Source organism: Euphorbia lathyris, chromosome 7 (assembly GCF_963576675.1).
Source record: "Euphorbia lathyris chromosome 7, ddEupLath1.1, whole genome shotgun sequence".
Taxonomy (NCBI): Eukaryota; Viridiplantae; Streptophyta; class Magnoliopsida; order Malpighiales; family Euphorbiaceae; genus Euphorbia; species Euphorbia lathyris.
Genome location: NC_088916.1, coordinates 2,856,197 through 2,981,169, shown reverse-complemented (window position 1 = coordinate 2,981,169; position 124,973 = coordinate 2,856,197). Strand labels below are relative to the sequence as shown.

At 36.2% G+C, this 124,973-nt stretch overlaps 4 protein-coding genes across 7 annotated transcripts; 3 read left to right on the top strand and 1 right to left on the bottom strand.

The window, feature by feature from the left end:
- The first annotated feature begins 50,933 nt into the window (after positions 1-50,933).
- On the top strand, positions 50,934-60,959 carry LOC136235128 (probable metal-nicotianamine transporter YSL8). Its single transcript, XM_066024648.1, has 6 exons — positions 50,934-51,648; positions 56,219-56,376; positions 57,265-57,362; positions 57,447-57,581; positions 58,498-58,687; positions 59,507-60,959. The coding sequence occupies exons 1-6, from the start codon at positions 51,219-51,221 to the stop codon at positions 60,611-60,613; spliced, it is 2,118 nt and encodes a 705-aa protein (XP_065880720.1). The 5' UTR covers positions 50,934-51,218; the 3' UTR covers positions 60,614-60,959.
- Positions 60,960-62,680: 1,721 nt separating this feature from the next.
- On the top strand, positions 62,681-66,456 carry LOC136200673 (pentatricopeptide repeat-containing protein At2g13600). 2 transcript variants are annotated; one of them, XM_065991098.1, is made up of 4 exons: positions 62,681-62,816; positions 62,883-65,190; positions 65,523-65,626; positions 66,318-66,352. In XM_065991098.1, the coding sequence occupies exons 2-3, from the start codon at positions 63,098-63,100 to the stop codon at positions 65,527-65,529; spliced, it is 2,100 nt and encodes a 699-aa protein (XP_065847170.1). In that variant the 5' UTR covers positions 62,681-62,816; positions 62,883-63,097; the 3' UTR covers positions 65,530-65,626; positions 66,318-66,352. The 2 variants fall into 2 exon arrangements, with proteins under 2 accessions (XP_065847170.1, XP_065847169.1); XM_065991097.1 differs by lacking the exon at positions 65,523-65,626 and having other exon boundaries at positions 66,318-66,456.
- On the top strand, positions 66,382-68,143 carry LOC136200674 (ABC transporter I family member 1). Its single transcript, XM_065991099.1, has 2 exons — positions 66,382-67,078; positions 67,845-68,143. The coding sequence occupies exon 1, from the start codon at positions 66,382-66,384 to the stop codon at positions 67,069-67,071; it is 690 nt and encodes a 229-aa protein (XP_065847171.1). The 3' UTR covers positions 67,072-67,078; positions 67,845-68,143.
- Positions 68,144-90,020: 21,877 nt separating this feature from the next.
- LOC136235472 (uncharacterized) lies at positions 90,021-106,078 on the bottom strand. 3 transcript variants are annotated; one of them, XM_066025167.1, is made up of 12 exons: positions 105,800-106,078; positions 105,135-105,194; positions 104,457-104,803; positions 104,231-104,364; positions 103,960-104,095; positions 101,331-101,427; positions 101,178-101,244; positions 96,006-96,104; positions 94,599-94,688; positions 93,079-93,233; positions 91,482-91,583; positions 90,021-90,564 (listed from the first exon to the last, which is right to left on the bottom strand). In XM_066025167.1, the coding sequence occupies exons 3-12, from the start codon at positions 104,707-104,709 to the stop codon at positions 90,450-90,452; spliced, it is 1,248 nt and encodes a 415-aa protein (XP_065881239.1). In that variant the 5' UTR covers positions 104,710-104,803; positions 105,135-105,194; positions 105,800-106,078; the 3' UTR covers positions 90,021-90,449. The 3 variants fall into 3 exon arrangements, with proteins under 3 accessions (XP_065881239.1, XP_065881237.1, XP_065881240.1); XM_066025165.1 differs by having other exon boundaries at positions 104,457-104,722; XM_066025168.1 differs by having other exon boundaries at positions 104,457-104,712.
- Between the last annotated feature and the right edge of the window lie 18,895 nt (positions 106,079-124,973).

Below are 124,973 nucleotides of genomic sequence, written 5' to 3'. Positions count from 1 at the left end.
GTATTGATATCTCAACACATTATGGTGCATGGTTCCCCATTTATAATGAAGATGAGGGACGACGATATCTACATTTTCGTTACGTCATGTTTTGTGGCATGATGTATATGGGCGAGTTTCTAAACGATGAACTCAGAATTGGCGATGACATGAATCGCTACATTGCAAACTTAGGATGGACCAAGTTTTCGTCCATGCGATTCCCAATAATAGGTAATTGGGTGGTCGAGTTCTTTTGCATAGTACGTTTCGTCAACAAACGACGTGTTCGTATCAGTTTCCGAAATGGGGGAAAAGCATACACATTCGAATATCCCGAATTGCATGAATGGTTTGGATTCCCGCCAAGGGATACAACTCATTACCATCCTGGATGAGATATGGCTTCTCCAGATATATGGAGAATGTTGACAGGATTCTGGAGATTCAATCCGCATCTTGCTTTCAACAAGTCAATTAATTCGAACTTCATGCTGTATCTTCACAAGTTTCTCTATCACAGTTTGTTTGGACGTGTTTATAGTAGTATTGTTCGTGACACAGATCTGTACGTGTTAGGAGACATATTTCAAGGCAATACCGTTAATTCCTCAAAGATTTTGATGGAGGGATTGATAGCCGCCTCTTGTTCGAAGAACAAGACGGTTGGGTTTGGGAGTATAATATGTGGAATCATTTTAGGTGCCAAGGGCACAATTTCAGTACCTTGGAACGAGAACGAATTATATCTCGTCCTTGACTTTGAGTTTTTAGAAAACGAAGGGCTAGTTAAACGTGTATTTCGTCTTGGTCCACGATTTCTTTCTCCAGAAGAAAGACAAGTCTTTATTTAAGCAAAAATTAATAGGGCCAATGTAAGACGAATTCCTGTTCATCAGGATAATGTTTAATTTCATTTATGTTTGATTGTTTTTATGTAATGTATATATGTTTTGATGTTATTTTGTGATTAATGTATATATGTATCTTTGAATCATTAATGTATGTATGTATTAATTATGTGATTAATGAAGTTTTAATTCTTTCTTTCTTTATTTCTTTTTAATTAAGGTAACACCTTTTGGTTAACCTTCAATATTAATATTTCAGTTTTTGTTTTTAAGTTTCAGGAATTAAACTTATCATTAATGACACATAATTGCAAGAAGAATTGAATTTTTCAAAGTTGAAATTGTAAAAAAATATCAGATTTTAGGGCTACATGTCAAAAATCTCCGTAGAGATTTTCAAAATCTCTAGACGAACAGCGAGACAGGTATTTCAAGATGATTTTCTCCCCCTCAAAACTCCATGTCACGATCGAGATTCTAGGAATCTCAATCGCGACACGCGTGTTGTAGTGCGGAAATTGAACCTAAAAATCTACCTTTTCCCATTCCAACTCTAAAAATACAACTATTCTTCTTACCTATTTATTATCCATCAATCACACCTATATACATCACCTCCTACTTTCACCAATCCCTACCTTTTACTCTTCCCAAAACTCAAGATTCATTATCTTCCCCATAAATCTTTCCCTATTCATCATCTTCCCAACACAAAACCCTAACATTACTCAACCAATTTCTTATTTTCTTTCATCTCTCTAAACTCTCTCAACCAAAATCAAGTATAAAAAATGCCTAGACAAAAGAGGGTTGCCCACAAAACAAAAGCAACACAAACCAATCGTTTACGGGTCCAATATGGAGCGACTTTCGACATTGAAACGGATGTGGAGGGACGTCGCTATCAACACTTTTCCGGGACAAAAATGGAGTTCACCGATATGCAGTTTTTAGACTTCGATACGGTAAATGCTTTCTCCTTCTCCGAACCTATTGATGAATATTTAAGCGTTCTTGGTTGGAAAAAGTTTGCTAGTATGCGTTTTCCGCATATTGAGTCGGACATTGTGGAGTTTTTAGTTTCATTGACTTATGATAAGAAGCATGGTCATATTTCCTTTAGAAATAAAAATATAAGATTTGAGGTCGGATATGAGGAAATGGGGGAGTGGTTTGGATTTCCTACCCAAGATTTTTATCACAAGCCAAAGACATTTAGTGCACACACGGTTTGGAACTTTTTGACCGACTTAGATGTTTTTCGTCCGAAGAACACATCGAGTAAATTGATTAAGGATAATTGTATGTTTTATTTTCACAAATATTTAACCTATTCACTATTTGGTAGAGTTGAGGGGTCAAAAGTGCAAAGTCGTGACTTGTTTGTGCTAGATAGCATTTTTAAGAATTTGACAATTGATAGTATCAGCATGATATTTGATAATTTGTACTGAGCTGCCGTTTCCCGCAATAGGCAAGTGCCTATGGGTAATTTAATTACCGGCATTGTTTTGGGAGCACGGGGTGAATTATCAGATTTTCAAAACCTACCTCATCATTGTGGATTGCCTCTCTTGGACATTTCGGCTCTTCAAAGAGCCAATTTAGTACTTAAACTAGGTCCACCCGCTTTTACATCATATGAAGAGCGTACTAGGTATCTATTTGCTAGTTCGGGTGGCGGAGCTTCGAGTTCCCATGGTTTAGGTACACAAGAGGATGATGATGAAGATGAAGAGGAAGAGGAGGAAGAGTATGTTGATGAGCAAGCACATGAGCAAGCCCAAGAGGAGGAAGAGCCTAATGTTGAAGAACAAGTTGGTTGGCAACGTGTTTTGAACCAAGTCAATGCCAATAACCGTCAAATGAATTTGCGGTTAGATGAAGTTGTTGCCGACAATAGAGAAATGAGTTCGAGGATCACCGCGGTGGATGCAAGCATTCATAGTTTGAGGAGGGAGCACACATCAACCTGACGCCGGTTATTATCATTCTTCCGACGTCAAAGAGTCGTGACTACACCATCTCCACCGGGTTCACCTTCGCAAGAATAAGTTTTATCTTTTCTTTCTCAACTCATTTTCCTATTCTCGTGTTTATTTTTATTATGTTCCGTACAATATTTTATTATGTTTGGTACATTTATTTAATTTTTTGTTGAATGTTTTCATACAATATTTTATGTTATAATTCGTATGTTTCTTTCGTATTTTTTCTAATTTTTTCTGATTTATCAATTTTTGCACCTATGAGGACATGGTCCAATTTAAGTGTGGAAGGAGATATTTCATATTCGTTATTATTTTCGGGTACGATTGAATGCGAATGAATGTTGTTTAATTATGCTTACCAAAAATGAAATTTATATTAAGATATGCACATAAATTAAAAAATTTCATTAAATAGACTTTTCATTAACATAAAAAATTTATAAGTTTTTAACTTAAATTTTTCATATGTTTAATAATTTTTCAAAATTTTTAACATATTAACTTTGATTATTTTTAGGTTATCATTATCGTTAGAAATAATATTTCTATACGGGCAATTTTTAAAGTTTGAATATTTTTACAAATCTCCGAAATGATTTTATTAAAAACGTCTCGAGTGAATGAATATAAGTAAAATTTCTCTATTTTCAATCTTTATTTTATATCATGCAATACATGATAAATATAAATCTTATTTTCTATTTTTTAATTAGGTTTATAGGCATTAATCAAACTAACATTTTTAGCTTTTTGCTTGGTTTGATTTCGTCTTACTTTAAAACCAATTGAAGTTTTTAAGGAAACTATAGCCGTAATACATGTTGAATTTTAAGTCAATATAGGATGAATGTGCTATTTTTCTTTCCCATTTTAAATTTACGTTTTATAACTCGTGTTAATTAAATTAAGTAGTCATATTCTTAACTTTTGGTCACGATTGCGACCACCCTTATCACAATCGAGGTATGAAAGGGAAGAAAAAGTAAGTAAACGGTACTTTTGGCCACGATTGCGACCACCCATATCACAGTCGAGGTATGAAAGGAACGTTAAAATAAAAGCAAATAAAACATGTTTAAAGTTTAAAGTAACGATTGCGTCCACCTATGGCATGGTCGGAACCTCTTAAACAAACACAAATAAATTAATAAATGTATATAAAGTCACGGACGAGACCACCCTTATCACGGGCGTGACTAACAAATAAATTAAACCTAAGTCATTATTAAATCCATATTTATATAATAGTTTAGGTTTGGAAAAGGAAATTTTGTGCTTTGAAATGCCTTGAGACGGAAAAACTCAAAAACATGCGTGCTTACACCGTCCCGAATGCTTCAATATAAAAATTGAAATAAAAGACGGATGATATATCGCCTATACACTAGCTAGTTTGATGTTTTGCGTATAAATTTACCTTGTAAGATTCATCTTTCGGTTTAACTAATTTAAAAAGGATATGTGGAAATATATTCTATTTTTATAAAAAGATTGATTGAAGAATAAATTCAGTGAAATTTTGCTCGGAACTAGCAAAAGCTTAAGTGTAGGAGATTTGATACGCCCAAAATATACCTAAAATAACATTAATAATTACGTTAGTTTTGTATTGAAATCATGTTAATTATATTAATTTAGAATACTTTTACGTCTACATTTGTTTCTATTGTGCAAAGGTACGTAATTATTTGGAAAAAATCCAAATAGGAGCTAAAACGGAGCAAAAACGAGAGAGAAATCACAATTAACGAGCTAAAAGGCACGTACGATTCAGAGACCGAAACGAAGAGTTGGGAAATAGTCTTGGAACGGAGACAAAAGTCTCTGTCGCGACCGAGATTCCCAATATCTCCCTCAACCCAAAGCCGCGGCCGAGATTCCAAGAATCTCGACAAAAACTGTTGAAACACCTTTCCACATGATTTTGATTTGACAAAATTATTTATGTAATTGATAAAAAATATTCTAACACATTAAATTTAAATGCTTTGATTTATTCATACTAATGTGTTTGTTCAATGTTGAGTTTATTGATTTATAAGACATTAAGATATAAAGTCTAAAAGCCCATAAGTGGAAGTCAAGCCCAAGTCAACACATCAAGACCTCACGGCCCAAGATTTCAAAACGGGGTCGTTTTGTACAAAGCACAAGCTCAGCTTGAAGAAGGATCGAGAAGCCTTCTCTCAGTTGCTTCAAGATGAAGCTGCTGAGTGGAACGACAAGAAGTACAAGACAGCGGCAGACAAGAACAAACTTGTAGACAAAGTATTTCTACTTTGGGTAAAGTTCAGAAGGCGCAGGAAGCTGTCTGGAAGACTTTGCCAAAAATGTCGAAACATTCTGTTTACCGGACGAAAAGCTGCCGAGCACTGCCGTGGACAGAAGATGCAAGAATCTCATTGGCCAACGACACTGAGCGCGTACTGAGTGACAATGACAGGAAGCCGTTTCCCTCCAACGGTTATTTCGAAATTCGAAATTACCGGTGCCTCAAGTGTCACTATAAATAGGCCTCTCATTTGCTTCATTCGATGCAGATCTTCAATTAGCCGAAACGCTGTCCAAATTCATACTTGAAGTTCTGTGAGAAAAGCAAAGCAAAAATCTTACACCAATTTCCAATCATTGTGTAAAAGTCTAGAGTGATTTTCAATCATCTAAAGTGTCTTAGCAATTGTTGTTTAGGACAAACACTTTATCATTTCTAGAAGAATAGAAAGGAGAGGCTGAGTACTCGGTTATAGTACTCAGCGGTAGATATAGGAGTGAGTAGAGGTATAGAGGAAGGTACTCTTGTATACCCAGCTTCTATTGTAAAAGGTTTCGTGCTCTACCTTTAAAAAGCTCAGTAGAGAATTCAAAAAGCTCGGACGAGTTCCGGGGACTGGACGTAGGCGGAGAGGCCGAACCAGGATATGTCTGCTGAGTAACATATTTCTAACCCTTAAACTCCTTTATATATTGCTTGCTATAAAACTGACTAAGTAACAAACTCACGCTGAGTTGAGTGCACTAAGAAGCTGAGTTCAGGAATAGACTCTAAGTGTTATCTCATGACTCAAGGAAAGAAACAGACTTAGTCACAAGTTGACTAAGCTTGTGTCTTAAAATTACTTAGCGCCGCTGTGTAAACCTTTTCTTAAGAAAAGAAGTCAGCCTAAACGGACAAAATTTTAAATAGTTCCTATCCCCCCATTGGAACTAAACTTGTTACGTTATAAGGGAACAACAAGTGGTATCAGAGCTTAACAGCTCACTGAGCAAGATATAACTATCTTGAGCTGATCCCCACAATGGCTGAGAACAGCACTCGTTTCCTCCCAGGAAATCAGACAACTCAGATTTTACCTAAGGGACTGTCCATTACTCGGCCTCCTCTGTTCTTCGGGTCTAACTATACCTTTTGGAAGAACAGAATAAAAAATTTCATTCAGGCAACAAATATGAGTGCATGGCTTTCTATAGTCCAAGGCCCATTTGTTCCTGTTGAAACTATTGACGACCAAACGGTTGTTAAAGCTGAGACTAAATGGACAGAGGATGATCTCAAGAAGCTACAAAACCATGCTTCGGCTATAAACATGCTTCACTGTGCATTAGATGCTGTAGAGTACAACAAAATTTCAGGTTGTGAGTCAGCGCAGGAGATCTGGAAGAAACTGGAGGTCACCTACGAAGGGACCAACAAAGTTAAGGAGTCCAAGGTGAACCAGCACATGAGGTTGTACAAGCTGTTTGAAATGAATGATGATGAAGGAATCTCTGAGATGAACGCAAGGTTCACAAACATTATCAACCAGCTCAAGAGACTTGGCAAGATCTTTACTGAGGAAGAGCAAGTCAAGAAGATACTGAGGAGTCTTTCTAAAAGCTGGCAAGCTAAGAAAACTGCTGTTGAGGAAACTCAAGACTTAACCACCTACAAGTATGATGAACTCATTGGCTCGCTGCAGACCCATGAGATCTCGATGAAGAACTTTGAGGTAAAGGAGAAGTCTGAAGACAAGAAGCAAAAGTCTCTTGTCATGAAAGCTGGCTCCACTGACGGGAGCTCAACAGACGATGAAGAGATGGCAATGTTCACTAGAAAGATGAAGAGGCTGTTCAGAAAGAATGATAAATATTCCAAGAAGCCTTACAAGAAGTTTGATAAGTACAAAGCTGAGTCCAGCGACAGCAAGTACAAGAAGGATAGCTCAAAGCCAATCACATGCTTTGAATGTCATCAAACTGGCCATATCAAATCAAGCTGTCCTACCTTAAGGAAGGAAAAGAAGAACAGCAAGAAGGCAATGGTGGCAACCTGGAGTGATAGTGATGAGTCATCATCATCAGAAGAGGATGCCACTGAGTCAGCAAAGATCTGCTTCATGGCAGATGAGCTTGCTGAGCCGTGTGTTTCTGAGCATGCTGACCCCTCCGTTGCATCTGACGATGAGGCACACTCAACTGAGCTAATATCACTACCCTTGCTCAGAAATGAAATGATAAATGCCCTGAGTGACCTCTACACACTTGTCAAAAAGTGTAACAAGAAGGTTAGAGCACTCAGCAGGCGATGTGACGAGATTGAAGAGGTCAAACTGAGTGACCTTCGATATCTTCTCCAAGACAACTCAACCTTGCATAGTAACGTAGAAATTATGCAAAAGTTTGTCTCCGAGGTCCAATCAGATTCTAAGAAACTGAAAAATGATTTTACATCTATTCAGAACCAACTCAAGGTTCCGAATAAAAGAAATATTCCTCTGAACACTCAGTACCGAAGTACTAGTCAGCAGAGATGGAATCCTCAGCGGAATGTCCAGTGTGACTTCTGTGGGAAGAAAGGACACACCACAAAGGTGTGCTGGCACGCTCAGCATTGGGGTGCTGACCAGTCAGTGAGATATCCTAAACGGAAGGTCAGCTGTGACTTCTGTGGGAAAAATGGACACACTGTCCAAGTGTGTCGGCATAAGATGAAATATGATGCTTTACCTGCTGAGCCTAACAAACAAGGACCCAAAAAGACTTGGGTACCTAAAGATAACTAGCTACATTGCAGGTAAGCCTGAGGTGTGCTGAGAAGTCAAAGATGTGGTACATTGACAGCGCATGCTCGAGGCATATGACTGGTGATGAAACTCAGTTCATCACATTTGTGGGTAAACGAGGTGGAAGTGTAAGTTTTGGAGACAACAAAAAGGGTAAGATAGTAGGGTCAGGAACCGTTGGTGGTAATCCTACTATTGAGTCAGTCTCCCTAGTCAGCGGACTCAAATATAACTTACTCAGCGTAGCTCAGCTATGTGACAATGGGAGAAAAGTTATATTTGATGACACTGGATGTAAAATATTCGAGGGTAAAACAAATGAGTTGATTTTAACTGCCCCTCGCATTGATAATGTCTTTATGCTGAATTTAGAAAAGAAATTTTCAAAAACTGTATGCTTAGTGTCAAAGGAAGAAAATTCCTAGCTATGGCACAGGAGACTTGGTCATGTAAGCATGGACCTCCTGGCCAAATTGGCAAGAAAGCAATTAGTTGAGGGACTGCCAGAACTTAAGTTTGAAAAAGATCAATTATGCCACGCTTGTCAAGCTGGAAAACAAACCAAACAATCTTTTCATAGTAAAAACATTGTCTCAACTAAGCGTCCATTAGAGTTGCTACACTTGAATCTCTTCGGTCCAGTCCAGCCGCTGAGCTTGGGTGGTAGAAGATTTTCCTTGGTCATTGTAGATGACTTTTCTCGGTACACTTGGATCATCTTGCTGAGTAGCAAGGATGAAACCTTTAAGACGTTTTCAACTTTAGTAAGAAAACTTGAAAATGATAAAGACCTTAAGTTAGCTCACATCCGAAGTGATAATGGTGGAGAATTCAAGAACCAACAATTTGTTGAATTCTGTGAAGCCAACGGCATTTACCATAATTTTTCTGCTCCTAGAACGCCTCAACAAAATGGGGTTATTGAAAGGAAAAACAGAACCTTGGTTGAAATAGCCAGGACACTGCTGAGTGAGCATAGGCTTCCAAAGTACTTTTGGGGAGAAGCTGTCAACACAGCGTGCTACATTCTTAATAGGGCTCTAGTTAGACCCATATTAAAGAAGACCCCCTACGAACTTTGGAAAGGACGAAAGCCCAACATCGGATACTTTCGTGCCTTTGGTTGTAAATGCTTTATTCTAAATACCAAAGACAGCCTAGCTAAGTTTGACTCAAAAGCTGATGAAGCTATCTTTTTAGGCTACTCAACAAACAGCAAAGCATACAGAGTTTTCAATAAACGAACTCAGGTCCTAGAAGAGTCAATACACGTTGAGTTCGATGAAACTAACCCTGCAGGAAAAGACAAGCAGCTGACTGAGGATGATCCATACTCAGCACCCGCTGACCAAGAAACAGCCGCTCAGTCACTACCTCAAGGGCTGACCAAAGGTAAAAGCGAAACTCAAATTGTTTTCACTGACCAATCTACACCTGCAGAGATTGTTGAAACACAACCAGCTCAAGACATCACTCTTCCAAAAGAGATCAGAATACCAAGAGGACACTCAGAAAGTGCCATTCTTGATGCTGCTGAAAACACCCTGATGACAAGAAATCAACTCAGGAGATACCTCAGCAACGTAGCATTCGTCTCAATTCAGGAACCAAAGAACTTCGCTGAAGCTGAGTATGATGAGTTTTGGATGAATGCAATGCAAGAAGAACTTGATCAGTTCAAAAGAAATGAAGTATGGGACTTAGTGCCAAAACCAAAAAGCCAGAAGACCATAGGAACAAGATGGATCTTTTGCAACAAGATGGATGAACAAGGGAACGTGGTCAGGAACAAAGCAAGACTTGTAGCTCAGGGCTACAGTCAGCAAGAAGGTATTGACTACGGTGAGACCTGTTGAAACACCTTTCCACATAATTTTGATTTGACAAAATTGTTTAAGTGTAATTAAAAAATATTCTAAACACACTAAGTTTAAATGCTTTGATTTATTCTACTAATGTGTTTGTTCAATGTTGAGTTAAATTGTTTATAAGACACAAAGATTAAAAGGCCCAAAGCCCAATACGGAAGTCAAAAGCCCAAGTCAAACAGTTTAAGGCAACTCGGCCCGCGTATGTCAAAACGCTGTCGTTATGTACAAAATGCAGCTCAGCGGAAGAAGGATCTAGAAGACCTTCATGGAACAACTTCGGGACGAAGCTGCTGAGTTGATTCGACAAAGAGTACAAGACAGCAGCTGAGCAAGAACAACTTCCAGACAAAGTGTTTCCACTTTGGGTAAAGTTCAGAAGACACAGAATGCTGTCTAGTTGACCTTACCATAAATGGAGAGACATTCTGCCGAGCTGACCAAAAGCTGACCGAGGACAGAAGATACTTAAATCTGATTGGCCGAAAGGTCTGAGCAAGACAGGATGACAACGACAGGAAGCCGTTTCCCTCCAACGGTTATTTCGAAATTCGAAATGACCGACACCTCAGACGTCTCTATAAATAGAGCCCTTCAGTTGCTTCATTCGACACAGAACTTGATCAAGCCATTACGCTGACCAAATTTCTATTCAAAGTTCTGCAAGAAAAAGCAAAGCAATCTTACACTAAATTTCATATCTTTTGTGTAAAAGTCTAGAGTGATTATTCAATCATCTAAGGTGTCTTAGCAATCGTTGTTTAGGACAAACACTTATCATTTCTAGAGATTAGAAAGGAGAGGCTGAGTACTCGGTTATAGTACTCAGTGAGAGATTAGGATTGAGTAGAGGTATAGAGGAAGGTACTCTTGTTATACTCAGTTCCTAAGATTGTAAAAGGTTTGATGCTCTACCGTTAAAGAGCTCAGTAGAGAATTCGAAATCTCGGAACGTGTTCCGGGGACAGGACGTAGGCTTGGAGGCTGAACCTGGATAAATCTGCTGAGTAACATATTTCTAACCTTAAACTCCTTTATATATTTATTGCTTGCTTAAACAAAAACTGACTAAGTAAAGAGGTCAAGCTGAGTTGTGCGCATTGAATATCTGAGCTCAGGAATAGACTCTAAGTGCTATCTCCTGACTCAAGTAAAGAAACTGACCTAGTCACAAGTTGACTAAGCCAGTATCTTGTTATTCACTCAGCGCCGCTGTTAAAACCTTTTTCTCACGAAAAAGAAGTCTGCCCTAACTTAAAATTTTTAAATAGTTCCTAACCCCCCCTTGGAACTATACTTGTAACGTTATAAGGGACCAACAAGTGGTATCAGAGCCTAAAAGCTCACTGTAAAAGGTTTAACCACCTTGAGCTGATCCCCACTATGGGCGAAAACAGCACTCGGTTTCTTCCAGGAAACCAAACAACTCAGATCTTACCTGAGGGGCTGTCCATTACTCGGCCTCCCCTATTCTTCGGGTCTAACTATACCTTCTGGAAGAATAGGATGAAAAATTTCATTCAGGCTACAAATATGAGTGCCTGGCTATCCATAGTCCAAGGTCCATTTGTACCTATCGAAGTTGTGGCTGGCCAAACAGTTGTTAAAGCTGAGGCCAAATGGACAGAGGATGATCTCAAGAAGCTACAAAATCATGCTTCGGCTATAAACATGCTTCACTGTGCGCTCGATGCTGCAGAATATAATAAAATCTCAAGTTGTGAGTCGGCGCAAGAGATCTGGAAGAAGCTGGAGGTCACCTACGAAGGAACCAATAAAGTAAAGGAGTCCAAGGTGAACCAGCAAATGAGATTGTACGAGCTGTTCGAAATGAATAATGATGAGGGAATATCTGACATGAATGTAAGGTTTACCAACATCATCAATGAGCTCAAGAGACTTGGGAAGATCTTCACTGAGGAAGAACAAGTCAAGAAGATACTCAGGAGCCTTCCCAAAGACTGGCAAGCAAAGAAGACCACTGTTGAGGAAGCTCAGGACTTAACCACCTACAAATATGATGAGCTCATCGGCTCGCTGCTGACCCATGAGATCTCGATGAAGAATTTCGAGGTGAAGGAAAAGTTTGAAGACAAGAAGCAAAAATCTCTTGTCATGAAAGCTGACTCCACTGATGGGAGCTCAACAGATGATGAGGAGATGGCTATGTTCACAAGGAAGATGAAAAGGCTGTTCAGAAAGAATGACAAATATTCTAAGAAGCCTTACAGAAAGTTTGATAAGTATAAAGTTGAGTCCAGCGACAGCAAATACAAGAAGGACAACTCAAAGCCCATTACATGCTTTGAATGTCATCAAACTGGCCACATCAAGTCAAGCTGCCCCACGCTAAGGAAAGAAAAGAAGAACGACAAAAAGGCAATGGTGGCAACATGGAGCGACAGTGATGAGTCTTCATCAACAGAAGCTGAGGCCACCGAGTCAGCAAAGATATGCTTCATGGCTGACGAACTTGTTGAGCCGTGCGTCTCTGAGCATGCTGATCCCTCCACGGCATCTGACGATGAGGAGCAATCAAATGAGGTAATATCACTTCCCCAGCTCAGAAACGAAATGGGTAATGCCCTGAGTGACCTCTATACACTTGTCAAAAAGTGTAATAAGAAAATTAGAGCACTCAGCAGGCGCTGTGACGAGGTTGAAGAGGTCAAGCTAAGTGACCTCAGATTCCTTCTTCAGGACAACTCAACTTTGCATGATAACATGGAGATCATACATAAGTCTGTCTCTGAAGTCCAATTAGATTCAAAGAAACTGAGAAAGGACGTCACAAATATCCAGAACCAACTAAAGGTTCAAAACAAAAGAAATATTCCTCTGAATGCTCAGTACCGAAGTACTGGCCAGCAGAGATGGAATCCCCAGCGGAATGTCCAGTGTGACTTCTGTGGGAAGAAAGGACACACCACAAAGGTGTGCTGGCACGCTCAGCACTGGGGTGCTGACCAGTCAGTGAGAAATCCTAAACGGAAGGTCAGTTGTGACTTCTGTGGAAAGAATGGCCATACTGTCCAAGTATGTCGCCATAAAATAAAATATGATGCTTTACCTGTTGAACCTAACAAGCAAGGACCCAAAAAGAATTGGATATCTAAAAGTAACTAGTTACAATGCAGGTAAGCCTGAGATGTGCTGAGAAGTCAAAGATGTGGTATATTGACAGCGCATGCTCGAGGCATATGACTGGTGATGAAACGCAGTTCATCACATTTGAGCGTAAACGAGGAGGGAGCGTAAGTTTTGGAGACAACAAAAAGGGTAAGATAGTAGGGTCAGGAACCATCGGAGGTAATCCTACTATTGAGTCAGTCTCCCTAGTCAGCGGACTCAAATATAACTTACTCAGCGTAGCTCAGCTATGTGACAATGGGAGAAAAGTTATATTTGATGCTACTGGATGTAAAATATACGAGGGAAAAACAAATGAGTTAATTTTAACTGCCCCTCGGATTGATAATGTCTTTATGCTAGACTTAGAGAAAAAGTTTTCAAAAACTGTATGCTTAGTTTCAAAGGAAGAAAATTCCTGGCTATGGCACAGGAGACTTGGTCATGTAAGCATGGACCTCCTGGCCAAATTAGCAAGAAAGCAATTGGTTGAGGGACTGCCTGAAGTTAGATTTGAAAAAGATCAACTATGCCACACTTGCCAAGCTGGAAAACAAACCAAACAATCTTTTCATAGCAAAAACATTATCTCAACTAAGCGTCCGTTAGAATTACTACACTTGGATCTCTTCGGTCGAGTCCAACCGCTGAGTCTGGGTGGAAGAAGATTTTCCTTGGTCATTGTAGATGACTTCTCTCGGTACACTTGGATCATCTTGTTGAGTAGCAAGGATGAGACCTTTGAGACATTTTCAAATTTGGTTAGAAAACTTGAAAATGATAAAGACCTAAAACTGGCTCACATCCGAAGTGATAATGGTGGAGAATTCAAAAACCAACAGTTTGTTGAATTCTGTGAAGCCAGCGGCATTGACCATAACTTTTCTGCTCCTAGAACGCCTCAACAAAATGGGGTTGTTGAAAGGAAAAACAGAACACTGGTTGAAATAGCCAGGACAATGCTGAGTGAGCATAGGCTTCCAAAGTACTTTTGGGGAGAAGCTGTTAACACAGCGTGCTATATTCTTAATAGGGCTCTTGTTAGACCTATACTAAAGAAAACCCCCTACGAACTTTGGAAAGGATGAAAGCCCAACATTGGATACTTTCGTGCCTTTGGCTGTAAATGTTTTATTTTAAACACTAAAGATAGCCTAGCTAAGTTTGACTCAAAAGCTGATGAAGCTATCTTTTTAGGCTACTCAACAAACAGCAAAGCATACAGAGTTTTCAATAAACGAACTCAAGTTTTAGAAGAGTCAGTACATGTTGAGTTCGACGAAACTAACCCTGTAGGTAGATACCAGCCGCTGACCGAGGATGATCCACACTCAGCATCCGCTGATCAAGATACAGCCGCTGAGTCATTCCCTCAAGGGCTGACCAAAGGTAAAAGTGAACCTAAGATTGTTTTCACTGACCAGTCTACTCATGCAGAGATTGTTGAAACACAGATAGCACAAGACATAAATCTACCAAAGGAGATAAGGATTCCAAAAGGGCACTCAGAGAGTGCAATCCTTGATGCCGTTGAGAATACCCTGATGATAAGAAACCAACTCAGGAGGTACCTAAGCAATGCAGCCTTCGTCTCAGTTCAGGAACCTAAGAACTTCGCTGATGCTGAGGAAGATGAATTCTGGATGAGCGTAATGCAAGAGGAACTTGACCAATTCAGAAGAAACGATGTATGGGAGCTAGTGCCAGATCCAATGAGTCAGAAGACCATTGGAACAAGATGGGTCTTCCGCAACAAGCTGGATGAGCAAGGAAACGTAGTCAGGAACAAAGCAAGGCTTGTAGCTCAGGGCTACAGTCAGCAAGAAGGTATTGACTACGGTGAGACCTTTGCCCCAGTGGCAAGGCTAGAGGCTATTAGAATTTTATGTGCATATGCATCTTACATGAACTTTAAACTGTTTCAAATGGATGTTAAAAGTGCATTCCTTAATGGAGTTATAAACGAGGAAGTTTATGTTAATCAACCTCCAGGGTTTGAGGATCCTAAATTCCCTAACCACGTTTATAAACTCAAAAAGGCTCTGTACGGCCTCAAGCAAGCACCACGTGCTTGGTATGAGAGGCTGACCAGTTTCCTGCTGACTAGAAACTATGTCAGGGGCAAAGCTGATACAACCTTATTCATTAAGAGAAAGGGTAAAGATACCCTGCTGGCTCAAATATACGTTGATGATATTATTTTCGGTGCTACTAATGAGTCAATGTGCAAGGAATTTAGCAAGCAAATGCAGACTGAGTTTGAAATGTCGATGATGGGAGAGCTCAACTTCTTCCTTGGACTTCAAATCAAACAAGGGAAAAATGGCATCTTCATCAGTCAAGCTAAATATGCCAAGGAGATATTGAAGAAATATGATCTTGAAAATTGCAAGCCAATATCTACTCTTATGGGCACTGACACTGTCCTCTGCGCTGATGAGAATGGTAAGTCGGTAGATACCAAATTGTATCGAGGTATGATAGGCTCTCTACTTTACTTAACAGCAAGTAGACCGGACATTCAGTTCTCAGTATGCTATTGTGCTAGATATCAATCTAACCCTAAGGAATCACATTACATAGCTGTAAAAAGAATCATTAGATATTTGCAAAGCTCAGTGAACGCAGGTTTATGGTATCCCAACACTCATGGCTTTACACTCGTTGGATACACTGACGCTGACTATGGTCGAGACAAGCTAGAACGAAAAAGCACCTCTAGAGGATGTCACTTCTTAGGAAGCTGTCGTGTATCCTGGTTCAGCAAGAAGCAGGCGTCAGTAGCCTTGTCTACCACTGAAGCTGAGTACATTGCTGCTGGTCACTGTGTTGCTCAAGTCCTATGGATTAAGCAACAGCTTGAAGACTATGGTGTTCAAACAAAGACAATTGAGGTCAAATGCGACAACAAAGTGCAATTGATCTATCAAAGAACCCAATTCAACACAGCAGAATGAAGCATGTCAGCATAAGACATCACTTCATTAGAGACCATGTACTCAAGGGTGAGATAAAGCTGACCTACGTCCCAACGGATGAGCAGCTTGCGGATATCTTCACAAAGCCACTGGCTCGTGAACAGTTCAGCATACTGAGAGAAGCCATTGGTATGTTTAATCCTCTTCAGTAAATTCCTGTTCTAAATGTAAATTTATGCTGAGTGAATTACTACGCTGAATAATTTATGCAAATGCATGCTGAGTGATTGTTATGCTGAGTAGTTAACGCAAAATATATATCAATACTGAGTAAAATGTGCACACCGAGTAGTAATCTCAAAACTGAGAAATCATCCTTTTATATACTACCGACCACTCAGAATATAAAACGCTTAGTATTCTAAACGCTGAGTGTTAGATCTGTTGCATTAAATGCAAAAGCACGCGAATAGCCACCTAGGATGACGTATGCGCCGAATGTGTCATAAAAGCCAGGATCTTTGTCGGTTGACAATCCCAAGGCAAAACTGACACATGGATTCGATAAGATCCACTCTTCACCGCTATAAATAACGGGTAAATCCCCATTTTTTATTTTCTTTACACTTACCGAATTCTCTGGCAAAGCACTCTCTCTCTAAAAACTCTCAAAGCTTCCAAACTTTTTCTGAAACTATGACTAAGGTTTCCATCAACATCTCCGGTGCCGGTCACCCTAAGACCAGTTCCGATGAACCCTCAAGGCAAGCTACTTCGCCTGAAACTACAAAGGTCACTACGCCGAGTAAAGGCAAAGCTGGCCAAGCCACCTCATCTAAGGGAAAGCCGACCAAGGTCAGAACCTACACCAAAGTCTTCGCAGACGTTAGAGAATGTAAGATAGACTTCTCTAGATGGGTCTCAGAATCCTTCGTAAAAACTGAGCAACCCTTCTGCGAATGGATATCGAAGAACGGCTGGACCGAGCTGTTCTCCATTAGAGATCACACCTACCCTGACCTAGTAAGGGAGTTCTACCACAACCTCCGAGTTGCCAATGATAACCAGGACCATCTGGCAACTGTGGTAAAGGAAAAGACCATCTTTATAAACCCTACCTATCTTGCTAACCTGCTGAAGTTAAAGAATGAGGGAACAAAACTGAGGAGATCTGGGGATCACGAAGGAACTGGGTACGATACCACCTTCTGCAAGCCCGCTGGCCACTCTGGGAAAATCTCCAGCACCTCAATGGGTCAGCACCAAAAGATGGCCCACTATCTGCTGACCTACTTCATTTATCCCAAGATCAACTGTACCACCTCAGCAACGAATTTTGAGCAATGCTTCATATGGCATATGATGACATACAAGCCGATTAATATGCCAGTATTCTTGATCGCTGGTTTCTTAAGGAGCACTGGAACTCTCAGGCTGGGTTCGCTCATCACCAGAATTCTCTTAGATCATCAAATTGATCTATTTGGAGAAACTAAGGCTAGAGGATCTGAGATAACTGCTGCTTCGTTGAGGGCTTTAAAGTACAATCAGCCAATTAAGAAAGGGAAAATTGCTGATGAGGCTGAAGAAGAGTCAACTATCCCAAAGAAGGGCACAAGGACAAAGGCTCCAACTGCCCGAAAGAGGAAAGTTGTTGGGACTCCTTCAAAGAAGGCTGAGCCTCAGGCCAAGAAGCCTAAGTCAGCTGCTGAAAAAGGTCAGGAGAGACCTAAGTCAGCTGAAAAGAGAAACAGGCAAGATGAGCCTGAAATAGAGGAAAGAACAGATGCTGATGAGCAACCTCAAAAGAAGCAGAAGTCTTCTACGCTGACCCCTATTGATGCTGTCCCCACTGACATCATCGTTCCTGGTGATTCTCACTACACTCAGTGTCTATGAACTGAAGCTGAGCATCAAGAAGATGATGTGCATCTGGATGATCAGTTCATTGCGCAAGTTGAGGAAGAGTTAGATGGCGATGATGAAAAAGATGATCAGGAAGCAAAAGAAGAAGCAAGCGGTCAGGATGACGCTGAGGACGTTGAGGAGACAACTAGTGAAGAAGAAGCTACTGACCCAACTAATACTGAGCTGGGTACAGATAAAGAACAAGAACAAGCTGACCAGCTTAATGCTGATCAAGAAGAAACTTCTCCCTCTCACTCAGGAGAGTCTATCCAAGCTGACACTCCTCCTCGCAAAAGAAGATTAGTTAAGGCAAGTCAGAAGTCTGTCATTGACCTTCCTGTTCAAAAACCAACTATCCCTGACTTTGCTATCCAGAAGCCGACCAAGGATCCTTCTACACTCAAGCTGAAATTTTTCAGAAAATAACCATCTTCTACTCCATCGGCTTCTCTTGAAAAGCAAGCCTCTGTTTCTTCACCAAAGGAACACGCCAACTTGAATGCTTCCGCTAACTCTACAAGCCAAATGGAGCAAATTCCCATCAATGCTGTTACTACAAGCATTGTGCTGACTCAGGACATTCCTGCTCCAGTCAGCACAGACAGCATTCGAATTACTTCTTCTCCAATCAACATTTCTGCCGATCAATCAGCTCTACCCGAGACTCAAGTGCAGATTGAAAACACACTTCCAGTCACTGACCATGTTATTCCTCTGACTCCTCTTCCAACCGGTCATACTGAGGAAACAAGGCAGGTTAATGAAGGCTCTCTCAGCTACTTGCATGCCACCGAGTCTGGTAAAAGAATCATCGACTCCGTGCAAACATTAATTAAAGACCTTCATCAAACCACTCCACCTGCTGCTGGGTCTTCTACTGTTGAGACAACTCAGCTCTCCCATGTAACTCAGCTTCTCAATGAAGTTAAGGGATTCAAGGATTTGCTAAGTGTCATAGTCTCCATTCAAGCACAGCAACCTAAGCAGGATTCCATCACAAAGCTGGCTGAGCTCCAGCTGACAATAGTTCAACACCTCAACACTTTTCAAGGTCAAGTTCAGACCTTGTCAGCTGCGAATACGCGATATGCAACTTCTGATGAAGTCAAAATGCTTTTTGCTCAGCTTCACACCGAGCAAATCAAGACCAACGAGCAAATGGTCTCCTATTCTCAATGCTCAATGGAGCAAATTGGAGAGGCTGTTCGATTGTTGAACTTAAACAAACAAGAGATGGACACTGACGCCATGAAGCAAAATGAGATATTGTCTGTCACCAAACAAACCTTCAACCATGTACGTCACAATAATATTCAGCGTCAATACTACGACTCAGCCTTACTGAAGACATTTCATCAAGTCGTTGCTGGTCTGTCCGATGCACTTACCTGGATAGGTAAATCTCAAGCTTTCATAGTAAGCATGATCAGCGCTGCTGAACTCAATATACCCGCAGAGGTCTCAGATGATGGAGTTGCTATCTTTGACGACGTCAATGAAAGCACCAATAGACTTAAGGGGCTGTCCACAGAACTGACCAGAGCCATCTTAACCGACGCCTTTAGGATTCCTCCTCCCGATGCTGAAAAAACAAGGGAGAAAGCACAAGCTAGAACACAGCATGAGCCTAAGAAAAAGAAATAGAAATTAGGCTAGCTCAGTTATGCTAAGTTTGTAGTCACTATGTTTATGCTTATCTTTTGTTGTATACACTGACTACTTCTATTAATATCAATACTTGCGTCTTGTTATCCAAAACCTGAGTTATTTTATACGATGCTGAGTATTAAGTTATTATGTATCTTCAATTACATCAATGCTGATAACATGTTTGACATTGACTTGTATGTTTATAAAACATTGTCTTATAAGACTCATTGAACAACAAATTACTCAGTGCACTCTGAATGATATAACTTCCGCTTAAACACTGAGTAAAATAGAATATGTTCCATGAGCTGACCTATATCTGAAAACTGACATTAGACTTACTCGATTAAACCTTCAAATGTTTAGAGTAAAACTAAGTCAGTAGCTCAACCCTGACGGGGGAGTTTGCTAAGTTATATTAGGTCAACTATCATGGGCGAGCTCAATACTGAGTTCTTCGCTGAATAGTTTTGCCAATATCAAAATGGGGGAGTTTGTTGAAACACCTTTCCACATAATTTTGATTTGACAAAATTGTTTAAGTGTAATTAAAAAATATTCTAAACACACTAAGTTTAAATGCTTTGATTTATTCTACTAATGTGTTTGTTCAATGTTGAGTTAAATTGTTTATAAGACACAAAGATTAAAAGGCCCAAAGCCCAATACGGAAGTCAAAAGCCCAAGTCAAACAGTTTAAGGCAACTCGGCCCGCGTATGTCAAAACGCTGTCGTTATGTACAAAACGCAGCTCAGCGGAAGAAGGATCTAGAAGACCTTCGTGGAACAACTTCGGGACGAAGCTGCTGAGTTGATTCGACAAAGAGTACAAGACAGCAGCTGAGCAAGAACAACTTCCAGACAAAGTGTTTCCACTTTGGGTAAAGTTCAGAAGACACAGAATGCTGTCTAGTTGACCTTACCATAAATGGAGAGACATTCTGCCGAGCTGACCAAAAGCTGACCGAGGACAGAAGATACTTAAATCTGATTGGCCGAGAGGTCTGAGCAAGACAGGATGACAACGACAGGAAGCCGTTTCCCTCCAACGGTTATTTCGAAATTCGAAATGACCGACACCTCAGACGTCTCTATAAATAGAGCCCTTCAGTTGCTTCATTCGACACAGAACTTGATCAAGCCATTACGCTGACCAAATTTCTACGCAAATTTCTGCAAGAAAAAGCAAAGCAATCTTACACTAAATTTCATATCTTTTGTGTAAAAGTCTAGAGTGATTATTCAATCATCTAAGGTGTCTTAGAAATCGTTGTTTAGGACAAACACTTATCATTTCTAGAGATTAGAAAGGAGAGGCTGAGTACTCGGTTATAGTACTCAGCGAGAGATTAGGATTGAGTAGAGGTATAGAGGAAGGTACTCTTGTTATACTCAGTTCCTAAGATTGTAAAAGGTTTGATGCTCTACCGTTAAAGAGCTCAGTAGAGAATTCGAAATCTCGGAACGTGTTCCGGGGATAGGATGTAGGCTTGGAGGCTGAACCTGGATAAATCTGCTGAGTAACATATTTCTAACCTTAAACTCCTTTATATATTTATTGATTGCTTAAACAAAAACTGACTAAGTAAAGAGGTCAAGCTAAGTTGTGCGAATTGAATATCTGAGCTCAGGAATAGACTCTAAGTGCTATCTCCCGAATCAAGTAAAGAAACTGACCTAGTCACAAGTTGACTAAGCCAGTATCTTGCTATTCACTCAGCGCCGCTGTTAAAACCTTTTTCTCACGAAAAAGAAGTCTGCCCTAACTTAAAAATTTTAAATAGTTCCTAACCCCCCCTTGGAACTATACTTGTAACGTTATAAGGGACCAACAAGACCTTCGCCCCAGTGGTAAGGCTAGAGGCTATAAGAATTTTAAGTGCTTATGCAAGTTATATGAACTTTAAATTGTTTCAAATGGATGTTAAGAGTGCATTTCTTAATGGAGTTATAAACGAGGAAGTCTATGTTAATCAGCCTCCAGGGTTTGAGGATCCCAAGTTCCCAAACCACGTTTATAAACTTAAAAAGGCTCTGTATGGTCTCAAGCAAGCACCACGTGCTTGGTATGAGAGGCTGACCAGTTTCCTGCTGACTAGAAATTATGTCAGAGGTAAATCTGATACAACCTTATTCATTAAGAGAAAGGGTAAAGATACCCTATTGGCTCAGATATATGTTGATGACATTATTTTTGGTTCCACTAACGAGTCAATGTGCAAGGAATTTAGTAAGCAAATGCAGACTGAGTTTGAAATGTCAATGATGGGAGAACTCACCTTTTTCCTTGGACTTCAAATCAAACAAGGGAAAAATGGCATATTCATCAGTCAAACTAAGTATGCTAAGGAGATATTGAAGAAGTATGAACTCGAGAATTGCAAGTCAATATCTACCCCTATGGGCACTGACACTGTCCTCTGCGCTGACGAAAATGGTAAGTCAGTAGACAGCAGATTGTACCGAGGTATGATTGGTTCTCTACTTTACTTAACTGCTAGTAGGCCAAACATTCAGTTCTCAGTATGTTATTGTGCTAGATATCAATCTAACCCTAAGGAATCTCATTACATAGCTGTAAAAAGAATCCTTAGATATTTGCAAGGCTCAGTGAATGTAGGTTTGTGGTATCCCAATACTCATGATTTCACACTCATTGGATACACTGACGCTGACTACGGACGAGACAAGCTTGAACGAAAAAGCACCTCGGGAGGGTGCCACTTCCTTGGAAGCTGCCTTGTGTCCTGGTTCAGCAAGAAGCAGGCGTCAGTAGCCCTGTCAACCACTGAAGCTGAGTACATTGCTGCTGGAAGCTGTGTTGCTCAAGTCCTATAGATTAAGCAACAGCTTGAAGATTATGGTGTTCAGACTAAAACAATTGAAGTCAAATGTGACAACAAGAGTGCCATTGACCTATCAAAGAACCCAATCCAGCACAGCAGGATGAAGCACGTCAGTATAAGACATCACTTCATCAGAGACCATGTACTCAAGGGAGAGATCAAGTTGACCTATGTCCCAACGGATGAGCAGCTTGCTGATATCTTCACAAAGCCACTGGCTCGTGAGCAATTCAACATACTTAGAGAAGCCATTGGTATGTTTAATCCTCTTCAGTAAATTCCAAGTATAATATGTGATATATATACATGCTGAGTTGATTACCATGCTGAGTGAATAATGCCAAATTAGTAACTATCACATGCTGGGTAAATATACATGTTGAGTGTTTATCTTAAACTGAGTGATTGAACACACGAATTATACCTTGCGTAACACTGACTGCTCAGAACTTTAAACGTTTGAAATTCTTAACACTGAGTAAAAATCCGTTGTAAAACTTAATGCAAAACACGCGAATTAAATAGCCACCTAGGATGACGTAAGCACAATAATTAGAAAATACACGCGCCGAATCTGTCATAAATGCCAGAATCCTTGTCGATTGAGTATCTCGAGGTCAAACAGCCACCTCAACACTTAGGATCAATTCGAAACCTCTATAAATAGTGGACGATTTCCCAGTCTTACCTCTTTACGCTTAAAAATTTCTGGTATTCAAATACTCCTCTCTAAAAACTCCCAAACTTCTCAAAACTTCTCTAAGAATCATGGCAAAAGATTCTCAGACTGTCTCCGGTGCCGGTTACACCGACAATCGCTCCGATGAAAACCCTCAATCCACTGCTCAGCAGGAACACGGTGAGACTCCCACCGAGTCTCAAGAAACACAGCGTGACCACTCAAAAGTCACTACACCGAGGAAGAAAACCAAGGCTGACCAAGCCACCTCCTCGAAAGGGAAGCAAAAGCAAGATAAGGCGAAAAAGCCCGTGGAACATGAAGGAAATTAAGGCTAAGGTATAGCAGCGGAAATATAAAAATTTTAGCCTACTTCCTTTTAACCATAGGATCCGTTAATCGTTATTTCATATAAAGAGGGATAAGAAGGAATACCTTTTGAAGAACAATCTATCGTTGTTAAAGAAGCGCCCACAATTCTTCTCCGAGTTCCCAAGCACGAAGTATAACACGGTGAGGTTAAGTTAGAATCAACCCTTATGAGATGCAACCAAAATAGATTGCCTCTAATTAACCAACACAAGATCAAAGAGAAAAGGAGATGAATGAAAATTAATCAATCGACGGAAGCCGTATGAATTCTTGTCCACGAACTAGGGGATGCGAATTCACTTTCTCTCTCTATTGTATGTTTCGAAAATCACAATAAGGGGAGGGGTTAGGCTTAGTCGAAATTCACTTATTAGGGGGGTATATATAATAACTTGTATCTAAACCCTAGTTAGATAGGAATAGATTACTTAATAGGAATTCAATTCGGAATAGGATTCCCAATTATTATCTTATAATATATCTAATATATTTAGGATAATAATAAATAACCTAATTGAATAATAATAGGAGTATATTAATCTAATTAAAACTCCTAACTTAATTATCTCTTAATTAATTTAATTCACAAACCTAATCAAATTAGGATTAATGGAATTAAAATATTTCCTAACTTATTATATATAAATTTCGGTCTCCCCTAATTAAATGGGCCTTACTGGGCTCATTTGGACTTCCATCTATTAATGACATCCATCTCTCTTTTGGTTCCAAGTCTTATGTGTGATCCATTAGGTTCTTACTACTTCTGGCCGTATGCAACTATTAAATTAATTTCTTCAAGAATTATATTTAATCCTTGCATAACGGAATGATGTACTGAGTATGTTATTGGCAAGTCTATAATCATTCCCCCAGAGTCCGTTAAGAAGACAGGTTGATTCTGTCGTTAACCCTTCCGTATTAGTTACGGTATAATTCGATCCTTTATCAACTACATCCTTGAACTGAATCTTATGACTATGGGTGATGTCAAGTCACATATAGCGAGACGTTCATTTTACTTGTATAGGCCGAGTCAACTCAAATAGATAGGTTAAGTGAAATCTGTATTTCTTACTCTTAAGCTATCACCTTGCAAGGATTTAGAGTCGAGTCTTCCACAAGCGATCCTTGGATGTATCTCCCATTAATCGGGAGTGATAAATGCTCAATCCAATGTATAACTACCCTGACATTACCTCCTGTGACACCCAACATTTGCAGTTCACACCCCAGAGTCATCTCTGTTAAGGATCGTGGGACCGCAGGATCAAAGTCTCACATTCAGTAATTCAGGATGACCAATTAACATTCCTTTGAGTCTGAGGATTAGTTATACCTATTAATACCAATGAGATGAACAGGTGACAAGGATGAATCTACCCATCCTGTTATCTCAAATCGGATCCCCAATCCTAATGAACGACGTTTCATCGGATCTATGTAACTGTCCAGATATCTATATATATGAAGCTTGTGAGATCAGCTTTCTGTCGGACAGAAGACATTGTTACATACAAGTCTCAACAGTGATATATCAATCCTAAACATATCACTTGACTTGGGGTGGTTTTAATTTTATTAGTTTATTATAAAGTTTTGTCTCACTTCATGCTTGTATGAACACTTTATAATCACTTTAAACAAACTTACGGATTTCCTTTTATTTAGACTTTATTTAGTGCTTAAAAGGGATTGCCTTTATATAGTTATAAAACATATATCTTATTAAAACAAATGATATAAAGAACAATTCATTTACATTAAGTTTGTATCCTGCAACAATTGTCTATAGGACACTAAACCCCAACATACTCCCACTTGGACTAAAGCCAATTGTTTCTAAAACTTATCCTAGTAGAAGTTAAATGACGATCATGTACTTTCTGGGTTAAAGGCTTTATCAACGGATCTGCAACGTTGTCCTCTGTAGGTACTCTTTTTATTCTCACATCTCCTCTAGCCACAATCTCTCTTATGATGTGGTATCGCTTTAGGTAGTGCTTGGATGCATTATGAGACCGTGGTTCCTTTGCTTGCGCAATGGCTCCATTGTTATCACAGTACAGAGTAATGGGATTGACAATGGCAGGCACCACGCCTAGTTCTGTAATGAACTTTCTAATCCAAACTGCTTCCTTTGCTGCTTCCGCAGCAGCGATGTACTCTGACTCGGTCGTAGAGAAAGCTACGCTTCCCTGCTTGGAACTTTTCCAACTGACCGCGCCCCCATTCAAGATAAACAGGTATCCTGATTGGGATTTAAAATCATTCTCATCTCTGAGATGACTAGCGTCTGAAAATCCTTCAATTTTCAGATCTCCTTCTCCGTACACTAGGAACATGTCTTTAGTCCTTCTCAAGTACTTAAGAATGTTCTTGACGGTAATCAATGCTCGTCTCCCGGATTCCCTTGGTAACGACTCGTTACAGATAACGCGAACGCTACGTCAGGTCTAGTGCATAGCATAGCATACATAATCGAACCGATCGCGCTAGCGTACGGGACTACAGCCATGCGTCGTTTGTCATCATCAGTTTTAGGACATTGATGATTGTTTAACTTTACTCCATGTAGCATGGATAAGTTACCTCATTTCGATTCAAGCATGCTAAAATGATTTAGCACCTTTTCAATGTATGTAGCCTGTGAAAGACCAAGCAGTCTTCTCGATCTATCTCTATAGATCTTTATACCAAGTATATAAGCTGCTTCACCAAGGTCTTTCATTGAGAAGTTACCGGATAACCATACTTTTACCGACTGTAATAGAGCAATGTCATTTCCCATTAACAGTATATCGTCCACATATAGTATGAGAAATGCTATAGAGCTCTCACTTGCTTTCTTGTAAATGCAAGCTTCTTCGCAATTTTGTTCGAAACCAAATTGTTTTATGGTTTCGTCAAAACGCTTATTCCAGCTTCTAGATGCTTGCTTGAGTCCATAAATGGATCTCTGAAGTTTGCAAACTTTATTTGCATCCTTTGATATAAAACCTTCAGGCTGCATCATGTATACATCCTCAAGCAGGTTTCCATTTAGGAAAGCTGTTTTCACATCCATTTGCCAAATCTCATAATCGTAGTGAGCGGCAATAGCAAGCATGATTCTGATTGATTTGGACATAGCAACAGGAGAGAAGGTTTCGTCATAATCAACACCTTGTTTCTGACGATATCCTTTCGCTACCAGCCTAGCCTTGTAGGTGCTAACCTTTCCATCCATGTCAGTCTTCTTTTTGAAGATCCACCTGCACCTAATGGGAATTATCCCTTCGGGTGGATCAACCAAAGTCCACACTTGGTTAGTATACATGGAATCCATTTCAGAATCCATGGCCTCAAGCCATGCTTTAGAATCTGGACTAGTAAGAGCCTCTTCGTAGTTTTCGGGTTCGTCGTCTAACACGGGAACCTCGTTATCATCTCCCACTAGAAAACCATATCTAACTGGGAGTTCATGAACTCTTCGTGATCTACGAATAGGTGCCACTGGAGTCTCATCTAATGGGACTTCTTCGGGTACCTCAACCGCTTCTGTTGTTTCAGTCGGTGTTTCTTCCTCTTGAACTTCGTCGAGTTCAATCATGCTTCCCTTTTGTGTTTCTTCGAGAAACTCTTTCTCTAAGAAGGTTGCGTGCTTGGATACGATTACTTTCTGATCATCTGGATGATAGAAGTAATATCCCATAGTTTCCTTAGGGTATCCAATGAAGAAATATTTATCAGATTTCGAATCTAGTTTGTCGGACGCAATGCGTTTGACAAACGCTGAACAACCCCATATTCTCATGAATGAGAACACGGGTTTCCTACCAACGAACAATTCATATGGTGTGGAACTAGCGGATTTAGTTGGTACTCGATTTAGGGTGAAGAGGGCAGTTTCTAAGGCATAGTCCCAGAACGACTTTGGAAGTAAGGCCATGCTCATCATGGATCGTACCATATCTAGTAGGGTACGGTTTCTCCTCTCGGATACACCATTGTGTTGTGGTGTATAGGGAGGTGTCAATTGTGAGCATATCCCACATTCAGTTAGATAATTCAGGAAATCATCTGAAAGATATTCGCCACCTCGATCAGATCGAAGCGTCTTTATTTTCCTTTCTAATTGATTTTCCACTTCATTCTTGAAGCATTTGAATTTCTCAAAAGCTTCTGATTTGTGCTTCATCAAATAGACGTAACCATATCGGGTATGGTCATCTATGAAGCTTATGAAGTATCTGAATCCTCCTCTTGCTTGGACTGGCATAGGACCGCATACATCTGAATGAATAAGTCCTAGAGTGTCTGATACACGCTCACCTTTATTGCTAAAGGGTGTCTTTGTCATTTTACCTTTTAAACATGATTTGCATGTTTCCAATGATTCATGATCGATTGGATCTATAAGCCCATCTGAATGTAGCTTTAGCATGCGTCTCTTGTTTATATGGCCTAAACGACAATGCCACAAGTAAGTTGAATTATCTATCTTATGTCTTTTGGTATCAATTGTAAAAACAGGAGTTTTATCATCTAACACATAAATCCCATTTTGTGATATTCCTGAAAAATAAAAGATCGAATCTTTATAAAAATTGCAACTATTGTTCTTTATTGAAATATGAAAACCGTCGTCAACAAGCCGGCTAATAGAAATAATATTACGAGACATCTCAGGAACGTATAAACAATTCCTTAATTCTATTACAAGCCCCGAGGGCAAAGGTAAAACATAATCTCCAATTGCGAGGGCGGCAACTCTTGCTCCATTTCCAACTCGCAAGTTTATGCTTCCTTTCTTTAGTTCCTTAGTCTGATTTAGCTCCTGCATATTTGTACAAATATGAGATCCACATCCGGTATCAAGTACCCAAGATTCAGACAGCAAAACTGTATTTATTTCAATATAAAACATACCGGATGCTGAAGCACCGTTATTTTCCTTCTCGTGGAAGGTTAGGTACTCCATGCAATCCCTCTTCCAATGCCCTAAGTCACCACAATAGTAGCACTTTCCTTTGGGCTTCTTTGGTTCCTTTCCCTTCGTTTCGGTGAGCACAGCCCCCTTGCATTTATCAAGATGGTTTGGATTGGGAGCGACCCCTTTCCTTTTTCTCGATCCTTCAATAGCAAGGGCCAGTATCTCCTCGTTTTCTTTTATAATGGGCTCGACTGACTCGAGCATATGCGCAAGCTCTACAAGAGAGGTTTGCAAGCCACTCATTTGGTAGTTCATTATGAACTGTGAGTAACTCTCGGGGAGGGACTGAAGAAGTAAGTTTTCACTTAGTTCACGGTCCATCGCATCTCCAATACTAGAAAACTTGGTGATAAGGCTGATCATCTTTGCACAATGTGCCATTACAGATGTGCCCACCTGCATCTTGCTTTTATATAACTCCTTGGTTATTTCGAAGCGTTCGCACCGAGTTTCATTCACAAATAACTCTTTGAGGTGCTTGACAATGGAATAGGCATCCATATCTGAATGTAGTTGCCTTTTGACTTCCGGTGTCATTGATGCAAGTATGATGCATCCGGCATGATCGTCATCAGCCTTGTGCTTCTGATAAGCATCAATTTCCTCGATGGGAGCATCATCTTCAGGGACAGGGGGTATCGATGTATCAAGTACATACCCAATTTTCTCGAACTTCAAAACAATTTTGAGGTTGCGAAACCAGTCGGTGAAGTTTGAACCATTCAATTTGTTATCGGTAAGAATGTTTTGCAGATTGGTTTTAGTCATGATTTTAAGAGTGTGTGTTTAAACAAAACCTGAGAGTGAGAAAGAGTAAACGTACGTCATTCATTTGCTTTAAAGTATAACAATCTAAAATTATAGGCCTTTTAATTTATTTCAGATTGCTCCCACTATTTTGCCAAATTAATAGCCCTCCATATTAATTCGAAGAATTTCACAAATCCTTTAGTGAGCTAGGATCCTAACTCCTGAGATTTCGCCTTGAGTTTACTCAACAAGCTAGTCTCATTCATTAGGTAGATTCATATGATCAATCACATCTCTAATGTGATTCCTAGGTTATTGGGTTACTAACCACATTAGTAACTAATATGCTATTCATATTAATCCCAACCATCTTGCCCATTAGTTTATGATAACATGAGTTTACTCATCCAATTATCATAATCTAATTTAAGTATTACCCCATATTCATGAAAGAACGATTTTCGATAATTCAGGTGTTACCATAAGACCCCAAGCTTGAGTTTACTCAACAACCCAAAGGCCCCCAGTACTGCCGGCTGAATTATAATATTAGGGAGGGGCAACCGATTTTAATAACTTGCTTATTTACTTAACTTTTTAATGAGGGATTTTATTTTAGGTCTCATAATCTAACTTAGTCTTGATTTGCTTTAGCATACATCAGACACATACATTCACATACATTGGCGTTATGGACATATCATTTAAATTATTCCGTCGAGCCAGAGACGGAATAAAAGGGCAAACCTAAGGAAATACTAACTATTACATATTTCTCTTTAGGTCCTCCATCTTCTCCATGGCGCCTTGAAATTACATATTAATTTCTATACTACTAAAGAAAGCTTCAACTGAATTGAAGGGAATTAGATGAGAGGAGAAATTACAATAGATAGTAGATAGGCAGGACTCGCAGGCCCTATTTCAAAAATACCAAAAGACTAAAAGAGGGTCCAAATATGTCCATAACTCCAAACATACATATACTCAATTAAATAAATTTAATTGGTTGATTACATAACTATCTTATGTAATATTTATGTTAATCACATTAACTTAACAAATTAACTTTCATCCAATTTTACTTCTAATAGTTTCGTATCCTTTTATATTAAATTTTTAGGTTAATATAACTATACAAAACTTTAATTATGCATGTTCCAATTATTTAGATTTTAATTCATTTAACATTTTGATTTACAAATTGATAAAACAAACTTTTAAACAAATTTTCATTCGATAATCAAGAACAGAAAACTATCAATTTCTGAAATATATATATATTCAAATATAAAACGATTTTAAACCATTTAAAATCAAGTGGGTATCGGGCCGGGCCCGAGAGTGGGCCGCTGCCGATTGGCAGCGGCCCTTAGGGCGCGCGGGACGCCGCTGCCTTGCGGCAGTGGCGCCCCAGCGCCGCACGCAGCTGCTGCCGCGAGGCAGCAGCCGCGCGCGACAGCGGCCAGTCGCGCCGCGAGGCGCGACTTGGGCTGCTGTCGCATTATTTTTTTTTATAAATAAATAAATATATATATATATCAGGTTTTTAAAACTGTTTTAAAAACGATTTTCAGAAATAGAAAAAACTACAATAGGTTTCCGTTTTATCTTTAGTATTAATAAAACTGATTTTATTAACCTAACTATAAAACTAATAGATTTTGTTATAATGATTATCAACCGAAATAATTAGGAACATACGCATAATCAATTTTAATTAACAATTAATTAAAACTTATTTATCCTTAGGATTAATTAATCAAAACTATTTGTTAATTAATCCTAACCATAAATATTTATCCAATCCTATTGAAAAACTTCTAAATTTTCATATATGAAATAACGGATTTAACGATGGCTCTGATACCACTGAAGGAAATTAAGGCTAAGGTATAGCAGCGGAAATATAAAATTTTTAGCCTACTTCCTTTTAACTATAGGATCCGTTAATCGTTATTTCATATAAAGAGGGATAAGAAGGAATACCTTTTGAAGAACAATCTACCGTTGTTAAAGAAGCGCCCACAATTCTTCTCCGAGTTCCCAAGCACGAAGTATAACATGGTGAGGTTAAGTTAGAATCAACCCTTATGAGATGCAACCAAAATAGATTGCCTCTAATTAACCAACACAAGATCAAAGAGAAAAGGAGATGAATGAAAATTAATCAATCGACGGAAGCCGTATGAATTCTTGTCCACGAACTAGGGGATGCGAATTCACTTTCTCTCTCTATTGTATGTTTCGAAAATCACAATAAGGGGAGGGGTTAGGCTTAGTCGAAATTCACTTATTAGGGGGGTATATATAATAACTTGTATCTAAACTCTAGTTAGATAGGAATAGGTTACTTAATAGGAATTCAATTCGGAATAGGATTCACAATTATTATCTTATAATATATCTAATATATTTAGGATAATAATAAATAACCTAATTGGATAATAATAATAGGAGTATATTAATCTAATTAAAACTCCTAACTTAATTATCTCTTAATTAATTTAATTCACAAACCTAATCAAATTAGGATTAATGGAATTAAAATATTTCCTAACTTATTATATATAAATTTCGGCCTCCCCTAATTAAATGGGCCTTACTGGGCTCATTTGGACTTCCATCTATTAATGACATCCATCTCTCTTTTGGTTCCAAGTCTTATGTGTGATCCATTAGGCTCTTACTACTTCTGGCCGTATGCAACTATTAAATTAATTTCTTCAAGAATTATATTTAATCCTTGCATAACGGAATGATGTACTGAGTATGTTATTGGCAAGTCTGTAATCATTCCCCTAGAGTCCGTTAAGAAGACAGGTTGATTCTGTCGTTAACCCTTCCGTATTAGTTACGGTATAATTCGATCCTTTATCAACTACATCCTTGAACTGAATCTTATGACTATGGGTGATGTCAAGTCACATATAGCGAGACGTTCGTTTTACTTGTATAGGCCGAGTCAACTCAAATAGATAGGTTAAGTGAAATCTGTATTTCTTACTCTTAAGCTATCACCTTGCAAGGATTTAGAGTCGAGTCTTCCACAAGCGATCCTTGGATGTATCTCCCATTAATCGGGAGTGATAAATGCTCAATCCAATGTATAACTACCCTGACATTACCTCCTGTGACACCCAACCTTTGCAGTTCACACCCCAGAGTCATCTCTGTTAAGGATTGTGGGACCGCAGGATCAAAGTCTCACATTCAGTAATTCAGGATGACAATTAACATTCCTTTGAGTCTGAGGATTAGTTATACCTATTAATACCAATGAGATGAACAGGTGACAAGGATGAATCTACCCATCCTGTTATCTCAAATCGGATCCCCAATCCTAATGAACGAGGTTTCATCGGATCTATATAACTGTCCAGATATCTATATATATGAAGCTTGTGAGATCAGCTTTCTGTCGGACAGAAGACATTGTTACATAAAACGATTTTAAACCATTTAAAATCAAGTGGGTATCGGGCCGGGCCCGAGAGTGGGCCGCTGCCGATTGGCAGCGGCCCTTAGGGCGCGCGGGACGCCGCTGCCTTGCGGCAGTGGCGCCCCAGCGCCGCACGCAGCTGCTGCCGCGAGGCAGCAGCCGCGCGCGACAGCGGCCAGTCGCGCCGCGAGGCGCGACTTGGGCTGCTGTCGCATTATTTTTTTTTATAAATAAATAAATATATATATATATATATCAGGTTTTTAAAACTGTTTTAAAAACGATTTTCAGAAATAGAAAAAACTACAATAGGTTTCCGTTTTATCTTTAGTATTAATAAAACTGATTTTATTAACCTAACTATAAAACTAATAGATTTTGTTATAATGATTACCAACCGAAATAATTAGGAACATACGCATAATCAATTTTAATTAACAATTAATTAAAACTTATTTATCCTTAGGATTAATTAATCAAAACTATTTGTTAATTAATCCTAACCATAAATATTTATTCAATCCTATTGAAAAACTTCTAAATTTTCATATATGAAATAACGGATTTAACGATGGCTCTGATACCACTGAAGGAAATTAAGGCTAAGGTATAGCAGCGGAAATATAAAATTTTTAGCCTACTTCCTTTTAACTATAGGATCCGTTAATCGTTATTTCATATAAAGAGGGATAAGAAGGAATACCTTTTGAAGAACAATCTACCGTTGTTAAAGAAGCGCCCACAATTCTTCTCCGAGTTCCCAAGCACGAAGTATAACACGGTGAGGTTAAGTTAGAATCAACCCTTATGAGATGCAACCAAAATAGATTGCCTCTAATTAACCAACACAAGATCAAAGAGAAAAGGAGATGAATGAAAATTAATCAATCGACGGAAGCCGTATGAATTCTTGTCCACGAACTAGGGGATGCGAATTCACTTTCTCTCTCTATTGTATGTTTCGAAAATCACAATAAGGGGATGGGTTAGGCTTAGTCGAAATTCACTTATTAGGGGGGTATATATAATAACTTGTATCTAAACTCTAGTTAGATAGGAATAGGTTACTTAATAGGAATTCAATTCGGAATAGGATTCACAATTATTATCTTATAATATATCTAATATATTTAGGATAATAATAAATAACCTAATTGGATAATAATAATAGGAGTATATTAATCTAATTAAAACTCCTAACTTAATTATCTCTTAATTAATTTAATTCACAAACCTAATCAAATTAGGATTAATGGAATTAAAATATTTCCTAACTTATTATATATAAATTTCGGCCTCCCCTAATTAAATGGGCCTTACTGGGCTCATTTGGACTTCCATCTATTAATGACATCCATCTCTCTTTTGGTTCCAAGTCTTATGTGTGATCCATTAGGCTCTTACTACTTCTGGCCGTATGCAACTATTAAATTAATTTCTTCAAGAATTATATTTAATCCTTGCATAACGGAATGATGTACTGAGTATGTTATTGGCAAGTCTGTAATCATTCCCCTAGAGTCCGTTAAGAAGACAGGTTGATTCTGTCGTTAACCCTTCCGTATTAGTTACGGTATAATTCGATCCTTTATCAACTACATCCTTGAACTGAATCTTATGACTATGGGTGATGTCAAGTCACATATAGCGAGACGTTCGTTTTACTTGTATAGGCCGAGTCAACTCAAATAGATAGGTTAAGTGAAATCTGTATTTCTTACTCTTAAGCTATCACCTTGCAAGGATTTAGAGTCGAGTCTTCCACAAGCGATCCTTGGATGTATCTCCCATTAATCGGGAGTGATAAATGCTCAATCCAATGTATAACTACCCTGACATTACCTCCTGTGACACCCAACCTTTGCAGTTCACACCCCAGAGTCATCTCTGTTAAGGATTGTGGGACCGCAGGATCAAAGTCTCACATTCAGTAATTCAGGATGACAATTAACATTCCTTTGAGTCTGAGGATTAGTTATACCTATTAATACCAATGAGATGAACAGGTGACAAGGATGAATCTACCCATCCTGTTATCTCAAATCGGATCCCCAATCCTAATGAACGAGGTTTCATCGGATCTATATAACTGTCCAGATATCTATATATATGAAGCTTGTGAGATCAGCTTTCTGTCGGACAGAAGACATTGTTACATAAAACGATTTTAAACCATTTAAAATCAAGTGGGTATCGGGCCGGGCCCGAGAGTGGGCCGCTGCCGATTGGCAGCGGCCCTTAGGGCGCGCGGGACGCCGCTGCCTTGCGGCAGTGGCGCCCCAGCGCCGCACGCAGCTGCTGCCGCGAGGCAGCAGCCGCGCGCGACAGCGGCCAGTCGCGCCGCGAGGCGCGACTTGGGCTGCTGTCGCATTATTTTTTTTTATAAATAAATAAATATATATATATATATATCAGGTTTTTAAAACTGTTTTAAAAACGATTTTCAGAAATAGAAAAAACTACAATAGGTTTCCGTTTTATCTTTAGTATTAATAAAACTGATTTTATTAACCTAACTATAAAACTAATAGATTTTGTTATAATGATTATCAACCGAAATAATTAGGAACATACGCATAATCAATTTTAATTAACAATTAATTAAAACTTATTTATCCTTAGGATTAATTAATCAAAACTATTTGTTAATTAATCCTAACCATAAATATTTATTCAATCCTATTGAAAAACTTCTAAATTTTCATATATGAAATAACGGATTTAACGATGGCTCTGATACCACTGAAGGAAATTAAGGCTAAGGTATAGCAGCGGAAATATAAAATTTTTAGCCTACTTCCTTTTAACTATAGGATCCGTTAATCGTTATTTCATATAAAGAGGGATAAGAAGGAATACCTTTTGAAGAACAATCTACTGTTGTTAAAGAAGCGCCCACAATTCTTCTCCGAGTTCCCAAGCACGAAGTATAACACGGTGAGGTTAAGTTAGAATCAACCCTTATGAGATGCAACCAAAATAGATTGCCTCTAATTAACCAACACAAGATCAAAGAGAAAAGGAGATGAATGAAAATTAATCAATCGACGGAAGCCGTATGAATTCTTGTCCACGAACTAGGGGATGCGAATTCACTTTCTCTCTCTATTGTATGTTTCGAAAATCACAATAAGGGGAGGGGTTAGGCTTAGTCGAAATTCACTTATTAGGGAGGTATATATAATAACTTGTATCTAAACTCTAGTTAGATAGGAATAGGTTACTTAATAGGAATTCAATTCGGAATAGGATTCACAATTATTATCTTATAATATATCTAATATATTTAGGATAATAATAAATAACCTAATTGGATAATAATAGGAGTATATTAATCTAATTAAAACTCCTAACTTAATTATCTCTTAATTAATTTAATTCACAAACCTAATCAAATTAGGATTAATGGAATTAAAATATTTCCTAACTTATTATATATAAATTTCGGCCTCCCCTAATTAAATGGGCCTTACTGGGCTCATTTGGACTTCCATCTATTAATGACATCCATCTCTCTTTTGGTTCCAAGTCTTATGTGTGATCCATTAGGCTCTTACTACTTCTGGCCGTATGCAACTATTAAATTAATTTCTTCAAGAATTATATTTAATCCTTGCATAACGGAATGATGTACTGAGTATGTTATTGGCAAGTCTGTAATCATTCCCCTAGAGTCCGTTAAGAAGACAGGTTGATTCTGTCGTTAACCCTTCCGTATTAGTTACGGTATAATTCGATCCTTTATCAACTACATCCTTGAACTGAATCTTATGACTATGGGTGATGTCAAGTCACATATAGCGAGACGTTCGTTTTACTTGTATAGGCCGAGTTAACTCAAATAGATAGGTTAAGTGAAATCTGTATTTCTTACTCTTAAGCTATCACCTTGCAAGGATTTAGAGTCGAGTCTTCCACAAGCGATCCTTGGATGTATCTCCCATTAATCGGGAGTGATAAATGCTCAATCCAATGTATAACTACCCTGACATTACCTCCTGTGACACCCAACCTTTGCAGTTCACACCCCAGAGTCATCTCTGTTAAGGATCGTGGGACCGCAGGATCAAAGTCTCACATTCAGTAATTCAGGATGACTAATTAACATTCCTTTGAGTCTGAGGATTAGTTATACCTATTAATACCAATGAGATGAACAGGTGACAAGGATGAATCTACCCATCCTGTTATCTCAAATCGGATCCCCAATCCTAATGAACGAGGTTTCATCGGATCTATATAACTGTCCAGATATCTATATATATAAAGCTTGTGAGATCAGCTTTCTGTCGGACAGAAGACATTGTTACATACAAGTCTCAACAGTGATATATCAATCCTAAACATATCACTTGACTTGGGGTGGTTTTAAGTTTATTAGTTTATTATAAAGTTTTGTCTCACTTCATGCTTGTATGAACACTTTATAATCACTTTAAACAAACTTACAGATTTTCTTTTATTTAGACTTTATTTAGTGCTTAAAAGGGATTGCCTTTATATAGTTATAAAACATATATCTTATTAAAACAAATGATATAAAGAACAATTCATTTACATTAAGTTTGTATCCTGCAACAATTGTCTATAGGACACTAAACCCCAACAGAACGCACCTACTCTCTTGTTTACGAGAGTGTGAGGGGATATAAGGTTGACCACTCTAGATGGTTTTCAAAGGGCTTTGTGGAAATTGAGCAACCCTTCTGTGAGTGGATCAAGAAGAACGGCTGGACCGAGCTATTCTCAGTTCGCGATGCTACCTATCCCGAGTTAGTAAAGGAATTCTATGCTAACCTAAGAGTCGCCGATGATAACCGGGACTATATGGTCACCAGGGTTCGAGGAAAGAATATCTTCATCAACCCTGCCTACCTTGCCTCACTACTCAAGCTGAAAAACGAAGGAGCAATACTTCATAAATCAGGTGACCAAGATAAAACCAACTACTCCGTTGAGTTCTGTAAACCTCCTGGTCATATAGGGGAAATTTCAAGTACCTCCATGGGTCAGCATCAGAAGATGGCCCATTACATACTGACCAATTTCATCTTCCCCAAGATCAACTGCACCAACTCAGCGACGAACTTTGAGTAGTGCTTCATCTGGCACATGCTGACCTATACGCCGATAAACATGCCTGTCTTCATAATCGCTGGGTTTCAAAGAAGTACTGGAACCCTTAGGCTAGGCTCCATCATTACCAGGATCCTCAAAGATCACAAGGTGAGTTTGGTTGAGGAAATCCACACTTGGGGCACAGAGATCACTGCATCTGCACTGTTTGGTCTATTCTACGATCAACCAATTGTGCCTAAGAAAGGGAAAGCTGTCGCTGTCCAGGAAACCGATGGGATGCAGACCCGTAAAGGAAAGAAGGAAAGAAAGAGGGAAGCTGTTCAAAGCCCCTCTAAAGAAGTTGTTTCTCCACCAAAGAAGCTTAAATTTGTGTCCAGAGGAACAAAGCCTCAAATTCAACAAGGCTAGGATGGACCTAGGTCAGCGGAAAACCTCAAGAGGCAAGCTGAGCCTGAGGTAGATGAGAGAGAGGACGCTGATGAGCAACCACTGAGGAAGAAGAAGAAACTCACTTTTGAGTTAAGACCCATCAATGCACCTCCCACTGACTTTGTCATTCCCACTGACTCACACTTTGTACGAAGTCTTGGCGATGACATTGAGTAACCACAGAGTGAACAAGATGAAGAAGAACTGGGTGGTCAGTTCGATAATGAGGACACAGTGGATGATGAGCATGATGAGCCATCAGATGTTGACCAACATGGCACAATTTACACTGAGGAGATTGAAGAGGAAGAAGCTGAGCCAACAGAAAAGGAACACACTGTTCAAAGGGAAACTTCACCTGTTGACTCTATTGAGTCTATTCCTGCTGACTCTCCTCCAAAGACCAAGAAATTAAGGAGACTTAAGAAGAAGGCACATCAATCCCCTGTCATTGACCTAATGAGTGACTCGCCTCTGAGGGATGAAATCACTGACCTATCTGATGTGCATATTAGGTTCTTCTCTAACCCTATTGAGTCTTCACCAGAGCAACAAGAAAATCAAGCCTCTATTTCTCAGCCTAAGGAACATGCCGACTTAATTGCTTCCCCAAGCCAAGATGATACCGAGCAAGTGCTCGAAGATCCTGCTCCTCAACATGTTGAGCAAGCTAAGGAAATACCTGCTCAGGTCAATACTGAACTTCCTCAGCTTCCCAAATCCAGTCAGCTTCAGCCTGACTCTGAGCAAGTAACACATTCTGCCGATTATCCTCCTCCACAAATCCAAGTGTAGAATCTAATCCAGTCAGCCTCAACTGGAAATGTGAACTCAAGACCAGCCGCTGATCATGCTGGCACTTCCAATATTGAGCAGAACCAAACACCGCCTCCATTCGGTTCTCCTCCTCTTCCGGCATCTGGGCCAAATGATGATGGATCCTTCTCGTACTTGAATGCCTATGAGTCTGGTCGAAGAATTATTGACTCAGCTCAAGCTCTCCTCCAGGACCTCCATCAAACAAGTACCGATGCCGCTGGGTCAGTTCCTGTTGAGCCAACTCAGCTTTCGTCTGTCACTCAGCTTCTTACAGAGATCAAAGGCCTGAAGGATCTTCTGAGTATCATGACTTCATTACAGTCTCAACAGCCCAGGCAGGAATCCATAACCAAGATGGTAGAACTCCAGCTGACAATGGTCAATCACATGAACTCCCTATAGGGACAAATTCATCAACTGTCAGCTGCAAACACAATGTATGCAACTTCTGCCGAAGTTCATCAACTCTTCAACCAGCTTCACACTGAGCAAGAGAAAACCAATCACCAACTCTCTTCCTCCTCCCAATGCTCCATTGAGCAAATTAGTGAGGCTGTACGTCTGCTAAACTTAAGCAAGGAAGAGATGGAAACTGACTAGCTTAAGACAAACGAAATCCTGAAGTACTCTCGAGTTACTTTCAACCACGTGCGCCACTCAAATGCTCAACGTCAGTATTTTGACACGTCCTTGCTGAAGATGTTTCATCAAGCATTTGCCATGCTCACTGACAGTATAAACTGGGTTGGAAAGTCTCAAGCATATATCCTGAGTATGCTCAGTGCCTCAGCTATCAGGATTCCACGTGCTATTTTGGATGATGGTGTTCCAATTTTTGACGGCATAAATGAAAGCACACGAAAGCTCAAGGCATTCTCTAAACGCCTAACTCAAGCTGCCATTGAAGACACCTTCATCCCTCCTCCTGCCGATGGTGGCAAAACGGGGGAGAAAGAACAAGCTCAAAGAACTCAACATTCTGAGGAAGCTTCAGGTAGTCAGCAAAAATTCAAGGGAAAAGGAAAAAGCTAAAGAGCATGAAGCCCAACTCAACTACAAGAAAAAATAGCTTGACTAGGATTGACTAGATTCAATTTTGTTAAACTTGTAGTCTTTCCCTTATGCATTTTTTTTGTGCTGACCTGAATACAAAACTATACATGCATCTATCTTTTCAACACTGACCAATCTTATGTGATGCTTACTTATGTTTTGTGCTGAATAGTTAACGCATCTTCATTAAATCAACTGTGCTACTTGTCTACATTGCTTTATGATTGTATGTTGTGTCGATCTATAAGTTGACCTCTTTTACATGTCTTCTTAAAACACATTGAACAAAGAAATACTCAGCGCTCTTTGATATCTAAATCTTCCGCATAAACTGAGTTAAAAAGAATATGATTTACAAGCTGACCTATTTCTGAAAACTGACCTTAGACTTACTTGATTAAACCTTGAAATGTTTAAAGTAAAACTAAGTCAGTGGCTCAACCCTTACGGGGGAGTATCCTGAGTAATATAAGGTCAACTATCATGGAGGAGCTCAACACTGAGTTCTTCAACTGAATATTTTTGCCAACATCAAAATGGGGGAGTTTGTTGAAACACCTTTCCACATGATTTTGATTTGACAAAATTATTTATGTAATTGATAAAAAATATTCTAACACATTAAATTTAAATGCTTTGATTTATTCATACTAATGTGTTTGTTCAATGTTGAGTTTATTGATTTATAAGAATTAAGATATAAAGTCTAAAAGCCCATAAGTGGAAGTCAAGCCCAAGTCAAAACATCAAGACCTCACGACCCAAGATTTCAAAACGCGGTCGTTTTGTACAAAGCACAAGCTCAGCTTGAAGAAGGATCGAGAAGCCTTCTCTCAATTGCTTCAAGATGAAGCTGCTGAGTGGAACAACAAGAAGTACAAGACAGCGGCAGACAAGAACCAACTTGTAGACAAAGTATTTCTACTTTGGGTAAAGTTCAGAAGGCGCAGGAAGCTGTCTGGAAGACTTTGCCAAAAATGTCGAAACATTCTGTTTACCGGACGAAAAGCTGCCGAGCACTGCCGTGGACAGAAGATGCAAGAATCTCATTGGCCAACGACACTGAGCGCGTACTGAGTGACAACGACAGGAAGCCGTTTCCCTCCAACGGTTATTTTGAAATTCGAAATTACCGGTGCCTCAAGTGTCACTATAAATAGGCCTCTCATTTGCTTCATTCGGTGCAGATCTTCAATTAGCCGAAACGCTGTCCAAATTCATACTAGAAGTTCTGTGAGAAAAGTAAAGCAAAAATCTTACACCAATTTCCAATCATTGTGTAAAAGTCTAGAGTGATTTTCAATCATCTAAAGTGTCTTAGCAATTGTTGTTTAGGACAAACACTTTATCATTTCTAGAAGAATAGAAAGGAGAGGCTGAGTACTCGGTTATAGTACTCAGCGGTAGATATAGGAGTGAGTAGAGGTATAGAGGAAGGTACTCTTATATACTCAGCTTCTATTGTAAAAGGTTTCGTGCTCTACCTTTAAAGAGCTCAGTAGAGAATTCAAAAGCTCGGACGAGTTCCGGGGACTGGACGTAGGCGGAGAGGCCGAACCAGGATATGTCTGCTGAGTAACATATTTCTAACCCTTAAACTCCTTTATATATTGCTTGTTATAAAACTGACTAAGTAACGAACTCACGCTGAGTTGAGTGCACTAAGAAGCTGAGTTCAGGAATAGACTCTAAGTGCTATCTCCTGACTCAAGGAAAGAAACAGACTTAGTCACAAGTTGACTAAGCTTGTGTCTTAAAATTACTTAGCGCCGCTGTGTAAACCTTTTCTTAAGAAAAGAAGTCAGCCTAAACGGACAAAATTTTAAATAGTTCCTATCCCCCCCCTTGGAACTAAACTTATCACATTATAAGGGACCAACAAAAACAACTTTCCTGCACAAATTTCACATGTTTTAATTCAAAACAACGCGTCTGTTCGTCCGGATAGAAACGACTCTTCACTAGCGGACACGACACTTCAAACAAGACCCTTCAGCAATTATAAATAGAGCATACATTTTCAGAAATAAGAGTTGGATAGTTAGATAGTTAGATTTAGTTTTTCAATTCTGTAAAAGCAAACTTGCTATACACAAATTGTTCATTAGTTTCGATACAAACACAGTTTCATTGGTTTAAGTTCGAGAATTGTTCGAAGACGAGTTTACATTCTGTAGTGGATTCAACGATCTCTATTTCGAGGATTCAGCGATAAGAACTAGCGGCTGAAGCGCCCCAGGGTCTGACAAGCCTACGAAGTTTGAGGAAATGATTGACAATCCGGAACTCAAATTAGTTAAAATTCTATCCAAACTTCTTCTTCTCTGTTAACTTGTGACGATTCACAGTTCATTAATAAATTATCTTTTCAATTCAATATATTTTCTACTGTTGTTATTTTCAAGTTTAATCTAGCGATATTCTTTAAAGTAATAAACCGGTGTTTTCGATTAAAAACCTTTTTACACAAAATATATTTCAAAGAAAACTTTGTTGAACACTTAAAAGAATTAGGATTTATGGATGATATGATCGATAGCTCGGCTTATCAAACATAGAACACCAATTTGATTAAGGTAGCAATCTGTTCCGACCGTAGAAAGATTGTTTGCAGTTCGAAGCCCGTTAACTGCATTAAATGATAAGATATTACATATTCATAATCTAATCAAAGTTATAAGTTGCTTTCTTGCTTTATGCAAACGAGTTTTGAATTCTTCTTATTCTTAAAGTTAAGTTCCTGTAATTGTTATCCAAATTGTTGACAGAATTGGATTCTAAGTCACAGCAATATATTCCATTCAAACTAAACAAAACCGATTTTCTAATTAAACCTAAAGAAACTGAATTTAATCTGAATAAAATAAGTTTTTACAAAATAAGTGTTCCCTGCGGAAATCGCTCAACAGGAACCACATTTTTTATTTTTCAAAATCATCATTTTTGAAGTTTTTTCTCTCTAAATATTAATTTTCTCTCTCATAAAAACAACACATAAATGACCTCAAACCTAAAAGATTGAAGAATTAAAGTTACTTAAAATATCATTTTAATTCTTAAATTTTTTTTTTATTTTGAGGTTGTTATCGGCCATATTTGTCAAAGTCAACAAAAAAATGAAAATTTTGTAAACTAGAGGGTTCGGTTTGTAACAAAAAAAACCACAGATACTGATCTGCAAAAACATGAAACCATATAACATTTATTTGAAATAACCCTATTTTTTATTTTATGTATTCATTACTACTAGGTAAAGGTACCTGCAAGTATTTGCGGACGCATATAAAAGATTCATGAAATACTCGTTAGGATAATGGAATGAGTATAAATAATGAAAAAATAAACGAACAAATGTTTGTGATTGACATTACCTACAGGTACCGTACCCGTTATCATCTCTAACTCCATCCAATCACACCCTTAAACTTTAATTTTTTTTCAAAAATTGGCCCATAATTCACAATTTAGATGCACACATGTAGACATTTAGGGAGTATAGTTTGACCACTCGTATTTTAACATTGCATGTATAATAATATATTATTGACAAAATTATTTTTGAATTATTGAATTCCGAGAAAAATTAAAGTATGTGGTCAGTATCAAAATTAAAATATATGGACCAAAATAATAAGTTGCTATGAGTACAAATAACAAACTTTAGGTTTTCCTAATTTCAATTATTTAGGTTTTCCTAATTTCAATTCTCTAAAGTTTAAGTTAAACTCAAGTTAATATAATATTGAAAAAATCTTGTGCTTAAATAATACTACCTCCGTTTCATATTACATGTCTTTTTGGAGACTATTTTTTGTTTCATATTACATGTCATTTTATATGATCAGTACTTATTAAGTAATATTTTTTCCTACTATAAAACGTGGATTAATGAAAATGAATGAGCATAATGTATTTATTATAGAATAAATAAATAGTGGAATCAATAAATAAGGGACAACAACGTCTTTTCTCTAATATCCTTAATTTCTATGCAACTCTCTAAAACGACATGTAATATGAAACGGAGGAAGTAGCTTTTATATACAACAAAAGTCAGTCAATTAATAAATAATTGAATAAAGAGTTAAATTGGTCTTAAAGTGGACATGAAGGGTCAATTTACTCCAAATCAATCTTTTAATAGGGGTGTACATCGGTGCGGTTTAAATCGTATACCGAATCGAACCGATTGTTGGTTTTTCGGTTTGATTTTTTAACACTTCGGTTCGACGTCGGTTTTTTTTTTGTGCATTTCGATATTCGGTTCGATTCAACAAAAAAAGTTTTATATTATACACATATATTTGAATTTACAAGTTTAATTTTGTTTATTGTTGTTAAGATAAAAGGCTAGTATGAATATATTTTTGAAAGTATTTCAAATTTTTTTATTATTGAGGTAAATTTAATAATGAAATATAGTTTGACATTGGAGGAATGTTGGGGTATTTGGAGAAGGAGCGGTTGTCATTCCTAATTTGCTGGATTTCTTCTTCAGAAAAGTTAATTCAATAATTGAGAGTTTCAAGGTTGATAGTTTAGCAGGTTCTATCCAAAAGACGACTGTTCATCTAATAGGCTGGGATAGACCAGGTGAAGGGGATGGTAAAGTTGAACACCGATGGGTCACGTAAAGAGGACGGAAGAATTGCTGTCGGCGGTGTATTGAGAGATGCAGGAGGTGCTTGATTGTCAGGTTTTGCTCAGAATCTGGGTTTGGGCTCCTCTTTTATTGCTGAGCTCTGGGCTATCTTTTCTGGGCTTAGGGTGACAGAGAATCTGGGGATTAGGAGGCTGCTAGTGGAGTTAGACAATCTCGAAGCAGTCAAGATGATTTCTGATAAAAGGGCTCTGTGTTTAGGGAGCCAGAATTTAGTTAAAGCAATTAGAAGGATTTGCTCCTCTTTCGATTCTATCAACTTTTGCCATGTTTCAGAGAGCATAATCGGGTGGCAGATCGACTTGCTGCTGAGGGCCATGAGAGGGCTTTGAGTGTCTCTATTTTCTCTTCTCCTCCTGATTTCCTGTTATCTTTGCTTTCTGAAGATATTGTGGGGGCTAGCTTTCCTAGGCTAATCCCGGGTTATTTGTTGTGGTGTATGTTTTGTCTTTACTTTCTTTTCCCTACCAAAAAAATAATAATGAAATATAGTGATTTTTATTTAATGCTTTTATTTTTTAATTCAATTCAGTTTGTTCGGTTTAAAACCGAAGCAAACCGAATATTTTGGTTCGGTTATATTTTGGTGTTATATGTTACTCGGTTTGGTGTGGGTGTGTATTGTTTTGGTGATTTCGGTACTCCGTTTTTTTTGGTTTGGTTCGATTCTAAACCGATGCATACCCCTATCTTTGGGTATTAATTCAGTCCTTAAAGTTGACGTGAAAGGTCAAATTAACTCATGATCAAACCAGCCCTAAAAGTATAATACATTTTTGATACCCAAACTATATCATTTTTACATTTTAATACATGAAATAGATTTTTATACTTAAAACTATTATATTTTGCGTAACCGCATATTGTTTTGTCGTCAGCACATTGCTTTATACGTTAGTGCAGAATATCAATGCACTAATACTATGTTGAGGGTCCAGTCAGTTTTTTTTGCCCCTGTTTCTAGGAGTTTCTAACAAAATTAATTGTCCATGATCCATACTGTTTTGAGAAATTTTTAGAGATTTTCTTTGTTATTGGAGTTTTGGCTTCTATTTATTTTTCTCACATTTTATCACTTAATTTAGTTATTTCACAAGCAAAAAACCTGACTGAATCCCTCAACATAGTATTAGTGTACTGATATTCTACACTAGCATATAAAGTAATGTGCTAACGATAAGGTTGTGCAAAATATAATAGTTTTAAGTATAAAAATCGATTTCATGTATCAAAATATAAAAATGATATAGTTTGGGTATCAAAAATGTATTATACTTTCAGAGTTTATTTGATCATGAGTTAATCTGACCATTCATGCTAACTTTAAGGACTGAGTTGATACTCAAAAATTGATTTGGACTAAATTGATCCTTCATACCAACTTGAATAGCCAATTTGACCCTTTATTCATAAATAATTATAGGGTTAATTACAAATAACTACCCTGTGGTTTGGCCGATTTGCGATGTGGTACCTGTGGTATTTTTTTTTTGCAAACACCTCACTATGGTTGTCGCCGTTATACAAATCAAGGAGACGGCAGAAAATCTGTTAAAAAGCTGACGTGGCACAGGGGCAATTTAGGAAATTCGTTTTTTTAATTTTTTTAATTTTTTTTCTCTCTCCTCCTCTCTCCTTCATCGTTGATTATGTTCTTCTTCACCTATACCCTTTTCTTCTTCTTCCTCCTCCTCCTCCTCTCTTTCCTTCTTCTTCTTCCTCCTCTCTTCTTCTTCCTATTTTTTTCTAATTTTTTTTAATTCTGGAATTTCCAGATTTCTGGAAATTCCAGACGTGAAGAACGTTCTTCACGTCTGGAATTTCCAGAAATCTGGAAATTCCAAAAATCTGGAAATTTCATACGTGAAGAACGTTCTTCATGTCTGGAAGTTCTAGAAATCTAGAAATTCCAGACGTGAAGAACGTTCTTCACGTCTGGAATTTCCAGATTTCTGGAATTTCCAGAAATCTGGAATTTCCAGAATTAAAAAAAAAGAAAAAAAGAAAAAAAATAGGAAGATGAAGAGAAGAAATAAGGAAGAAAAAGAAAAAGAAAGGAAGAAGAGGAGAAAATGGAAGAAGAAGAACATAAAATGGAAGAAGAAGAAGAGGAAATGGAGGAAGAAGAACGAAGAAGAGAAGAAGAAGATGAAGTCAACAAAAAAGTCAAAAAAATTTGTTTCCGAAAATACCCCTATGATTTAACAGTCAAACAGCCGTTTCCTTGATTTTGCTAACGGTGACAACCACGAGGTCCTATTTGCAAAAAAAAAAAAAATACCACAGATACCACATCGCAAATCGGCCAAACCACAGGGTAGTTATTTGTAATTAACCCATAATTATATAATTACTATTTTTTTTAAGAAAGGAGAATCTATTAAGTAATACATCTTCAGTCATAAGAGTGTAACTAAATGTTGGATGTTATGACCAATAAAACGAGCTACCCTAGCAATACTATGAGCTACTCGATTAGCTTGTCTACTAACAAAAACAATCTTACATCCACTAATAAGTGCAACAAGATTACAACAATCTTTTATAATGCAACTCTGAGAAGTTTGCAGCATTAGATAAAATATCGTTGGCGACAGTTTGTGAATCAATTTCTAAAAGAACATTATGGAGATTCGTGTTTTCAACCAGGAAAGAGCTTCACACACTTCAAGGGCTTCCGCTAATGTAACATCTAAATAACATGGAGAAGTCTTCCCAAAGCACCCCGAATTCGATAACCCAACTTTACTCTATAGGTACCGTATTTGTCAAGATTCCAACACAATCGAGCTGCTCTCAGAGATTCTAGGAAGATGAAGAACAACTTGGTAATCATTGTGGTTCAGTAGGTGATGGAGCAAAGGATGGTTCCAAGTTCTATCATTGAAGTCCTAAAGATCGCGGACAGGAAAAACATCAGTGCGCACATGGGCTTCAGAAATGACGAAATTGTTAACTTTAGGAAGCCAATATATATTGATAGAGGATCCATCACCCACTCTCCATCGATAACTGCTAGATAGAAACGAAGTAGCACTCTAAATCCTTATCCAAATTTGGCTCGGGTTAGAACCCAAAGGAGTTGTAAAGATATTCCCATAAGGAAAGTATTTGGCTTTGAGCAGCTTACTAACAAGGGTACTGGGAATTTCACTAGATTCTAGACGTGTTTACCCAACATAGCGATGTTGAATGAGTGTAAATGACGAAAACCTATTCCACCATATTCCTTCCGTAAATAAAGATTGTCCCAAGATGCCCAATGGATTCAGCATTGACCATTTGATTTAGAGCCCTACCAAAAAGAATTCATAACTCATTGAATTTCATCACACAAGGTTCTAAGAAGTAGAAAAGGACTCATACAAAAGGACGGGATGGTCTGCGAAACTAATTTAATAAGAACCTTTATTCCTACTTGAGACAAGGATAGGGACTGAATCGTATATACCGGTTAAGAGCAAGTGAACTTTATCACATCAAGTAGTAATTGTTCTTTCGAACAGTATCGATCCCATAAAGACTAGCTTTTAATTCCCTACCCGTACTAGAATTCTATATTATTTAAGGATTGAATTATTTGATTTGGATTTGTCACTTTAATTACTAATTCAAACTAGAAAGCGAAGAAATAATATTCAATTGTCTATGTATGAATGAGAAAGGTTAAGACTTTGGATCCCCGTGTTGACTTATATGGATTAATTCGTGTATGTTGTGTGTAATGAAGATAACTCGAGACAGTAACTTTCCTTATAAAGATAACAATCTCAACCTATAACTATTAACTATATTCCTAACAGCATTAGATCGATGCTTGGTTAGGCAAAATCCCTAAGTATGCTAGGAAGCATTAATTACGTTGAAAGATAAAGCTAAGCCGTAACCTAGACTACAAAGCCGCACTATCCTGATAAAGTATAGGAATAGTTAAATTACTCTGTGGAACCATTTACTTGATTAGGTTTCACAATTCAACCTCTCGTACCATTACTTTATTAGGTTTCTTAGTTCGAGGTGAGTAAGTATGTTTTAACTAATTCTCTCATTATACTTCTTACAACACAACGTAAACACTCATTAAAGGCCCATATTCGTCAAACACGGTTCACCGCCATCCTAGCGTATGGTGGTTTAGCTCATGTTCAAGCTAAAACACAGAGGCATATTAAGATGGAGTGAGATCAAACCCATGTTTATCGAATTGGGTCATTAATTTAAGGTGATTAAATGAGATAGAGGCGAGATGGAAAGAAAACTTGAATATAACAACGTAAATAAGACAAATAAGAATGAAAGACAACCCGATGTTTACTTCTTGATGTAATGGAATGAAAATACCTTAAATAAACTGAACCAAAACAAAAGTATAACTGAATGGAAAGAAGAACGAAACTATAATTTTAACTATAACTAAGTTAGAACTAAATTCGACACTATTACAATAGACAAAGTCCCTTTTTATAGTGCTCTTGGTCGTCCTCTAATCTGAATAGGTCTTCTAGCCTCTTTAGGATCAGAATAGAGTGGTTAGAGTCGGATCAGGCTGGAGCTCTCAGAGTAGAGTCTCGATAGGAATCAACGTTCTTTTTAGCCGTAGCTCGCTGAGCTACTTTGTGATTTTGTGGATTCTTCGAAGGTTGACTCATAATCTTTGGTTGACTTTGAAATGCTGCTCCTCGTCGAGCTAGTGGTGCAGCTCACCGAGTTACTCATGTAGCTCGCCGAGTTACTTGCCATGTTTTGTGGCTTTTGCTTCATTTAAAGTCCGATTGTACCTAAAATGACTCAAAACAATTAGTAGACTATGATGAGGCGGAAGACACTATAAATCAGAGTATTTGGACGAGAAAAGCATATAAATAAAGCTAAAACTATACTCTAAGACTCTATATAATACGGCGATAACAGACATCCTAACCTTGATCATGTTACCAAACTTTATCCCGAATAAAACTCAAAATAACTCGTTTATTGCGCCCAATAAAGGAGGGTAAGCCAAGATAATGACCGATGTTTAAGGGGTGCAAAACTCCCAAATGGTGCTTAAGCTGATCTTGAGACTCAAAAGCCACATTAAACCCGACTTAACACTCTGACCAGAATCAATTTCATAGCATCTCAGAATCTTCTTAACTTCATCACATCACATGTGAAGGGAAATGTAAGCTATTCTTTTTTATTGATGATAAATATAGAAAAGATAAAGACATAATTGAAATTTGTGTTTCTGTAACACAAACATGTGAGTCAATCTTTGCATCAAACAATACTTATGGTTTAGTTAATTCGTAAAGTATCTTATATTTTGATTAATTTGTAAAGTCAGTCTTTTCTCACTGTTCCTTATATAACTCTAGTATATGTAACCCACTATCTATCTGAGTAACTGCACCCATGTTCAATACCGTATCTTCCTGATAACCCACTAGTAACTTCCTCCTCAATACCTATAAATAATCTCTCAGTTGATGAGGAAGGGGTTGGATTTTGAGCAATAGAATCAATACTATATTTATTATTTCTGACTTAGGCATCAGAGCGTTTGTGAGAAGATTGCTTCCCACTAGACCTCGGCATGGGCCGATGCGCCCGCCCGTTCGGCCCGAGCCCAGGCCCATTTAGCCGGGCCTGGACACATAAAATTAGTGTCAGGCCCGGTCCGGCCCAAGTCCAAATAAACCCGTCTAGAAAATGGGCGGACTTGCACTATATAAATACCCATTGGGCCTAGCCCGGCCCGACCCGTTCTCTATATATATATTTATAAATTATATATAATATTTATTTACCCTCATATATATACTCTCCAATCCATCTCCTCCTAACCCTAAATGCTGTAATTTTATTCGAATTTAATTACTAGCTTATTATAATTTTTTAAGACTTATTAACTATTATGTTTATTATTTTTTATTAAAAAAAATTAGTATTTCATTTTAATTGAATTTTTTTTAATATAGATATGAGCTTGGGCGGGCGGGCTTGAGATTTCCTTTTTAGGCCCGAGCCGGAGCCCGACTCTAATTAGTGCGGGTTTGGGCTGGATTTGGGCTTGTCAGGTTTTATTAAAATCCCGACAGGTCCAATCCGAGCCCGGCCCATACCGAGGTCTACTTTCCACACTATAATAGGTACGGTGCTTTGGAATATCTACCATCATGACTGTCATCGCCGGAATATCTATCGTCATTGCCTGATTGGAATGACCACCTTCCCTCATAAGATCAACGACCTTTTGACGATCATTTTCCCTTTTAACAAATTTACTATTCAGCTTAGGCTATAACAGTTCCAAATTGTACACTATAATAATTTTTTTACAGAATGACTGAATTTATAGACCTATAGAAACATCGAACCTGTCTCTACAGATCCGTCGAATCACACTGTTTATTTTTGTATTTTTTCCTTAGAAAAAAAAAAATTCAGAGACTAGATGCATCTGTCTAATCAATTATTAGTTCAGTGAGAAACAATTAGGAAGATCCCAAACACAGAGAGAGAGAGAGGCAAGTGGAATGAATGCGGACGTCAATAAGTCAATTCACATTTCGCAGAGCAGTAAAAGTCAGCAAATGTCACAGCCAGAGCCAGCCACCAACTTTCAGTTTCAGTCAACACACAAAAACTTCTTCCGGTGTTTTGTTTTCTTCACCATTCATTCATCAATTCATCAAATCACTCTCCATCTCCAATGATTCCGATTCCAATTCCGATTTGATTTGGTTTGATTTTCAATTTCAAATCAAACCCCCTGCTTCCTTCACTTGATTCCGAGATGGAGCATAGCCGCGAGGGTTTTGAATTGCAAAACAGAAACAACAACAACAACAAGATCGAGGAAAATCCAGATGGAGGCGGCGGCGGCGGAGGAGGAGGAGTGAGGAAAGAGGCGCAGCAGTTTTCAGTGGAGAGAGTATTCGAAGAACAAGAGGAAGTTCCGTCATGGAAAGAGCAACTTACTTTAAGGGCTTTTTGTGTGAGTTTTATTCTAAGTATATTGTTCTGCTTCATTGTGATGAAGCTTAATCTTACTACTGGGATTATACCTTCTCTCAATGTTTCTGCCGGACTTTTGGGGTTCTTTTTCCTCAAGATTTGGACTACTTTTCTTCAGAAATCTTCACTTTTGAAACTTCCTTTTACTAGACAAGAGAATACTGTTATTCAGACCTGTGTTGTTGCCTCCTCTGGCATAGCCTTCAGCGGTACGTCTGCCTTTTTCTCTCCTCCTTTATGATTTTTTGCTTTTTTTTGTGAAGAATATTATTGTTAATTCATGATATTAGATTTTTTTTAGTGGCTTAAACCAGTGTTTAATAACAGAAATGGATTGTTTCTTTGTTTTGGAATTAATTAGTTTGATTAGCATTGAGAAGTTCCACCATTACACGCCATTAATCAAAACACAAGACGACTGATGTTAGGAAATAAATGCCTGTTAGTGATATTAATTGATTGATTAGTGTATTACTCTGGAAATATTGTAGAATTTAGTGATATTAATTGATTGATTAGTGTATTATTGCAGAAATATTGTAGATTTTCTTGATTTATAACATTTTAATTAGATCAAAAGAGGGATTTATAGCACGGGATGACTGATGTTAGGGAATAAATGCGTATTAGAGATACTAATTGATTGATTAGTGTATTATTCTGAAAATGATATTAATTGATTGATTAGTTAGTGTATTTTTCCGGAAATATAGTAGATTTTCTCAACTATAATATAACATATTAGATCGAAACTTTAGCAGATGATTTTGGTTAGGGAAAAAAAAAATGAAAAGGAAGTGTCAGAAATCAGAATGCTTTGTTTTTGTCTTTATCCTTTTGGTGGGTTGTTGCCTACCAAAATGGATTGGAAGGTTGGAAGAGCAAAGAATCTTTCATAATAAGAAGCTCTTTTTTCCCTTTTTTGTTTTCTTGTGCTTTCTGAAATGCTTATCTTCTTTTTCTAAGATGGAGTCTTTTTCATTTTAATTAATTATAAAATATTTGAGATTTTGTTTCCACTGTCCATCCACATACTCCAGAAATTATTTCTATATTGTATGAAATTTGTATATGTCATATTTGACTTGGGGGAATGAGTTCTAAAAGAATAAGAAATTTGATAAATGACCTAATAAAAGTTGCTTCTTTTAAGGAGAAAAGGCCTGTGTCAATTTTTCCTAAAATAAATATAATTTAGTTCTTCAACCTGGTGTTTTAAAATATTACGTTTTCCAATTACAATTTGACATGCGTTCAGAAAGAACAAATTCCATATTAACATATATTATTTTAGACTAATTTGTAAAAAAAAATATACAAGTTCAAGAATCAAATCCTGCAAAAATGTTATTTGGAGCAAACTGACCATTCATCCCTTGGCGCAACGGTAAACGTTGTTGTCGTGTGAACAAGAGGTCACGGGTTCGAGTCTTAGGAGCGGCCTCTTGCCAAATAAATTGGTAGGGGAAGACTTGCCCCAGTACACCCTTGTGGTGGGACCCCTCCCCGGACCCTCGATCAGCGGGGACGCGTAGTGCGACCGGGCCGCCCTTTTTTTTTTTATTTGGTTACAACATTTTTTTTTTTTTTTTTTACTTCAATGCAACTTTTTTAATTGTTTGAAACCACTTAAGAAATTAATATTTCTTAGACTACTAATTTTAATACTTGTTAAATTTTGAATGTTCAATTTATAGCTAAGCAAAAGACAAAACTATGTAAAGTCTAAGATATATTTAGAATATTTCTAGTGAGTCAGCCATCACACAAGTGGATGTAACCTATGTTGCACGGAAATGCAAACTGAAACGGAAACCAGGAAATTTAGCTAGGAAACAGAAATGGAAACAAAAAAAAAAAGGAAATGGAAACAGATACGGACACAAAACACAGAAACTCTAATGAAGAAGAGTTTCTGTGCAACATAGGATTTAACTGGTGAATGCTGAGGGTGATGACTGGTGAGAAACAGTGGGGTGTTAATTGATTTATATTTGCATAAATGAGTGCCTTCTTTGAAAAGAGAAAGGCATGTTCCTACTTTAATTTAATGAGGCAAAGGACATGATAATTTCCAGTAACCTGAACCATATCCTGATTTCTGAGCATCAAATCAATTGTGCAACATATCAATGGTTTAGTATAACATTGATTGAAGAAATAGACCATACTCTAGAAACCTCATGGGAATAAGATAAACTGAATTTATAAGCTTCATGGCATTCGGATAAGCAATCTAGTTTATAAGACTTGTAAAAGATGAGAACTATGGATAGGAATTATAGTTCAAACTTTAAAGTTTTGAGAGCTTAGCTACATAATAGTGTTCCACAGTTACTCCAGCTTTCAGTTAATTTGCAGTTTGATTACAAAAATGTAGGGCCATAAGAAAACTAAGATGCATCATATTGCAGGTGATGATTACATTTTCTTCTTGCATATACTGGTTCCTCATGTATGGCATTAGAAGATAAATGATCCCAATAACTCATAAGTTGATGACAATTTGCTTCAATGTACTTCTGTAGATCTGTCTCATCCAATGAACAACAACAACAAAGCCTTAGTCCCGAAATGATTCGGGGTCGGCTAACATGAACCATCATATAAAACCGTGAAGTCGTGCCAGCGACACAAATTCGCTCCCTCCACTCCGTCCTATCCACTACCATATTTTCCTCAATTCCCAGTAAACTCATATCACTCTCGATCACCCTCCTCCAAGTTTGCTTAGGTCTTCCCCTACCCCTCACCACTACATCCCTTTGCCACTCTTCGGTTCTCCTAACCGGCGGATCAAGCGCTCTACGTCTCACATGGCCAAACCACCTTAGTCGGTTTTCTCTCATTTTATTCTCAATAGATGTGACCCCTACTTTTGTCCTAATTATTTCATTACTCACCCGATTCTTTCTCGTATGGCCACACATCCATCTCAACATACGCATCTCCGCCACCGACATCTTATGGATGTGGCAGTGTTTCACTGCCCAACACTCCGTACCATATAACAATGCTGGTCTAATTGCCGTCCGGTAGAATTTTCCCTTCAATCTATTAGGCATGACGGGGTCACAAAGGAAACCCATAGCACTCTTCCACTTCGACCAACCAGCTTTAATCCTATGAGCAACATCTGCATCCACTTCTCCATCCGTTTGGATAATAGATCCTAAATACCGGAAGCAATCCGAGGCCTGAACAACTCTCCCATCTAGGGTGATTGTCCCTGCCTCCCTACTCCTATGGCCGCTAAACTTACACTCCAAATATTCTGTCTTACTTCGGCTCAACTTAAAGCCTCTAGATTCTAGAGTTTGTCTCCATAGTTCCAACTTCCTCTCCACTCCTTCTTTCGTCTCATCAACCAACACAATATCATCTGCAAAAAGCATGCACCATGGTATACCATCTTGAAGTGAACTTGTTAGTTCATCCATAACGATGGCAAAAAGAAATGGACTTAGTGCGGAACCTTGATGCACTCCAATCGTAATAGGGAACTCTTCAGTCTTCCCAACACTAGTACGTACACTCGTGCATGCTCCCTCATACATGTCTTTTATGATGTCAATATATTTCCGCGAAATGTCTTTCCTTATCAAGGCCCACCAAAGTACTTCCCTTGGTACCTTATCATATGCTTTCTCCAAGTCAATGAAAACCATATGCAAGTCTTTCTTCTTATTTCGATAGTGCTCCATTAATTGTCTCATTAGATGGATGGCTTTCATAGTTGATCTTCCCGGCATAAAGCCAAACTGGTTTTCCGAGATCTTCACCGTCCTCCTGAGCCTTTGTTCGATCACTCGCTCCCAAAGTTTCATAGTGTGACTCATTAATTTGATTCCCCGATAGTTGGCACAATCTTGGACATCGCCTTTGTTCTTATACAAAGGGATTAAGATACTTTTCCTCCATTCTGATGGCATCTTATTGTTTCTCCAAATTTTGTTGAAGAACGTCGTCAACCATTCGATTCCTCTTTCTCCCAAACATCTCCAAATCTCAATAGGGATGCCAGCAAGTCCTACTGCTTTCTTCAACTTCATCTTACTTAATGCCATTTTGACTTCACCCTTTTGAATTCTCCGCAGGCATTCATGATTTATCATATCGTGATGGATACTTATATCGCCAACATCTTGTCTGCGATCTCCATCTAATGAGATTGATGAAATTGATCTTAACTAAAAAAACAGAACCACAACTGGAAAAAGGAAGGAAATGGAATGTCGAAACAAGGTTTGAGGAGTATATTTTGATCTGTTATAATTGATACAGACTAGTGGCTTCAATAACCTCTCCCAATAAAGCCTGGGGGGGGGGGAGTAGGGGTCACGGAGGGTCTGTTAACCATATGACTCAGAGAGAAATAATGATAAAATTACAGATGGAAATTTCCCTTGGTATTTTCAGTCTATTCAGAATCTGTAGAGGATTTGGCATCAGTGATGACATCTCTGCTGAAATCAGTTGCTGATGTTTAAACCCGAAAAAACCTGTAATTTTTAACACATCTTCGTCCATCAATCCCTTCTAGTATTTCGTTCTAGTTCCGCCACTAAACAAAGCCATTCAAGCTCTAGACTCTTTATGTTTATCTCAACTTTCTTTACAATTTGGATTAAATGTCTAATGTCAAGCAAGGCTTCAAAGTTCTGAAACTTATTTCATTTTTAATGATACTTGAATGTACATGATCGAATCAATTCTATTCTATAATTGATGTTAGTTTGCTCAATATTTGATTTTCTTTTAATAATTGATGCTGTACAGGAGGCTTTGGCAGTTATCTGTTTGCTATGAGTCAAACTATTGCCAATCAATCAGTAGAGGACAGGAGTGACTATAAAGAGCCATCATTGCTTTGGATGATTGCCTTCTTGTTTGTAGTAAGCTTTTTGGGTCTCTTCTCAGTGGTTCCTCTCAGAAAGGTATGGACTTATATACTCTCAGATATTAATATGAATTTGACCTTTAACTAGTAGCTTAAGCTTTTAGTTCAATTGGTTCCTTGACATGGTGTCAGAGCCTCTTTGACCAAGTGATCAAGGGTTCGATTCCTAGCAAGTCCAGTGGCAAGGGTGCGGACCTTTAACTATCAGCTTAAGCTTTTAGTTCAATTGGTTCCTTGACCTATACTAATTGAATGGAAAGTGTACTAAACACTTGACAAGCATTATATTTGCAATCTTAAATTAGCGTACGGGGCGTGGACCTTTAACTATCAGCTTAAGCTTTTAGTTCAATTGGTTCCTTGACAAAAGTGTACTAAACACTTGACAAGCATTATATTTGCAATCTTAAATTAGACATTGGTTTCTAGGATAAATTACACACATGGCCTCTCAACTTTGGTCTTACTTTCTTTATGGCCCCTGAACTTCAAAAAAACGACATGGAAGTCCCTAAACTTTGCTTTTACTAACATAAAAGTCTCTTATCCTTTGACCACTCCAATAGCATGTAACCCCCCATTGTAGAGTTGATGGAAATTATATTCTATGCAACTTTAGTGTTTGAACCTTGGTCATCTAGATGCTGTTTGGTTTAGAGACAGAAAGCTCCGAAAATTGTTATTTTAGAAAATAAAAAACGTGGTTTCATAGAAAATGTGATTTTAAACAACTTTAGTTCTTGGACTTTCCTTTTTGAAGTCATCAACGTTCCCTTTGAGGCCCTTTTTTTCATAAGGGACTAAAGAGCAAAGTTGAAGGACTTTTAGGTCCGGTTTTGAAGTCCATGGGTGTAATTTACCCTTGATTTATATGTAGTATTCATTTACCTCTGCTTGATTTTCCATTTATCTTGGTTGGATTCAGATCATGATCATAGACTTTAAATTGACATATCCAAGTGGTACTGCAACTGCTCTTCTCATCAACAGCTTCCACACTCCTGCAGGAGCCATACTAGCAAAGTAAAGCATCCTCATAAACTGATTGTATTTCTCCAATTATAAATGGGAAAAAATTCAATTGAATTCTCCTTTCTCCCATTGTAGGAAACAGGTAAAAATGCTGGGGAAGTTTTTCTCATTTAGCTTTCTCTGGGGTTTCTTTCAATGGTTCTTTACTGCTGGAGATGCTTGCGGATTTAATAGTTTTCCTACATTTGGCCTCAAAGCATATGAAAACAAGTACATATTTCTTACCCATCAAAAAGTCTATTTGGAAAAGCATCATACCTCAGTAGGGCTGTAAATGAGCCGAGCCGGCGTGCAGCTCGATAAAAGCTCGACCGTGTTTGGCTTGATATATAAACGAGCCGAGCTTGAGCACGATTTGAGGCTTGATTTGTAAATGAGCGGATGGAGCTTGAGCACGACGAAACTCGGCTTGAAAGCTGTCGAGCAGGCTTGGTTATAGGTTCGTGAACAAGTTCGATTATAATGTTCATGAATAGACTCGTGAGCAAGCTCGGTTCAATTATTTTTTAATAATAGGATTTCTATAAAGAGGAAATGTATAACTACGTAGTTTTGTATGAAAAAATTTCAAATGAGATTGAAACCCTATCTTCGACTTCAATTTTCATTTCATCAATTTGCTCGTGAGCTTGCTTATGAACATAATTAATGAGCTGTTCGCGAGCAAAGTTCATGAACATAATTAACGAGCTGCTTGTGAACAAAGTTGGTGAACAAATAAACGATTTGCTCGCGAGCAGCTCACAATCAAACAAGATGTCGAGCTCGAATGGAGCTCGAGCTTTTCAATTTTCTGTCGAGTATGAGCAGGCCAAAGTTTGGCTCAACTCAACTTGATTACAGCCCTACATACCTGACACATGACACATCTATGCATTCATTTTCTTATAAAAAAAAAAAGGACGGCCCGGTCGCATTACGCGTCCCCGCTGAGCGAGGGTCCGGGGAGGGGTCCCACCACAAGGGTGTATTGGGGGCAAGCCTTCCCTTGCCAATTTAATTGGCAAGAGGCCGCTCCTAAGACTCGAACCCGTGACCTCAGGTCACACGGCAACAACGTTTTACCATTGCGCCAAGGCTCGCCCTCTTATGCATTCATTTTCTTATATTTTTAAAAAATTCACAGGTTTTACTTTGATTTCTCGGCAACATATGTTGGTGTCGGGATGATATGTCCATATATTGTAAATATATCACTGCTGCTTGGAGGAGTTCTTTCTTGGGGTCTAATGTGGCCTCTTATAGACACCAGAAAGGGTGATTGGTTTTCTGCAGATCTTAAATCAAGTGATATACATGGCCTTCAGGGTTACAGGGTAAGTTTCTTTATGTATTTAAGGCTAAACGCATAATTAAGTCGAACTTTTAGGGTTTTAAAGATTGAGCCCGATCATTTATTTTTCAGATTAAGCCTCTGAATTTAATTTTTCACACACATTGAGCCCCTTACTAACGGCTCTGTTAGCTAAGCTGATAGCGAAGGTCTCAATACGTGTGAAAATTAAGGGCTTCAATATGATTTTTCCTATAATAATAAGAAAAAAAAAAGAGCATGAATTGAAGACATTTATAAAATGCTTGTATCGTGGCATCAATTAGTATAACCAGTTTTATATTTATTCTTTTTACTCATTAATTTGGAAATATTCAACTAATTCAAATGGTATTGTTCAAAGTTAATAATACAAAGTTAAAAAGTCATCTTCCTAGATCTTTTATTTTTCATTTTAATTTCTTTAATCCTAAATATTATCTTTTGAAAATAATAAGAGGATTAAGTAAACAAATGTAAAAAACACATGATTAAGTCCTTGAACTTTTACGGTTTCCGAGGATTAAGCCCTTGATATTTTGATTTTCACACACATTAAGACCTAAATTAATGGCTTATTTGACAGAGCCGTTAGTGAGAGACTCAATGTGTGTGAAAATTAGAGATCAGAGACTTAATCCTTAAGACCGGTAAAGTTCACAGGGAAAAATAAATGATTAAGAGCTCAGTCCTTAAAGCACAGATAAGTTTAAGAGCTTAATTACGCGTTTAGCTTTTATGTAATTAGCCAAAGGGTGTCTTTATGGTTAGAAGAGACTTGGAATTTTCCACTGACTAGTTTATGCAATTGCAATGAACTCAGGTATTTATTGCCATTGCTTTGATCTTGGGTGATGGTATATACAACTTCTTTAAGGTGCTAAGCAAAACACTTGCGGCCATGTTTTTCCAAGTACGAGGTCGTCATGCCAGCAGTAATCTCCCAATTGCTGATCACGATTCTCCGAAAACCGCAAGAATGTGTTACGATGATGAACGCCGCACTCGACTCTTTCTCCAAGATCAAATTCCAACATGGTTTGCTATCTCGGGCTATGTCCTAATCGCTGCCATATCTACCGCCTCTCTTCCGTACATCTTTGAGCATCTCAAATGGTACTACATACTGGTGATTTACATCTTTGCTCCGGTATTGGCATTCTGTAATGCGTACGGGTGCGGTCTCACTGACTGGTCCCTCGCATCCACCTACGGGAAGTTAGCTATTTTTACTATCGGAGCATGGGCTGGTGCATCGAATGGTGGAGTTCTTGCGGGTCTTGCAGCTTGTGGAGTCATGATGAACATTGTCTCTACAGCCTCGGACCTCACTCAGGATTTTAAGACGGGTTACTTAACGCTATCCTCACCACGATCGATGTTTGTGAGCCAAGTAATTGGCACGGCAATGGGTTGCATAATCTCTCCTTGTGTCTTTTGGCTCTTCTACAAAGCATTCGATGATCTCGGACTTCCAGGAAGTGAATACCCTTCCCCGAATGCTGTTATTTACCGAAACATGGCTATACTTGGAGTACAAGGATTCTCAGCTCTTCCTAAAGAGTGCCTCTTGCTTTGTTACGTGTTTTTCGGTGCAGCCATTTTAATCAACTTGTCCAAAGACACATTAGCTAAGAATTGGGCTAGATTCATTCCGCTACCCATGGCAATGGCGATTCCGTTTTATCTAGGACCCTACTTTGCCATTGACATGTGTGTCGGAAGCTTTATTCTGTTTGTGTGGGAAAAGATTGACAAAGTGAAAGCAGATGCGTTTGGTCCGGCTGTAGCATCCGGCTTGATTTGCGGAGATGGAATATGGACTTTGCCGAGTTCAATACTTGCTCTAGCCGGTGTTAACCCTCCAATTTGCATGAAGTTTCTGTCAAGGGGAACGAATAGCAGGGTCGACGGGTTCTTAAAGCCATGAAACCCAAGCGTATCTCGAACTATGAATGATTCTGGATTTCAAAGAGTATGTGCACATAGTGTATTTAGTGTTGTATATCATTGTCAGATTGGATACAAATCGGGAGCGAAATTTTCGATGTTTCTCTCCTATTGAGAAATTGTACTATACGACTGGCGCATCATGTCATCCGTGTGTGGGCCGAGTTAGTAATTTGTATCTTTTCTTTTTCTTTTTCCTTTTTGTCAGTCAGTTGAAATATTATTACAAAGGAAGATCCTTGTATACATAATCTGTATATCTCATATAAACCAAACTTGTGCAGGAAATACAGTGAATGACTATATTACTATCTTCATTTTCTTCAGTAGCAGCAAGTATTAAATTCCATATATGGTAGAAAATATGTAGCAGAAGAATTGGCTTGCTAGTATTGAGACACGAAGTAGGGTTGCCAACGCGGCAGGGAATCCCGGAGTGGCTGTTTTGCCCCGCAAATGGGGCGGGACGGGGACGGGAATGGGTGAAAAGAAATTCCAGCCCAGCCCATATAATTGAGGCTAAATGAATTACTGAACTTTTATAGTTGTTTAATAATGGTCACTCAACTTTAATTTGTCCGGATAAAAACATTCAACTTTAAATTTTATCTCAATTAAGTCACTATAGTGACTTCAAGAGTAAAAAGACATCAAAGAAACATAGTTGTCACATCAACAATAGTCCATTGTTATCGCTAACTAAAACGATTCTATCACCTAGATGACACGTGGCTATCATCTAATTGATCAAAACGATACGTGGCTATCATCCGGGTGGAAGCCACATCTTGTTTCAATCAGCTAGTTGATAGCCATGTGTCATCTAACGTGTCGTTTCGGTCTAGGGAATGACAACATGTAAGGTATTCACGGATAATGTCAATCCAAAACTTTTACCCGTTTATTTTTTCATTACTTGTACCCATCTCATTACTCTAACGGGTATATTTCATGAATTTCATACCCATCTCATTACTCTAACGGGTATATTTCATGAATTTCATACCCATCTCATTTAAATCGCAGGTACATGCGGGTACCCGTACCGTTAAAAATTAATACATAAAATAAAAAATATTACAAATTTAATAAACCATTAAAAAATAATCCATCTACAAATTTAACAAATATTAGTTAAAATCAATTGATGAAAGTTAAATATATAGTGAGTACCGGGTATTCGGGCTGTCCAATACCGTCATATATATATATTTTTAGCCAATATCTATCCATTATTCGTTTATATAAAGTGCGGGTACTTCCATTAACATCGAATAGTGTCAGGTACCTCCGAATAGAGTATCTGTGACCGTGAAAGTTGACTGTTAGTCATATGACAGCCACTTTATTTGTTCGGTGTGTTGTGAAAAAATTCAAAGTTGAAATTTGAGCGAGAAAGGTTGAGTTACCAAACCATGCATTTAATTTAGGGTAATTAATTTATTAGTCCATATATTTTGACAAAACACACTGTTTAGTCCCTGTATTTTTAAAAACACATGGTAAGGTCCCTAACTTTTTTTCAGTGAACTGTTTAGTCCTTCCGTCTGTTTGTTAGATTTTTTTTTACTGTTTATGACTTCAGAGATGACTAAATTACCCTTTACTATTTACCTTCAAACTTCAGAAGAGGAAATCCAATTTAGAAGAAGAAGCTATTTGTATAGAGAACAAGAAAAAGAACAGACCCAATGCTTACGAATTTGAACGATTAAGAAGAAAATCAAGAAGAAGAACACTCAAAGTTGATTTCAGATGCATTAGAGTTTAAAGGAAAGGAAAATAAAGGAAAACAAGAACGCAAATCCAAATTGACTAACAGAATCTTCATGAGAGTCTAACGGCAGGGACTGAACAGTTCACCGAGAAAAACGTTAGGGACTAAACAGTTCACCGAGAAAAACGTTAGGGACTTTTCCGTGTGTTTTAAAAAATACAGGGACTAAACAATATATTTTATCAAAATATAGGGACTAATAAATTAATTACCCTTTAATTTAACCCACATAATTTACCTTTCCAAGTCAGCCTACGCCTCATTGCGGAAGTAGAACCTCCATCTCCGGCTCTGCTATAATCCTCCGTCTCGCTTGCGCCATTTTCGCCAATCCCAATTTGCTTCCGTCTCTACCAATCGCAATCTGATAGTCAAGTCCTGCTACAACTAGTGTGTTCAATTTCAGGTAATGTTTATAGCTTATTCACTTGTGCCAGAGTAATTGCCATAACAGATTGTGATTATGATTCAGATATATGGTGAACTATTGATGAATTAGAAAACTAATGTCGCATGAGTCTAGAAAAACTGAACAACACAACAATTCATCATATTCATTTTCAGGTTCGCAAATTAGTTTATCATTCCTATTAGTTCTGGTATTTTTCTCTCTTCTATGGCATTCTTGATAAACCTAATGGCAATAGTTGAGTCTCATGGTGGTAGGGTTTATATGCACTAATTGAAATGACTACAAATGGTATCGTTAAACAAATCATTGGTGACTTTTCTTTACTCAACTCGTCTCCATTTGCAAAACTCTTGGATTCTTGCATCAAATCCCGGTCTGTCCGTGATGCTCGTCGCGTACACGCACGCATCACCAAAACACAGTTCGCCTATGAAGTTTTTATACAGAACAGACTCATTGATGCCTATGGGAAATGCGGCTTCTTGAATGATGCACGCAAGGTGTTTGATAAAATGCCTGAAAGGAACACTTTTTCCTGGAACTCCATAATCAGCACGTTGATGAAATCAGGATTTCCTGATGAGGGTGCTAGACTGTTTGCGGCCATGCCTCAGCCTGACCAATGCTCGTGGAATTCAATCATCGCAGGGTTTGCGCAGCGTGAGAGGTTCGAAGAAGCTTTGGAATGCTTTGTTATGATGCACAGGAAGGGTTTTGTGATGAATGAGTATACATTTGGTAGTTGTCTTAGTGCTTGTTCGGGATTGAAGGACCTGAAAATGGGTACTCAAGTCCATGGTCTAATTTTGAAATCTCAGTTCTCATTGGATGTTTATATGGGCACAGCTCTTATTGACATGTATTCAAAATGTGGGTTTGTCAATTCTGCTCAAAGGGTGTTTGATGAAATGAGGGAGAAGAATGTTGTTTCTTGGAATAGCTTGATTGCATGTTATGAACAAAATGGTCCTGCGAAGGAGGCTTTATATGTCTTTGTGAGGATGATGGAGAGTGGGTATGAACCGGACGAAGTTACATTGGCCAGTGTGGTCAGTGCTTGTGCAAGCTTGGCTGCAGCTAAACAAGGGTTAGAAATTCATGCTTGTGTGGTGAAATGTGATAAACTTAGGAATGATGTCATATTAAGCAATGCATTGGTTGATATGTATGCAAAATGTGGTAGAATTTATGAAGCTAGATGTGTTTTTGATAGGATGCCACTGAGGAATGTGGTTTCTGAAACCTCAATGGTGAGTGGTTATGCAAAGGCAGCAAGTACTGCAGCTGCAAGATCAATGTTCATAACGATGACAGAGAGAAATGTGGTGTCTTGGAATGCCCTTATTGCAGGATATACACAGAACGGGGAGAACGAAGAGGCACTTGTACTCTTTCGTATGCTAAAGAGGGAAGGTATCTGCCCAACCCACTACACTTTCGGGAACCTATTGAATGCCTGTTCAAATCTTGCTGATCTGCAGCTTGGTAGGCAGGCACACACTCATGTTTTGAAGCATGGATATCGATTTCAATATGGTGAAGAACCTGATGTTTTTGTGGGGAATGCTCTCTTAGATATGTACATGAAATGTGGATCAGTCGTGGAAGCATGTCAAGTTTTTGAAAAGATGGTAGAAAAGGATAATGTCTCATGGAATGCAATGATAGTAGGATATGCTCAAAATGGTTATGGGATAGAGGCCCTTGGATTGTTTAAGGAAATGTTGGCAGTTGGAGAGAAACCAGACAATGTTACGATGATTGGTGCTCTTTGTGCTTGTAGCCATGCAGGGCTAGTCGAAGAGGGTCGACATTACTTTTTCTCAATGACCAAGGAGTATGGTTTGGAACCATCAAAGGACCATTTTACATGCATGGTTGATTTACTTGGCAGAGCTGGTTGCCTTGACGAGGCCAAAAATTTGATAGAGACAATGCCTATGCAGCCTGATGCTGTTATCTGGGGTTCATTGCTTGGTGCCTGTAAGGTTCATCATAACATCACAATTGGGGAGTATGCGGCAGCGAAGCTCATGGAAATCGACTGTACTAATTCGGGACCTTACGTTCTTCTCTCGAATATATATGCTGAGCTTGGAAGATGGAAGGATGTTGTAAGAGTAAGAAAAGTAATGAAACATCAAGGAGTTGTTAAGCAACCTGGTTGCAGCTGGATTGAGATACTAGGTCGTGTTCATGTATTCATGGTTAAAGATAAAAGACATTCTCAAAGACATGAAATCTATTCATTATTAAAAATGCTTTCAAAGCAGATGAAGCTAGCTGGAGATGTCCCAGATCCTGGTGGTAGTGAAGTTCTTGACCCCCAGGCTGATGCAGAAGTAAGCTCAGCGGAGGTTGCTGTCAGGTAATTTGTTTAGAGTTATTTTATTCAAATGTTTTAACAATACCATTTGTAGTCTTTCATTATCTGGTTCAATTAGTGCGTATAAACCCTACCACCACGTTTCAGCTAGAGAGACTCAACTATTGCCATTGGTTCAATTAGTACCTTGCCATTCCTCTCTGTCTTGAGCTGTATTGCCTGGTTCTTCTTGGTTTTTGAGTTTCTAAATTTTGGATAGATACGTATACGTTTTCAAGTCAGAAACAAACTAGACATTAGTTACCTTACAATGTTCTTTGGAGTGTATTATGTATATATGCACTGATATTGATTCTCGGTTAATCTGTTTATAGGACTTAAAAGCTGCTAATAGAAATCTTTAAACAAAGTTGGGAGGTTAATGGAGGTGAGAGTTAGAGGAGGCAATGGAAGGGAAGGGGAAGTGATGGAAATGAAGGTTAGTTTATGGAATGTAAATGAGAGTTAAAAGGTTAATTAATTCTTGTTAGAAAGTTTTCATTACCCCATTAACTCCCAATTTGGAGGTTACAGTTTACCGTTAATGGAAATAAAATGTCAACTCTCATTGCCCTTCGTTTACTCTAAAAAAAAATCTCTCAAACAAGGTTAATCAAATATTTTATATTCCATTGCTTCCCTTAACCTCCTCCCAAACAAGGTCTTAACGTTTTCTTGTTTTTTCAGTGTCATGTCAACCTTTTTAACCTAGATCAGTTCTGCTTGAAAAGGGATTTTATCGGAAAATCTATTGATAATTACTTACAAATTCTGGTTTGTCCGTAATTTTCATTGAGTTAGGACAAAAACGATGAGGGTGATATTAGCAAGAAAGAAAATGTTGGGTTGGGGGGTTAATTTGACTCTCACAAAATATTAAGCTTTCAATTTATGACATGACAACATGATTTACAAAGACAACCCACCTGATACGACCTGTTTGACACGATTATAATCTTCGTTGCATTTTTATTATATATAATCATGTGTAATATATAGATCGGATAATACGATTATGACAAGACAAACCTATTTTGACATCCTCTTAATGTTGGGGGTAGTTATTTGTACCTTAACCCTCTTTTAGTCCACCTTGAAAATAATGGGAGACTTGGTTAATTTGTTTGTAGCTCAAGGAGAAAATCTGAGCAAATTTTCAAACACCAGGAGTTCCAATTTTGCTGTTAAAGCTTGATGTCTCTTTGCAAAGCACCACTTCCTCAAATGTTACTTGACAACGTTTCGTGCATGAGAAATGCACAACAAATCTTACGGCATGTAAATATCTCGATTCATGATGGAGGAGCACTTGTTCTAACAGGAAGCAACGGTTCAGGCAAGAGCACCTTCTTACGAATGCTAGCAGGGTTCTCTAAGCCTTCTGCTGGTCAAATCCTTTGGAACGGTCATAATATTATGGAATCCGGAGTCTTCCACCAGTATAAGCTTCAACTCAACTGGCTCTCCCTGAAAGATGCTATCAAGGACAAGTTTACTGTTCTTGACAATGTTCAGTGGTTTGAGGTTCTTGAAGGCAAGCAAGGGAACTCAATGCCTGCTCTTGAATTGATGGGGCTTTCGAGATTGGCAAAGGACAAGGCGAGGATGTTGTCAATGGGGCAGCGAAAGAGGCTGCAACTTGCGAGGTTATTGGCTATTGACAGGCCGATTTGGCTGCTCGATGAGCCTTCTGTTGCTTTAGATGATGATGGTGTGAAGTTACTTGAGTACATAATTGCAGAGCATCGAAAAAAGGGAGGAATCGTGTTTGTTGCGACTCATTTGCCCATCGAGATCGAGGATGCTATGTATATAAGGTTGCCGCCAAGGTTTCCGAGAAGGATGACTTTGGTAGACATGCTTGACCGCGCCGATATCTCCTAAACACGAGGTAAATCTTGCTTTCAAAATGTAGACTTTGTCATGCTATATTAACTTGTTTGCATTGCATGATGATGGTGTAAAGTTGCTTGAGTACATTATTGCAGATAGGGGTGGGCACGGTTCGGTTAACCCGTCCATGAGGTAATAAAATTAACCGAACTGAAATTGTCGGGTTTTTAACCATTCAAACCGAAACTGGTCCATATATATTGGTTAACCGTACCAACGGTTAACCATTAATTTCGATTAGGTTTTCCGGTTGACAGTTTTTAACCAATTATCGCTGGTTAACCAAAAATCAAAAGTTAACTATAATTTTTACCCAAACCTAAATTTTTAAATAATATTAAAATACACATAATTTCAAATATCCAAACGAAATGAATTCAAAGTAAAATATACATATTAAAATACACATAATTAGTATTTACAAAGTATATAATTTGTATTTTATGTATGTATTTTGTATGTATTTACAAAGTAAATAAATAAATATATATATATATATATATTTTAAATACGTATATATTAAACGGTTCGGTTAACCGTTAACCGCGGTTTTTGTACACGGCAAACCGAAACCAAAGTATTTTTTCAACCCTAAAGCAAAACCACCGTTCGGTTAATCGCCTTTTCCAATTTGGTTTACCGGTGTTTGGTTCGGTTACCGGTTTGTCCGGTTTTTTTGTCCACCCCTAATTGCAGAGCATTAGAAAAACGGGAGGTACCGTGTTTGTTGCAAGATCTGCCCGTCAAGATGCTATGTATTTCAGGTCGCCACCGAGGTTTCCAAGAAGGATGACTTTGGTAGACATGCTCGACCACAGCGATATCTCGAAAACAGGAGTTAAATCTTGCTTCAGAATGTAGACTTTGTCATACATTTATAATCTGGTGTTGAAGCTAGAAGAATGTATTTATTTCTTGCTTGTGCATTTTTTGGGCACAAATGTTTTTTTAGGTAGATTAATTAGTAGATTGGAATGTTGGATCCATGAGAAGTAATCAAGAATGAGAAATTATATTTTAATAAAAACTTGAGAGAAAATTACAAAAATAAACATTGTGGTTTAGTCGATTTGCAAAAACAGTTCTGTGATTTAAAATTTTGCAAACAGGGTTACTTTGTGAAATTTTGCACTTAAAAGATATGTGAGTCCATTAATCGGTCAAATAAAATTTGTGGTTTAGTTAATTTGCAAAGTTAGATATAAGGTTCTAGATCGGGTAAGGAACTGACACATCAACAACACGTGGGCCAAAACAAGGAGAAATCATTATGGCATAGTTTTGGTTATGATTCAAGAAGGATAATTATGAAAAAGGAAAATTATAAAATTGGGTCAAATGGAAGATCCATTTATATTTTTAACCCATTTACTCAACATACTATATATATATAGACTATGTTTGTGTGACTTTTCCAAAATACCTTTAATATATATATATATATATATATATATATATATATATATATATATATATAACACTTAGAAATTTTTTAACCATTCGTCGTTCGTCCTTCTGTCTGACTTCGCAGATTTCGCATGTGAAATTTGCGAAGATAATGTTTGGGTTATTAGATGATTTCAATTCGCAGATTTCACAATATGCGAAGTCAACAACAAGGGATTCCAAGATTAAAATCATAACATTATCAAAATTTACAACAAGATTGTCACAATAACAACACTAAAATCATAACATTATCAAAATTTACAACAAGATTGTCATAATAAACTCCTAAGAAATCATTTTAAAGTGAACGTGATGAATCTGGACGGAAATTTCTCTCTGTATTAGAAGTTCAGACCTTTTGGGATGGATGTATCACATGGTACACAACAAGATTGCCACAATAAACTCCTAACAAACCATTTTAAAGTGAATGTGACCAATCTTGATGGGAATTTCTCCCTATATCAGAAGGAAAGTCATCCCATCTGCATCCAAGGATACTCCCTTCTTGCGGGATGTATTCAACCACCTTCAGAAAAATTTAATCGTGTTAGGCAGAAAAAATGAATGCGAATATAAATGTGCAGGGAAGAGGATGATTTTACTTCGCGAAACGATGATTTCGCGAAGTCTGCGAGGAGAAATGTGACGCTTTGCCTTTGCGAAAACGGATTACGCGAAGTTTGCGAGGGAAAAGTCATGAACTTTACCCTCGCAGACTTCGCGTAATCATCGTTTCGCGAAGTTAAATCGACACCTTTCAGACTCTTTCTCCTCGCAGACATTCGCAAAAACGGCATACGCTAAGTGAATTTCTAGAAAAAACGCAGAGAAAACAGTATGTACTTACATTTTTCGATAAAAACCATATGATAAACTGGGAAAAACGATGAAAATAACATAGAATAACAATTTCTTCGATCCGCGCAAGAAGAAAGAAACCAAGAAACGAGCAGGAACAGGAAAATGGAGAACCATGGCTTCGTTTTCTAGAAATAGGAAGATGAAGAATCAAGAGATGAAGAGAGGAAGAAGAGAAAGACATGGTGATGTAGAGAAATGGTGCAGATTTCGAGAAAATATAAAGGAAGAAAGGGGAATGGAGAAGATGAAAGGGTGAGGGTATTTTGGGAAAGTCACACAAATATAGTCTAGATATGTAGTATGTTGAGTAAGTGGATTAAAAATGTAAATGAGTCTCTCATTTGACCCAATTTTGTAATTTTCCCTTATGAAAATGTCATTTTTAAATATCATTTACAAATATAAATCCTGAAAGAATGTCTAAAAGTCAAGGAGGAGGACATATGACATCATGCAAAATAGCATCATATGAATGACGTCAGCTCCGCTCCTTTTAAAGATTAAAAGGCACATGCAATAAAGGAGCTTGTTCAAGAGTAACGATAAAGGTTCCAGCCTCCTCACACCGGTGAACCTTCGAGAATCCTACATGACAAAGGATTTTTTCTAGGATTTAGATTCTTTGAATGACTCAGATATCCTTGTTGAGCGATTTCCGCAAGTGCACGGTTTCGCTTGTAGTAATAAAAAGATATCGATCCCACAGGGAACGTTTTTCAACAAAAACTTATTTATGTGTAGATTAAATACGACTTAAAGTTTATATAAATAGATAATCGTTATTTGAAATTGGGTTTGAAACTGATAGAATAAGAATTAGATTGGAAAATGTAGAATGTTAGAAATCAATTCTGTTTTGAGTATAAATTTACAAAACAGAAACGTTTAGTGCTTTAGAAAAGGGAATAAATGTATTCGTTTGCATTAAGCAAAGAAAACAACTTTAAACTTTGTATAAATTATAAAAATGTAATAACGTAACTCTTTCAATTTTAAGGCTTTGAACCGCAGACAATCCTCCTACGGTCGGGTTAGATTGCTACCTTAACCAAATTAATACTTTTGCAAGAATTAATTTGTCTAAGGGTTCAACAAAGTTTCCTTGTAATGATTTTGAATTCAACTACGTTTTAATGAAAACATCAGAACTCACTTCGGATCAATTACAGAAGTGCTACATAAAAGTCTATTGAATTGCATAAACTTTATTAGATGAAGTATGAATTTGATACAAGTTTACAGAGAACAAAAAACATGGAAGCTTTCGTCGACTTTCAAGTGAACAAGTTGCAATCCTTTCCTTGAACCTCAATTAGAGTTTGTCAGGCTCTTGGGTCGAATCCTCTACTTATTCTTCTCGCTGAATCTTCGGAATAGAGACTGGTCTATCTACTACCAAAATGTAAACTAATATAAACTGATCTTAATCTAAATCTAAATGCTACTGTGTTTGAAATTATTTGATAAACAATGTGTGTACATCATATTGCTTTTTACAAAATCGAACTTCTAACTCTGAATTGCTTGACTCAGAATTTCTGCATTAATTCTGTACTAACTCTTCTCTTCAATCTCATCATATCAACTCTGAAATCAACTCTCTATTTATAGATGTTGAGGAGTCGTGTCTAAGGAATGTGTCTGCTGTGAAGAGACGTTCTTATCTAATCGAACGAACGTGTTTCTTTGAAAACGAACAAGTGTATATAGTGCTTCCTGAAAATCTGAACTTACCGAGAATGTAAATTCTCGGCCGAGAATGGGGGAACAGATTTTCAGCCTTCGAAATGAAAGGAAAAATGTTCGGTCGCGACACGGGATTAATTTCCTCTGTCTTGACTTCGTCCTCGTCCTCGTTTCGGTGCGTTTGATTTTCGTCGTCTTTGACTCTTTTTGTAGGGTTTTTCCTTCGTTTTTAACCTCTTTTTGTTCTTATTTGGATTTTACCAAATATTTAGGTACCTTGCATGAAAGAAACATATTCGGACGTAAAAGTATTCAAAATAGATATAAACAATACGATTTTATAGCAAAACTGATGTAAATGTTAATGATATTTTAGGTATATTTTGGGCTTAACAATCCTCAACTCATAAGGATTCCTAATACGTTAATTACTATCTCACAACTCGTTCATCCTTCAATCTGCTCTAAATCACAAAACTGACTTAGGTATCAAAGCGGGTTCATCGGACTCCGGTTCCGTCTGACCTACGTTTCTGATTTACAGATTAATACGATGATGGATTGTCAAGGCAATTTGACATGTAGACAAGATCAGATACACTGTTATCATCAGTTTTTTTAATTGTTTCAAATCGCTCTGTTTTGGTAAATAGTTAGGACAACAATTTTTGGAGTGACTGAGTTTGCAAACTGTAAAAATATATATCCTTATTTGTAAACTTTTAAATCAAGAGAGCTGCTTTTGAAAATCAATCAAACCATAAGATTTATTTTTGTATTTTTCCATAAAAACTTTCAATTACTCTTTTGTTCCTAATTTTGTGAAACATATAAATACTGTGTTTAGCAAGAATTAGATTAAGGATTTTTTAGCATCATAAACACCCAATTGATTCGATTGATCGCTTTTGATGGTGCTAGCATACTAAGGATTTGGTTGTTATTTTCACATGTAGCACGGTAGGGGAGTTCACTTTACAACTTCTTATCTCGCTTCAAAAATATTGACTCTCGTTGCAAGGAGTGTGGTAAGTCATCTTAATTCCTTTTTTAAGATACATGTTGTTTCCATGAGTAATTTATATTGCTAGTAAAAGAATTTCCACGTCAATTTTCTACTCGTAAAACCCGACAACATACAACCTGTTGTATGCAAGGAATTAGGCCCACCAGTAAGATCAAGCCACCCCTCGTAGCCACTTGTGGACTAGTTCAGCGCTTGCGCCCTAATTTGAGCCAACGACAATAAGGACCTTTTTCCATCTCAAGTAACATGCCTATAAATAAGGGGACCTTATCCCACATTGTGGAGGCCAACATTTTGTCTCTTTCTACTTTATTACTATTATTATCTTCATACCACCTGCATAATAATACCGTCAAAGTGTTAGGGACCACTTCCGACACAAGTACTATAACAACTACTAGGAACCATCTGAATCTCAACTTCTCCTCAGACATTGCATGCCTTTGTCGTGGACTTTCAATCTATTTTAACTGGTTGCATTCTGTTTTTTTTATATGATTACTCTTAATTAGATAAGGAAAAATAATTATTTATAGGGATAATTTCTAACAATTGAGATCTAATAATCATACTATTATAATTGAATTAAGTTTTGATTATAAAAAAAAGGTTTTGAATTAGAGGGTCTTTAAATGGAAGATTCTAGGTCGGCTTCCATAGTGGAAATTATTATAAGCACCAAGTTATTCATGTCAAACTAAGGACATTCCATACCTATTTTGTCATATGTTATATAGATCCACACATATTATAAGAGGTTCCACTATTTTATTTATTTAAGGTCACAATACATGTATCCAAATATGAATTGAAGTCCTTAAGTGACATCGAACATCATGTACTTAATATAAGAAGTTTGAAGAAAAACATCAACATAAACTTTTGAATGCGGATAACATTAGGGCCCGTTTGTTTTATCTACTGTTTGCTATTACAGTTTGCTGTCTGTGGTGGCGGTTTGCTGTTGCTGTTACGGTTTGCTGTGCAGAGAATCTCTGCTTTTGTAAAAGACTGCTTTTCGGGTGTAAAAGACAAACAGGAGATCACTAACCAAACACCTAATGCTGCTTTTTAGATGTAAAAGGCAAACAAGAAGTCACTAACTAAACGCCTAAAACTCTCATTTTTTAAATAAAAAGGCAAAAATGAACATGAAAAGGAGTAACCAAACACCCCCTTAATCATAATATCTATTTATTTTATTTAGTCTAATCATACTTGACTTTAGTCAAAGTATGGTTTAGTATGTTCAACAACTTAATTAATGGCCTGTTAAATTGTTCCATTTTTTTTTAAAGGGATAAGTGCAAAAAAAAATACCTCTAACATTTACAATTAGAAGTAATTTTACCCCTAACGTTAGCAGTAAAGAGCAATTTTATCTCTAACGTTCACAAATTGGGTGAATTTCAGACATTATTATAAAACACAGATTTTTTGTTCCTTATTCTGCACCAATTACATATCCGTTGGTTCTAAAAAAAATTCATATTTTTTATGATTTAATAGTAAAATTGGAGATTAATATTTATAGATTCGATGAAATATATCAATTTTTTTTGTCCAACTCGTACAAAATACAATATATTTTTTTAATTTAAAGAAATTAACCTCTAATCATATGGTTATTATCTGTTACTAATGAGTGATAGAATGATGCAAATGTGAATTATAGATTATAAGATTCATGATTGAGAAGACAGTTTGACGAATTATTTCTCAAATTAACCCAATTTGTGAACATTAGGTGTAAAATTGCTCTTAACTGCCAACGTTAGGGGTAAACTTACACTGTTTTAGATGTTATGAGTAAAATTGTTAATGCCTCTAAACGTTAGAGGCATTTTACACCTTATTTTTTTTTAAACATTAAATTAATACACCGTTAATAATCTATGGGGTAAATTGCACCAATGGCCACTGATATCCCAATAACCAATATCCATTAAAAAGGGTAAATTACACCCATGACCATTAAAATTTATCTATTTTCATATTTTGGCCACTGAACTTCATTTCTTCCCAGTATAGCCACTGAACTTTACACTTTTTTAATACCGATGGTCACTCAATTTTAACTAACTTCTCAAAATGACCATTAACGACCTCAAAAATGAAAATATTCAAGAATTAAAGTTGTTCAGAACGACATTTACCATTAAACCACATTTTTTATTTTCAAAAATCACATTTTTTGGAGCTTTCTCTCTTTAAAAATTCAATTTCTCTCTCCTAACCAAACAACACATAAATGACCTCAAAACGAAAATTTTCAAGAATTAAAGTTCTTTAGAATATTATTAACGCTTTGAATTTTTTATTTTTAGCTGTCAACGGTCGTTTTGAGGCGTTGAGCGGGCACCGGTGTTAAAAAGTGTAAAGTTCAATTCATACCGGAAAGAAATGAAGTTCAGTGACCATCATGTGAAAATGGGTAAAGTTCAGTGGCCATAGGTGTAATTTACCCGTTAAAAACAAAAGTTGTTTTCATCCATTTAAGCGAAAAGGTCCTCTGTAGTAAGATTTTTCATAAGCAAATCAAGATTTTGTGCCTTTAGAAATATGACCCAAATAATATTAGAAATATGCTCTCCTGATGTCAATCAATTATATGCTAATGATCTTGAACATTGCAGTAATAGAATAGAATCCCTAAAACTGAATCTAATCCAATCCAAAATCAGTCTCCAATTAATTTTTGAATTCAAATCAAATTTTACAAAATCAATAGAAAAAGAATGTGATGAAGTTTATGATTTCAATCACAATGGAATAGAAGAAGTGCGACTTTTCAAACAAGAAATTGTAATCTCTTGTTCGTTCGATGATTTCATGTATTTGCTGGATTGAAATAGATGAAATAAAAGTGCAGATTAATTCATGTTTCATTAAAGAGTGTAGAGAGAGAAAGAACTTAAAGCCTAATCCAACAGATTAATTCGTCTTCAACAGAGAAATAGACCTTGATATCCATTATACCGATCTGCTAAAAGTTCAAAGATGAGATTCTGAGCGGAACAGCATGAAACTGGAATTTGACGCATTCATATACATAAGATAATCTTGAATATCATATATTAAAACATTTTGAATCTCCGTTACTCTACTACAATACAATCCCTAAAACTCAATAATCCGATCCAAAATTTACGAAATCAATACTAAATAAAGAAGGTCAAGTCGATGATTTCAATGAGAATATATTTATGGAATAAATGAATTGCGACTTACTTTTCAAACAAGAAATAATTAATCTATTGTTCGATCACCATCTATTTCATCTCTGTAACTGTAATTCATGTTTTCATTAAACATTGTAGAGAGAGAAAGAGAGTTGAAGAACCTCTTACTAATGGAGTCTAGAGAGACAAAACGAATCTGAGAAGAAGAAGAAGAAACTCAGAATTAAAACTATTTTTGAATATCCATTAATGTAATAGAATAGAATCCCTAAAACTCAATAATCCAATATTCTCATTGAGATCAAAATTTACAAAATCAATAGTTGTTTCTTTCATCTGATTTACAAGTTATTAGAATATGAAGTTTATATATCAAGAAGAAGGTCTTACCAATGGCGGCGTCTACGGAGGAGAGAAAACGAATCGGAGAAGAAGAAGAAACTGAGAATTAAAATTGTTTACCAAACTCGCTGTTAATGAATATACAATTATAACAGCGAGATTGGCAGACAATTATAATACCCAAAGTTTCGATGATCCTACTCTCAGCAGCAACAATGGCTTTCTTGGATTAGATTCTTCCTCGCCGTCGCGATGTGTTCACTCTCGAAATGTATCTCTCGTCATCAAAAGCCCAGGCAGGATCCTCTCTTATTTATTTATAGTGTATCACAGCATCGATCAACTTAACAATATAATGTTAGAGGGTAAATTATACTAATTACCCCTCAATTTTGTATTTACTTTTATAATACCTCCTCAACTTTATAACCAAATATTATGATTTATTTTTACACTTTATTAAAATAATTATTCATTTTAATGGTTTTATAATTTGATCATTCACCGCTAGATCTAAGCTCATTAAAATCTTATAGTGGAGATTGAAAGTTATTAGACATCCCACATTGCTAAATGAGGAAGCTATAACTCTCCTTAAATATGTGAGGCAATCCTTACCTTTTGAAGTACCTTTTGGGATGAGTTAGCCTTTGTTTACATGGTATCAGAGTTATAGTTCAATGTTGGGATATAATCCTTACTTTGAGGTACCTTTGGGGTGAGTTAACATTTGTTTACAAAAGCACAAATAAATTTGATCATTCAAGGTCCATGTAAAAACTAATTAACCGAACTGACTATTTCGGTTTAAGGTTATGTAAATTGATTTTTTCGGTTAACAGTTTCTGTTTCGGTTCTTAATATAAAAAATCGACAGTTTCGGAACTGTTTAAATAATATTGATTATAATGTTATATTATATTATTGTTTGGGGTTGTCTTCGTGTTCTGTTGTTTGTTTGCTGGTTTGCTTGGTTAGTTTGGAAATGTTAAAATACAGTTGAATAGGCCACTGTTTAGACTGTAATATTATATAATACAGAAGCAGATTTGATGAAGTAGATAACATAATAGTTTAAAAACGGATAGTTTCGATTCGGTTAAAAAAAACACTTTAATAGACTGATTAACCGAGCCGCGCCCATTCCTATTTAATCTAGGGATTCTTGAAGCGTAACTCAAAATAAAGAAGTCATAAGATGAATAATTTTCACTTAAAACTATTCTGTACAAAAGTTCCAAGATCAAATTCTGAGCAGAATACCATGGCACTGCAATTCTGGTAGTATCCGTAGATCATTTTGAGCTTTTTTCAAATTTTTAATAATTTATTTTTACATAATTTCATATGTTAAGATTAAATTTATATTTTCTAAAAAAAACAGTACAAAAATATTGTAAAATGTCTTCAAATTAATACTGTAAAATGGCTTCTTGAAATAATCATCAAGCATGAAGATTTTATACATGAAGCCTAATAAAAAAAAAAAAGTTAATCCTCTTATACATGAAGATTCTTCTCCAAGATTTTGTTTTCGTATCTGTTTCTGTTTCCTTTTTCGTGCTTGTTGAAGTCTAATCCAGTAAGCAATTAAAAAGAAAGAAGTTGTAAGATCAATAATTTACAGTTAAAACTATAGAGAATTAGACCTTGATTAGATTCAAAAGAGACCTTGATCAGATTCTCTGTATCTTTTTCAATAAAACAAAAACTGCATCTGAGAGAAACACCATGGAACTGGAATTTGAAAATCATTACTGAAATATGCTAATAAACTTGAACATCATATATAGTTTTTTGAATCTCCATTACTCTAATTATAAAATCCCCTAAAACTTAATCCAATCCAATTCCAAAATCACCTCTCCAATTTTTGAATTCAAATCAAAATTGACAAAATCAACAAGTTTATGATTTCAATGAAAACAGAATAAAAGAATTGCGATTTTTCAAACAAGAAATTAATCTCTTGTTCTACGCGAATCGCGATGTGGTTGACTCTTGAATTTTCACTTAAAACTATAGAGAATCGGACCTTAGATCCATTACCTTTCTGCAAAAAGTTCCAACATTTTGACGCATATACATAAGTTCTTTTCCAAATAATAAGTTTTTGAATCTCCATTACTATAATAGAATAGAATCCCTAAAACTGAATTCAAATCAAAATTTACAAAATCAATAGTAAAAGAATCTGAAGCTTATGATTTCAATGACAATACTGAAATAAAAGAATTGAGACTTCTCAAACAAGAAATTATCAGACCTAGCGCCATAGCCGTTCTGAAAAAAGTTCCAAGATCAGATTCTATGTACGCCTAAAACTGCATCATGGAACAGAAGTCAATCTTATGCTAATATTAGTTCTTCAATCTTCATTACTGTAATATAATAGAATCCCTAAAACTCTATCTAATCTAAAATCAATCAAATAATTGCGAATGTCAAGTTTAATTCAAATCAAGATTTACAAAATCAATAGTAGAAGAATGTCAAGTTTATGATTTCAACGAGAATAGAATAAAAGAATTGCCACTTTTCAAACAAGAAATTAATCTCTTGTTCGTCCGATCACCATATCTCTGTATTTGTTTCATCTATTTGTTCAAAAAAAGAAATCGGAGAAGAAGCTCTTACCAATGACAGCGTCTACGGAGAGAAAACGATCGGAGAAGAAGAAGAAACTCAGAATTAAAGTTATTTTACAGTTATCCATTATATATATATATATATATTATGTGATTGATTAACGGGCTAATTACAAATCTAGCCCAATTAAGAGGGGTTTTTTACATATCTAACTCACTTTGCTTCTATCTTACCAAATTAGACACTTTCAATCATTTTGGACAAAATTACCCTTAGTTCTATTCAATCATCGATCTACTTCTGATTCTTCTTCTTCTTCTTTTTCTTCTTCTTCTTCCGCTTCTTCTTCTTCTTCTTCTTCTGGTTCTGGTTCTGGTTCTTCTTCAGTTCATCTTCTTCAATTTCTGATACCAATCATTATCGATTTTTGAGATTATTGACGTATTATGTTCAATTTCCCGTAGAAATTGTATGTTTTTAGCTTATACGCTTGCTTTTCTCGTTGGTCTTGCCTCTTTCTTCATCTGTAATTGTATCGTTTCAATTTCCTCTATTTTCCACAATTTTTCTCAATTTTCCTCCATTGCTGTCGCATTTGTGACGGAATTTGCTGCATTTCGTCACACATGCGACAAGAGCTGTCGCATTTCGTCACAAATGCGACAAGAGCTGTCGCATTGCTCTTGTCGCATTTGTGACAAAATGCAACAGCTCTTGTCGCATGTGTGACGAAATGCAGCAAATTCCGTCACAAATGCGACAGCAATGGAGGAAAATTGAGAAAAATTGTGGAAAATAGAGGAAATTGAAACCATACAATTACAGATGAAGAAAGAGGCAAGACCAACGAGAAAAGCAAGCATATAAGCTAAAAACATACCATTTCTACGGGAAATTGAACATAATACGTCAATAATCTCAAAAATCGATAATGATAAGATGAACCGAAGAAGAAGTTGAAACGAAGAAGAAGAAGAAGAAGAAGAAGAAGCGGAAGAAGAAGAAGAAGAAGAAGAAGAAGAAGAAGCGGAAGAAGAAGAAGAAGAAGAAGAAGAAGATCGATGATTGAATAGAACTAATGGTAATTTTATCCAAAATGGTTGAAAGTGTCTAATTTGGTAAGATGGAAGTAAAGTAGGTTAGATATGTAAAAGATCCCTTAATTAGACTAGATTTGTAATTAACCATTGATTAACAATGGAAATGTAAAATAAATTATAATACCTAAAGTTTCAATGATATCACCAAAATTTGAATACAATGAATTTCTTCCACGCGATCGTGACGAGATTCAGAAATGTGTCTCTGGGTTCCAAGCATCCTTCCTATTTATAGAGTAATATTACACCTAAGAATTTAACAATATAATGATGGACTTAGTTTAATTAAGGGTTAATATCCAAATTTATCCCTATTATTAGTTAGGATTTGCAAATTTATCCTTAAAATACAAAATGGTAGTATAATTTAGGCTTAACACATCTCCGGCCTCCTAAGTTGTCTAAAAATGCAACTGATCCCCTGAACTTCAAAATTTTATAATTAATCCCGTCAACATTATTTGGAACAAATAACCTCAAATAGGTTAAAATCAATGATTTTGGGATTTTTTTTATCCTTTTATTAATGTATATCAGTTAGATGTAGTATCAAATATTTTGGAAATCTTTAATTTCTACTAGGCAAATTTTGTTTTTATGCGCTTTTAAAGAGAAACTACATCGTTTCACATTTCACTTACTAAAATGAAAATGAAACGATGTAGTTCCGTTTAGTTTTACTTACAAAAATAAAATTATAACTCTTCATCTTCAAGCTGCCTCTCTGCAACTGTGCTTGACGAAAAACTTTAAAATTTTTGATTTTGGCCGGAATCAAAGAGGGCAAACATATATGGGGTCTAAATTCTTCTAAAATTCAGTAGGGACAAGTGTCCCTATTACGCCCAACTGTAGATCCGTCCGTGCATATCATAGGGTTTTGTTTGTTTATAAATGTTTCACGAACTGTCTATATTTGATTATAAAGTTTAATAAATTAATCTATTTTTATGGACAAGTTCAGAAAATTGGTGATACGAAACAATCAAGTTCAATGAATTGGTGAGACACTTGTAAAATTTAGAGAGTCAATCTACTACTATGGACAAATTGGGAGAGTTTGTGATGTATTAGGCCATTAATCAATAATAGAGACATTATTCTTATTAGTTATCCTAAATTTTGATTAAGGAGACATTGATTTGTTAATTGGCATACAGGTGGTCATATCCCAAGGTAGATGAGTGTGTGCAAGGAACCCTTCCGCATAGGGTCTCAAAATTATAAGGGCCCCAAAATTTAAGACGTGTTTAGTCAAATATAAATATTAGCTTAAATTGAAAAAAAAATAATAATATAATGTAATAAGATCTATTTATACCATTTCACTATATTGAGTGTATATGTGATTTGGATATTCAACCATTCAAAATTTATAATATTACCATTCATTCATTTCTTTTTATATTTTCTTAATACAAAATTCTATTATATATTAAGGGTTTGGTAAAAAAAATTAGCACAGGGGTTCCAAAAAGTTTAAGACGGCCCTAGCCATATCCATTCTTAGAGCTGGATATACCATGGGCTCATGGTATTTTTTTTCAATACGTTAACATTACTCTCTCATAATTAATCTTTATTCTTCAACCCTTCATCAGCACTTACTGACTTAGGTATTGGAGCGGATTTACCGGACTCTGACCCCTCTCTGACCTTGGTTCTGTTTTACAAGTTGATCCTGGAAGATACGACAAGACGTTCGGACTTACAGTTAAAATTCAGATATTCGGTTATTAGGATGCGTAATGCTCCCTTCCAACTTTATAATTTCATATGGTAAAAAAAAACGTAAAGCACTATTAGTCCTTGACCTAGCTAAAATGTTAGTCTTTACTCTCTAACATATTATTTGGCAACATTTGTCTCTCACCTATCATAGTTGGTGAAATATCAATCAATGTAGATGATAAGTTAACCATTTTTGTTAGATTTTTATGGATCAAGTTTCGGTTAGGTAGGATAACATTTTAACAGAATTATTAACTTATCATCCACATTGCTTGAGATTTCCACCAATTTTGATAGTTCATAGAGAAATTTTTATCAAATAATCAATCAACGGGCAAAAACAAATTTAAACACTTTGAATAGGTCATGGAGTAAATGTTACAAAATAAGAGATCATGAAGAAAAGAAACATTTTGGATAAGTCAATGGCCTATTGATGATTTAATTGGGTAAAAAATATAGGGTTTTGCTATACGTCGCCCCTATTTTAGTTATTGTCGCCTCCTATTTGACATTTTGGCCCTTCTCATTTTTTATTGAAAATTTTAATATTCTCTCTATCTCGTGGCTAGTTGTGGATTTGCGAAAAATGGACTTGAAAACTCCGGAAAGGGACGATTTCGAAGACGATGTAAGCAAGGGATCCTAAAACTATTGAAATTTAACGAATTTAAATTGAAACGAAATTTTTTTTTCCGTTGAATTTGCTCTAAACGGATGGGCCATACGGTCCGGTCCACGGACCGGACCGTATGGGCTATCCGTTTTCCCTAGGGAAAAACGGGTGCTGGACCCGTTATCCCTAGGGAAAAACGGGTGCTGGACCCGTTATCCCTAGGGAAAAACGGGTCCAACACCCGTTTTCCTTTAAGAAAAACGGGTTTATTTTTTTATTTTTTAATTATAATAAATATTAAAAATTAATTGGACGCTTCAATACTTATTTTTTATTTCCAATCAATAATTTATCTATACGTTTTTTCTATCCAATCAATACATAATTTATCTATAATTAAATTTACGTTCTAAAAGATAAATAAATATAAATTAATAAATAAAAATTAATTGGACGCTTCAATACATATTTTTTATTTCCAATCAATAATTTATCTATACGTTTTTTCTATCCAGTCAATACATAATTTATGTATAATTAAATTTACGTTCTAAAAGGTAAATAAATATAAATTAACAAATAAAAATTAATTGCACGCGTTAATACGTATTTTTTATTTCCAATCAATAATTTATCTATAAATTAATTTACGTTCGTGAAAGATAAATAAATATTACTTAAGAAAAAATAATTAATTACACGTTTGAATGCAATTATATAGTAGTATTTTCTATTCGAAACGGTAATTTATCTAAATGAAATCTACGTTTCCGAAAAATTAATACCTAAAATTAAACAACAATAAATTAATTGTACGTTTAAATAAATTGATATAATATTTTTTTCTATCTCGGGTTGGCCTATGGGAGTCCACGACAGTTATAAATTAAAAAAAATGTAAAATGGCCTAAATGGGTAGATCACCCGGTTCGGTCCTAGGCCTAGGCCGAATCGGGTGAACTATCGGTTTCTCCTAGAGAGAAACGGGTCTCCCACCCAGTTTCTCCTAGGCTAGAAATGGGTAGTTCACCCGTTTCGGCCCAACGAGTTCCATCTCCGGATCGGAGACGGAACTCGTTTAATTCGAAATTATTGGTAAATACGAAAATTAGATGTTCAAGTATTTTTCCTTTTCCTTGTTTTGGATGCATGATTTTTCTTCGTGTTGTTCTTCGGGGTTTTTGAATTCTTTTGATATTTGAGAGAATTTCACTTTTTTGAATGAAAAATGAAAAGGGCAAAAGTGTCAAATAGGAGGCGACAATAAGTAAAATAGGGGCGAAGTATAGCAATCCACAAAATATATCATATTTTCTAGACAAATTACACTGAAGGTCACTAAAAAGGTCATATAATTTCATTTTCTTTTAATAAAATCATTAAATTTTTTTGTATATTAATAAAATTATTCCAACAAATTCAGACAGAAAAAATCACTGGAATAATGACATGATAACCACGTTGGAAAGAATTCTTTTTTTGATGAAAGGCTGGGACGTGTTCAAACTTGCATTCGGACATCCCAACTATGTTGGCACCCCCTAGGGCAAGCCAAAACAAACCCAAATATTATTAAAAAAAATGAAAGAATAGTACAAGAAGGAGTCAAAGAATGCATAAATGTGAAACGTTACATAAATCGTCAAAAACTAAAGCCTGACAGAAGTTAGGAGCGGAGGGCCACCAAAAAAGAGCTGAGGCCGTGACCCCAAAAAGAGCCAATGCGTCCGCTGGTCTGTTGCCCTCGCGGTAGATGTGAGTTACGATGAGTTCCATCTGAGAGCATAAGTGTAGACATTTCAACCATTGCTGTCTTATAGTCCAAGGGACAGACTTTGATCGATTTTTGCGTAATTGCACAGTCAGGTTTGAGTCTGATTCTATCCAGAGCTTGAGCCAACCTTTCTCCCAAGCCATTTCTACCGCAAACATCACAGCCCGAATTTCTGCAATGAACGCAAAGCTATCAGGAATCGGAAAGGCGAAACAACCTTTCACAAATCCTCTGCCGTTCCTGTAAATTCCGCCCGCGCGTGCTGCCCCGGGGGAACCCAAACAGGACCCGTCCGTGTTCACTTTTATCCAGCCAGTGCCTGGGGCAAGCCACCATACTTGGACGATATTGGGAGCCGGAGGCGGGCGAGATGAAACAGGCTGTGTACCCTGCAGATGGAAACGAAGAGCAGCGATAGCCTTTTGGATTGAAGGCAGCTCGCCATTGAAGATGGCGTTATTACCGAATTTCCAGATCAGCCAGGGGCAAGTCACAATAGCAACAGCCCATGCCTTTGCAGCGTCTTTCCGAACCCGGCAGCGAATTATGTCATCGAAAAAATCCGCTACAGTAGTCGCGCGGGGAACTGATAAATCAAATCTTGAGCAGATAAAACACCAAAGCGCAGCCGCAAAAGTACAAGTCACAAACAGGTGGTCCGAGGACTCCACACTTCCGTTACAGAGAACACAAATGCTAGCCAGGTTGAAGCCAAACTTCTGCAGAATATCATGAGTCGCCAGTTTACCATGGAGCAGTTTCCAGCAGCACGTTGATCTACTCGGTGGAATACATCCACGCCAAATAAAAGAGGCCCAGTTAACATTATCAGCCGTATTGGCCCTAAGGTTATAAAAACCCTTGGCCGTGTAATCTCCGCTCGCCGAAGGAATCCAGGCACAGAAATCCATCTCGTCAAATCCCCGTTTGACCTGCAATACGTTGTTACGGACGTTAAGGGGCAGAAATTCGATATTGATCCATTGATCACCATCTAGAAATTCCTTGACATTCCTGTATAGGCTGGCCTGCCGTTTTACTGTGATGTTCAATTGGTTCGCCACTGTTGGCTCTACCCAAGCGTCCGTCCAGAAGTTAAGCTTAGAGACAGATCCAATCCACCAGCGGCTATTAGAACGGAGGGTTGTGTAACAAACCTTGCAAGATGCCCAAACACTTGAATTAGTCAAATAATTCTTAGCCTGGCCAGATTTATAAAGGAATCGGGTTTTCAGAAGTCTGATCACAAAAGAGTCCCCCTGAATTAGGTCCCAACAAAGCTTCCCTAACATAGCTTCATTAGAGATTCTGTGATTTTTAATTCCGAGCCCCCCGGCAGCAAGAGCCCGACCACAAGTCTTCCAAGGAACAGTCACCAATTTCCGCCCTTCGCGGTTTCCAGTCCAGAGAAAATTGCGAGTAGCCCGATTAAGTCTGTTGAGTAACGAAATCGGCCATCTATAAATCATAAAGCAGTGAATCAGCGCGCCGGCTAGAGCAGATTTAACAAGAGTTAGCCGACCTGCGAAAGAGAGTGAGGTTCCTTTCCAGCAACTGAATTTGTTCAGGTAACGGTCCGCCAGAGGAAGAAGATGCCGGCTTTTAGGAGCACCCTGAAATAACGGGACCCCAAGGTATGTAAACGGGAGCCCAGCATTCCTAATTCCCAGAATAGAAGATAACTGATTGGCGCGACGACAGGGCATAGCGTTGTTAAAGTAGACTGCCGACTTATCCCAACTGACTTTTTGGCCAGAAATTTCCCCATAGAATTGTAAAAGCTCCCTGATGTTGCGCATGTTTCTCTTTGTGGCTTTCCCAAAAATAATCATGTCATCTGCGTAGAGTAAATGGGACGGGAATCCTTGATTTCCGGAATAAACCATAGGATCAAATCTGCCAATCTCGGCCAGTCTGGTAATCCACCTGCTAAAGAAGTCCTCAGCAATGCCAAAAAGAATAGGAGAGAGCGGGTCCCCTTGTCTCACACCCCGAGAACATCCAAAGTAACCGCAAGCGGAGCCATTTATCAGAATAGATATGCGCGAAGAGGATAAAACACTGAGAATCCAGTCCCGAAACCTTAGGGAAAACCCAAACGCCTCCATAACAGCCAATAAGAAATTCCAATCCAAAGTATCAAAGGCTTTGCAGATATCAATTTTGAGAGCCATGTTACCTCCAAAACATTGCTTACCCAACATGTTTATTCCTTCGGAAGCAGCCGCTATACACTGGTGAATACTTCTACCCTTGATGAAGCCAAATTGATTTTCAGACACAATCTTAGCTGCTACAGGAGCCAGTCTGTCAGCCAAAATTTTTGATATGATTTTATAGCTGAAATTACTTATGACAATTGGACGGAACTATGTGATGCAGTTAGCGCCCTCAAGCTTGGGGAGCAGAGCCATAAGACTTGAGTTTAACCCCGGTTGGAGGTAGTTGTGATCAAAGAACTGCAAGACCATATTGCAAACATCAGTCCCGATGATTGACCAAAAGTGCTGATAAAAGATCCCTCCAAAACCGTCAGGACCAGGGGCGCTATCCTTGTTTAGGGAAAAAACAGCAGCTTTAATTTCATCAGGCGACGGATGAGCCATTAAGGCGTCATTATCCAGCTCACTGACGAGAGCAGGAATCACATTGTGGATAGGCTCATGATTAGTAATAGGTGAACTGCAAGTAAACAGAGTCTTGTAGTAATCAATCACGTGTTGGGCTATTCTGTCAGATTCAAAAACGGGTTCACCATCAATTAGAATTCCATTGATGCCCTGTTGCACCTTTTTAATTTTTGCAACTCTGTGAAAGTAACCAGAATTACGATCACCAGCGTTTAACCAAGTTTCTCTGCTCTTTTCCCTCAGCAGCAATTCCTGTCTAAACAGCTGAATATCCAAATCCGCGAGAGCCGCTGCCTCCCTGTTTTGATAATCCACAGAAAGCCCCACAATCGTCGTATCCGATTGAATGGTCTGAAGCCGAGCTTGCACGGCTTTGATGTTCTCCTCCACTCTACCGAAAACATTTCGATTCCAAGCCCTTAGAACAGGCCTAAGAGATTTCAACTTATGACAAAGCAATTGAGTAGGAGGCAGGGATAGATGTGCCGAAGCCCAGTGGTTGGCAACAATCTCCTTAAGTGATAGGTGAGTTAACCACGTAGATAAGAAGCGAAACCGGGCAACCCTTTTGATACCCGATGAGCATCGAATAACCAAGGGGCTGTGGTCCGAGCAGTGCCGCGGGTGAGCAATACAGTCAATCTGATCCCAGAGATCGATGAAGCTATCAGGCGCCAAGGCTCTATCAAGTCGGCACTGAATGTTGGCTGCCCCCTGTCTACCATTTGTCCATGTGAATTGCATGCCCAAAGTTTCCACTTCCATCAGGCTACAGTCATGGATGAAGCTTCTAAAATCCGAACATGGAGTGTTTGACAAACGGCCCCCAATCTTTTCATGAGCACCGAAAATAGCATTAAAATCTCCCAGAATTAATCTCGGAGAGCCGGAAAGGTGCCCCATTTCCTGCCAGAGCTCCCTTCTTCCCAGGATAGAGGTGCTACCATATACAAATGAAATGAGAAGATTATTATTAGACCAAACCAAGTCAATCGAGATATGCTGCTCATGATTTGCAATTACTGAAATTCCGGAAGCCAAATCAGACTTTGCAAAAATCCACAGAGAATTCACCACATTAGTTGCCACCAGAGTCATTCCCAAAGAAGACCAAAAGTAGCAAGGAATACGATCCAGAGGGACCATAGGCTCAGCAAGACAAAGCAAGTGGGGGCGATGAGTTTGACAGAGCAAATTAAGAGCCCGCTGGGTCCTACGGTTGTGGAACCCCCTGCAATTCCAAAATAGAGCATTCATTGGAATCGAGTTGGTGGCCTACTCCGACGTCCGGAGTGAGTGTTAGCCTGAGACAGGGGTGCCTTTCCTTTCCGTTTTTTAAACGTGGTCCATTTTTCCTTACCCGGTGATTCGTCTACAATCTCCTCTGAGCACGGAACCATTTCCATACCTCCCTCCTTTGTTACTGAACATATTTCCATACCCCCCTCCTTTGCGTCTGATCACGGGATTAGGTCAATATCCCCATTTGCATTAATAGTGATTGGTATCTGAAACCGCCATTCACTTTCGTGAGAGAGAGGCCTGGGGATATCTGATTGAAAATTGAAGATTCCAGGACTAGACTTGAAGACCGTCTCTTCATCTTGATCCCCCCATTTAGCTGGCTGATCTGTAACCGCAGATTCATGTAAAACAAGCTGCAAGTTTTGTGTATCATTGGGGCTGGCACAGTCCTCCGCAGGCGCACTTGGATCCCGAGACTGTGGTTGCCTTGATACCGATCTGTTTCTGCGTTTCCCATTATCTCTGACAGGCGCCTTAGCCCTTTGAGCATTATTAGTGCTGCAACATGCCCAATAGAGGAACAATTGGAACAGAGAACAGGTAGATTTTCATATTCTAGAGAGACCCATTGCATATTCCGGTCCGTGTCAACCCTGATTTTAGTCTGAATGTCCTTTGCCAAATCCACATCAACCAGAACACGCGCATAATGGCCAAATTCCCCATTCACAGTGTTATTATCAAAACGAATAGGAACACCAACAACTCTAGCAATACTAGCAATAATTCTGGTATCCTAGAATTCCCAAGGCAAGTTATAGAGACGAATCCATACCTGGGCCGTGGTGGATTTGTGAGTGTCCGGGTTGAATCCAGGCGTCCAGGGAGTGAACCTCATGATTCCAAGCTTAAGCGAGAGAGCGCCGGCTCCCCAGACCGCTTGCAGGGACAGAGCATTCGGCATTATAATGTGGTAAAATCCCCTTCCTAGAGAGATTAGCTTCCAGTCCATATTCCGTTTCCAGATCAGATTAAGCTTCAATTTCAGGTCTGAGTGCTTCCATGGGCTTTCCCCCTTGGCTAGAGAGAGTCGGCCGATGACCGAATGTTGACACGAGAGGATCCTTTCCTCATATATAGCTTGCTGAATACGGACGACCTTGAAAAGAATTCTATTATGTATATATGACAGACACGTGATAGCTAATTGTATGACACATAACAATTAAAAAAATAAACTATTTTTATTGCCGCATGACAATTTCAAACCGTTGAATTAAGTAAATAATAAATATAATTTTTTTTATTTTTGTATGACTATAATGTCATACGTAAAAAGTCAATTGATTTCAACATTACTATCATGTCACTATCCAAATGATTTTTTCTATCTGAAAGGGTCGGATTAACTTTATTAAAATGAAAATAAAAATTCAATAATTTTATTTGTTCCATCCCTTTATTTAAACTAACTTCAAATTTGAATGACAAAAGGTATAAATGAAAATAAAAATTCAATAATTTTATTTGTTCAATCCCTTTATTTAAACTAACTTCAAATTTGAATGACAAAAGGTATAATTAACCCATGTTTTCTAGATGAGAAACAACTTAATATTAATATTGGTAAGGTGGCAAATGATTCAAGCCACTCATAAGCGACTCGACGTTCTAGTCGATAAAAGCTTAACCGTTTGACTCAATTTATAAACTAACCGGGATTGAGCATTGCAAAACTCATTCTGAAAGTTCGCGAGCAGACTCGGTTTATAAATAAGCCCGGTTATAATGTTGTTAAACACGCTCGGGACCAAGTTTGATTCAATTATTTTTCAAATAACAGTATTTCTATCAAAGGAGAAATATAAAACACCATAATTTTGTAAACTTTAATTTTATAGATTTGAAACCTATATAATTTTGTGTTAAAGAAATTTCAAATGAATATAATTAATAAGCTATTCACGAGCGAAGTTCATGAACATAATTAACAAGTTGCTCGCGAGCAAAACCCGTGAACAACTCAAGAACAAGATGTTGAGTTCGAGTTCATCAATTTTCTAACGAGCTAAACATGAACAGGTCAAAGCTCATGTCGGCTCATTTACCGCCCTAAATACAGGACATCAAAAACTGTCACTCAATGCTAGATTTAATTTGTCATATGAAAATGTTGACATAATCTTAGCTTCAGGAGTTCTTAATATCGGTTTTCCATGCCACTTGGAGGACCCACAATTCACATTTGGACACGTGTATTGTGACCCTACTTAATAATTAAAATAGCAGGACCTTATAATAATTTTGAGTCTATGTTACACGTGACAAAATATGTATGGAATGTCCTCTGTTTGACATGGAGAACCGTGTGCTTCTAATAGTTTCCCGAGCTTTAGGAGTTCTTATATTAAGCACTCGGTTTTCCATGTCACTTGGAGGACCTCCAATTCACATTTGGATACATGTATTGTAACCCCACTTAATAATTAAAATAGCGGAACCTCTTATAATAATTGTAGGTTCACGTTACACGTGGCAAAATATGTATGTAAGGTCCTTCGTTTGACATGGAGAACCGGATACTTCTAATAATTTCCCGAGCTGAGTTCTTATATTAAGCACCCCGGTTTTCGTATCACTTGAAGGACCCAATTCACATTTGGACACGTGTATTGTGACCTCACTTAATAATTGGACATATAATAAAAGCATAAAAAGAAAAAGCATTTTATTAATATAAATAATTTTACACACCAGGAAACTCATCCTTTCTTCCAACAGTATGAGATCTACACAGACAACTTTCACAAAGCTCTATCATGGAGTAAACTACAAATTTCTGAGGTAAGGCAGAGAACATATTTTTTTTTTTAAAAAAATTAGGAAAAAAAAGAAATTTAAAAAAAATAAAATAAAAATTGAAGACCTAATTTTAATACATGTAAATGAAGAAGAATGGCCATTCCAAGTTTTAGATGGCTCTTGTATGGTTGAATTCTTGTTGCATAGAAATTCCTCTTCAGCAGCAGCGTTTTCGTGTTTCGTGTTCGTTTCCATTCTCGTTTCCTAGCTTATGTTGTTTTTGAAATTATATTTCTCGGTTTTCGTCTTCATGCAACATAGTAGAGAGTCTATTATCCCCTATTTACATTTTCTTCATTCCAAGACGTTGCAACACAAGGCAGCTGATATTCGTCGGGTTTTAGGGATAATGCAAAATCGGGCAACGTTGGTGCTGTCTCCATTATTCTATATTCCAGGATATGATAGCAAGGTTGGTTAAATTAAAACTAATGGAGAAAATTTCAAATTTTAACGGGATAAGGTTTAAATTTACCCTCTAATGATTTTTAGAAAGGGCAGATATACTCCTACCTTAACAAATGGTAATGTTTTCCAACTTAGAGCAACTTTGGGCTTAGATAACGGTATATGGAACAAAACTCATAGAACGGAACTCTTACGTGAGCTCAAAGGTGGAAGCAAGGCGGCACGAGGATGCCGGCGTATCCCCGGTTGTCGAGCCTCTTCCCACCTTTCCATTTTCATCCCAAGAGACAGACATGTTCATGGATTGGACTGAGCAGGCCCTGTTGGGCTATCGTTTAAAAATGTTCAACCAAACTCAGTTCAGTCTGCTATTAATTTAATCAAGTCCCAAACCCAACACAAATGAGTCATCTTAAAAAGATATTTAATATATAAAAATATAAATTTAATAATTAATATCAATAGAACAGGCTGAGCTAAGCTGGCCCATCCTATTTCAAGAAATCCTAAGCTCACCCTAGAAAAAGACCGGCTTTGGCAAGTCTAACCGGGCTGGCCCTAATGTCAGATTTTCCTTGTACAAGCCAAGCCCATTGAAAGCAGGCCTGGGCGAATACTAGAACCCATGAACATGTCTGCCAACAGATGAAGTATTGTGCCTTTTTTTTTATGCCTGAATATGGGCAATTTTTTGAGGACTGCGTTTATTTTGCAGTCCAATCAGTCAAAGGTACTCCGCACTATCTGATCCCAAAATTGCTCCACTTTGAAAACGTTGAGGGTAAAATTTTACTTTTTTTTTTTTGTTGTTAAGAGTGTATATCTTCACTTTCTCTAAAAAAGTTAAGAGCAAATTTAAACTTCATCTCAATTCTAACAAAGCTAACATCACTTACTTTTCATAAGAGTATAGATCACGGTTTATCCGCACCTTGCTTGAAGTATCCTTTGGGATCTTTTCAGAAAGATATTTTACAGTTCCCCAAAGTGGTGGATTTCTGTGGAAACAATAGATAGCATCTTAGATAGGCACAATACACACAGACCAGTCATATATTCAGAGGGAAACAAACTAATGAGCATGTCCAGAGTTACAATTATAGTATCAATTTAAAGGGTAAATAACCACCTGAGGTGACGGTGACAACCTCAAAATGGAAAAATTCAAGAATTAAAGTTGTTTAGAACCACATTTTACATGGAAACAAATTTTTCATTTTCCAAATCAGCATTTTCGGAGATTTCTATCTCTAAACAGTCATTTTCACTCTGCTAACCAAACACCATTTAAATGACCTCTATAATAAACCATATAATACACTAGGAATACATGGGATACCATGTAGATTAGAGACTACAGTGATATGTTTTACTTAAGACCACTACACACACACATATATATATACACAAGACATTTCTAAAATACTCCTTAAATCAAGGAAATATAGTAGCCCTACTAGCCACCTATACTTATCTTGTAGCAGCCTATAGTCAACAAGCATGCTGTACATTTACTACACTCTTATTCTCTAACAACCTCAAAGCCAAAAAGTTCAAGAACTAAAGTTGTTTAGAATATCATTTTCATCAGCTCTACAATGGAGGATTAACTATTATTAGAGTTATCAAATGTTAAGGGACTTTTATGTTCGTGAAGAACAAAGTTAAGTGACTTTTATGTCCGGTTTTGAAGTTGAGGAGTGGTTATCATGTTAGTAAAGAAAAAGTTAAGTGGTCAATGATGTAATTTACCCACGTTTTAAATTTAACTACACTTTTTCTTCTTTTTCTTCCACATCTTATCAAATTTCAATGCTTTAAGCTCTTTAAGAACCCCAAGATTGGAAATCAAGAATTCAAAAATTAAGATTCTCTTTTTGCCAATTTATCGTGTACAAAAAGCTCATATGTGCTACAATTCTATTATTTCGTCCATTTCGTAAGAAATGGAAATCATATCTTACTGTAAAGAAATTAAAATAATTATCTTTGAACTGTATAACATGCCATGGAATTTAGGGGTGCAAATTTCAGGTTATATTGTCAAAATCGTGTTATGTTATCTACATGTTTCATATGATTATATGGCTTTTGTTTCACAATAGATATCATTTTAGGAGAATACACAAGAATTAAGAAATGTAATTAATTTTAACTAAAAGATTGTCACCCTTGTATTAATTGCATCCTTTAATCAATTTTTATCTATTCCCAAAATAAGAAGTCGACTTAAATAAGGGTATATTTAGTAAAAATCAATTAATTTAATATGGATTCAATCAAAACGTCAAGTATTATAAAACAAAAAAAAAATCTCTAAGAAAGACATCTATTGTGAAACGGAAGGAGAGAGTACATGATATAAATGCAACAAAAAATGATAATCGTGTCCTGTAAGTCAAATTGTCTCGGTAAATCATGTTATCGTGAGAAATTGCTACTCCTACCACGGATTTATTAAGGTTGTGAACAGTAGTGGATTGAGTAGATTACCTGGACAAAGGAGAAACTCCATTGAATGCTTCACATGCCCTCCTACTTTCCTTGAAGTATTCATCTGCAGCTTGTAAAGCAGCTACAGCCATCCCATGAGATTTTTCTGTGTTCCCTTCATCAAGGATCAAGCCATGGTAATAATATGCTCCTGCCTGGTTCGGTCCAAAGAAGAAGAAAACAAAACGTTAATAAAATAAAGCTCCTTGCTTGGATGAGTTAGGTCGCGATCAAAACAGTATTTCAGGAGAACATTTTGCATTTTCTCAAGTATTGAATGATACATTCCTTCCTATAAAACAGCTTCAGCTATAAAATAAGTATCATACAGCTGCAATCTCATGCATCTGGCAACAGTTTGAAAAGTTTTATTCAGTTGCATAAACTAGGCATAATACATCAGGAGCTTGTGTACTAGTCCAGACTATCCGATTGGCCCCTGAACTTTATAGATGCCTCATTAGCCCCCTAAACTTGCTTACAGTGATCTGTTGGCTCCCCAAACTCGCTTAAAGTGACATATTGACCCCTGAAGTAGTTACAACGATCTATTAACCTCTGAACTTTCTTAAAGTGGTACACATTTTAACTTGCCCAAATCCCTATTTGTTGTGACACGTGGATATAGGAGGCTAATGATACATTTTAAACAAGTTTAGGAGGCTAATGAGACATCTGCAAAGTTCATGAAGCTAATCAGATAATCTGGACAAGTAATAGGTCCCTGATGTATTAAGTCCATAAACGATAAATCAACTTGCACATGGAACTACTCATATGGCAACCTTCAGCTATTCAAAATTAGAAAATGGACATTTCAAGGTTTAATCCTCGCTACTATTGATGATCTGGTCATATATTCACTCCTTATAGAAAAAAAATCAGGTTATTATTTGCATGATAATCGAATCAGTAGACAGTGTTTCCATTTATTCTCGAAACAAGTTACATACTTTTCCAGCATGTCAAAATAGCATCTAATCAATTTAGAAACTCCAAAACCAATTCATATCCCTATAAAACCCAGCACCAATATGCTGCAAATAGAAGTATTCAGTATATTCCATTTTGGGCGATGTAATCTACCATCAGTTCCTTAAATAGGATAAAGTTTTTTTCAGGCTTAACTTGGCCCAAAAAACCGATTGGCCCTCTGAACTTTAAGGATGTCCCGTTAGCCCCATGAACTTGCTTAAAGTGACTTAATTAACCCCCTAGGGCCACATGGAAAAGTAAGAGGAGATTTGGGCAAGTTGAAGCCCATATCACTTTAAGCAAGTTCAGGGAGTCAATTGGTCATTTTGAGCGAGTTTAGGACCCCAATAGGTGCTGGCGTAATAGGTCACTTTAAGTAAGTTTGGGGATGTAATGGGACATCTCCAAAGTGCAGGGGTCAATCAGTTTTTTGGACCAACTACAGGGAGGCTGATGTATTATGCCTTTCTTTTACATATCAAAGATCTAGAGGGAAGAATAAGAAGCACAACAAATACTATATAAAACAAAGAAATTTAAGAAACCTTTGCTTCCACATATTTCCACTTCACAAACAGTTTGTGCTTTTCTCCCCAACCATTTCCTAATGGAAGATTCGTTATATTATCTTGGGCCTGAGAAGAAAATATCAAAAACCAATCAGTTTTGTTCAAGGATCACCAATGGAATGCTATTCGACATATAATAGCAGATCATCATGATGCATAAATTGACGAGCAATGAACATGAAAGAGTGAAATATGTATTGATTGATTATACATAAAAACCTGGTCACAATTGTTTCTTCAGAGGCATAAAAATTAGCAGTGCTGACATAAATGAAGTGAAACTTCTGAAGTAATTCCGCTCTAAAGAGTTGAAAACTTGCAACCTTCACAACTCAACCCTATAAGTGCATTTCCACATTTTTGTGACATCAATCTAAAGCTAAACAAATGTAAGAAAATGACCACTCTACTTTGATGTGAAATTTCTAGACCAATAAGGAAGCTTCAATAAAAAGAATAGTAATTAGAAATTATTGCAGGGTATCAAAAGCTCAGATTGCAAACATGTGAAATCACTTTGAAGTTACATGTTAGAGTCTAGCAAACAAATAGAATCCAATGAAGTTATTTAGTTTTAACCGAATAAGAGTTGCAAATGATGATGAATCTAACTAGGGATAAGGTGCAAAAATACCCCCAACATTGACAACGAGCAATTTTACCCTTAATGTCTAAAATGGTGCAATTTTACCCCTAATGTTGGAGTAAAGAGCAACCTAACATTCACAAGTTGGGTCAATTTGAAAAATAATTCATCAAACTGTCTTCTCAGAAATGAATCTTGTTATCTACATTTCAGATGTGAGTCTTTTTATTACTTTTATCACTCATTAATAACGGGTCACAAACATATGAATAGATGTGAAATTAAAAAAAAAATTAAAAAAATTATATTGTATTTTGTACAAGTTGGACAAAAAAAATCCAAATATTAATCTCTAATTCTATTATTAAATCAGAAAAAATGTGAATTTTTCTTTAGAACTAAGTGATACGCAGCAAATAAGGAACAAAAAATTTGTGTTTTATAATGATATCAAGAATTGACCCAACTTGTCAACGTTAAGAGTAAAACTACTCTTGGATGCCAACATTAGAGTTAAAATTGCACCATTTTGGATGTTAGGGATAAAATTGCTCCTCGCCATCAACATTAGTGGTATTTTTTTCACCTTATCCATCTAACTAAACACATTACTAAACTGAATGGCTTAAAATAAGAGTGATAAGCAGGTGATAATCCAAATAAAAATAATGAGAAAAAATTATTAGACCAACACTTCAGAAGATGACAACTTTAAAACTTCGGAACACACGAAGTTCTAAAATTTGTACAAGTGATCTAGGCAGATTAATGATGAAGCATGACTAACACTTTCATACCTGCTGCCAATATTTAACCATTTCACATGCAAGCCTCCGCTTCACTGCTAGAGTGGCTTTGGCACTATCGATTGCCATCCCGAGTTGAATATCAACAACCTTCACCAGAGATGAATATAAAGGGTAAACAGAAAGCAGGGAAAATTTGTATACTAACCAGATAGAACATGTGATACACCAAGCCTCACAAAAAACTACTAATAGGAGCTACTTTTTTGTCAAAAGGCAACCCTGCTCTACTACCAGCCGAAGTTCACACAAATACAAGTTGTGGTAAATGATATCAATTAGGAATATTTTTAACTAAGAATTGTGCAGGACTAAATGCAAGATAATAAAGGTAATGAATATGATAGTCACCTTCACGATTAGAATCAACTAGGCTAAGTTTTAGAATAATCTTGTCCTAACATGAATGTTAGGAACATAATGAGGTAGGCCATCAAATAAGGATTATTGATACAACCTAGTTACTTAGGCTCAAGTGAGCCAATGCTAAAAGAGGATAATTTTGGGCCACGTAATCTGGCTTAGGCCTCTCGAGTTGTTAGCCCATGAATTCAAACCTGCGCAGGTCATAATATGAATGGAAGGCATAGGCAACCTAGATATTGCATTATTGAGGAAATAAAATACAGATTATCACTTCATTTGAAAAAGGAACTTGGCTTTTCTCGTCTGTTTAACTTAATAGCATACTAGTAGAAACTAGAAAGTGTTTACAAAATATTATTCAAAAAAAAATCTGAAATATATTATAGGATAACTAAGAGTGACAAGCAAAACACAAAAATGTCTTGTAGAAAGAACAATGTTAGTTGCTAGTAAAAGAAAATTTTGTTTTTGATAGCACTTATGCCGACTCCATACAATCGAGTATTTATATGCAATTCATCATGCAACCTAACAGCAGAGTCCGCTGGAGCCACATAATTAGTTACTTTCTTCTATGGCCTTCATCCAACAGTTCCATTTATATACAATTCTATCCAACTTCACAAATGAAGAAGTGAGTTCACAAACAGAATTCATGGTTTAGCAAGTAAAAGACAATGCGTTGGCATTTCTATCCTATAGCTTAAAGGTTCAAAGTCAGATCGGTAGCTCACAATATCGATGATTCTCACTGGTTAGTAGGACTGTGATGGTAGAATAGATATCAATAGTTGCAAGTCAAAGATTCTCAATGAACAACAGAGCAAACATTCACTGCTGAAGGCTTCTGTTTCAGGGGAATGATGATTGATGCAAATAACCTTATATATGTTAGGTAGACATTCTTGAAACAATATGTACATGAATACTGACCAGAAGGAAACAAAATTAACACATATGAAGTAGAGGGAAAATGAAAAGAAGAAAGAAATGAAACTTGGAATCATTGTCAATTTTGTGTCGATGTTTCAATTAGGTATACATGCATAACCTCAATTGGTTTCGTCCACACATACAGCAAAACATTTAGTAGGAATCATAACATAACATAATGTTCAGGAATACAACATTATCTTCTCCCCTTCTAAATTCCTCATGCAACCTCGCTCTCAATCTAATTCCAATTTGATGGATGATCTAGATATAAGTGCAAGATAAATTAACTGAGGCCGTGGAACTATTTCAAAAAGAGTTCACCCTAGCCAAGAATTTATCCTCCCATACACATGTGAAAACATTTCGAAGAAAGTAAGTTACTGGGAGAGCACAACTTTAGATCTTCTCAAATCAAGCAATTACATATTAGCCTCAACATAGATCAGAACCATGTGATTAAATGTGTCTATGACCAGTTACGAGATTAGCCTTTCATTAAAGGGAAACAGGACTAGAAATTGAGGACCAGACTTCCTCAAAAAGAGCTAAGAAAAATTGTATTAAAATTGATAATAAGAAGAATGATAGACGCAATCATTCTCAGCATGTGCTAGACACAAAATCCAGCTATGATGCAAGAAAGGATAATTTCGCATACTATTTTAGCACATGAATCAGTGGATATTTCTCTGTTTGGCTACTGCACCTTTGACCCTACCAAGAATGGAAAAACAGGTACACGACTTCATTTTGAGGGTTACCTCATGTTTCCATATACAAGTGTCTAGAAAACAATAATAATAGCGGCGAACACTCGAGTCAACAAACAAGGAAAGCCAGAAAACACTTTCATGATAATATACTTAAACTATCGAAAGTCCAATTTCTACAGAGTAGAATCCTTGAGAATTATTGGGTAAAGCAAGAAGACAGGTGCCCATTTTTAAGGCAGTGAATGTTTAAAGAACTTTATAGTGAACAGAACTACAAAATACTAAAACAGCAAAAAGTAATATTTTGAGTTTCAATAGGAAAACCTATATAACATGTAACAACTTCTCACACAGTTTTAGTAAATTAAATGCAAGATCTGCTGCAAATATTATATCTTGTTAGAAGTTAATGCAGGGGGAAAAGGACTTGAAAAGCCAGAAATTCCTGCTCTTCGGTTTCTTTTTTTTTCAGTTGTAATAAATTCTTTCAATTTAGTTTATTAGAGAAATATATGTAGAATTGTATTTTTTTATCCTCCAGCCATTTAATGATTGTCAATATGGTGATGTTGATTGCAAAACAGGGAAAGGGATTCTTTGGATTGTGTCAATTTATGTAACAACCTCCAATTTTACCTTTCTTTATCAAATCCACTATATCCATACGACAATCATAAAACACTCAACTGTCCTATCCCTTTCTCATTCTTCTTGGGGAATTCATAACATCATTGGCAATCACTACGGTGCTACAATACAGCTCCCTCCCTCTAAACCGTAGCACCCCAAGAGCCAGAAAAATTAAGATCATTAAAAGCCAAACATAAATGACAGAGGACACCCTGGGCAAGACCTGATTCTTACTTGCCAATATTATGATTGTGGCCTTCAGTTTTTGCTACGTAAGAGTAAAGGGACCAAATAAGATATTTGCCTATCAAGTTAGTTTAATTAGTTATCAACATCTTTATTTGCTATTATATGTATTTCTGGTTTCATTCTATTTCTGCACTGAGTCATATTTGTCCTGTAGCTAGTTGTTAGAAAGGTATCATTCTATTTCTGCACTGAGTCACATTTGTCCTGTAGCTAGTTGTTAGAAAGTTGTTATTCCAGCTGTAGCCAGCTGTGGAAATGGTACTATCTGTTGCATCAGATAGTCCTTTCTTATTCTATAAATGTAATAGTGCCTTTGTAAGGATGAAGCAATCATTAAGAATGTACAAATATCCTACCTATTTCTATCTTTCTTCCTGTTCTCCTATCTTTCCCTTTTCTCATTCTAATTCTATTTGTCAGAACTATAAGCTGACAGTTTTTAACGTTCATTTACAAACCCTCCTCCGTAAGTATGATAGCAAGTAAAGTGGGATTCCAAAAAAAAAATTATTTAGTTTCAATATAATAGTGGATACAAAGGTTAGTAACACAAGAATGGTTTATCAGCTGGCAAGATTGAATTAGTTTGTGTTCTTTATTGTTATTACCTTTGTATTCTTATAGACCATGTAATAGACTAGGCATGGGATATCATGTAGAGTAAGAGACTACATGAATATTTTACTTAAGAGCACTACACACATATATATACAAGACATTCCTAAAATCACTCCTTAAATCAAGGGAACATAGTAGCCCTACTAGCCACCTATTGTTGTCTTGTAGCAGCCTATAGTCAACAAGCATGCTATACATTTATTAATTGACTTATTCTGTATCATTTATCATTAAATTTCTAATGGGGAAGGTGAAGTAACGTTAGTTCACACTCACAGTAAAGAAGTTTCTCTTGAACAGTAAAAATTTAAAGAGGGATTCAGTGACCTACCTAGACTGAAATGACCCGAAGAACAATAGCATTTTAAAAAATGTCTCATGAATCCTTCAAAAGTCTTATCCAAGGGAATAGAATAAATTCAAAGGCAACTAAACTAGATCTTCATGTTGGAGAAAGTGGAGAGCAACTTAAACAGATTTTTGCATCCTCTCCATGATACCTATCAGAACTTATTCATCCATACAGATAGCCTTATCAAGAGCATTAAAGGGTACCCATAGCTACTCAACTTTGCCCTTACTAACATTGTGTTTCAATCAACTTCAAAACTGGACATAAAAGTCACTCAACTTTGCCCTTTCATATCATAAAAGTCTCCTATGAAAGTAAATGACCTCAAAATGGAAAGTCTAAGAATTAAAGTTATTTAGAACAACCTTCCCATGAAACCACGCTTTCAATATTCCAAAATCACCGTTTACGGAGACTTTTCTCTCTAAACAACCACTTTCTCTCTCCTAAGCAAACACCACCTAAATAACCTCAAAACCAAAAAGTTCAAGAATTAAAGTTGTTTAAATATCATGTCCATCAGCTCTACAGTGGACGATTATCTGCTATTGGAATGGTCAAAATTTAAAGTACTTTTATGTTGGTAAAAGGCAAAGTTGAGCAACTTTTATATCCGGTTTTGAAGTTGAGTGGTCATGATGTTAGTAAGGAAAAAGTTGAGTGGTCATGGGTCTGTGCATTAATTGTAGTGTTTCTAAGATCTTGGGTTAACAATCATCACACCATACACGTGCCGAAGACTCAGAGCATCATTTGAAATTCTACCATTACAGTTAATAAATCATGTGGAAAATTCCTAGCCTAAAAGGGAGGAAAATGAGACTTTTAGGTTTAGACATGCCAGCCATGTTAACAACTACAATTATAGTGTCACTATTGTAACTCTACAGACTTCATAGTTATTCCTGTTGTCCAAGGGGCACTGCATGACAGGTTCTTCATCTATCCCATTTGTGACAAAAGTAGTCATGGTGATGGCACCCAACAACAGGCGGGCAACCCTCATAACTTCAAATTGTGGAAAACATTATAATTTTCAACTACAAGCATAGTTGCTTCCTTTTTTATTCCCCTTGACCAATCATGTTAGATGATTCTCCTTGCCAACCATGTTAGATGAGTATACTCAAACAAGGATTCTGATGCTCCATATTGAAGGGAAAATTTCACAAAAATTTGAAATACATGTGAAGTCTAGGATATATAGCCACATTGCTCACAAACAACAAGTAAATTAGAGTATAGCACATCCATGACTTACATTCAACAAACAAATTCATCCAGAAAAAAAGCGGGTACCTGCCCCAATGCTTGCAGGCAAAGTGCTCGAAGAACTCCCTCTGCCAGGTCCACTGGCAAATCTCTCCTACAACCAAAACCAATATGTCAGAATAACCTTGTTATGACAGCACAAGGATCAACATTTGATGCAAGCTTATCACATATATCAACCTTAGTGTAACAGGAAATTGTGGGAGTACATGTCGAACTGCACAATCCAAGTATCCAGCAGCCTTCAAGAAAATATCAATAGCTGCACGCCTGCTATCTGTCAAAACCAAGAGAAAATCAAACATGAATAGTAAGACCAGCAACAAAAAGAATACTCAATGCTAAATTAGGGAGGAGGAGGAGCATGTGTGCACTGTGCAAGAGAGCAGACGCACAAGCTAACCACGGCCAAGATGCATGTATATTACTAGATTAACAAGTATCCCCTTTAACTTAATATGCAATCAAGGAATTATGCAACAGCATTCCATCCTTATCAAACAAAAAACAATATCCTAGCAAAGTATAGCTGAGACAAACTTAAACAAATTTCCGAGGATGAAAAGGAGTAAGAAAATAGAGAAATTTATTAAAAATCAAAACACTTCTTCTCACATTCCTTTCCCCATCCCCCGCTCAATATTGTCTTTTTGTCATCTAGAAACTTATTGTGTCCCTTCTAACAAATGTTTATCCCACTCAGAAGTAATTAGCTTGAGTGTAGGCCTGTGAACAAGATGGTCCCTTCTTCCCAAAAAGAGGGAAGGAGCCAACCACAAGCGTCCACATACAACAATGAAGCCTCTACAAAATAAGTAATGAAAAAGGAAATAGGAATAAAACCATCGGAAAGGATTAAGAACAAGAATGAAAGAAAATGACAAATTTAGGAGAAAATAGGTAATATAAAAACCAATTCGGGGAGGGGGAGATTTAGAATATGAAAGAAAAATTTGTAATTTATTGGGTACATTTGCAAACTTGAAAACAGGATTGGTATCTTTGCTGTTAGGCCTAACATACAAAATTATTATTAAGAACCATTAATTGACTTCAAAGGATAAAATCACCAAAAATCCCCTACAAAAATTAGTTAATCTTATAGAAAGAAAAGTTAAGTTGACCAAATCAACTAATTATCAATAAGTTGTCTAGGTTGCCTCAATTGTCAGCTTGACAATATCTTGTTCTTAAAGCCCTCCAGTAGTTGGCGATTGAGTCTTCAATTAACTTAATTGCGCCAAAAAAAATTGAGTTGGGTCAGGAAAAGATAGTAGGGGACCCTCTCATAAGAGAGAGAAAAAAAGGATATCGCATTCCCTAAATACCTAAAGCCACTACGTTGAAATGGACAAGGTTGTAGCATCACAATTTATCCTTTTAGTCTTTTATGTTAACAAGGACATAGGTCCGACTGGAATTTGATACTTACTCCCTCCGTTTTTTTTATTATATGACTTTTAAAGCTTATCAATTTTCATTTATATACAACGTTATATATTATCAATGCACTTTTGATATATTTTTTCAAATTTGCCCTTATTTATTCTAAGAGATGTTTAGTAGTAATGCAAACAATCCTATAATTAAGCCATAGTAATTAAGAAAAAGGAGAATTTTGGCACAGAAAGTGGAGCTTTAAAAGAGAAGTATTAAGGGTAAATCTATCATTTTAATAGCGTAACTAATACTTTATTGATCTAGTTGATCTAGATGAAAAACCTTAAACAACATGTAGAAAAGAATGAAGGGAGTAGTTACTAATACTAGATTTGTGTTAAAACATATGCCCTAGTTGGAATGTTGGATTTGAAATGCTACATTTAATTTCTTTTTAACTTTTCAATTACACTAGAATAAGTTAAGAAAGAATTCAAGCATCTGCATTTTGTGGACTCTACACTAGGGTTATGAGACTTAATATGATGTGCCAAGAGAATTGTAGGTGCAACACCAATATATCTTGATTTTTCCTTTGTTGGACATATAATCTGACACAAAATGCAGATGATCTTTGCTCAAAACCTTAAAAGTTCTATAAAAGTCTTAAATTACAGAAAATAGCCTGAAAGTAATCTTAAACTGACTCCAAGTTATAGTTCATAATGCAGAGCAATCTATAACTGAGCCACTCCCTGCCAAAACATCAATTTCCTTGTCTTGGTTCTAACATCTAATCTCATTCCCCGAAAATTCTAACCTGTACAGAACTTTTTGTTGCATCAATAATTAATTTGAAGCCCACTGCTCAGCAGCTCTCCAACTCATTCGAGTCTCCCAGAGTGATCACTCCCTCCAATCTATCAAATTATCAATAAAATCTTTTTATATATGAAAATTTCCCAAAAGCGTCAAATTCCTACTTCCCAAATCCCAACCACTACTAATATTGTCAAAACTTGAATAAAAAAGTGTTATGGTTACATGCAGATACAATGTATCAATTTCATAGATTGCATATTGGCATTAACAGATACTTTTGTTGTATCTATGTTATGAAGAGTTTCATTAACTAGCTACTGTGGCATGATCAATCTATATTTGCTATTGATGACATTGAGTATGCAAATTTATAATAACGAAGTTTCTACAGAGCTCTAGGTGTTGCCAATATTTAGTCTCCCAAGTTGGAACAGCCAAAAAAGAGACATTTTAACATGTTTTCCAAGAAAAAATGAACTGATTCTATGAAAAGAATTAAATATTAATATGACCAACATTAGAAGGAGAAATTGGGGTGGGGAGAGAGAAGAAAGGGTGACACTCAAGTGCACAATCACCACGAATTTTTTTTCCTCCAGTTACCTACCTGCTGATACTTTTGGCTGATGACCATCAGGAGATGTTCTCGGGAGAAGCAACAAGTTGGCCTGTGACAATAACAGCATTGCCATTAAGTGCAAAACTGACAATACCTCATACCATGCATTAGACATGGATGTTTCCTGCAATAACATAACTGCATATCAAGCAATGTCATTTTTGCATGAAAAAGGAATAATAAGCCACAATAAAAAAAGTGCTGAACCAAATAATCCTATTAAAAGATAATAAACTAGTTAACCACTCCTGCCCCCCACCTCTGCATCGTCCTCTTGATTTATCCACACAAACTGCACCTTGTGTTGCAGATGGCTTCCATCTTTAACTAATCCCAAAAGAACAGGCATGTAATCTTCAAGAGCCTGATGAAGATCTGCCAACGTTGAACCTCCTTCAAACAACATATCAGTTCGCAATGTGAATGATCAAACCCAACAACTAATTTAGCAAGACATACACACATCAAATTTTCTTACAACATACCATGTTGGGTAGCACTTTTTCTCTTTGTTCTTGTCACTGTTGGAGCTTCTTGAGCAGCCATAACAACAATTCGTGTTCTTAAAGCAGATAGGCGTTCGACTAAACTCTTTGACAAGTGATCACCGAGTGATGCAGAAAAATCAACAGCTTTCGGTATCCGAAAACCCGGAATATAAACAAAAACTTCTCCTATACTCCCTGGTCTCCTTCTATTTCCACCAGAATCCTTCGGTGTAGACACAAGACAGCCCATATCCTAATATTCACTTGTACACCAATCCAAGCGACAGAAAGCCAGTCAGCAAAAGAAAAATGAGATCTAAGACATGGGCTTATGGGAAACAGCACTGATGCAAAAACACAACACAGAAAAGGTAAGGATTCCTAAGATATGAATTGGTAAAAACTATTAAAAAAATATTTTAAAAAATATAGTCAGAAATCACAAGGAGAAGTGGAGGATAAGCATTATGCAAGGCAAAAAGAGAAGTAAATAAATGTCCCAACCAACAAAGCACAAGTAGTAGCTCACTCACGAGCAGTATCCAGAGACCTACCAAAACTCACCAAAAACTTTGAAATTGATGCCACATGTATACTCACAGACAATAAATATACAAATATATAACAAATACTATTATTCCTACATATTTGACTGCAAAATGTAAATAATTTTACCTTATGTCTTAACAGAAATTTGACCAATGGGTCACAACTTCAAGTATTTCAGGGTGATTTCTGCAGAAAGGTAGCAAAAAAGATTCAATATGGCTAACAGTTAATGGTTGAGAGAGGAAAACCAATAAAAGCAGGTGAATCACGAGTAAATCATGACACTTGACAATTTACATATTTTTTCCCCATTTTGAAAGATGTAAAGTTCAATAAAGTGCTGAAATGAACTAAAAGTGCGAGAAACGAACCAGTGTCCCTTAGTACCTCACATGAAATTTCAAAAGAAAAACGCGAAAGTTAAGGAAATTCCAGCTCAACCAGAATTAAGAGTTTTCAAAGAGGAGTAGCTCAAACATCAACTAGATTAATTTAAAAGCTCATGAGTTAGTATGAACTATGAAGTCTCTCCAATTGGGCTAGGTATCAATCCGGTAGAAGGAAGAAAAAACCCATAAAGGTGAAACAATTCAATAAACATTCTAAATCAACGGAGTTCAGCTCTCTATATGGAGAAGAACCCACAGATTATCAAGACGATGCAAGAAAAGAGATTCAAAATCAGCTTCAATCCTCAACTTACTTAGCAAACATACAATCAAATTTTACAAAATCGATGCTACAGAAAAGAAATTGAGGAAAAAAGATACAATGATTGAAACCTTGCTCACCATTAGGAACTTCTGTGGAAAAAAACAGCTGGCAGTTGAGATTGTGGAGAGTCAAAATTCAAGTAAAACTGAAGCTAAACCAGAATCAAAATCGAAGAAAAAGTGGAAAAAATTAAAATGTGAATATTCCAAAATTCGTAGAAGAAATATCTAATTCCGGTGAAGTTAGAGAGAGAGAGAGAATATTGGGAAGGTTCGATCGAAAGTTGAATTGAATACAGAGAGAAAGAAAGAAGAAGAAGATGAAAATGGGAAGAAAAGTTTTTTTTTTTTTTTGGTTCCAATGATTAACAACTCAATTGTCTCTGTGTTTATTACTATTTTTATACTTAAAATAAAATTAAATTAAATTAAAAACGCCATTTTTTACTTGGCGCCTAATGCCTTTTTAACTTCAGAGCTTTATTTATTCTGTAAAAATGTTTTTTTATATATTTTTAAATATTCTTTCTGTCCCACAATTATTTTCTTTTTCAAAACATTCATTATTTGATAAGAAAAAATCCATTTAATAATTCTTCTTTGGATAGGTATCAAATTTGATAGATTTAAACAGCGTTTGATTCAGCTATTTGTTGTTTGATATTTGTTTTTTTATGAAAATACACAATGAGATGAAAATTACAAACGGAAAAGGTAAAAAACTTTATAAAATTCGTAATACGGCGAAAATAACTATAAAAAGCATAAAAAGCTATAAAATGTACAAAATAAAAAAATATATTTCATTGAAATCCAAATCCAACTGCAATCGAATTTTCATCATTTAAGTCATTCTGAACATTCGGATTTGAATCCTTTCGTTTGTTGCAACCACGTAGATATATTGATCCATGTATAAAATATATCGTTTCCGCTCATGCTAAATCCGAAAAATGAATAAATAGTATAATAATGAAGAACAGATACAATTCAAACGGATAAAGAGATCCAATAAAATATATAAACACTGGCTAAAAAAATTACAATAAACCTAACTCATTGAGAGGAGGAAGAATGGACTTCCTTCTTCCTCTTAAAGTAGATCCACAGAAGATATGAAAGTTTGAAGACATTGATAAAAAAAATAGTAAGAAAAGAGAGAAGAAAGTAAGGAGGAGGAGCAACGGTTTTTGTTTTGAGAGAGCACTTGTTGTTTGTTGATGGCTGTTTGTTATTGCCAATGGAAATGAGATATTAGTTGTTTATTTTGAAAAAAAAAAAAGTAGCTGTTTCGGAATTTTACTAAACAATTTCTATCTCCTTTTTTAATATTGAAAAAAGTGTGGAAAATGTTTTACCTTTAGACTCAAAGTACTATTTCACAACTGATCTATACCAAATTTTGTCATTGGGCCTCTAACAAATTATTTGGTTATATTTAGCCCGTAACCTATCTCAATTGGTGAAATTTCAATTTATATTCAAACTTAACTGAATCGTTATCTCATTGATAAGTAACGATATTTTGACACTTGAACTTAATAGATTTTAGTTTAGGATTTGTTTTTTATTTTTTTATTTTTTAATCTAATTAACTATTTCCGCATAATGTGACAAAAAAAAAACTTTAAAAAATATCACGTTTTCAAATTCAAATGTCAAAATATCATTACTTGTCAATGAGATAACGATTATGTTAAGTATTCATATAAATTTGGTGAAATTTCACCAAATGGAATAGATCAAAGGCCAAATACGACCAAATAATGAAATTTTGGATAAATCAGGAGCCGAGTAAAGCTTTAAGTCTGTACCCTTTCAAAGAGTAAAATATTTTCCTAACTTTTTAGAATTTTACTATTTTCCTTCAAACCCTTTTAAAAATAGTAACCACTCATCACTTCTTTTTCTGTTTTTTTATACTATAGTCAAACATCAAAAAAATATTTTATGATCTAAAACGAAAAAAATCCATTATCCAATACTTTCTAAAAGCACGGTATTTTTCGACAAATAAATTTACCTTAAATTTTTCAGATAGATACACGGGCTATTTTCATTTTAATGGAAGAAATGACCTTTTGGATTAACGGGAAAGGCATCAAATGCCTTTGATTTTGTCTTCTCAGTGGAGTTCAAAATTGGAATTTAGGAATCTTTTAATTTGATTGAGTAAATTACTTAAATACTTTATTTTAGTTTCATAATTCCTTTTCCTTGGATTATTTACTTTATATTATGTAAGGATAACATGCAAAAAAAATAAAAAAAAATAATAATAGTTATAACCAATTTTATCCCTAATTTTACTTCTAATATTTAGGGTAAAGAGTAAATTTACTTATAACGTTGGTAAATTGAGTGAATTTAAAAAATAATTTATCAATGAATCATGTCATCTACATTTAACATGTGCATCATTTTATCACTAATAGTACCAAATTATAACCATATAAATAGACATGAATTCTTTTTTAACAACAAAAATTTAAAAATTATACTGTATTATGTATAACTTGGATAAAAAAAATGCAAATATTTCATCGAACTTAAAAATATTAATCTCCAATATTATTAATTCACAAAAAAATGTTACTTTTTTTCGAACCAATTGACATGCAACTCGTGTAGCATAAGAAACAAAATATTTATCTTTTATAATAATGTCTAAAATTGATCCAACTTGTCAATGTTAGGCGTAAATTTGCTATTGACTGCTTACTTTAAGGCTAAAATTGCACCATTTAGACATTAGGGGTAAAATTACTCCTAATTGTCAACGTTAAGGGTATTTTTGCTAGACCTTACAATTATCGTGTTCGTGTTGTGTCATTTTCGGGTTCGTGTTAAAAAGAATAAACTCAAACCCTACCCAAAAACTTTCGTGTCATAATCGTGATAACATGTTCGGGTTAGTGTCGATTCCGTGTCATGTTTTCGGGTTACATATAATTTTATTATGCATATATATTAATGATAACTTTTAAAATATAAGAAAATGATTAGTCAAGAAATTCGTCGGAAGCCGGTGAAAAGAAGATAAGGATGAAAGATGTATATTGTCACGCCATTGTACCTCTTGTGTTATTATGCAGAATCTTGAGGAAACTGTTATTCCTTCTAGAAGAAGGAAGACAACAAAATAGGAAAACAGTCCAATTAGGACGAGCACGTCATGAGAGAGTATATATATACCCCTATTAGAGTATCCTTAAAAGTAAGTTAACGTCTACTCGGTACATTTCAATACCCGCCCATGCAAGATGTGTTGTTATTGTTGGAAATGGCTTATAGTATTAAAGCCTTTAAAACATGTAAGAGTATGTGTGTAGGCTTTTTCACATAAAGTAGTTTTTATATTCCATGTTGGAAAACTTGGAAAAGGTTAAAAGAGTTTATAATGTTTTGGATTTTGTGAGCTTTTAAATTGTGTTTAGTGGATTTTGGTAAATACCACACGCGTGCGCGACACCCGTCCCGACTGGACTAGGTCCGTATTTTTTATTTTTTCTCACAAGTTAATTCTCTTTTGAGTGTTTCATCAACTACTTCATATTTTTCAACAACAAAATTAGAATGTTTAAATTTCTAATTATTCTCCATTAGTCAGAGACTTTTTCTCCTATTCTTTCTCCTCAACTACACGTCCCAACGTTCAGTTTTTATATAGAAAATATAATGTCGTTTTGATCTTTCTTCTACCATACTGATTTTTGTTCTTCTCTCTAAAACTTTTTTGGGTAAATAAACTATCTTGTTGTTCCACTGCTTTTTCACTTTGAGTGCACAAGTTTGGAAGCCTTTTGTGTTGACTTTAGGGAGCGAACAGATCTTAGATTGTACCTCTGTCTGTTGAAATCACCTTCAAGACAGTGACTCTTGCCACAGTATAAGGGGGACTATCATTGTAATCATGTTATGTAATGAGGGAAGAGTGACTTTAGTGTAGCATTCAAACATTGTAATGGTCGTTGACCATAGACTTCAAATTGGTGTAAGAAACACTATAGGGGGAGTGGCTTGTCACATTGGATTACGAATGGGACCTCTTTGATGTAACATTGCTGCTTATATATGAATAACAGCATCCGTGTATTGTTCATTCTTGTGTGCCTTATACATTCTCCATGTGTGTATGAATGTGATGGTTGCCTATATGATTATATCGTACGCATAATACTATAATCCCCCGCGTATGGTTTATGTCTAACCCACTATGTATGGTTATTGCAGATAGTATGATCTAATTCCCTTGACTGGCTTACTTCAGGAGATAAGTAAGCGTCACACTGGCCCCAATGACTGGTCCCGTGACACACGGGACAAGTTTTTCTGTAACGTTACGGTTATCACAAACTACACTAATTAATGTACTTAGGGAAATTTTGATATTTTCTTAAAGAAAGAAAAAATAGAGGAATGGGAAAGACAAAGGGGAAGGCACTTACTAAAAATGGACAAGTGGATAGCAAAGAAGATGATACATTTATGGAAACGTAGTCTATTGTCATTCTATCTTTTGGCCGGTGACTCTTATTCTCTTTTCTTCACCTATTCATTCTCCACACTTGTCCTCTTTTAATTAAGGGTAAACTTCAAATAAAACCCATGTGGTTTCACTAATTTTCAGATAAATGACTGTGGTTTACTTTTTGTCAAAACGAGGATTGAGGTTTTTAACTTTAGCAAAATAAGGACTTTTTTCGATTGATACTATTAAAATCACCATTGACGACTTCAAAAATGACATATTTTAAGAACTACTAATATTCTAAACAACTTTAATTCTTCAACTTTTTTATTTTGAGATTGTTTAGATGATGTTTGGTAAAGAGAGAGAAAGTTAATGTTTAGAGAGAGAAAATTCTAAAAAAGATGATTTTCGAAAATCGAAAATGTAGTTCCATAAAAAATATGACATTGAACAACTTTAATTCTTGAAAATTTTCATTTTCAGGTCGTTAAAGATGGTTTTAATAGCATTAATCCAAATGCGAAACCTCAATCCTCGTTTTGACAAAAAGTAAACCACAGTCCTTTATCTGAAAATTAGTGAAACCACAGGGGTTTTATTTGAAATTTACCCTAATTAATTTATTTATTTATCAAACTATTCCATTTAAAAATAAAATAAAATTGGATAGAAACAAAATAATTCATAATTGAAACAGCAGGTACCAACAAAATATCTCTTTTTTTATTTTTTTATTTTTTTTTTTTTTGAGTGAAAAAAAAAAGAAAATTTTATTTTCAAATTTATCATTAATAATGTTTTGTAAATTTTATTTTTGATATTTTTGAAGCAATGTTAGAGGTAGGTAATAGAATTTATAAAACGTAACTTTTACCTAAATTCAAAGATGGAGCTAGGGACACAAGGAATTAACGTACTTTGAGCCATCAGTAGTGGCAGATCCACAAATTCTCGAAAGAAGACGCGTCATTTTTACCAAAGAAGTTTACAATGCGTTTTGAAATCGCCAATTAGGTTATGAGAAACCGTCAACTGAACCTTGTCCATAATTGAAATAAAATTTATCATATTTTCTATAGAACCATATTTTTAATTTTTCAAAATCATCATTTTTAGAGTTTTTTCTTTTTAAACATTAACTTTCTGTCTCATAAAAAACCAACGCCTAAATAACTTCAAACCTAAAAGGTTAAAGAATTAAAGTTGCTTAAAATATCATTTAACTCTTAAAAAATTTGATTTCGAGGTCGTTATCGGCCAAATTCTGACAAAATGAATTCAAATGCAAAATTTTACAACTACAAGTATGTATCTGTAAATCGATGAAACCACATGGAATCTATATGTAATTAACCTCATTTTTAAATAGAAGAATTGAAATAAATGTTTTTAGTGATTTTTTTTTATTTTAGTAGAAAACATAATTTTAATTTGGACCTCATCCTATTTTACAAGTAGATCAATTCAAAATTTTCTAAGGACCGTTTCGTTGTTGATATTTATCTTTTCACTTTAAAATGGAGAGTTTTAAGTATTTGATTGGTGACCTCTTATTTATATTTTATACATGAAAAATAGCCTTTTATAAAAGCATGAAATCTCTGTTTTTTGGAAAAGCAGTTTTTTTCAATAACAAACCGTAATAGCAAATAACAAACAGCAATAGACAGGGACGTAGGTAAAACAAACTAGCTCAAATATCTAAAAATAAAAATTGGCTAGTTAAGTTATAATTAGACAAAATAATAATATTAATAATTGACTAGGGGCGTAGACAGGGGCCCGGACCCCTCCGGCCGCCGGAACCACCTTGATCCCGGGTAGTTTCGGCCCCTTGTCTCAAAAAAAGATATTGGGTGTTGAATTAGCCCCCCAATATGGCCCATTAAGTGGTATACTTGTCAAAAATTCAAAATTTTAAGATTGGGTTTAGCGAGTACCTAATTAGGTACTCCCTAAGCCCAATTTTCTAATTTTTTTGGGTCTGTTAGGTCTCTCTAAATCCAAATTTCTAATTTTTTTTGATCTGGTAGGCCCCTCAAATCAAAACTTTTAAATTTTTTACTTGTTTGGCCCTCCTTAAATCCAAATTTTGTTTACATGTTAGGAATCTTAAACAAAATTTAGCTTAATTTTGAAAAATTGTACATTATACTTGAAAATTGGTTTTTGACTACTCAAGTTATAACATGCATATATCCAAAAAGAAAAAAAAAAAAAAAGCAAATTCGATTTAGTAAAAAAGATTTTTTTTTTTTTTGCGAACGCATGTGTAAAATCGGCCCCCTCAATCGAATAATCTTATATTCGCCGCTGCAATTGACTATTTATTTTATACTTGTTGACTAAATTGAGAGGAAATTGTGACTAATTTAAAAGACTTGATATAGTTAGATAGAGAGTTGTCGTTGACACACCTAAAAGGACATGATGAAGATTGAAGATTAGAAAATGGAAACGGTTTACATAAGAAAAAGAAATTTGAAAGAATCTAAACTCTCTTCCCTTTTGGCTATGCAACTTACTTCTTTTGTCTTCCTTTTTCTTAAAACACCTCCACGTGTATCTCCATTATATCTCCATTTTTATTTTTATTTTTATTTTTATGCCCCCAAATATGGAGTTTTCAAAATCAATCTCCTTAATCTTTAGTTATTTAGAGTAAATACGGTTCGGTACAATTAGGAGAGTTAAAAAAATTCTGAATTATATCTAACAAAGTCAATGGTACAATTCGAAATCAACGGTCCAATCTGGTTCTGGGTTTTTTTTCCAGATATTCGATCTGGTTGTAGAATCTCCAACATATTTACTTAGTAATATTAGAAATTTGAAACTTTTCAAAACTGTACCTAATTAAGTCGATAATACCATTTAGTTTGGTGCTAAGGAAAAAGCAATGGTTAAATTCAATTCTGAATCATTTTTTAGGTATTCGGTCAGGTTAAATAATCTTTAAGATCCACGATCAGGTCTACTTAAAAGAACATAAGGAATTATACCATATAATTACCGTTTGTAGTGACAAATCTAGGACTCACTTGTAGGGAGTGCTTGTGGTGGTCTCTCATGATTTATGAGTGCTAAATTGATATTTTTGTGTGCTTTTACATAACAAAATTAAAACATCGTACACAGTTTCCATTGAATTTTTGGTGGTTTTCGGCGATCAGTGGGTGCTCAAGCCCCCTGCTCCCCCTAGATCCATCCTTGATTGCGTGATACAATTGATTCTATTGAGTAGTGCACTGATGTCTGAAGTAAGATAGAAAGAGGATTATTGTGAGGCTATTGACAGACGATCCCATTCTGATGCCTAAGTTGGGAGATTATATGGTTAAGAGACAAAACAATTGAGAGTAATTACAATAGATCAATATGTATATATGTTGACTATGGAGTCACGTTCTCTTTAGAACCTTCTACTTAGATTCCACAAAAGACATGTGTCATCTTCTGGTAGTTAGTAATATACTTGAATTGAGATTCATTAATCATAAGCGTAATTAAAAAATCATGATCCGAAGAGTATTCAAGGAACATTCTATTGGTCCACATATTTTGAAGGATGTTCATTCCTGTTAGTCTAATCTGATAGTCCTCCTTGCTCTGGACGTTCATGTGGGTTTAGAATGAGGGTACGTAGATCCTAATATATTTTGCATGATATCATCACTTTAATGCAATGCTTATGATCATTCCATAAATGAGTTTGTGTATCTTTTTAGGTGGTCGAGATGGTTGGTGACCTGATTCCCTAATGATAGTTTGGTCATTGTGCATGATCTTTTTCACCTTTTTTAGTTTTTCTTTTAATTATGTCATCTCTACTGTATGCGCTGACCTAATGTCATCCATCTCTTTTTGGATATCGCCTAAGTTTTAGCAGAATCGACTGGTGATTTCATCGACTAATCTCTAGTATTGAGGCTCCAACATATTCTATTTTTCCCTATCTTCTCCATGGACTTCGGATAGGACGGGCCTACTAGTTGTAGGTCTGTAAGTGTCATTTCCTATTGGACACATTATTTTTTAAAAGTTACGTGTTTGTTCGAGTCCACGCTCACCACACCAATGATAAATTTGTATCTGAAACGTCCTCAGAATCCTCCTCTTAACCAAGAAAAAACAAGTAGTTAGAGAGAGATCGGCGTCTAGCGAACCCGCTTCAATGCCTAAGTAAGCAAGGGTTTTCAAGAGTTAAAGACAATGGAATGCTATATATGAAGTTGATATTAACGTATCTCTAGGGTTTTATCTTACCTATCTATTTACAGTGCTTAACGAATTTTTCTTCTTTCAGGAAACCTTTTTTTTATTAGGAGAAGTCTTCTATTAGGGTACGCCTTCTATTAGGACACATATGGTTTCACTTACGGGCAAATGGGTCTTCCTTTATGGAAAACGGTTCCTGGAAGCTGCATGATCTGAAGGCCCATAACACTCCACGTGGTCACTGTTGGTCCCTTGTTTAGTTGCAAGTATAGTTCCAAGGGGGGTTTAGGAACTATTTAAACTTTTTTGCAATTTAGGCAGACTTCTTTTTCTAAAGAAAAAAGGTTTGAACAGCGGCACTGAGTAAACAGTAAGGTACTGGCTTAGTCAACAGGTGACTAGGTCAGTTTCTTAGCTTGAGTCAGGAGATAGCACTTAGAGTCTATTCCTGAGCTCAGACGTTCAACGCGCACAACTCAACTTGACCTCTTTACTTGGTCAGTTTTGATTATTTAAAGCAAGCAATATAAATAAGGAGTTAAGGTAAGAAATACTTCACTCAGCAGATTTATCCAGGTTCGGCTTCTTCTAAGCCTACGTCCTGTCCCCGGAACACGTTCTGAGATTTCAAATACTCTACTGAGCTCTTTAAAGGTAGAGCCTCAAACCTTTTACAATATCAGCAATTGAGTATGACAAGAGTACCTTCCTCTATACTTCTACTCAATCCTAATCTCTCCGCTGAGTACTTAAAACCGAGTACTCAGCCTCTCCTTTCTATATCTAGAAATGATAAGTGTTTTGTCCTAATACAAAGATGTGCTAAGACACTTTAGACGATTTACAATCACTCTAGACTTTTACACAGATATGAGAAATGTAGTGTAAGAATTTTTGCTTTGCTTCTTGCTTGCAGAACTTGTAGAGATTTGGTCAGCGTAATGGCTTGATCAAGTTCTGTGTATTGTGAAGCTTGTGATGGCACTATTTATAGAGATGTCTGGGCGTCGGTCATTTCGAATTTCGAAATAACCGTTGGAGGGAAACGGCTATGTGTCGTTGTCATCCTGACTTGCTCAGAGCTATCGGCCAATCACAATCGTGTATCTTCTGTCCTCGGTCAGCTCAGCAGATGGTCTCTCCTTTTATGGTAAAGTCAACTGGACAGTATACTGTGTCGTCTGAATTTTGCCAAAAGAGGAAACACTTTGTCTGGAAGTTTTCCTTTGCCAGCTGCTGTCTTGTACGCTTTGTCGAGACGACTCAGCAGCTTCATTGTGAAGTTGTTCCCGAAGGTCTTCTAGATCCTTCCGTTTGCTGAGTTGCGTTTTTGTTCAAAAACGGCAACGTCTTGACATACGCGGGCCGAGTGTACTGAGTTGTTTGACTTGGGCCTTGGCTTCCGTATTGGGCTTGGGTCTTTCGATTCTTATGTCTTATAGTATTTTAACTCAACATTGAACAAACACATTAGTAGAATTAAATCAAAGCATTTAAACTTAGTGTGTTTAGAATATGTATATATATTATACTTAAACAATTTTGTCAAATCAAAATTATGTGGAAAGGTGTTTCAACAGTCACTTGATCCGAACTCTTAATGCTCCACGAAATATTTTAATCTGAAGGCTCCTAATACTCCACGTGTCATCATTTATTTTCTACGACATCACATCATAAACCAGTTATCCATCTCCTTCTATTTTCTATTAAAATAGTTACTACAACTGCTAGTTACCTCTAACAACATTGGTGTTAACACCAACTGATCGGTTACTCCTCTCTTGCTATTTCTCTTTTTGTTTTGGTTATTATATAAGCATTGTAAAGTGTAAATCCTTTCGTTATCTTATTCTTAGATCATTTCTCATTAGTTTTAGCAATAGCATTGAGTTTCATTCTTCAACTTCCGTTCTTTCTTTCATATTGCTTATAGTCAGGACGAGGAATATCCCCGATTAGAATCTTACGGGACGGGAATGGTGATTCTTTTGTCCCCCTCAAGCAGTAATGGGGCGGAAATGGGGATATGTATCCCTGCCCCCGTGGGGATCTCTATTCTCGTCCCTGATATGCCCCACGGGAATCCCCATGAATTCTCCGTTTAACGTTTGTTTTTTTTATATTTTTTGTGATGCTTTTTAAAGTTATTAGGTTAGGACAATTAATTTTATTTTTCTTTCCGCCTCTCAACTCAAACCTATCTTATTCTTTTGTCGTTATATATGTCAAATGCCAAGAAAATGGAGAACATATATATATTTATATATAAACAAAATGAAACGGGAAAGGAGAATTTCAGTGGGTATGAGATTCCCCGTGGGGACAACAAGAATTCTCGCTTAGGATTCAGAAACGAGGATGGAGAATCCTTGATTGATTGCAGGGCGAGGATGAAAGATGTGATCCTTGTCCCGCTCTGCGCCGTTTTTATCTCTACTAAACATCCACTACCAATGAATCCTAAATCCTCACTCGAGGCAGGTGTCAAAGAATAGGGCTATAGTCGAGTCGAGCCGAGCTTTAGCTTGCTCATGCTCGGCTCGTCAAAAAATTAACGAGTTTGAGCTTGAGCTCAATATTATATTCGTAAGATGTTCGCAAGTTTGTTAACGAGATTTGATCGTGACCAGTTCGTTAATTCAGTTCATAAACTTCGCTCGCGAACAACAACTCATTAATTATGTTATCTAATTATATTGAAATCTACAAAACTACGTTGTTTTAATTTCCCATTTATAGAAATATTATTATTAAAAAATAATCGAACCAAGCTTGCTCATGAGCGTGTTAACATTATAATCGAGTTTGTTTATAAATCTATAATCAAGTCTACTCACGAATTTTCGATCCGAATTCTATCATACTCAAATTCGACTCATTTAAACCAGATCGACATCGAGTCGAATATCGAATCGTTAACGATGACTCATTTATAGCCCTATCAAAGGAATAAGGAAGTAATGTCTATTTGTTGAAAGGAATATTTCATATTTGCCCATATTCACAAGGCACCATGTCTACTACTACTACTACGTGTATTTGCAATCAAAAGTACTATATTATAATAAATAAATAAAAAAGAGAATGAAAAGGACAAACTACGTACTCTGTTCATTAGACATGTGTCTCACTCAATTAATTGTGATATGTTTATTTTGCTGTGTTTTTGCAGTCTTTTAGATAGTTAGACATATGAAAGTGTTTTATTGGATTTTATCATTTATCATGCTTATGTAATTTTGACGTCATATATAATGCTCATGGGTTTGGCCGTCTACGGCCCTGTTTGGGAATTAGCTGTTAGCTGATTTGACTAGCTGTTTGTGTAGACCTGTTTGGTAAAAATTAGTTGATTGATAATAGCGGTTTGTGCAAAAAGACGAATAAGGGCATTAATTTTGGCGCAGGAGAAGAGGAAATCTATCTATTAGGGTTAAAGAAGTCCATTAATTTTAATATTCCAAAACGCTAATTGAAAAAGCTCATTTTAAGAGCTTTTTCTAAATTAGCGTTTTCATCCCAAAACTTTCTCCCAAGCCTCTCTCCACCAAACACTCCAATCAGTAGTTTTAGTGTCAAACCTCTAAAATTGGTCAAAACCGCTCTTTTTATCCCAAAACGTTTTTTACCAAACAGGGCCTACAACACAGAGTCATTTCACTGTGTGTTTTTAATTTCACAATTAATGAAAGTTATCAGAATTCGAACTCAAGATCATTTGATTCAAAAGACTATGGTATCATGTAATGAACCTAGACCTGTCCATGGGTTCTGGTACCTGCCCAGTCCATCCAGGTCCGTGTTCCTTGGACCAGACTTGGACAATAAAAATTATTCATAGGTCTAGTCCGGTCCAAGCCTGCTAAAACCCGTCTATTTTATGGACGGACTTGAGATTAATAAAAATAACACGGACCGGCCCAACTCGGCCCGTCTATTAATATTAATTAATAAACATATATATTTATATATTAAATATTTATTTTTTATAATTAATAATTTTATATTTATATTTAGGTGAGTTTATATGGGTTGGGTTTGGGATTTGATTTTTAAGCCCGAACCCAGCCCGTCCCGAACCCGCCTAAATTAATAGTGGTCTGGACTGGGCTTCGACCGAGCATTTTTATCTAAAAATCCGACAGGCCCGGTCCGACCCCGATCTATGGACAAGTCTAAATGAAACCAAAGGAAAATGCCATTTTAGAGTTATACCAATAATTTACTTATGTAAGTGGAAACTATTTTAGTTTATCGATAAATTTATTTGAAATGTAACATTCAAACTAGTTTTTTTTTTTTAATTTTCAATAGCATAAGAATAAAATTAATTTTATTTACATCATTTGATATACTAAAACTGAAAATGCCAGGTCAAATTTCATCTTTATCACTATTATTTATGGATAAAGTATAAAAATATCTCTAACATTTATAACTAAGAATAATTTTATCCCTAATGTTGGCTGATAAGAGCAATTTTATTCATAACATTTACAAGTTGGGCTGGTTTCGGATATTATTATAAAAAATGGATATTTTGTTACTTATTCCTGGACTAATTGCATATTAGTTTGTATCAAAAAAGATTTTATATTTTTTGTGATTTAATAATAGAATTGGAGATTAATATTTATAAATCTGATAGAATATTTTGAATTTTTTTTGTCAAATTAGTACAAAAGATATTATAATTTTTTATTTTTTTAAATTCACATATAATCATATGGTTATGATATGTTAATAATGAGTGACAAAATGACTCATATCTGAAGTGTAGATAACAAGATTCATGATCGAGAAAATAATTTGATGAATTATTTCTCAAATTGACCAAACTCGATAACATTATGGATAAAATTGTTTTTAACTGTCAATATTAAAAGTAAAATTTCACTATTTTAAATGTTAAGAGAAAAATTACTCATGATTGTAAACATGAGGGATATTTTTTTTTCGATTTTGAAGATATTTGTCAAACTATGGAAGCAAAAGCATGCGCCAAAAAAGTCACCCATAAAACCACCGTCCAAGGCTTGTTATTTTTCTCCACATTCATCAACACGTGGCACTACACAGCATTACGTCGTCTATACATATCACTATTGTTGCCTTATGCTGTCATATTATTAAAGGGCAATCATTTAAAAAATAATTCCATGTTTTTATATTTGTGAAATTTTTATAATAAAATAGGTCAATACAAATATGTGCCATTTAATTTGGGGTATTATTATTTACTGTTCCTTTTTATTTATCACAGCTTCCATTTAACAATTTCGTCCTTTTCATTTTTTTAACCAAAAACTGAAGAAAAAAAAATTCTCTTCCGAACAAAACTAAAATTCTAAAAAAAAAAAAGACTCATGGATTTCGGAAATGGACGATTGCGAGGACGATGTAAAAAATGGACCTGAGAACTTTGGAAATTGACGATTTAGAAAAAAATAAATTATACTTGTATTGGGTCTCGGTGGGAGAAAATCCTGCTCGCCCTTTGGGCGGATGGGAGAATCTCCCACTAGGTAGATTCATCCGCCTACTAGGCGGATGACAAGTTCCGTCTCAACCGAGAGCTTCCATAGACGAGGTTTCTCGAAGCTTCTTCTCTCACAGCTCCTAGAAGCTTTTAGGTGCACGACTCATGTGCTCCTCCATCTTGAAGTTCTGCCTCGCACAAATTGAGGTTATTTAGGCCTACTGCACAGTCTAGCTCCGGACCGTGGATTTGTCCCACGATAACTCTTCAAATGGTTTTTTTTGTACAAATCGAGACTGAGGTTTTCGTTTGCAATTAGGAGATGATTGAAGTTTTTTGCTTTACTAAAAACAAGGATCTCAAAATTAAAATAAGAGTTGGCGACCTTAAAATTGAAAATTTGAACAAATTTTTATATTTTGAGATCATTTAGGTGATGTTTGGTGAGGAGAGAGAATGTGAATATTTTAGAAAGAGAAAGCTACGAAAATGATAATTTTTAAAAATAAAAAAGTTACTTCTATAGTAAATGCTTTACTAAACAATTTTAATTTTTGAAATTTTCCATTTGAGGTTATTAAGAGTAATTTTTATAGTGACAAACTAAACAACAATCGTTTTTAACAAGACGAAAACCTAAATCCCTGTTTGAATAAAAAAAAATCGGATATCAATTTGATAAAAAGTAAAAACACGTGAATCTTTTTATTTTACAAAAAAAAAAATAGGCATGTATGTATAAAATTGATCTCGTATCGTCAAAAATATTTTTCTCCTTCCAAAATGGGAAGATTTTAGGGTACTCCTGAAGTAATACTTTCGACCAATGAATTCACGACACATATTTTTTTCATCAATCATATCCATATAGTGGTATTTAAAACGATTTTTATTGGTTGGAAGTATTATTTCTGGAATGCATGCATGTATAAAATTGATCTCGTATCGTCAAAAATATTTTTCTCCTTCCAAAATGGGAAGATTCTAGGGTACTCCTGAAATAATACTTCCAGTGGCGGAACTAGGACTCCGAATGACCCGGGGTTCAAACGTATCAATAAAAAAAAAATTAAAGTCTAGCCCGTTAGGGCTAGGCAAAATTTTTTTAGCCTCCAACGCATTAAAATTGTAAAAATGTTACTACCTCCGTTTCATATTACATGTCTTTCTAGAGATTTTTTTTGTTTCATATTACATGTCATTTTATATGATCAGTACACGTTAAGTCATCTTTTTTTTCTGGTATAAAATGCGAATTTACAGAAATTAATTAGAATAATAGACTTAGAGTATCATTTTTTTTAGAAACTAGCATTGAAACTAATTGAATATTAAATATGTTTATTTTTTGTAATGATAAAGACATATTAAAAATGAATTCAAAAGTGTTATGAAAATAAAAATAAAAAGTCCATTTAAAAATAAAAACTTTTTAGAAGAAAATGAGGTTGAACGGAATCGAACACAGGACCTCTCAAATAAAAACATACATATTTAACCATCTTATCTACCTTTAAACATTGATATAATACTACATAGAATCAATATAATTCTCTCCAAAATATTATGAGACACCATTACTAAAAAAAAAAAAATCTCAATTCTCGGGCGGCCAGCCGGGGCTGGAACCCCCCAACCCCCCTGGTTTCGCCCCTGAATACTTCCGACTAATGAATTTACGATATATATTTTTTTCCATTAATTATATTCATATAGTAATATTTAAAATAATTTTTATTGGTCGGAAGTATTATGTATGGAGTGTTGTAAAATTTCTCTCCAAAATGATCTCCTCTCACTATCTCACTTATCTATCCTTTTAGATGATTAAACCTCCTTTCAAACCTCGACCCTAAACGATCACACTCCCCACACCTAAATTGAAGGTCGTCCCAAAGCCATGCATGACATGTTAGGCAAGGCAAACAAAAAGCATACGATGGACCAGCGACGCTGAGTGTGGGTGGGCCCAAACATGATTAAGAGACACGTGTTACAATTATTATCCATTAATCTTGATCTGACCGTTGCCAGAGTGGGTCCATACTTTGATCTGCCTAACTTGTCTTATACGTGGCTATTTTTAACTGGCTTAAAATTGGATCCTATCTGATAATGTTGGGGCGCCAAATCTACGTAACAGTGTTGCTGAAAATCAACAACGCTCTACTCTTTTGCCATCTGTCCTCTATGACACTTACATGCTTATTTTTCATATTAATAATTTTAGAGTTAATTGCTCAAAAAAATAATTTGAGAGTTAAAAATAATAATATTGCATGAATAAAAATTATTCATTTTCTTTATTTAAAAAAAATTAAGATAATAAAATAGGTTTATAATTTTTTAGGAAATTATCAATTTCGGGCCGTTTGGTATTCTATTGGGATGAAGATATGGATAAAGGTTGAGATAGGGATAATGATAAATGGTTAGGATAAGGATAAAAATATGATAGTCGGTAATTATTATTCAATGTTTGGTACGTGAGATAGAGATGAAGATAAAATAATACATTTTACTATTTTAACTTTATTTAAACTACACATATTAATTTGAGGGATAAGATGAACTTTTCCATCTTATTAAAATCGCAGGAGTTCGAACAAAAAAAAATCGTAGGAGTTTATCCCAACTCCTTATACCACCTTCCTCCTGGGTAGATTTGAGGGATAAGAAGCTTATCTCTCATCCGTCTCACTTTTCTATCTCGCGAACAAACACGGGATAACTTATTTCGTGTTTTTTTTATCCCTATCTCACCTCCTATATCCCTTCTAACAAACGTTCCGTTTAACCTCACGTTTAAAAAATGGTATCAAATTTAAGTTTCGATAACAGAACGTGATACGTAATTTATATAATTTCGCTAAGTTCTGATTTTTATAAATGTTTCTTTTATAGTTTCTCTAATTTTTCTATTTGATGCTTGTCAGGCACTTTTTAAGTAGACTCTCTCCTAATTAAAATTTTATGTGACATTAGAATATGAACTTGAAATTTTTAACTTAAACAACTTGAAATCTTTAATTGTTGAAGTCAATTTTAATTTGTAATTTACTCAATATTATAATGGATGATCCATATTAATAAAATGTAAAGTTCTTGAGCCATAATAGAAACAAAAGTAAAATTCAGAGTGCATGGGCATAATATTATATTAATAATAATTTATATTATTTAGTGTGTTTTTAATTAAATTAGACAATAAATTTATAATTAATGATGTAATATTTTAATTTCTTTTAAAGATATAACATTTTAATTTAAATAGATTTTGTTTTGTATACCGACTGTAATTTGTGTAATGTTAAAGTTAAAATTGACACGGTTTGTTTGGATTAGTTGTTATACTATATTTATTATATTTATTATTGGAATAAAGGTTCAAATTCGTTCTCAAATTTAGTACGGAAAGTGAATTCAGCTCAAATCAATATTTAGATATCAACTCAATTCTTAAAATATGTCGGAAAAGTCAAAATAATCCAGGATCAAATCAGTTCTGAAAATGTAATATGTTTTTTATAACTGAACTTTATCATGTTTATATTTGATACTTGAAATCTATTTTTATACTTAAAAATTATTATATTCTACACAACCGCAAAACGTTTTGGTGTGGGCACATTACTTTATACGTCAGTTCAGAATATCAATACATTAATACTATTTTTAGAGGTTCAGTGAAGTTTTTTCTGTTTCTGTTTCAGGGAGTTTCTCTCAGAATTAATTGTTCGTGGTACATACGCCTACTTCGAGAGATCTTTTTTGTAAGTGCGATTTTTACCTCTATTAAATTTTCTCACATGTTATCACTTAATATAATTTTTCATTAATAAAAAATTTAAAAAATAATATAGTATAATTAAAATTCTAAATTCTGCATTGATGCATAAAGTAAATGCGTCGAAGCCAAAATGTTATGCGGTTGCGCAGAATATAATAGTTTTTAAGAATAAAAACATTCAGATATAAAAAATATATTATATTTTCAGAACTGATTTGATCATAAGTTAATTTGACTATTTGGACAAACTTTAAAGTGTGAGTTGATATCTAGATATTGATTTGGATCAAATTGATCATCCATGCCAACTTTGGGGCCAATTTGAACTTTTATTCTTTATTGGTGATAGCTGCAGTTAGTTTTTTTTTTTTTATGAAGATGTCTACATCTTTATTAGACACGAAAAGAACAAGTACAATAAGAAATGGAAAAGGTACAAAACCTTACAAAATCTACAATGGGACGATAACGACTACAAAAAGCAATAAAATCTATAAAAGGTATAAAACATAAAGAAAAACAATAACACATTTACTTTATAGGTTTTAGCTTTTAGCTTATTGATAAGTTAGTAAATCTACGATGAAATGTTGCTGTTAAAATATTTAAGAGAACTTGAGTACGAATAAGATTTGATTAAAATCTTATTGATTTCCATATTACAAGAGTAAGTAATTAAAGATTCAACTCCTTACCGTTAGACCAACTTCCATTGGCTATCGGTTTAATTTGGTCCTCAAACTTGGCGTGGAGGCTCAATTTAGTCTAAATTAATTTTTGGGTATCAATTTGGTTTTAAAGTTGGTTATAAAGGTCAAATTAATGGTAAATTATATCCATGACTACTGAACTTTACTCATTTTAACATTATGGCTACTCAACTTTAATTTTTAATAATATGTCCACTGAATTTTACACTTTTTAACATCAGTGGCCACTCAACTTTAACTAACTCCTCAAAATGACCGTTAACGAAGTAAAAATAAAAATATTCAAGAATTAAAGATGTTCAGAACGATATTTATCATGAAACCACATTTTTTATTTTCGAAAATCATTTTTTGGAGCTTTCTCTCTCTAAAAATTCACTATCCTCCTAACCAAACAACACCTAAATGACTTAAAACAAAAAATTTCAAGAATTAAAGTTTCTTAAAATATAATTAACTCTTCGAATTTTTATTTTGAGGCCATCAACGGTCGTTTTGAGGCATTGAGTGGCCACCGGTGTTAAAAAGTGTAAAGTTCATTTCCAACTGCACTCTGGTGACATGAGATCACAAAGAAC

Bases quoted from the DNA above. Each gene is read 5' to 3' on its own strand.
- LOC136235128 (XM_066024648.1), top strand. From the start codon at position 51,219: ATGGAGCATAGCCGCGAGGGTTTTGAATTGCAAAACAGAAACAACAAC. The intron at 57,582-58,497 runs GTACATATTTCT...AAAAATTCACAG, and splicing joins CTCAAAGCATATGAAAACAA to GTTTTACTTTGATTTCTCGG. The intron at 58,688-59,506 runs GTAAGTTTCTTT...CAATGAACTCAG, and splicing joins ATGGCCTTCAGGGTTACAGG to GTATTTATTGCCATTGCTTT.
- LOC136200673 (XM_065991097.1), top strand. From the start codon at position 63,098: ATGACTACAAATGGTATCGTTAAACAAATCATTGGTGACTTTTCTTTA. The intron at 65,191-66,317 runs GTAATTTGTTTA...ATTTGTTTGTAG, and splicing joins TCAGCGGAGGTTGCTGTCAG to CTCAAGGAGAAAATCTGAGC.
- LOC136200674 (XM_065991099.1), top strand. From the start codon at position 66,382: ATGTCTCTTTGCAAAGCACCACTTCCTCAAATGTTACTTGACAACGTT.
- LOC136235472 (XM_066025167.1), bottom strand. From the start codon at position 104,709: ATGGGCTGTCTTGTGTCTACACCGAAGGATTCTGGTGGAAATAGAAGG. The intron at 96,105-101,177 runs GTACCCGCTTTT...TCTCTGGTGAAG, and splicing joins GCCTGCAAGCATTGGGGCAG to GTTGTTGATATTCAACTCGG. The intron at 93,234-94,598 runs GTTTCTTAAATT...GGACCGAACCAG, and splicing joins GGAAATATGTGGAAGCAAAG to GCAGGAGCATATTATTACCA.